Consider the following 121,896-nt stretch of genomic DNA (forward strand, 5'->3'; position numbering starts at 1 on the left):
TCTCATCTTTTTCCATGATAATGGTACCATCCTTTGCTTTTAAACATCCACCTGAAGAACAGAGGAGCTTTTTACCAGTGATATTTTTCATTTGTTGATGTAACTTTTTTGGATCAGTAATAGGGATTCTTTCTATTTGCTCACATTCCTGGTTTAACCATTCTTCTTTGGTTTTTTGACATAAGCTTTTAACTTTTTTATCTAAAGACTTATATTCTATAGGATTTGCTTTCTTCCTTCTCCTTTTCTTCCATTAGATTTTAGATTTCATCTGTCATCCATTTATTCTTTGTGCTTTTTTCTTTTTTAGGAATCACTAATTTTGCTGATTCTACCAAGGCATCCTTCCGAGAGTTAAATTTCAGTTACGGTGCAAGACATAAAAATGACTATGAGTTACAAAAATAAATAAAAAGTGCAAAAGCTGAATAACAAGGTCGTGTTCATGGGTTCCTGGACTATTCAGAAATCTAATGGCAAAGAGGAAGAAGCTGTTCTTGAAACATTGAGTAAGGGTCTCCATACATTGAGTAAGCTAGTAATGTGAAGAGGGCATGTCCCAGATGGTCCTTCCTTCCTAGCGTGTCGCACCAGTCAGCCATTCTTGTCTGGCGTGCAGTGTCAGGATTGGTCTCCTTTCAGATTAACTCGGGTCACAACATGAATGTTCCTGATGTGATCCTTCTTTTTTTACGAGGCCGAGTGGCTAGCTCGACGCTCAACCCAGCAGAGTGAGAGTGTTTAATGATGAATGCTGCTTTCTTGAGATATCCTCAGTGGTGGAGGTGGGGGCATTGTGTCTGTGATGGAACTGGCTGAGTCTTCAGCCTTCTACAGCCTCTCACAATCCTGTGCTTTGGATGCTCCACACCAGGCTGTGATGCGCTGTTTTGGACAATTTAAACGCCAGCCCAGATCGGAGGCAAGAGGTTGTGGAATACATTCAGAGCTGAGGAGGGTAAAATTATCCACTAAGGTTCAGAAACCTGATGGTTGAAGGGGAAGAACTGTTCCTGAAGCTGGTGATGTGGAGCCTATGTCTCCTGTACCTCCTTTCCAATGGGCAGCGGTGGGAAGAGAACATGTGGGGTGATGGGGGTCCTTGATGATGGATACTGCATTTCTTTGCATAGTTAGTGAAGCAGCGGGTGTGAGGAACTGATAACTTTGCAACAGAAAGTGCTCACCATCAAGTTCCATTGAGAATAGTGCTTTCAGGAGATCCAAAGAACTGTTATAATGCAAATGGCAGGCAAACTCCATACAAAGTGGAGAGTGGTGGGTGTGTGGAATACACTGCCAGCGACTGTTAAGAGACTCTTAGACAGGTACATGGAGCATAGAAAATTAGAGGGCTATGCGGTAGGGAAATTCTAGGCAGTTTCCAGAGTAGGTTACATGGTCAGCACAACATTGTGGGCTGAAGGGCCTGTAATATGCTGCAGATTTCTATGTTCTAAAGCCTTTCAAGAAACATTTTAATGGAATTTCAGACGATTTCATCAATAATTCCACATTTTTGTTTCTGTATATTAATCCTAATCTCATGCTTTCATCCCAATCCTGTTTCCATTCATTTCATTTTCATTAAACCTACTCTTAAAATGCGGAAATGATCTATCCGCAGTGGCTACTTTATTAGGTACACCTGTGCACCTGCCCGTTAATGCAAGTATCTAATCAGCCAATCATGTGGCAGCAACTCCATGCCTAGAGCATGCAGACAAGTTCAAAAGGTTCAGTTGTTGTCCAGACCAAACATCAGAGTGGGGAAGAAATATGATCTAAGTGACTTTGACCGTAGAATGATTGTTGGTTCCAGATGGGGTGGTAGGATTATCTGAGAAACTGCTGATCTCCTGGTCTACATGCACAATACATACAACCATCCATCCAATAACAATGGTGGAAATGTATAGACTTAGGGCCTGAAATTTGATTTGTTGGTCCTTATTTTTCAGGCACTTCAACAATTATTAGGAGATCCAAAATAGTGTTTATAATGTTTCTACAGGCTTGTATCAGGAGTCTGTTGGAAAGGGTAGGTCCCAATCTGATCCAATACATGTCTAAACTAAATGCTGCTGTTAATTTGCTTTTCTGACCATACATTCATCAGCAGAAAGGAGAATGCCAATGATTTTTAAGGAATCATTAATAGCTTAGTTGCTGGTTGGTTTCTTGCCATTGTAATTCTGTAAGCAGTTGATACTCACTAAAAGCTGATCCAAGTTGCTTTGCTGCAGATGCTCCAGAACTTTATTTAATATGATATTCAACTTCTCCACCAATCTTTTCTTTTCAGTCATGGATGTGTTAGTAGGTATTTACCTTGCAATGCAACATAACTGACAGAATGAGAGAGCTTGAGGGCAGCTTCAGACTGGGCAACAAAATCTGGACCTGGATCAAGCCGCTGGGTGGCACGGTCTAGGCCCAGAGCCTTTCATAGCAGCAGTGCCTGGGGCCTAGTACAAGTTACAATACGCTGTTTAGATAATTTAAACGCTGGTCCAGATTGGAGGTGAGAGCCGATTTTGCTCGCTCTCCGCGATCTTCACTCCTCCCTCCAGGGTGCGAAGCCTTTTGCCGTTCTATTGTTTGGTCAATTTAAATGCCAGCCCAGATAGACTGAAAAGACAGGGTGCCAGGAGACAAGAGCTGATTTTGCTCACTCCCACAATGGTCATCTCCATGGCGCTGAGGCTATGAAGACTGCCCCGGCTGCACTGCTCCATGCTTGCTAACATGAAGATCTAATAAGCAAGGCTTTGGGCCTGCTCTGGCACCTCCGGGGTTTGGAGCTGAGGTCTGAATTTTGGTTCGGAATGCTGTTATTCTTTTCAATTGTTTGCATGATTTATTCTTCTCTTGCGCATCGAGTGTTAGTCTTTTATTTTTATTTTTATTCTTTCTTAATCTTTAATTTTTTTTCGGGTTTCTTGTTTTGTGGCTGCCTGTGAGTAAACAAATCTCAAGGTTGTATAATTCATAGATTCTTTGAGAATAAATGAATCTTAAATCTTGTATCTTGGGAAATGAACCATTTGGGAAGTCTGACCACTCCTCCATCCTGCTTCTGCCCATGTACAGGCAGAAGCTGAAACAGGAGGCAACCAGAGTTAAAACGGTCCACAGCTTGTCTGATCAATCAGTCTCCATGTTACAAGATTGCTTTGACAACATCAACTAGAATGTCTTTCGCGATGAGGATGTCTCCGAGTTCATGGAAGGGGTTACAAGCTTCATCCAGAAGTGCATCAAGGACATAGTCCCCCAAAAATCATTCAGGGTCTATCCAAACCAGAAATCCTGGATCAACCATTCCTTGCACACTGCATTCATCACAGAAGACAGAGCTTTCACCACTGGTAACCACCAGGAACTAAAGAAATGCAGCTACAATCTATGCGCAGTCATCAAGACCGCAAAACATTACAGGGACAAAATCCAGATGACAGACGATGCAATAACTACAGCTTTACACACCATCCTTACACATTTGGAGAAGAGGGATGCTTATGTGAGAATGCTGTTCTTGGACTACAGTTCAGCATTCAACACCATCATTCCCTCCAGGCTCAACAAGAAGCTCAGAGACCTCGGCCTTCACCCTTCCTTGTGTAGCTGGATCCTGGAATTCCTGTAAGATCACAGGCAGGTGGTAAGAGTGGGCTCCCTTACCTCTGCCCCTCTGACCCTCAACACAGAAGCCCCCCCAGGACTGTGTCCTAAGCCCCTCCTTCACTCTCTGTACACCCATGACTGTGTCACCACCCACAGCTCCAATCTGCTAATTAAATTTGCAGATGATACTACATTGATTGGCCTTATCTCAAATAATAATGAAGCAGCCTACAGAGAAGAAGTCATCACCCTGACACAGTGGTGTCAAGAAAACAACCTCTCCCACAACGTCGCAAAAACAAAGGAGCTGGTTGTGGACTACAGGAGGAATGGAGACCCCCATTGACCTCAATGGATCTGGGGTTGAGAGGGTGAACAGCTTTAAGTTCCTCAGTATACACATCACCAAAGAACTCACTTGATCTGTACATACCGGCTGTGTGGTGAAAAAAGCACATCACCACCTCTTTCACTTCAGACCGTTGAAGGAGTTCGACATGAGTCCCCAGATCCTAAGGATTTTCCACAGGGGCACAATTGAGAGCATCCTGACTGGCTGTATCACTGACTGGTATGGGAACTATACTTCCCTCAATCATAGGACGCTGCAGAGAGTGGTGCAGACAGCTCAGCTCATCTGTGGATGTGAACTTCCCACTATTCAAAACATTTACAGCAACAGGAGCGTAAAAAGGGCTTGCAGGATTATTGGGTACTCGAGTCACCCCAACCACAAACTGTTCCAGCTGCTACCATCTGGGAAATGGTACAGCAGCATTAAAGCCAGAACCAACAGGGTCCGGGACAGCTTCTTCCACCAGGACATCAGACTGATTAATTCACACTGACACAATTGTATTTCTAAGCTATATTGACTGTTCTGTTATATATCTTATTGTACATACTATTTATTACAAATTATTATAATTTGCACATTGCACATTCAGACAGAGATGTAACGTAAAGATTTTTACTCCTCATATATGTGAAGGATGTAAGAAATAAAGTCAATTCAATTCAATTGAGAAATATCCAAAGGTGGACAAGCTGCTGGAAGAGAGAAGAGAGACAGGGAGAACTTCAGGAAAAAAAACAGAAGTTGGAGAGTCAGAGAAGGCTTGAAGAGGAGGGGAAGAGATGAGGTACACACTGCTTTTTTACTTGCTACAGGTATGATTCCAGTACAATCACCAGCAGCCCAACTTTCCACCCATTCATAGCTTTGCACTTTACTTCCTCCTGTCACTGACCATTTGAGTCTAGTCATCGAAGAAGCGTATGAGCCACATTATATCCTAAAGAAACCATTCCAGATCCCATGCAAAAATACTTGGAACATAGAACAGTACAGTACAGCAACAGACCATTTGGCCCAAAATGTTGAGGCAAACCGGCTAAAGGGCAAATCAAAACAGCCAAACACTAAGCTCTACTACCTACACCATGTCCATATCCCTCCATCTTCCTTACATTCATGTGCCTATCCAAACATCTCTTAAAAGCCTCTAATGTATTTGCCTCTACCATCATACCAGGCAGCACATTCCAGACACCCAAGAGTCTCTGAGAAAAAACTTACCTCTCACATCCCCCTTGATCTTACCCCAACTCACCTTCAATGCATGCCCTCTGGTATTAGACTTTTCAACATTTCAACCCTGGGAAACAGATACTCTCTGTCCACTCTATCCCTGCCTCTCATAATCTTGTAAACCTCTATCAGATCTCTCCTCAGCCTCTGGAGCTCCAGGGAAAAGAACCCAAATATATCCAGCCTTTCACGATACAGCATGCATTCTCAACCAGGCAGCATCCTGGTAAAGCTCTACTGCACTTCTCCAAAGCCTTAAAATCCTTCCTTTAGTGGGACAGTCAGAACTGTATGCAATACTCCAGATATGGCCTAAGCAGAGCTTTATAACGTTGCAACATAACCTCTTGACTTTTGAACTCAATACCTTGACTAATAAAAGCAAGTATTCCATTAGTTTTCTAACCACCTTACCGACCTGTGTAGCCACTTTCAAGGAGCTATGAACTTGGATCCCAAGATCTCTCTGCTCAGCAACACTGTTAAGGATTTGCCCTTAACAGTGTACTGTCCCCTGGCATTTGCCCTATCAAGGTGCAATACCTCACAGTTATCTGGGTTAAACTCCATCTGCCATTTCTCTGCCAATATCTGCAACTGATCTATATCGTGCTATGTTCTTTGCCAGTCTTCTACACTATGCAAAACTCCATCAATCTTGGTATCACCTGCAAACCTACTGATGTAAGGAGTAAAATGTATATTCATCTACATTTTCACCCAGATCATTTATATATATCTCAAACAGCAGAGGTCCCAGCACAGATCCCATGGTTGATGAATGCCAACACACCATATGCCTTCTTAACAACACTGTCAACCTGCACAGTAGCTTTGAGTGTCCTATGGACACGGACCCCAAGATCTCTCTGATCCTCCACACTGCCAACAGTCTTACCATTGATATTATATTCTGCCTTCAAATTTGACCTACCAAAATGAACCACTTCACACTTACCCGTGTTGAACTCCATCTTTCACTTCTCAGCCCAGTTCTACATCCTATTGATGTACCACTGCAACTCCTAACAACCCTCCAGACTATCCACAACACCGCCAACCTTTGTGTGATCAGCAAACTTACTAACCCACCCTTCTACTTCTTTGCATTCTTGTCCTTCCTTTCCTGTATTCTGTGCAATTGATCTTTAAACACTCTCCACATGTCTGATGAAGACTTGCCTGAGAAAAGGTGTTCTTAATTAATGCTTCTTAGTTCCTGCCTAATGTCCACATAATTTGCCCTACTCCAATTTAAAGCTCTCCCACAAGGACCATACGTATCCTTATCTATAGCAAAGGAATCGTGGTCACTGTTCCCTAACTGTTCATCAACTGAAAGGTCAGTCACCTGGGCAGGCTCATTACCCAACACCATATCCAGCATGGCCCCTTCTGTCGGTGGAACTTCCACATATTGATTTAAGAAACTTTCTTGGACACACTTAACAAATTCCGCCCCATCTAAACCTCTTACATTAAGATGGTCCAGTTTATATAAAGGAAGTTGAAAACGCCATGTCAACAACCCTATTATTTTTACACATTTCCTTAATCTGATTACACTTGCTTCACATCTGCCTGTAAGCAAACAAATCTCAAGGTTGTATAATTTATATATACTTTGACAATAAATGTACTTTGAAACTTTTGGGACTTTGAATATCTGTTCCTCCATATTCTGGTGTCTATTAGAGGGTCTGTAGTTCAATCCCATCAGTGTGATCGCTCCCTTCCTACACCTGAGTTCCACTCAAATGGACTGTGTCTGACCCCCTCCGTTATGATTTCCCTGAGTAGTAGTGCAACTCCCTCCCCCACCCTCTTTTACCTCTCCTCTATCTTTTCTAAAACTTCAAAAACCTGGTACATTGGTACCTGGCATTTTGTTTCTGATGCTTGAGTCACTCGTGGTCAAATTTCCAAGCCTTTGAACATAATAGTTTTTTTTTTGTCTGGCTGGTTTTAAATTAGAATTTGAATTATTTGCAAAGAGAATCAATGATTTCCCTTAGAGGGCAATGTTTGCCTTTGAAAGTTATTTAATACAACATAGTTTTCTTCTGAGAAAGCCTTTTGAACATGAAATTACCTTGCATGGAAAGGAACCAACAGCACGAGATATTAATTATGACTCATTTGTAACATTGCAGGTTTAGTTATGGGTTCAGGTCCCATTCCAAGGACACTACATGTGCGATACTAACAGAATGCTGATATGTTAATAGTGTCAGTTTTGGATGAAAGCTAAACTAAAGGAAATAACATTTTAATCTGGATTTCCAATAAAGGCCTTTCTAGTTCATTTGGAGTATGTAAATATCTCTGGCAGGGCTATCATTTATTTCTGACCTCTGTAAGGCCACTGCAGTAGTGCTTCAACAACAACTGTATTGTTGTGGGTCCAGAGTTACTTCCATGATTAGGTATTAGCTAATTCATATTAGTTTCTTACATATTGGTGAAGTCAAAAGGCTGTAAACTTTAGAAGAACTACAGAAAAAATAAGGCATGGACTTAAAGATAAGGATGGCTAATTGCAAATTTTCAATAGAAAAAGATATGATATGCTGATTTTGAATATTATTTCCTGAGGAGACTGAGGTCCTTTAACATCTGCCAGATGATGCTGAGGATGTTCTACGAGTCGGTGGTGGCCAGTGCTATCATGTTTGCTGTTGTGTGCTGGGGCAGCAGGCTGAGGGTAGCAGACACCAACAGAATCAACAAACTCATCCGTAAGGCCAGTGATGTTGTGGGGATGGAACTGGACTCTCTGACGGTGGTGTCTGAAAAGAGGATGCTGTCTAAGTTGCATGCCATCTCGGTCAATTTCTCCCATCCACTACATAATGTATTGGTTGGACACAGGAGTACATTCAGCCAGAGACTCATTCCTCCAAGATGCAGCACAGAGCATCATGGGAAGTCATTCCTGCCTGTGGCCATCAAACTTTACAACTCCTCCCTTGGAGGGTCAGACACCCTGTGCCGATAGGCTGGTCCTGGACTTAATTCATAATTTACTGGCATAATTTACATATTACTATCTAACTATTTATTACTATTTTCTACTACTATTCTATTACTATTTATTATTTCTATGACTATTACTATTTACTAATAGTAATATTACTATTACTATTTATTATTTATGGTGCAACTGTAACGAAAACCAATTTCTCCCGGGATCAATAAAGTATGACTATGACTATGACTATATGACTATGATTTGATAGAGGTGTTTAAAATTTCAGGATATCCCAATGGCCCAGAATGAATTGGGAGAAAGATCTAAGCTTTTAAAAGCAGAGAACAATTTTTTTTTTCTTAAATAATGGGTTGTGTCTTGTGAAATATATTACCAGAATTAACAGCTAAAATAGCTGTGGTACACATCTCGTGGCCACTTTATTGAATACAGGAGGTACCTCATAAAGTGGCCACTGAGTGAAGGTGGCAGGAATGTTACTATTGCCACTTATCAGTCAATACCCAGATGTTATTCTAGGTCTTGCTTCATGCAGATGTGAACTGTTTCATTTGCTGTATGCAATTGTCAGCGAAACCTCCCCACTTCCAGCTCTGTGATAGAAGGACAGTCACAGATGACGCATTACCCTAAGGAATTTTTGTGGTAAGGCACTGGGCTGGAATAATTAATCTTCAGCAATTATAATTATCTTTATCTGTCCAAGATAGGACTTCAACTGTCGACGCCCATTGAATCTGTTTCTTTTTTTTAATCAGGGTTCCTTGAAGCCATATTCAGTCAAATGGGCCCTTGGTGACAGACATCTCATCTCTGGAATCCAGCTCTTTGATCCACTTTTGGACTAAGGCAGTGTTGAGATCTGGAGTTGAGTAGTCCTGGTGAAACCGATATTGGGCACCAGTGAGCAGTTTATTCCCAGTTAACTGCCATTTGATACCACAACCAACTTTTATTGTTACACCTCTAACTGAAGAATAAATTAATGTCACTGGTCATTGATCCTATCATTAATTGAAGTACTATTTTCAGCAGAGGGAAGCTGCCACCAGAAAATAAAAACGGACTGCAGAAAGACTGCAGAAAATAAAAAACAGACAAAGAAGGGTCTCGGCCTGAAATGTCAACTACACCCTTTTCCATAGATGCTGCCTGGCCTGCTGAGTTCCTCCAGCATTTTGTGTGCGTTGACTGCAGTAAGTATTTCAGCCTATGAACCATCCATGAGTTAACAGACAGAATACTAAAACCGCTTTGAATGATAAAACATGAGTAGACCAAAATTTTACTTTTTTCCATGTTGTTGAGAAGTTCACATGTGTCTTGCAGTCAAATGGTTAAGATTCAACTTCTTTGTGGGTTACTTAGCCCTGGGAACATTTTCATGTGCCAAAATACTTCTGTGAAATTATCAAGTTAAAAATCATAGAATTAATTCCATTCTCTGGAATAAAAGTACACAATACCAACAGCATGCGTCAGAAAATCGTGCTTCATATTTTAGCCATTTATCTCCAACTGGGTGCACAGGATTAGTTTTATTAATCCAAGCACTTGGACACCTTAGGAACTGCTGACTTCGATGATTTGACAAAGTATTTCATTTAGAGTACATTCAGGCAATGAACTCCTTGGAGATATTTCTCCGGAATATTTCTGTGCCAACACTGTGAGCACTTTTCCCCTTTGGGTTTTCTTCCTTTAGCTGAAAATAATGCATTTAAAATAAAGTCCGCTCTGTGGATGGGTTTATGAATTTCATTCACTCAGGGAAGGACCTCTACGATATTTTAGCCTCATCTCTAATTTGAATTTTCATATCACAGTGGGAGCAAGGGCCCCCACAAAATAACATGGTTTCTGATGCAGGTATGATGTTGTGCCCATCACTGAATCATGGCTGAAGCATGGTTGTAGTTGGGAACCAAATGTCCAAGGTTACATGTTATATTGGAGGGATAGGAAAGTAGGCAGAGGGGGTGGTGTGGCTCTACTGGTAAAGAATGACATCAAATCAGTAGATGTGACATAGGATCGGAAGATGTTGAATCCTTGTGGGTTGAGCTAAGAAACTGCAAGGGTAAAAGGACATTGATGGCAGTTATATACAGGCCTCCCAACAATGGCTGGGAGGTGGACCACAGGTTACAACAGGAAATAGAAAAGGCGAGTCAAAAGGGCAATGCTCTGGTAGTCATGGGAGATTTTCACATGCAGGTCGATTGGGAAAATCAGGTTGGTAATGGATCTCATGTTCAATGCCGAAGAGATAGCTTTTTAGGGCAGTTTGTCATTGAGCCTACTAGGGGATCAGCTATAATGGATTGGGTGTTATGTAATGAACTGGAGGCTGAAGGTAAAAGAACCCTTAGGAACCAGTGATCACAATATGATTGAGATCAACTTGAAACTTGATAGGGAGAAAGTAAAGTCTGATGTAGCAGTATTTCAGTGGAGTAAGGGAAATAACAGTAGTATGAGAGAGGAGTTGGCCAAAGTGGATTGGAAGGAGCTGCTGGCAGGGATGGCAGCTGAACGGCAACAGCGTGCATTTCTGGGAACAATGAGGAAGGTGCAGGATGTATGTATTCCAAAAATGAAGAAGTACTCAAATGGTAAAGTAGTACAACCGTGGCTGACAAGGGAAGTCAAAGCTACTGTAAAAGCGAAAGACAGGGCATACAACAAAACAAAAATTAGTGGGAAGATAGAGGATTAGGAAGTTTTTAAAGACCTACAGGGAGCAATTGTTAGATAGACCCATTTTTGCACTTTCTTCAACAACTATATCAATTAAGTTTTGTAGTTCTTCCTCCATACTTGCAATTAACACAGTGTCATCCGCATATCTAAAATTATTGATGTTTTCACTGCCAACTTTGATTCCCAAGATGTCTCTTATTTTTTGTAATATTGTTTCACTGTACACATTAAATAAATCAGGGGAGAAAACACACCCTTGTCTAACGCCTCTCTTGATTTTTGTAAACTGACTCTCTTCTCCATCTATTCTTACAGTGGCAGTTTGTTCCCAGTACAGATTTCTGACTAGGCGGAGGTCTTTCAAATCTAGAGTTTCCTGTAATATTTCGAACAACTTATTGTGCTTCACTTTATCAAATGCTTTTGTGTAGTCGATAAAACAAACAAATCTTTTTGCACTTGAATAGCTCGTTCTGATGGTATCCTTAACATCAATATTGCGTTTCTTGTACCTTTGTCTTTCACAAAACCACATTGTTCTTTGCCTATTTCAGCTTGTATCTTACTTTTAGCTCTTGTCATCAAAATTCTTAGAAGTATCTTGGTGATACAACTCATTAAACTTATGGTCCTATGTAATTCACATTCTATTGCTCCAGCTTTCTTAGGAAGAGTGATAAATACTGATTTCTTCATCTCTTCTGGTATTATTCCAGTCTCACAAATGTCATTGATTCAATCAGTAAGTTTTTCAATTCCATAATCTTCAAGGGTGGTAATTTGTTCTATTACTAACTCATCAGGACCTGCTGCCATTCCTTTCTTCATCTTATTTATTGCATTACAAAGTTCAGATTTTAAAATACTCGGACTTTCAATGTTCTACTTAATTTCTGGTTTTTTGCCTCGATCGTTTGCAAACAATTCCTGAATATATTCAATCCATTTGTTCATAATCTCATCTTTTTCCATGATAATATGTATGGTGATATCCAAAAAGAAGAATCCCATCTGCAGTTTGAGACTAAACAGGGAAGTCATGAAACAAGTACAGAACTTTTGGTACTTAGGAAGCTGAGTGACATCAGATGGCAGGTGCAACATGGACATCAAAAGAAGAATAGAGATGGCAAAAGACACCTTTACGAGAATGAAGAGTATACTGACCAACACTAAACTTGGCATGACAACCCGCCTCAGTGTACTGAAATGTTACGTTTATCCAGTTATGTTATATGGCTCAGGATGTTGGACAATATCCAGTAACATCAGGAAATGAATTGAAGCAGCAAAGATGTGGTTTTTGAGGAGGATGCAAAGAATATTATGGATGAAACAAATATCTAATGAGGATGTCATGAACAGAGTAAGCAGAAAAAAAGAAATAATGTATGAGATCATGAAAAGGCAATGTGACTTCATTGGACATGTGATTAGGAAAGAGGAGTTAGAATGCAAGGTAATTATGGAAAAGGTAGAAGGGAAGAAAGCAAGAGGAAGGCAAAGGTAAATGATAATGGAGACAGCAGCCAGAGAACTGGAAATGAATACCAATGAATTGATCCACTTGACCCAAAACAGAAGTGTGTGGGCCATGGCAGTCAAAGCTCAATCTGGGCATGGCACCTGATGATGATGATGATGATGACAGAGAGCAACTAAAAATTTGATTAGAAGGGACAAAGATGAAATATGAAAGCAAGCTAGCAAATAATATCAAAGTGGATAGTAAAAGTTTTTTCAAGTACGTTAAAAATAAAAGAGTAATGACAGTCGATATAGGACCACTAGAAATGAGGCAGGAGAAATAATAATGGGGGACAAGGAGATGGCTGATGAACTAAATGAGTATTTTGCATCACTGTGGAAGACACTAAGACATTAGCAGTATGCCTGATGTTGTAATGTGTGAAGGAAGATAAGTGGGTGCAGTTACTGTTACAAGAGAGAAGGTGCTCAAAAAGCTGAAAGACCTAAAGGTACATAAGTCAGCCGGACCAGAGGAACTGCACCCTAGATTTTTGAAAGATGTAGAGTTAGAGATTGTGGTGGCATTAGAAATGATCTTTCAAAAATCATTGGACTCTGGCATGGTGCCAGAGGACTAGAAAATTGCAAATGTTACTCCACTCTTTAAGAACGGAGGAAGGCAGCAGGAAGGAAATTATAGACCAATTAGTTTGACCTCAGTGGTTGGGAAGATGTTGAAGTCAATTGTTAAGGATGAGGTGATGGAGTACTTGGTGACACAGGACAAGATAGGATAAAGTCAGCATGCTTTCCTTCTGGGAAAATCCTGCCTGATGAACCTGTTGGAATTCTTTGAGAAGATTACAAGTAGGATAGATAAAGGGGATGCGATGGATGTTGTATATTTAGACTTTCAGAAGGCCTTTGACAAGGAGCCACACATGAGGCTGCTCACCAAGTTAAGAGCCATGGTATTACAGGAAAGTTACTAACCTGCTTAGAGCATTGGCTGATTGGTAGGAGGCAGCAAGTGGGAATAAAAGGATCCTTTTCCGGTTGGCTGCCAGTGACTAGTGGTGTTCTGTAGGGGTCGGTGTTGGGACCACTTCTTTTTATGCTGTATATAATGATTTAGGTGATGGAATAGATGGCTTTGGTGCCAGGTTTGGAGATGATACGAAGATTGGTGCTGGGGCGGGTAGTGTTGAGGAAACAGGTAGGATGCAGAAGGACTTAGACAGATTAGGAGAATGGGTAAGAAAGTGGCAAATGAAATACAATGCCGGAAAATGCATGGTCATACACTTTGGTAGTAGAAATAAATGTGTGGACTATTTTCTAAACAGGGAGAAAATCCAAGAATCTGAGATGCAGAAGGACTTGGGAGTCCTTGAGCAAAACACCCTGAAGGTTAGCTTGCAGGTTGAGTCGGTGGTGAGGAAAGCAATTGCCATTTTAACATTCATTTCAAGAGGTCTAGAATACAAGAGCAAGGACGTGATGCTGAGGCTTTATAAGGCACTGGTGAGGCTTCACCTTGAATATTGTGAACAGTTTTGGGCCCCTCATCTTAGAAAAGATGTGCTGGCATTGGAGAGAGTCCAAAGGAGGTTCACAAGGATGATTCCAGGAATGAAAGGGTTACCATACGAGGAATGTTTGATAGCTTTGGGTCTGTACTCGCTGGAATTCAGAAGGATGGGAGGGGATCTCATTGAAACCTTTCGAATGTTGAAACGCCTAGACAGAGTGGATGTGGAAAGGATGTTTCCCATAGTGGGAGAATCTAGGACAAGAGGGCACAACCTCAGGATACAGGGGTGCCCTTTCAAGACAGAGATCCGGAGAAATTTTTTTAGCCAAAGGGTGGTGAATTTGTGGAATTTGTTGCCACATGCAGCTGTGGAGGCCAGGTCATTGGATGTAGTTAAGGCAGAAATTGATAGGTTTTTAATTGGACATTGCATCAAAGGCTACAGGGAGCAGGCCGAGAACTGGTTTTGAGGAGTTATATGGGTTAAGATGGAATACAAGAAAATAAAACATTCTGGAAATCAAACATTTTCATCAGGTTTAAGTTAGTTAGAGGTGATCTACACCATGGATAAGAAAGCATCAATTTTCTATCTTGGGTTAAGATCACTTTAAAATCGTGACTTTAGGTAATAAATGTTTATGAATAAATTATATAACTTTCAATATTTTACATTTCACCATTCTGATCAAGAGTCTTACATCTAAAATATTAACTGTTCCTCTTCCTACCTAACCTGCTGTGCGTTTCCAGCATTTTCAATTTTAATTTTACAAAAGGGCTGAATCTCCTTTCATCCAGGATTAAGGGATTTGTATATCAAGTCTAACAATGTGAATAGGCAATGGGTAAATTTGAGGCAAACCAAATGGACACAAGGAGAGTGTTAGGTTTGTCATTCTCCTTCTCCTTCTGTGGCTTTTCCCTGGTCTTTATCACCTGAAATTACTGCTACTTCCATTTTGACTCTAGCGAATCTGGGATAACTTGAGGGTGTAAATTGCGCTAGGCGAATCTTTCTGCCTTTCCCCTAAGGTGGTAAGACCATTGCAGGAGGGAATTTCTGGAGGTTCTGGATATCTCCAAAGTTTCAAAGTCACAAAGTAAATTTTTTTCGGAGTATAAACACGTTACCGTATACAACCCTGAGATTCATTTTTCTGTGGGCATAGTCAGCAAATCTGAGAATAGTAACTGTTCTTTCTATAGGATCAATGAAAGATCAATCAGAGTTCAGAAGTCCTTAAAGTAAGATCATTGGTTGAGGGAGCATCTCAATGGATGGGCAAGTGAGTGTAGTTATCCCCTTTTGTTCAACAGCCTAATGGTTGAGAGGTAGTAACTGTTCTTGAATCTGGTGGTGCAAGTCCTGAGGCTCTTATACCTTCTACTTGATGGCAGCAGCAAGAAAAGAGCATGGCCTGGGTGGTGATGATCTCTGATGATTGATGCAGCTTCTCTACAACAGCATTTCATGTAGATGTGCTCAATATTTGGGAGGGTTTTACCCGTGATGTACTAGGCTGAATCCACTACCTTTTGTAGGATTTTCCACTCAAAAGCATTGGAGTTTCCATACCAGGCCATGATGCAGCCAGCCAATTCACTCTCCTCTATACACCTATAGAAGTTTGTTTAAGTTTTAGATGTTGTGCGAAATCTCCACAGACTCCTATGGAAGTAGGGGCACTGGTATGCCTTCCTTGCAATTGCACTTACCCGCTGGGTCCTCTGGAATAATAACATCCAGGAATTTAAAGTTGCCGATGCCCTCCACCTCTGATCCTCCAATGAAGACTGGCTCATGGACCTCTGGTTTCTCTCTCATGAAGTCTACAATCAGTTCCTTGGTCTTGTTGACATTGATTGAGAGGTTGTTGTTATGACAAACTTTCAGTTTCCCTCCTGAATGCTGATTCATCACCTCCTTTGATTTGGCCTACAACACTGATGTCATCATCAAACTTGAATATGGCCTTGGAGCTGTGCTTAGCCACACAGTCATAGGTGTAAAACAATTAGGGCTGTAGTTAATAAAGAGCATTTTATGATGTATGCATCTTTGCTGTCCAGATGTTCCAGGGTTGAGTGAAGAGTCAATGAAATGGCATCTGCAGTGGGCCTGTTACTCTGGTAGGTGAACTGGAGCAGCTCCAAGTCACCTTTCAGGCAGGAGCTGATACTTGGAAGTTTGGTTGATTGCTGAGCTTGGCAAAATGTTGGCAGATATTCAGCTCTGATTGAAAAGCCACCATCACCGTGCAGTTAAGGATGCTGTCTCCTCAGAACGCTAGCTTACATACTCCGCCGGGGTCCGAGTAGATATTGATTAGCCACCATGACCTGGTTGGCTGGTTTAAAACAATGTGAACAGTTTAGCAGCAGAAGATTCTGAGTGGCTAGCTTCGAGGGAGGTCCGTTGAAAGTGTTTGTATATAAGCCAACGTTCTGAGGGACAACACCTTCAACTGCACACTGATGATGACTTCTCGACTGAAATGTCTGCAAACATTTTGCCAAGCTCGGAGATCAACCAAACCTCCACATAGCCAAACTGAGCTACCAATATTCTGCAATATTTCAAGGGCAGAAATATTTCATCACCAGCCTCTCAAAACAGCTCATCTCCATGGATGTAAGTGCAACTGGGTGATAGTCATTCAGGTAGGTCATCACACTCTTCTTGGGCGCCGGCATAATTGAACTCTGCTTGAAGCAGGTGGGTACCACACACTGCTGAGACGAGAGGTGAAGATATCTGTGATCATACCAGCCAGTTAGTCAGCACGGGTCTTTAGTACATGGTCAGGAATCCCTTCTGATCTGGATGCTTTCTGTGGATTCACCCTCCTGAAGTCAGCTCCAGACAGGAAGAGCAAAAAAAGGTCTGTGAATGCCCTGTACAACTGTGGTGATAATATTTTGATCGTGCTTTTGTAGACTGAGGTTGTGGAGAGATAATATTAATAGCTGATTTAACCTTTCATCTCAGTTGAAATATACTGCATGCGTTGGAACATTAGAATATTGGAGAAATATAATATGGCAGAAAACAAATGCCCTTCAAAAGCATAAAGTTGATTGACTGTCTTGCTTTACTTGCACATCTCAAAATCCAAAACTTGCTTGCATTTGTAGAGGTAATTGCAGATATTTCACTATGTTGCCACAGGTATTTTCCACAGGAAGATTTACCATCAGATCTCAACATTATTCACAATGTCCATGTTATCTCTGATTTACTAGTGACAAGAAAATATGTTTTTATTTCCTACTTGCATTCTACTCCCATCCTGCCATTGTATTTAGCATTTAATTTGAATGTTAAATTTATAAAGTACCAGTCTATAACAAAGGTCCAATATTTCAGCAGTCCTGATGAAGGGTCTCAGCCCGGAATGTCGACCGCTTACTTTTTTCCACAGATGCTGCCTGGCCTGCTGAATTCCTCCCGCATTCTGTGTGGCGTTGCTCCAATATTTCCCATTGGTTTCATTTCCATACTAACAAATCCACAAATCCAGCACACTGAAATGAAAATGTGCAGCTATTAACCCCTCTCCTGCCCACCTCTCGTCTCTATTAGAATTTCATTAGAATTTCAAGCGGGTGGGTAGGCTGAGGAGGAAATTGAAGGTTTTGTAGGGCTGTTGAGTTTGCATTTCAGCTTTTTGGTTTTTAGAATTTTAAGTTTTATCCCCTGTGAATTAAAAATCAACTTGATCAAGTGGATCAATTTCCAACAGTTATTTTAGATGAATGTAGCATCTAAAACTCCAGCGTACATTTTGATGAAAATTTCCATTCTCCCTGTTGACCTATATTTTAAAATCAAAACTAATGGAAAGTTTTAAGCATGAAATACAGTCTTCAACTTGCCAATCCTGGCAGAGGTTTCTAAGCCAGAATGCATTTCAGTTTCAATGCACTAACACTAGTGAACATGATTGAAAGCATTTGCCAGCTTTCCCACATTCCACTGTTCCTATTGGTTATAGAAACAAATAGCAGTTCACCGTAATTGGACAAACCTAGGGGGTTTATTAGTAAATGGCAAGTGGACTTCGGATCTACTAGATGGGAAGAATTGTATTCAGCCAGATGATAATTTAATGTAAAACAATGAATAGTCAATAATCCTAGATAAATAGCTTCTGACAAACACATTATCAAGAATTCACGGGCCGCAATTAAAGATGAGTGTTCACACCGATCACTATATGAACAACATCCAGCAATGCAACATTAAGGTGAAGTATGGAAGCAAGTTTTACAACCTACTGATGTCACACTAGAGTAGACTACATTGTATTTGTGAATTTATCCATTTGAATATTTCTAAGTTAGTCAAGCATTCACGCAAATATACTAATTGTCTGATTCTGTTAAAGTATTTTTTATTGTTAAGAGTTTAAGTACTTTTATTTTTAAGATTTATTTTTCCTGTTTTTAACATCTCAGGCAACAATTTATTGTGTTCTAAGTTTAATAAATCAACTTTTAAATCTCCATCTGAATTCTGTTTAGACCATAAGACATAGGATAGAATCAGGCCATTTGGCCCATCGAATCTGTTCTCCCATTCAATCATGGCTGATTTATTTTCCCTCTCAGCCCCATTCTCTTTACTCCTCCCTGTAACCTTTGCTACCCTTACTAATCAGGAAATTATCAACCACCACTTTACCCAATGACTCGATCTCCACAGCCATCTGTTGCAAAGAATTCCACAGATTCGCCACCCCCGGCTAAAGAATTTCCTCCTCATCTTTTTAGCTTTTGATTTAATTTGCAAATCCTCTATTTTGGCACTAGGCCTGTACTGAAAACAAAATTATGTTGTTCAGTAATTCATAGAGGAAGGCATATCATTTGATCCTCAATTAAATGGCTCTTTGCAGTTTTGAAAAGGCTTGAAAAGTTACTCAAACTCAAACTTGCTTCTCCTTCACAACACTGAGAGGATAAACTGATTGTCCCAGGATATAGGTGATGTTATACCCAGCTTTAGGTCTGCTTCCTGCAAATATTCTCCCAAGCTTCCCAATTGCTTCTTGCAGTGTGAGGATTCCTCTTAATATTTCTCCTAACATTCAAATTCAGATAGCCTTAGTGTCTCCAGTACAGTGATAGAGGAATGACATAGGTTAGCAATGTCATGAGCAAATTGCTATCGCAATGAAGGTGACATAATGCCATAGGTATAGTTCAAAGTTTAATAATGAAGCTTAAATAGGTAGAGAAAAAGAAACTTAGTCCTCTGGCAGAGATTTCTAAGACCAGAGAGCATAGGTTTAGGTATGACAGGGGATCTAATAACTTTTTCCATGTGGAGAGTGGTTGTAATCTGGAACAAGCACTTAAGAAGCACTTAAGTCCTCATGGTAGAGTAAGATATGGACCAAGTGGTGCTAAATGGGATTAGTTTGAAAAAGTACTTGATGACCAGCAAATACATGGTGTTTCTGTGCTGTATAAGTCTTTCACTCTAATACACTAATAATATGAACATTACAGTACAGCCTGAGATAATGGCCAGGCAGGTGCTTATTATTTGTGGAAAGGACCAAGAAAGTCTTTCTGTACCTATCTCCCCAGAGCAGTAGACCGTGCATTTGTGTTCTTACCGACATAAGTTGGCATTGCAACTCAAATTCGGAATTTGACTTTGTGTGATATTGGACAAATTACTGAAAACAAATTTGTTTGTTTTTCACCTCCTCCGCTTTTTATTTCTATTAAAGTCAATTTAGCTATCTCACATTTTACATTATCATAATGTCAATATTAACTACCTCACATCATGATTCAAGACCATTATATTAAATGCTTATTTTGAATTCTCTTCCCTTTGCAAATTATCTTGTTCTTTTGGCCTTCCCAGAACAATAGCTAAAAATATCTTGCCCTGTTTCTGTATTACTTTCTCCTTACTGCTAAACACTGAGAAACAGCCAAATGTGAAATCAATTCTTTGTCACCTTCACTTTACTGTTTAAAAATAGATCTGAGGACTTTAACACTATCACTGAATGTTAATACATAGGTATGAAAAGCAGCTAAGGTGACAAATGATATGATGGCACTTATTGCGGGAGCTTTGAGTAAACAACCACATACTTCTTACTCCCATTATATAATTCTCCAACCAGAACACATTTAGAATATTGTGTAGAGTCTGGTCTTTCTGAACAAAGGAGTAATTTAAAAAGAAAGACTTCAACAAAGATTCCTCGGTTTGTTTTACTATGAGAGGTTAAAGATTAGCTTTATTTCTCACAGTACATTGAGACATCGATACAATGAAATGCCTCACTTGCATCGGAAGATGTGCTGGGAGCAGCCCACAAGTGTCGCCATGCTTCCAGCGCCAACATAGCATGCCCACAATTTATTAACCCGAATTCCTATGTCCTTGGGTTGTGGAAGGAAACCACATAGTGATTTGAAGAATGTACAAACTCCGTACAGACAGTGAGGTTAACACTCTGTTATTGTGCCATCCCATGATTATAGATTAAGCCTATAATCTCTTAAATTTAAAATAATGAGAGCTGGTCTCATTGAGAAACTCAAAATTATGACATGCCTTTATAGTAAAATACAGATTTCATGCTCCTGTGGATGGGATGTCTAGATACAGAGCTCATGGTCTTAGATAAGGGCTATTCAGGGCAGAGCTGAGAAGACATCTCTTCACCCAGTCAGTTGTGACTGTGGAGGCTTAGTTGCTCTTTGCATTCAAAATAAAGACTGATGTGTTGTTTAAAGATTAAGTGAGTCGAGGGTTGTAGGGTTGGTGCAAAAAAGTGACACTGAAGATCACTAAATTATTAACCATGATTTCATTAAAAGTGTACGAGCATATGGGGTCAAATGGCCTTGGTTGCTTCTATTCCTTGTATTCTTATTTCTGTAGTTCTAAATATTGACTTCTTTTAACTGTTAACTTTTTGAGTACTTACTTTTTCAAATCAGTCCAACTATTAGCTGCATCAGAAAATTAACTGTTTTGCTTCACTAAAACCTAAAAGCTTTAGGAGGTAACATATTGGTGTGGATAGAATGGGAAATAGGTGTAAATGGGTCTATTATAATTGGAAAGAGGTAATGATCAATGTACTGCTGGGATCAGTGCTGGGCCTCACACTTTTGCAATTTAAGTAGATTATTTAGATAAAGATTCCCAAGTCATTTATGGGTAATTTTAACCATGTCACAAAACTAGACAGGAAAGTAAATTTTGTGGAGAACACAAGGAAGCCATAAAAGCATTATCGATAAGTGAAATGGTAAAGGTAATAGGTGGAAAAATGTGATATCGTCCATTTTGACAATACTTTTATGAAAAAGCATATTAATTAAATGGTCTCGGCCTGAAACGTCAACTGCACCCCTTCCTACAGATGCTGCTTGGCCTGCTGCGTTCACCAGCAACTTTGATGTGTGTTGCTTGAATTTCCAGCATCTGCAGAATTCCTGTTGTTTTAATTAAATGCTGTAAATTAGCATCTTGAAATACATAGGGATTTGGATTTATTACATGATTTGCAAAAGCTAATATTCAGGTACTGCAAGTAATTAGAATAGCTGATACAAAGTGTTCTGCTAGTGGAATTAAATACAAAAACATGAGGTTATCCTTCAATCCTATAAGTGGCAGTGTGTATAGTATTGGTGTCCTTCATTTGATCTGACAGTTATCTCTTTCTCATTTGCCATTCAAAATTTATGCTTGACCAGAACACCTCCTTTCCCACTGAAAATTCCTTACTCTCCCAAGAATTTTCTGCCTTCAGGAATGAAAAATATAGTTGAATTTTATTATCATTGTAGAACATTGCTATGCAAATACTGGCCGCTACATTACAAGGAACTATACCTTAAAATCTTTTTGTTGGCTGTAAAGCACTGTAGAATATCCTGAGTTTATAAATAGATAACAATACTTCTGCTCTGATCTCAGCAATTTAAAGAAGTGTCTATTGTGCAAAATTATTGGCAAGGTCAGTATTTCTTTCTGTTCCTAACTGCTCTCAAAAAATTGTGGTGTGTTGTCTGATGATGAAGATATTTTTGCGGTGATGATTAATAGCAGCTTCCAAAATATTGACCATGCAATCATGAAGTTACAGTTCAAACTTCAAAGTACATTTATTATCAAAGTAATGCTGACAAATATTGTAGGCTTTCCACCCACCTACACCTCATGAGCCCTAACTTAGAAAATTATAATTCCCTTCCATATTTTATCAGACATTATTTATCTCTAATTTTCAAGCCCAGCTCTTCAGAAATATCAACCTGGTGCTCGTTTTTATATAAAGTTTCTGTTTACTTTTCTTTTATTTGAAAGAAAAAGACTTTTCTTCCAATCTCCAGCCTTGTTCAAGATTATGAATTGCCTGTACTTGAGTCATATGACGCCATAATGGCTGCCTGCAAGAAGATGAATCTCAAGGTTGTATATAGTATACATACTTCGATAATAAATGTACATACTTTGAAATCTCTCTCTCTCTCTCCTTTCCTCCCTTCCTCTCTCTCCCTCCCTCTCTCTGCTGTTACAGTTATACCTGCACTCAGAGATGCAAATATATATCTCCATTACTTCTGAAAAAATTTGAAAAAACAAGAGCAAATTCAAATAAACCCTAGATTACGTTTTATATACAATTTAATTCATAAGCATTTCAGCCTTTCAAAAAAACAATAAATTTTCCTTAACAAACTAGAATATGTAAGGGATATTGCAAAACAAGCATCTCTATTGTTCTGTTTGATTATTTTTACCTAAAGGCATTTTTGATTATTACTGATAATCATGAGGTTATTTTTGGAAGTTGACAGTACACTCTAACAATTATATCTTTGTTTCAAAACAGTAATTACACTGCCCAACTCCTACCACAGGTAAATTGATAAATTGGTTTATTATTGTCACATATACTGAGATACAGTGAAAAAATTGTTTTGCATTACATCCATACCAATCATGTCATTACAATAATGGATTGAGGTAGTACAAGGGTGACCAATTATAGTATGCAAAATAAAGTGTCACAGTTCAGAAAAAGGGTAGCGCAGGCAAAACCATAAGATGGCCGACTGTAAGGTCAAGAGTCCCCCTTACCCTACTAGAGGACTGTTTAACGCTTTAAAGGGGAGACAAGAGATGAATGGGGTCCTTTGATTATGTTAGCTGCTTTACTGAGGCAGCAAGAAGTTCATGGAGGGAAAGCTGGTGATATGCTTCCCTGTGTCCACAACCCTCCTTAGTTTCTTGTGGTCTTATGCAGAGCAGTTGCCATACCAAGTCATGTTACATCCTATAGGATGCTTTCTATAGGTGTATTGATAAGAATAGTGAGAGTTGAAGGGGACACGCCAAATGTCCTGAGGAAGTAGGGGAACCGGTGAGTTTTCTTGGCTGTGAAATTGGCATGATTGGACCAGGGCAGACTATTAGTGATGTTAATTACAAGGAATTTGAAGTTCTCGACCTCAGCGCCTAACTGCAGACAGGAGTATATGCACCAACCCCTTTCATGAAGACAATGATCACATCTTTCATTTTGCTGACATTGAGGGAAAGAGGGGTGTCCTAACATCATCTTACTAAGCCCATCATCTCCTTCCTGTACTCCAATTCATGATTTGACATTCAGCCCATTACAATTGTATCATGTGCAAACTTATGGAAGGAGTTAGAGCAGAATCTGGCCACACATTCATCGGTGTTTAGGGAGTAATGAAGGGGGCTGAGGATAATCATGGCTGAGGTGTTTCTGCCTGTCCATAGTCATTGCAGTCTGTTGGTCAGGAAGTCAATGATCCAGCTGCAAAGGGAGGTGCTGAGCCCAAAGTCTCGGAGTTTGAAGATGAGTTTGCTTGGAATTATAGTATTGAAGGCCAAGCTATAATCAATAAACAATAGTCAAACATAGATGCCAGACGCTCCAAGAAGAAGCCGTCTGCCATGTTCCTCTTTTGGGAGAAGGCAAACTGCAGTGGGTCAAGCTTGTTTGGAAGGCAGGAATTAATGCTTGCCTTGATCAGCCTCTCAATGCACTTCATGACATCGGATGTCAGAGCCAGCAGGTGGTAATCATTAAGGCACATTTACCTTGTTCTTCTGAGGCACCAAAATGATAGAAACCTTCTCAAAGCAGGAGGCGACCACAGATTGACATAAGGAAAGGTTAAAAATATCTGCAAATAACCATGCCAGCTGGGCTGTGCAGGAATTATGGACACAGAGCCGGGGGACACCATTTAAGCCGATGCTTCCCATGGGCCCTCTCTCCGGACAACTGTCTAACATCTGTAACAGTGAGTGTGGGTTCCGCTACATTGAATGCCAATATCCTATTCCCCCAATGCCATCCCAAACTCTGCTTTACTTTGTCACTCTGTATGTGAAATCAATTCAGCAAACAGTTAAATTCTGGGAACAGGAGAGTCCAATTTTTTTTTACTGTAGGGAATCAGTTGTTCAAGTCAAACTTTCATAAGTAAAGCAAAAACAGAAGTAGTATCACAGCTGCTAAGAGGGAGGATGCCGTGGAGGGATTATCTGCTGAGTCAGTGCAGGTGGAAGTCAGAAACAGGAAGGGAGTAATCACTCTATTGGAAGTATTCTATAGTCCACCCCCACCCCCCGAACAGCAACAGAGACACTGAGGAACAGATCAGGAGTCAGATTTCAGAAAAGTGCAAAAATAACAGGGTTGTGGTAATGGGGACTTTAACTCCCCCAATATAAATTAGTACAAAAGGTTTGAATGGGGCAGAATTCATTATGCATGTCCAGGAAGTATTCTTGACTCATTTTGTAGACAGGCTGACTAGAGGGAAGGCCAGATTGGATTTGATGCTAGACAACAAGACAGGTCAGGTGTCAGATCTCTGATCTCTCAACAGAAGAACATTTTGGAGACTGTGATAACTCCTTGACCTTTACTATATAGCCTTGGAGAGGGATGGGAGCAGGTAGTATGAGGAAGTATTTGAGTGGGGGAGGGAGAATTATAGTACTAATTGGCATGAACTGCGGAGCATAAATTGAGAACAGATGTAATCAGGGAAATGCACAATGAAAATGTAGAGGTTTCTAAGGGAGCACTTGCATAGGATTCTGGATAGTTTTGTCCGATTGAGGCAAGGAAAGGATGGCAGAGTGAAGGAACCATGGTTGACAAGGAATGTGGAACATTTAGTCAAAAGAAAGAAAGAAGCTCACCTAAGTTTTAGGAAGCAAGGATCATACTGGGCTCTATAGAGTTACAAGGTAGCCAGAAAGAAGTTGAAGAGGCATAATATGGTTTGGAATAGTCAGCATGGCTTTGTGAAAGGCAGGTCATGCCTTACGAGCCTGAATTAATTTTTTGAGGATGTGACTAAACACATAGATGATGCTAGAGCAGTAGATGTAGTATATATGGATTTCAGCAAGGCATTTGACAAGGTACCCCATACAAGGCTTATTGAGAAAGTAAGGAGGCATGGGATCCAAGGGGACATTGCTTTGTGGATCCAGAACTGGCTTGCCCACAGAAGGCAAAGAGTGATTGTAGACGGGTCATATTCTGCATGGAGGTCACTGACCAGTGGTGTGCCTCAGGGATCTGTTCTAGGACCCCTACTCTTCGTGATTTTTATAAATCACCTAGATGAAGAAGTGGAAGGATGGATAGGTAATTTTGCTGATGACACAAAGGTTGGAGGTGTTGTGGATAGTGCGGAGGGCTGTCAGAGGTTACAGTGGGACATCAATAGGATGCAAAACTGGGCTGAGAAGTGGCAGATGGAGTTCAACCCAGATAAGTGTGAGATGGTTCATTTTGGTAGGTCAAATATGATGACAGAATATAGTATTAATGGTAAGACTCTTGGCAGTGTGGAGGATCAGAGGGATCTTAGGGTCCAAGTCCATAGGACACCCAAGGCTGCTGCGCAGGTTGACTCTGTGGTTAAGAAAGCATACGGTGCATTGGCCTTCATCAATCATGGGATCAAGTTTAGGAGCCGAGAGGTAATGTTGCAGCTAAATAGGACCCTGGTCAGACCCCTCTTGGAGAACTGTGCTCAGTTCTGGTCGCCTCACTACAGGAATGATGTGGAAACCATAGAAAGGGTGCAGAGGAGATTTACAAGGATGTTGCCTGGATTGGGGAGCATGCCTTATGGGAATAGGTTGGGTGAACCCAACCTTCTCTCCTTGGAGTGACGGAGGATGATAGGTGACCTGATAGAGGTGTATAAGATAATGAGAGGCATTGATAGTATAGATAGTCAGAGGCTTTTTCCCAGGGCTGAAACGGCTAGCACAAGAGGGCACAGTTTTAAGGTGCTTGGAAGTAGGTACAGAGGTGATGTCAGGGTTAAGTTTTTTATGCAGAGAGTGGTGAGCGCGTAGAATGGGCTGCTAGTGACGGTGGTGGAGGCGGATACAATAGGGGCTTTTAAGAGACTCCTGGACAGGTATATGGAGCTCAGAAAAATAGAGGGCTATGGGTAACCCTAGGTAATTTCTCAGGTAAGGAAATGTTCGGCACAGCTTTGTGGGCTGAAGGGCCTGTACTGTGCTGTAGGTTTTCTATGTTTCTGTAATACAATTAGAAGAGCTGGAAGAGAGCATGAGAAGGCCTTGGCGAGTAGGATTAAGGAAAACCCAAGACATTCCACATGTACAGTATGTGAAGAACAGGAGCATGACCTGAGTAGTACCAGATGATTGGAGGGTGGCAAGTGTTATTCCCTTGTTCAAGGAATGAAGGAGGAGTAATTCTGGGAATTACAGACTAGTGAGTCTTACTTCAGTAGTTGACAAATTATTGCAGAAGATTCTTAGAGACAGAGTTGATGATTATTTGGGAAAGCTGATTAGGGATAGTCAGCATGGCTTTGAGAGGGGCAGGTCAGAGGAGATCAGTACCTCCCCCTGCAATTGGATCCTCGACTTTCCAACCGGAAGACCACAATCTGTGTGGATTGGTGATAATATCCCTTCATCGCTGACGATCAACACTGGCGGGCCTCAGGGGTGTGTGCTCAGCCCACTGCTCTACTCTCTCTATACCCATGACCGTGTGGCTAGGTACGGCTCAAATACAATCTATAAATTTGTTAATGATACAACCATTGTTGGTAGACTCTCACATGGAGATGAGAGGGTGTATAGGAGCGAGATAGTGGAGTGGTGTCGCAGCAACACCCTTGCATTCAACGTCAGTAAGATGAAAGAGCTGATTGTGGACTTCAGAAAGGGTAAGACAAAGGAACACATTGTACTTATTGTTCCCTTTAACAATAAGTACACATGCTTGATTACTGTTGGTGGGGACAACCTACCTGGGGGAAGCAACAGTGGCCATGCCGCTGGCACAGAGCCTGGCCCTGTGGCTCAGAAGGGTAGGGAAAGGAAGAAGGCAGCAGTAATAGGGAACTCTATAGTTAGGGGGTCAGACAGGAGATTCTGTGGATGCAGGAAAGAGGCACAGATGGTAGTTTGCCTCCCAGGTGCCAGGGTCCGGGATGTTTTTGATCGCATCCACGATATCCTGAAGTGGGAAGGTGAACAGTCAGAGGTCATGGTACATATTGGTACCAACAACATAGGTAGGAAAAGGGAGGAGGTCCTGAAAACAGACTACAGGGACTTAGGAAGAAAGTTGAAAATCAGGACCTCAAAGGTAGTAATCTCGGGATTACTGCCTGTGCCACATGACAGTGAGTATAGAAATAGAATGAGATGGAGGATAAATGTGTGGCTGAGGGATTGGAGCAGGGGGCAGGGATTCAGATTTCTGGATCTTTGGGACCACTTTTGGGGCAGGTGTGACCTGTACAAAAAGGACAGGTTGCACTTGAATCCCAGGGGACCAATATCCTGGCAGGGTGGTTTGCTCAGGCTATTGGGGAGAGTTTAAACTAGAATTGCTGGGGGGTGGGAACCAAACTGAAGAGACGGAGGAAGTGGCGGTTGGCTCTCAAATAGAGAAAGCTTATAGACAGTGCGAGAGGGAGGATAGGCAGGTGATAGAGAAGGGATGCGCTCAGACTGATGGTTTTGAGATGTGTCTATTTTAATGCAAGGAGTATCATGAACAAAGCAGATGAGCTTAGAGCGTGGATCAGAACTTTGACCTATGATGTTGTGGCCATTACAGAGACTTGGATGGTGCAGGGACAGGAATGGTTACTTAGAGTGCTAGGCTTTAGATATTTCAGAAAGGACCAGGAGGGAGGCAAAAGAGGTGGGGGGGCGTGGCACTGCTGATTAGAGATAGTGTCGCGGCTGCAGAAAAGGAGGAAGTCACAGAGGGATTGTTTACTGAGTGTCTGTGGGTGGAAGTTAGGAATAGGAAGAGGTCAATAACACTTCGGGGTGTTTTTTATAGACCACCCAATAGTAACAGGGATATCGAGGAGCAGATAGGGAGACAGATTCAGGAACTGTGCAATAATAACAGGGTTGTCATGATGGGGGACTTTAATTTCCCCAATATTGATTGGCATCTTCCAAGAACAAGGGATTTAGATAGGGTGGAGTTCGTCAGGTGTGTTCAGGAAGGTTTCCTGACACAATATGTAGATAAGCCTACAAGAGGAGGAGCTGTACTTGATCTGGTATTGGGAAATGAACCTGGTCAGGTGTCAGGTCTCTCAGTGGGAGAGCATTTTGGAGATACTGATCACAATTCTATCTCCTTTACCACAGCATTGGAGAGGGTTGAGAACAGACAAGTTAGGAAAGCGTTTAATTGGAATAAGGGGAAATATGAAGCTATCAGGTAGGAACTTGGAAGCATAGACTGGGAACAGATGTTCTTAGGGAAATGTACAACAGAAATGTGGCAAATGTTCAGGGGATATTTGCATGGCGTTCTGCATAGGTACGTTCCAATGAGACAGGGAAAGGATGGTAGGGTACAGCAACTATGGAGTACAAAGGCTGTTGAAAATCTAGTCAAAAAGAAGAGAAAAGCTTACGATAGGTTCAAAAGACTAGGTAATGATAGAGATCTAGAAAATTATAAGGCTTGCAGGAAGGAGCTTAAGAATGAAATTAGGAGAGCCAGAAGAGGCCATGAGAAGGCCTTGGCGAGCAGTATGAAGGAAAACCCCAAGGCATTCTACAAGTATGTGAAGAGCAAGAGGGTAAGACGTGAGAGAATAGGACCAATCAAGTGTGACAGTGGAAAAGTGTGTATGGAACCAGAGGAGATAGCAGAGGTACTTAATGAGTACTTTGCTTCAGTATTCACTACAGAAAAGGATCTTGGTGATTGTAGGGATGACTTGCAGCAGACAGTAGATGTAGATATTCAGAAAGAGGATGTGCTAGAGCTTTTGGAAAGCATCAAGTTGGATAAGTCACTGGGACCAGACAAGTTGTACCCCAGGCTACTGTGGGAAGCGAGGGAGGAGATTGCTGAGCCTCTGGCGATGATCTTTGCATCATCAATGGAACTGGAGAGCTTCCGGAGGATTGGAGAGTTGCGGATGTTCTCCATTATTCAAGGAAGGGAGTAGACATAGCCCAGGAAATTATAGACCAGTGAGTCTTACTTCAGTGGTTGGTAAGTTGATGGAGAAGATCCAGAGAGGCAGGATTTATGAATATCTGGAGATGCATAATATGATTAGGAATAGTCAGCATGGCTTTGTCAAAGGCAGGTCATGTTTTACGAGCGTGATTGAATTTTTTGAGGATATGACTAAACACATTGATGAAGGTAGAGCAGTAGATGTAGTGTATGTGGATTTCAGCAAGGCATTCAATAAGGTACCCCATGCAAGGCTTATTGAGAGAGTAAGGAGGCATGGGATCCAAGGGGACATTGCTTTGTCAATCCAGAACTGGCTTGCCCACAGAAGGCAAAGAGTGGTTGTAGATGGGTCATATTCTGCATGGAGTGACCAGTGATGTGTCTCAGGGATCTGTTCTGGGACCCCTACTCTTCGTGATTTTTATGAATGACCTGGATGAGGAAATGGAGGGATGGGTTAGTAAATCTGATGATGACACAAAGGTTGGAGGTGTTGTGGATAGTGCGGAGGGCTGTCAGAGGTTACAGTGGGACATCGATTGGATGCAAAACTGGGCTGAGAAGTGGCAGATGGAGTTCAACCCAGATAAGTTTGAGGTGGCTCATTTTGGTAGGTCAAATATGATGACAGAATATAGTATTAATGGTAAGACTCTTGGCAGTGTGGAGGATCAGAGGGATCTTGGGGTCTGAGTGAATAGGACACTCAAGGCTGCTGCGCATGTTGACTCTGTGGTTAAGAAGGCATATGGTGCATTGGCCTTCATCAACCATGGGATTGAGTTTAAGAGCCAAGAGGTAATGTTGCAGCTATATAGGACCCTGGTCAGACCCCACTTGGAGTACTGTGCTCAGTTCTGGTCACCTCACTGCATGAAGGACGTGGAAACAATAGAAAGGGTACAGAGGAGATTTACAAGGATGTTGTCTGGATTGGGGAGCATGCCTCATGAGAATAGGTTGAGTGAACTCGCCCTTTTCTCCTTGGAGTGACGAAGGATGAGAGGTGACCTCTTAGAGATGTATAACATAATGAGAGGCATTGATCGTGTAGATAGTCAGAGACTTTCTCCCAGGGTGAAATGGCTAACAATGGAGGGCACAGCTTAGAAGTAGGTACAGAGGTGATGTCAGGGGTAAATTTTTTTTACACCAAGTGTGGTGAGTGTGTGGAATTGACTGCCAGCCATAGTGGTGGAGGCAGATAAATGACAGGGTCTTTTAAGAGATTCCTGGATAGGTACATGGAGCTTAGCAAAATAGAGGGATATGGGTAACCCTAGGTAATTTCTAAATTAGTACATGTTCGGCACAGCATTGTGGGCCGAAGGTCTTGTATTGTGCTGGAGGTTTTCTATGTTTTTAACACATGCCAATCCTCATAGAGGGATCAGAAGTGGAGAGAGTGAACAGTTTGAAGTCCCTGGGTGTCAAGATCTCTGAGGACCTAACCTGGTCCCAACATATCGATGCAGTTATAAAGAAGGCAAGACAACGACTATACCTCATTAGGAGTGTGAAGAGATTTGGCATGTCAATAAATACACTCTAAAACTTCTATAGATGTGCCATGAAGAGCATTATGACAAGCTGCACCACTGTCTGGCATGGGTGGGGTGGCAGGCTATGGCACAGGACCAGAAGAAGCTGCAGAGGTTTGTAAATTTAGTCAGCTCCATTTTGGGTACTAGTCTACAAAGTACCTTGGACATCTTCAAGGAGTGGTGTCTCAGAAAGACAGTGTCCATTATTAAGGACCTTCAGCACCCAGGCCATGCCCTTTTCTCAGTGTTACCATCAGGTAGGAGATACAGAAGCCTGAAAGCACACACTCAGCAATTCAGGAATAGCTTCTTCCCCTCTGCCATCCGATTCCTAAATGGACATTGAACCTTGACTTCTTTAATATATATTATTTCTGGGTTTTTTTGCATGATTTTTAATATATTCAATATGCATATACTGTAATTGACTTAATTACTTATTTATTATTATTATTTTATTATTTTTTTCCTCTTCTACATTTTGTATTGTATTGAACTGCTGCTGCTGTTAATAAATTTCATGACACATGCTGGTGATAATAAACCTGATTCTGATTCATACCTCATGACCCTGATTGAATACTTTGAGGATCTGACAAAGCACATTGTTAAAGGTTAGAAGAGTGGATGTGGTGTATATGGATTTTAGAAAAGCATGTGATAAGTTTTGCTATGGTAGACTCAGAAGGCATAGGATCCAGGAACACTAGCCTGCCGGAGAGTATTCAGCCTGGAGCTCAGTGACCAGTGGTGTTCCACGGGGTTCAGTTCTAGGACCCCTGCTCTTTGCAATTTTGGTTGTGGAAGTGAAAGAGTGGATTAGTAAATTTTCAGATGACACAAAGTTTTGTAGAGTTGGAGATAGTGCAGAGGGCTGTTCGCAGTGGAACATTGACAGGATGCAGAGCTGAGATAAGAAGTGGCAGATGGAGCTCAACCCGGAAATTATGAAGTAATTAACTTTGGAAGGTCGAATTTGAAGGCAGAATACAAGCTTAACAGCAATGTGGAAGAACAGAGGAATCTTGGAGTCCACATACACAGCTCCTTCAAAGCTGACACACAAGTTAATAGAGTTGTTAAGAAGGTGTATGGTGAGTTGGCCTTCATTAGTTGGTGCATTTAGTTCAAGAGCTGTAAGGTAATTTTGCGGCTCTATAAAATCTTTGTTACACCCTACATGGAATATTGTGTTCAATTTTGGTCGCCTCATTATAGAAAGGATGTGGAGTTGTTAGAGAGGGTGCAAAGGAGATGCTGCCAGGAGAAGGGGGCATGTCTTATAAAGGTAGGTTGAGCGAGCAAAGGTTTTCCTCTTTGATGCGAAACAGGATGAGAACTGACTTGATAGCAGGCATAGATCAAGTGGATAACTAGAGGTTTTTTTGCCAGAATGGAAATGGCTAATACAAGGGGGCAGAATTTTAAGGTGATTGGAGGCAAGTATGGGAGAATGTCAGATAAGTTCTTAAATTCATGGGTGTTACTATTTTGGAGGATCTGTCCTGCACCCAGCATGTAAGTGCAATTTCAAAGAAAGCATGGCAGCGCCTTTACTTCTTTAGGAGTCTGCAGAGATTCAGCATGACATCTAAAACTTTGACAAACTTCTGTAGGTATGTAGTGGAGAGTGGTATTGACTGGCTGCATCATGGCATGGTATGGAAACACCAAAGTCGTTGAATTGAAAATCCTACAAAAAGTAGTGAATTCAGCCCAGTGCATCACGGGTAAGGCCCTCCAAACCATTGAGCACATCTCCATGAAAGGCTGTCATAGAAAAGCAGTATCCATCATCAGAGATCACCACCATCCAGGCCATGCTCTTTTCTCACACCTGCCATCAGGTAGAGGCTTGGGACTCGCACCGCCAGATTCAGGAACAGTCACTACCTCTCAACCAACAGGCTCTTGAGCAAAAGGGAGTATCGGCACTCACTTGCCTATCCATTGAGATGTTCCCACAACCAATGTTCTCACTTTAAGGACTCTTTTATTCATGTTCTCATAATTTATTGCTATTTATTTATATTTGCATTTGCACAGTTTGTTGTCTTCTGGTTGATCTTTCATTGACCCTTTTATAGTTACTTTTTTCTAGATTTGTTGAGCTTGCTCACAGGAAAATGAATCCCATGTAGAGCTTGATAATAGCATTTACTCTTTAACTTTATACAGACAATGAGTGGTAGGTATAAGGAATAACCTGCCAGGGCTGTGGTAGAAGCAGATACATTATGGTCATTTAAGAAACTCTTAGATTGGCACATGGATGAGAGAAAAAAAGAGAGTTGTGAAGGAGGGAGAGAAGGGAGAGTTTGTTGTTAGAGTAGGTTAAAAAGCCAAATTCATATTGTGGGACAAAGACCCTGTAGTACGCGGCAATGTACTATGTTCTATAAGTAAGTTATTGATTGATAAAATGGTGAATTATTTCCTTAAATGCATCACACATTATAAGAGGTCTAGGAGAAAACTCATTAGGGACATTTATTAAAACATGCTGACATGCCTATGGGTCTTGATTGGAACCTTAGTAGTTCACACGTGCATTTTTACAATGTAAATTTAGAAATGTTCATTCATTCTGAATAGTTTCCTTTGACCAAGCAGCAAGACAAAGTCTTCAGAAATGGTCCAGATACATTTCTGACAAATTTTATATGAGGTCTATGTCTTTAGTTTTCAAATTTCAGCAAAACTATTTTAAATAATTTGTGATACATCTGTATAGAGATATAAAACATTTTGTACAGTGCTGATAAAAAGTATTCACCCCCCCACCCCCTGAAGTGTTCATGTTTTATTGTTTTACAACATTGAATCACAATGGATTTAATTTGACTTTTTTGATGCCGCTCAACAGAAAAAGACTCTTATGTCAAAGTGAAAACAGATCTCTACAAAGTGATCTACATTAATTAGGAATATGAAACACAAAATAAGTGATTGCATAACTATTCACATCCTTTAATATGACACCACAAATCACCACTGGTGCAGCCAATTGGTTTTAGAAATCACAAAATTAGTTAAATAGAGATTTGTTTTTGGAGACCTGTGTGAAGTCAAGGTGTTTCAATTGATTGTAGTAAAATACACCTGTATCTGGAAGGTCCAACTGCTGGTGAGTCAGTATCCTGGCAAAAACTACACCATGAACAGAAGATAACACTCCAAACAATTCTGCAAAAAGGTTATTGAAAAGCACAAGTCAGGAGAAGGATACAAGAAAATTTCTAAGTTGCTGAACTTCTCTTCAAGTTAAGTCAATCATCAAGAAATGGAAGGTATATGACACAGCTGTAAACCTGCCTACAGCAGGCCATCCTCAAAAACTGAGTGACTGTGCAAGAGGGGGACTAGTGAGGGAGGCCACCAAGAGACCTATGACAACCCTGGAGGAGTTAAAAGCTTCAATTGCCGAGATGGGAGAGTCTACATAGACAACAACTGTTGCCCAGGTGCTTTGCTGAGATGGGAGAGACTACATATACAACAACTGTTGCCCAGGTGCTTCACCAGTCACAGCTTTATGGGAAAGTAGTAAAGAAAAAGCCACTGCTGGGGGAAAAAAAAACTCACATGAAATCTCAGCTGGAGTTTGCCGGAAGGCATGTGGGAGACTGTGAAGTCAGATGCAAGAACGTTCTATGCTCTGATGAAACCAAAATTGAGCTTTTTGGCCATTAGACTATACACTATGTTTGGTGTAAGCTAAACATTGCACATCCTCAAAAACACACCATTCTTACCGTGAAGCATGGTGGTGGCTGCATCATGCTGTGGGGATGCTTCACTGCAGCAGATGCTGGAAGGCTTGTGAAGGTAGAGGGTAAAATGAATGCAATAAAATGCAGGGAAACCCTGGAGGAAAGCCTGATGCAGTCTGCAAGAGAACAGCGACTTGGGAGAAGATTTGTTTTCCAGCAAGAAAATTACTCCAAGCATAATCAGAATCAGAATCAGGTTTATTATCAACGGCATGTGACGTGAAATTTGTTAACTTGGCAGCAGCAGTTTAATGGAATACATAATATAGAAAAAAAATTATAATAAATGAAATAAAAATAATAATAAATAAATCAATTACAGTATACGTATATTCAATAGATTTTTAAAATTTGCAACAAGACAGAAATACTGTATATTAAAAAAGTGTGGTAGTGTCCAAGGGTTCAATGTCCATTTAGGAATCAGATGGCAGAAGGGAAGAAGCTGTTCCTGAAGCTGGGTGTGTGCCTTCAGGTTTCTGTACCTCCTACCTCATGGTAACAGTGAGAAAAGGGCATGCCCTGGGTGCTGAAGGTCCTTAATAATGGACGCTGCCTTTCTGAGACACTGCTCCCTGAAGATGTCCTGGGTTCTTTTTAGGCTAGTACCCAAGATGGAGCTGACTAGATTTACAACCCTCTGCAGCTTCTTTTGGTCCTGTGCTGTAGCCTCCCCATACCAGACAGTGATGCAGCCTGTCAGAATGCTCTCCACGGTACATCTATAGAAGTATTTGAGTGTATTTGTTGACATACCAAATCTCTTCAAACTTCTAATGAAGTATAGCTGCTATCTTGCCTTCTTTATAACTACATTTGATATGTTGGGACCAGGTTAGATCCTCAGAGAGTAGAGCAGTGGGCTCAGCACACACCTGAGGTGCGCTAGTGTTGATCGTCAGCGAAGAGTATATGTTATCACCAATCTGCACAGATTGTGGTCTTCTGTTTAGGAAGTTGAGGATTCAATTGCAGAGGGAGGTACAGAGGCCCAGGTTCTGCAATTTCACAATCAGGACTGTAGGAATGATGGTATTAAATGCTGAGTGATAGTCGATGAACAGCATCCTGACATAGGTGACATAGGTGGTCTAAAACCGTGTGTTGAGCCATTGAGATTGCATCTGCCATCAACCTATTGCGGCAATAGACAAATTGCAATGAGTTCAGGTCCTTGCTGAGGCAGGAGTTCAGTCTTGTCATGACCAAACTCTCAAAGCATTTCATCACTGTCAATGTGAGTGTTACTGGGTGATAGTCATTAAAGCAGCCCACATTATTCTTCTTAGGCATTGGTATAATTGTTGCAATTATGAAGCAAGTGGGAACCTCCACCCGTAGCAGTGAGAAGTTGAAAATGCCAAAGCTACACAGGAATGGCTTAAAAACAACAAAGTTAATGATTTGGAATGGACAAATCAGAATCCAGATCTCAATCCAATTGAGAATTTGTGGCTGGATCTGAAAAGGGCTGTTCACTTACAATCCCCATGCAATCTGACAGAGCTTGAGCAGTTTTTAAAGATGAATACAGAAAAATTGCATTGTCCAGATGTGCAAAGCTGATACAGACCTATCTACACAGACCCAGGGTGCATCTACCAAATACTGACTTGAAGGGGGCAAAGGTTTATGCAATCAATTATTTTGTGTTTTATATTTGTAAGTAATTTAGCTCACTTTGTAGAGATCTGTTTTCATTTTGACATGCAAAGGTCTTTTTCTGTTGATCAGTGTCAAAAAAAATCAAATTAAATGCACTCTGATTCGATATTGTGAAACGATTAAACATGAAATCTTCCAAGCGGGGGTGAATACTTCTTATAGGCACTGTACATGTTTTCCCGTATTTACAAACTTCAAATTTGAATTAAATTTCATCAGGAAACAACTCCAAAAATGGATTGTCAGGAAACAGAGGTCACGCTGGATAAAGCAGCAATTATTCAGAGTGGAGTCAATTTCGATCTCAGGAAAGGAATTAGCTCAAAGGTATGGGAATATTTTGGTCACCTACTTTCAAAAAAAGGTCGTAAAATTTTTGAGTATCATTTTGGAGTGAAAAGGGTCAAAGTTTCACATCAAGAAGACTGCTAAAACACTTTTAATAACATGAGGAAATCCTTGTTTTTTAACAATATTATCGATAGATACGATAAACAACAGACGTTGTACATAAGGGCAATAGTAACAAATGACTTGAGTTAAAATCATTGCAATCTATAACTTGTAGACTTGCACCATTTTTCATAAATTTGAAATAGTTGTTTAATTTATTTCAGAGAGACAGCTATTGTATGAGTTTAAATGAAATACCCACTTATCTTTTGGATCCAATCTGCAAAATTATTCTTCTTGACCTGGAAGTACTGAATTAAAATTTCTACAGCTAACTGTTCCCTTTTCACACCAGTCATCCATCCCCTACATTTGTTATTACTTTAATTTGTTACCCCAATACAAAACTTCCACAGAGAACCTGGTCCTAGTCAATTTAGCAATGGAAATGCATACAGTAGTTGTCAGTCTCCAAATCGGAAATGTTCTTTTCCCCTTCAGTGGTTTTCTCCACTGAAACAAATAGAGTCGCTGAACCTACGTCAGGTCCAATCTGGTGCAGATTCAGTGAGCAGATATGCCCATGTGACAGATGGAAAGTCCCAGAGGCTAACACTCCTCCACCAAATTCTGAGAGTACAGTCTTGGATGCAGTCAGGATGGCGGCAGCAATGAGCTGGGCAGCAGATCAGAATTTAACACAGTTAAAGTTCAAGTGGTAAAGTGCCAAAACTCACCTCCCTCTGGCCAATGTGTCACGATGTGCCCTGGCAACATCAGAACCCAAGTGCAAAGGAAAGAGAGAAGTCTGCTGTAGAGACAGCAACAAGAGTTTAGTCATAATAACATGGGTGGCTCAGCCAAGCAACACCACAAGAAGTAACATTCTCAAAACTAAGACCCTCTGGTTAGCATTAATTGGGCATCTACTTAGATAACACAATTAACACGGAATCTGTAAGACCATAAGACCATAAGATATAGGAGCATTGGATATAGAAGCCATTTGGCCCATCGAGTCTGCTCCACCATTTCATCATGGCTAATCCAATTTTCTTCTCAGCCCCAATCTCCTGCCTTCTGCCTGTATTCCTTCATGGCCTGACCAGTCAAGAATCTACAACCTCTGCCTTAAATATATATAAAGACTTGGCCTCCACAGCTGCCTGTGGCATCGTATTCCACAGAATCACCATCTCTGGCTAAAGAAATTCCTCCTCATCTCCATTCTAAAAGAGCACCCTTCTATTTTGAGACTGTGTCCTCTGGTCTTAGACTCTCCCACCATAGGGAACATCCTCTCCACATCCACTCTATCAAGCCCTTTCACCATATGATTAGTTTCAATCAGGTCACTCCTCATTCTTCTGAATTCCAGTGAATACAGGCTCAGAGCCATCAAATGCTCTCATATGACAAGCCAATCAATCCTGGAATCATTTCTGTGAACCTCCTTTGAACCCTTTCCAGTTTCAACACAGCCTTTCTAAGAGACCCAAAACTGCTCACAATACTCCAAGTGAGGCCTCAACAGTGCTCTATAAGGTCTCAACTTTACATCCTTGCTTTTGTATTCTAGTCCTCTTGAAATGAATGTTAACTTCACATTTGCCTTCCTCACCACAGACTCAACTTGCAAATTTACCTTTAGAGAATCATGCACAAGTCCCTTTGCACTTCAGATTTTTGTAATTCCTCTCCATTCAGAAAATAGTCTACTCTTTCATTTCTTCTACCAAAGTGCAAGACCATACACTTCCTGACACTGTATTCCATCTGCCACTTCTTTGCCCATTCTCCTAATTTGTCCAAGTCCTTCTGTATTTCCTCCTTATTTCCTCAAAACTACTTTCCCCTCCACCTATCTTCGTATTGTCAACAAAGCCATCAATCCATCATCCAAAACAGTGACATATAACGTGAAAAGATTTGGTCCCAACACAGACCCCCATGGAACATCGCTAGTCACTCGAAGCCAACCAGAATAGGCTCCCTTTATTCCCAGTCTTTGTCTCCTGCCAATCAGCCACTGCTTTATCCATGCTAGAAACTTTCCTGTAATACCATGGGCTCACAACCTGTTAAGCAGCCTCATGTGTGGCACCTTGTCAAAGACCTTCTGAAAATCCAGTCCCCTACATCAACTGATTTTCCTTTGTCTATCCTGCTTGCTACTTCTTCAAATACTTCCAACAAATTTGTCAGGCAAGATTTTCCCTTGAGGAAACTATGCTGACTATGGCCTATCTTATCATGTACCTCCAAGTATCCCAAGATCTCATCTTCAATAATCAACTCCATCATCTTCCCAACCACTGAGGTCAGACTAACTGGCCTATAGGTCCCTTTCTTCTGCCTCTCTCCTTTCTTGAAGAGTGGAGTGACATTTGCAATTTTCCAGTCTTCTAGACCATTCCAGAACCAAGTGATTCTCGAAAGATCATTACTAATGCCTCTATAATCTGTTTAGCCACCTCTTTCAGAACCCTGGGGTGTACACCATCTGGTCCAGGTAACTTATCTACCTTCAGACCTTTCAGTTTCCCAAGGTTGTTCTTCCTAGTAATGGTAACTTCACATACTTCATGACCTCTGACACCTGGAACTTCCACCATACTGCGAGTGTCTTCAACAGTGGAGACTGATGCAAAATACTTATTCAGTTCATCTACCATTTCCTTATCTCCCATTACCAACTCTCCAGCAGTCTGATATCCACTCTTTCCTCTCTTTTAAACTGAAGAAACTTTTGGTATCCTCTTTAATATTATTGGCTAACTTAATTTTGTATTCCATCTCAATGACTTTTTAGTTGCCTGTTGTTGGTACTTAAAAGCTTCACAATCCTCTAACTTCCCACTAATTTTTGCTCTATTATATGCTCCCTCTTTGGCTTTTATGTTGGCTTGGACACCCTTGTTACCCATGGTGGTGTCCCTGAACCTATTAAAATAAACTTAAACAGAAGGCACCAGGAAACCACATTACAAAGAGAACGTCACCAAGGAAAACACAAGAAATTCTAAATGACTAATGACAATCGTTAAACACAATTAACTAGTTCAGCTGCTCTAAAAGCCTCAAAGCACATCGCTCTCTGGTGCCCTGCACAGGTCTGAAGAGCTCATTACACAATGACTCTGTGGAGAATGGCCAATGACACACTCATCACAGTTTAATCACAAACAAGAGAAAATCTGCAGATGCTGGAAACTGAAGCAACACACACAAAATGCTGGAGGAACTCAGCAGGCCAGGCAGCATCTATGGTAAAGATGTTTTGGGCCGAGACCCTTTATTGGATCTGGAAAAAAAAGATGAGGAGTCCAAGTAAGAAAGTAAGGGGGGGGGGGAGGAAGAAGCACAAAGTGAAGGTGAAGTTGGGGGGAGGGGAGAGGGGTGAAGTAAAGAGCAAGAAAGTTGATTGTTGAAGGAGATACAGGGCTGGAGAAGGGGGAATCTGACAGGAGAGGACAGAAGGCAATTGAAGAAAGAAAAGGGGGAGGAGCAACAGAGGCAGGTGTTGGGCAGGTAAGGAGATGCAGTGAGAGACAGAAATAGGATTGGGGAATGGTGAAGGGTAGGGGCAATTAATGGAAGTTTGAGAAATCGATGTTCACACCATCAGGTTGGAGGCTACCCAGACGGAATATGAGGTGTTGCTCCTCCAACCTGAGTGTGGCCTCATTGCAACACTGGAGGAGACCATGGACTAACAATTTCAAATGGGAATGGGAAGTGTCACCTTCCCCCTGGTGCTTCTTTTCCATAGATGCTGCCTGGCCTGCTGAGTTCCTCCAGCATTTTGTGTGTGTGGCTCATGACTGTTTAAGTTGGATCTGACTTTTACACCTGGAACTCAGATGTCAGCTACTAAGCTGGGGGAGAGAATGAACTTCACATGCAGCCCCATAGATTTTATGCCGGTTATGCTGGTGAAAGAGATACAAACACATTCATTTGAATGATATAAGGTTGCAGATGTTAATTAAAAGCTAATGTGCTGTATATAGAATTTTCAAAGATCTTCCATAACATGCAGCACATGACATAATTAAACAAAATAAGAGTACATGAGGAAATTTGTTGACATATAATAAAGATCAGTCAATGAACCTTCAAGGCAAAAAAAAAATAAAGAATAGACCAGCTGTGGCTATCACAAGAAGTTAAAAATAATGTTAGATCAAAGCAAAGGGCTTGGAATCTTGCCAAAGAGAGCAACGATTGTGCATTGAAATCACTTTGGAATTCAGTAAAGGAGGACCAAGGATTAGAAGCATAAGGTCATAGGAAAGTGCAGCACACAAACAGGCCCTTTGGCCCATCTAGTCTATGCTGAACCATTTAAACTGCCTACTCCCATCGACCTGCACCGGGACCATAGCCCTCCATATCCCTACCATCCATGTACCTATCCAAACTTCTTGTAAATGTTGAAATTGAGCTTTCATGCAACCACTTCGCCGGCAGCTCATTCCACACTCTCACAACCCTCAGAGTGAAGAGATTTCCTCTCATGTTCCCCTTAAACTTTTCAACTTAATCCATGACCTCTTGTAGTCCTACTCAACCTCAGTGGAAAAAGCCTACTTGTATTTACCCTAACTACACCCCTCATAATTTAGCATGCCTCTATCAAATCTCCTCTCAATCTTGTAAATTCTAAGGAACAAAGTCCTAACTTGTTCAGTCTTTCCTTATAACTCAGGTCTTCAAATCCTTGTAAATTTTCTCTATTCTCTTTCAACCTGATTTACACCTTTCTTGCACACAATACTCCAAATTAGGACTTATCAATATCTTATACAACTTCAACAAAACATCCCATCTCCTGCGCTCAGTACTTTGACTTATGAAGGCCAAAGAGCCAAAAGCTTCCTTTATGACCCTTTCTACCTGGGATCCCGCTTGCAATGTCTTCCCAGATCCCTCTGATCTACCACACTCCTCAGTGCCTTGTGTAAAACTTACTCTGGTTAGCCCTACCAAAGTGCATCACCTCGCAATTATCTGCATTAAATTCTATCTTACACTTTCAGCCCATTTTTCCAGCTGGTCCACATCCCACTGCAAGCTCTGATAGTCTTCCTCTCTGTCCACTACACCCCCAGTCTTGGTATCATCTGCAAATCTGCTCATCCAGTTAGCCACGTTATCATTCAGATCATTGATATACAAGACAAAGAATATCGGACCAAGCACTGATCCCTGCAACACTCCACTAATCACAGGCCCCCAGTCAGAGAGGTGATGCTCTACGACCACTCTCTAGCTTCTCCCACAAAGCTAATGTCTAATTTAATTAACTAGGAGGATATTTCAGATGAATACGTGGCTTGAAAAATGGTGCAAGGGGGAGGGATTCAAATTTCTGGGGCATTGGAACCAGTTCTGGAGGAGGTGGGACCGGTACAAACAGGACGGTCTGCATCTGGGCTGGACTGGAACCAATGTCCTAGGGGGAGCATTTGCTACTGCAGTTCAGGAGGATTTAAACTAATGTGGTAGGGGGATGGGAACAAGTGCAGAGAGACAGAGGGGTGTAAAATGAGGGTAGAGGCAAAAAGTAGTAAGGTGAAAAGTAAAAGTGGCAGGCCGGCAAATCCAGGGCAAAAATCAAAAAGGGCCACTTTTCAACATAATTGTATAAGGGCTAAGAGTGTTGTAAAAGCAAGCCTGAAGGCTTTGTATGTCAATGCAAGGAGCATTCATAACAAGGTGGATGAACTGAATGTGCAGGTAGTTATTAATGAATATGATATAGTTGGGATCACAGAGACATGGCTCCAGGGTGACCAAGGATGGGAGCTCAACATTCAGGGATACTCAATATACAGGAGGGATAGACATGAAAGAAATGGAGGTGGGGTGGCATTGCTGGTTAGAGAGGAGATTAACGCAATAGAAAGGAAGGACATTAGCCGGGAGGATGTAGAATCGATATGGGTAGAGCTGCATAACACTAAGGGGCAGAAAATGCTGGTGGGAGTTTTGTACAGGCCACCTAACAGTAGCAGTGAGGTTGGGGATGGCATTAAACAGGAAATTAGAAATGCATGCAATAAAGGAACAGCAGTTATAATGGGTGACTTCAATCTACACATAGATTGGGTGAACCAAATTGGTAAGGGTGCTGAGGAAGAGGATTTCTTGGAATGTATGCGGGATAGTTTTCTGAACCAACATGTCGAGGAACCAACTAGAGAGCAGGCCATTCTGGACTGGGTATTGAGCAATGAGGAAGGGTTAGCAAACTTGTCGTGCGAGGCCCCTTGGGTAAGACTGACCATAATATGGTGGAATTGTTCATTAAGATGGAGAGTGATATAGTTAATTCAGAAACAAAGGTTCTGAACTTAAGGGTAACTTTGAAGGCATGAAACATGAATTAGCTAAGATAGACTGGCAAATGATACTTAAAGGGTTGACGGTGGATATGCAATGGCAAGTATTTAAAGATCGCATGGATGAACTACAACAATTGTTCATCCCAGTTTGGCAAAAGAATAAACCAGGGAAGGTAGTGCACCCATGGCTGACAAGGGAAATTAGGGATAGTATCAATTCCAAAGAAGAAACATACAAATTAGCCAGAAAAAGCGGAACACCTGAGGTCTGGGAGAAATTCAGAGTCCAGCAGAGGAGGACAAAGGGCTTAATTAGGAAAGGGAAAAAAGATTATGAGAGAAAGCTGGCAGGGAACATAAAAACTGAGTGTAAAAGCTTTTATAGGTATGTGAAAAGAAAAAGATTGATTAAGACAAATCTAGGTCCCTTACAGTCAGAAATAGGTGAATTGATCATGGGGAACAAGGACATGGCAAACCAATTGAATAACTACATTGGTTCTGTCTTCACTAAGGAGGACATAAATAATCTTCCGGAAACAGTAGGGAACCGAGGGTCTAGTGAGATGGAGGAACTGAGGGAAATACATGTTAGTAGGGAAGTGGTGTTAGGTAAATTGAAGGGATTGAAGGCAGATAAATCCCCCGGGCCAGATGGTCTGCATCCCAGAGTGCTTCAGGAAGTAGCCCAAGAAATAGTGGATGCATTAGTGATAATTTTTCAAAACTCTTTAGATTCTGGATTAGTTCCTGAGGATTGGAGGGTGGCTAATGTAGCCCCGCTTTTTAAAAAAGGAGGGAGAGAGAAACTGGGGAATTATAGACCGGTAAGCCTGACATCAGTGCTGGGGAAAGTGCTAGAGTCAGTTATCAAAGATGTGATAACAGCATATTTGGAAAGCGGTGAAATCATCGGATGAAGCCAGCATGGATTTGTGAAAGGAAAATCATGTCTGACGAATCTCATAGAATTTTTTGAGGATGTAACTAGTAGAGTGGATACGGGAGAACCAGTGGATGTGGTATATTTGGATTTTCAAAAGGCTTTTGACAAGGTCCCACATAGGAGATTAGTGTGCAAACTTGAAGTACACAGTATTGGGGGTATGGTATTGATGTGGATAGAGAATTGGTTGGCAGACAGGAAGCAAAGAGTGGGAATAAATGGGACCTTTTCAGAATGGCAGGCAGTGACAAGTGGGGTACCGCAAGGCTCAGTGTTGGGACCCCAGTTGTTTACAATATATATTAATGACTTAGACAAGGGAATTAAATGCAGCATCTCCAAGTTTGCGGATGACACGAAGCTGGGTGGCAGTGTTAGCTGTGAGGAGGTTGCTAAGAGGATGCAGGGTGACTTGGATAGGTTAGGTGAGTGGGCAAATTCATGGCAGATGCAATTTAATGTGAAGTTATCCACTTTGGTGGCAAAAATAGGAAAACAGATTATTATCTGAATGGTGGCCGATTAGGAAAAGGGGAGGTGCAACGAGATCTGGGTGTCATTATACACCAGTCATTGAAAGTGGGCATGCAGGTACAGCAGGCGGTGAAAAAGGCGAATGGTATGCTGGCATTTATAGTGAGAGGATTCGAGTACAGGAGCAGGGAGGTACTACTGCAGTTGTACAAGGCCTTGGTGAGACCACACCTGGAGTATTGTGTGCGGTTTTGGTCCCCTAATCTGAGGAAAGACATCCTTGCCATAGAGGGAGTACAAAGAAGGTTCACCAGATTGATTCCTGGGATGGCAGGACTTTCATATGATGAAAGACTGGATCGACTAGGCTTATACTCTCTGGAATTTAGAAGATTGAGGGGAGATCTGATTGAAATGTACAAAATTCTAAAGGGATTGGACAGGCTAGATGCAGGAAGATTGTTCCTGATGTTGGGGAAGTCCGGAACGAGAGGTCACAGTTTGAGGATAAAGGGGAAGCCTTTTAGGACTGAGATGAGGAAAAACTTCTTCACACAGAGACTGGTGAATCTGTGGAATTCTCTGCCACAGGAAACAGTTGAGGCCAGTTCATTGGCTATATTTAAGAGGGAGTTTGATATGGCCCTTGTGGCTAAAGGGATCGGGGGTATGGAGAGAAGGCAGGTACAGGGTTCTGAGTTGGATGATCAGCCATGATCATGCTGAATGGCGGTGCAGGCTCGAGGGCCAAATGGCCTACTCCTGCACCTATTTTCTATGTTTCTATGTTTCTATAACTACCTCATGTTGAATGCTGAGCAACTGAGCCTTCTTGACCAACCACCCATGCAAGAGCTTGTCAAATGCCTTGCTAAGATCCATGTCCATCCACTGCCTTGTCTTTATCAACTTTCCTAGTAACTTCCTCTAAAATCTCCATAAAATTGTTTAGATATGACCTACCACACACAAAGCCATGCTAACTGTCCCCTATGAGTTCATGTCTATCCAAATACTCATATATCCGGTCCATTAGAATACCTTCCAGTAACTTTCCCATTAGTGATGTCAGGTCCCACCAGCCTATAATTGCTTGATTTATTTTTAGAGCCTCTCGTAAACAGCGGAACAACATTAGCTATCTCCAATCCTGGGACCTCATTTGTCGCTAGGGATGATTTAAATATCTCTGCTAGGCCCCCAGCAATTTTTGCACTTGCCTCCAACAGGGTTGAAGGGAACACCTGGTTGGGCCCTGGGGATTTATCCACCCTAATTTTCCTCAAGACATCAAACACCTCCTCCTCTGCAATCTGTATCAGGTCCATGACCTGGCTGCTGCTTTGCCTCACTTCCATAGATTCTGTGTCCATTTCCAGAGCAAACACAGATGCAAAATAAGTCAATTTAAGATCTCGCCCACCTCTTTTGGCTCCACACATAGATTACTATTCTGATCTTCTGGAGGACCAATTTTGTCACTTGCAATCCTTTTGCTCTGAACATATCTGTAGAATCCTTAGGATTCTCCTTCACTTGTCTGCTAGGGCAACCTCGTACCTCCTTTCAGCCCTTCTGATTTCTTTCTTAAGTATTTTCTTGCATTTCTTATCCTCCTCAAGAACCTCATTTGTACCAACCTGCCTATATCAGGTATGCAACTCCTTTTTTTTTCTTAACCAGGGAGGGCCTCAATACCTCTTGAAAGCCAAGGTTCCCTAAACCTGTTACTTTACCTTTTATTTTGACAGACACATACAAGCTTTGTACTCTCAAAATTTCACTTTTGAAGGACTCCCACTTATAAATATACATTTGTCAGAAAACAGCCTGTCCCAATGCACACTTGCCACATCCTTTCTGATATCATCAAAATTGGCCTCTCGCCAATTTAGAATCTAAACCCGCAGACCTGACCTATCTTTTACCACGTTTATTTTGAAACTGATGGCATTATGATCACCAAATGCAGAGTGTTCCGTTACACAAACTTCTGTCACCTGCCCAGTAAAGAAAAGGAAAGTAAAATGAGGAGGAGACTGATTTTTAAAAGAACATCTAAACAGAATTTAAGTGCTTCTATTGGTATGTAATAAGGAAAAGAGAATGCAACCTATCATATCTCAAATTCTTGTCTGAGCCATGTTATTTTGCTTGGAAAGGAACTGACATTATTTCATTAATATTGGGTAAAAGTTCTGAAACACTATCCAAAAACTTATTTTTATTTATTAATTTATGGGATGCAAGCGTTGCCAGCCAAGCCATTTATTGCCCATCCCTAGTTGCCCTTGAGAAGATGGTGATGAGCTGCCTTCTTCAACTGCTGCAGTCCCTGAGGTGTAAGTACCCCCACAGTGCTGTTAGGGATGGAATTCCATGATTTTGACCCAGCAACAATGAAGGAATGGCAATATGTTTCCAAGTCAGGATGGTGAGTGACCAGGAAGAGGATTTCCAAGTGATGGTGTTCCCACGTATCTGCTGTTCTCGTCCTTCTAGACGGTACTGGTCACGGGTCTGGAAGGTGCTGCTTTAGGAACTTCGGTGTGTTGTTGCCGTGCATCTTGTAGATAGTACACACTGTTGCAACGGTTCGTCGATGGTGGAAGGATTGGAGGCTTGTGGAAGAGTTACCAATCAAGTGGGCTGCCTTTGTACTGGATGGTGTCAAGTTTCTTGACTGTTGATGGAGCTGCACTCATACAAGCAAGTGGCAAGTATTCCATTATACTCCTGACCTGAGCCTTGTGGTTGGTGGACAGGCTCTGGGAAGTCAGGAGGTGAGTTACACACCGCAGGATTCCTAGCCTTTGACCTGCTCTGGTAGCCATGGTGTTTATATGGCTAGACTAGTTCAGTTTCCTGTCAATGGTAACCTCCAGAATGTTGATACTAGGGTATTCAGTGATGACTGAATGTCAAGGGATGATGGTTAGAGCCTCTCTTGTTAGTGATGGTCAATACCTGGCACTTGCATGGCTCGAATGTTACTTTCCATTTGTCAGCCCAAGCCTGGTTATTGTCAGGCTCCTGCTTCATTTGGGTATGAACTGCTTCACTATCTGAGGAGTCACGAACGGTGCAGAACATCGTGCAGTCATCTGCAAACGTCCCCACTTATGACAGAAGAAAGGTTATTGATGAAGCAGCTGAAGATGGTTGGTCCTAGGACACTTCCCTGAGAAACTCCTGCAGTGATGTCCTGAGGATGAAATGATTGACCTCCAGCCACCACAACCATCTTCCTTTGTGTCAGGTATGATTCCAACTAGTGGAGGGTTTTCCCCCTAATTCCCATTGACTCCATTTTAGCTAGGGCACCTTGATGCCATACTCGGTCAAATGCTGCCTTGATGTTGGGGGCTATCACTCTCACCTCACCTCACCTCTGGTATTTAGCTCTTTGGTCCATGTTTGAACCAGGGAGGTGATGAGGTCAGGAGCTGAGTGGCCTTGATGGAACCCAGACTGGGCATCCATAAGCAGGTTATTGCCAAGCAGTTGCTGCATGATAGCACTGTTGATGACCCCTTCCATTACTTTGCTGATGGTTGGGAGTAGGTTGATAGAACGGTAATTGGCTGGGTGGACTTGTCCTGTTTCTTGTGTACAGAACATAACTGGGCAATTTTCCACATTGCCGGATAGATGCTGATGTTGTAGCTGTACTGGGACAGCTTGGCTAGTGGCGCAGACAGTCCTGAAGCACAAGTCTTCAGGACTATTGCCGGGATTTTGTCTGGCCCATAGCCTCCACAGTATCCAGTGCTTTCAGCCATTTCTTGATATCACGTGGAGTGAATTGGATTGGCTGTATACTGAGATCTGGGATGCTGGGGACTTCTGGAGGAGGCCGAGCTGAATCACCTACTCAGCATTTCTGACTGAAGGTTGTTGCAACAGGTGCCGGCACAGCTTCTACAAACAGAAGGACTGCACTGGTTCCAAGTCAGATCATGACCTCTTTCTCAAAAAACAATTCGGGATAGTTCAATAAAACCTGGCCTTGACAGTGATATCTGCATCCCGTGAATGAACAATACTGAAAATGAAGCAATTGTACGTGGTTAAACAGCAGACTTTTCCCTGTGAAAGTACAACAGAGGTTTTGCATCGATTGGTCTCCAGTAAATTCTATCATGCTATTGTTAGTAAATTGCAGAGATTCTCACTTCCTCTGGCACAATTGTGCTAAAGCATTGACCAAATTTGAATCCATCTGGATCCTACCTATCCAAAACCCACACCAAACATATGATCAAATAATCCAAATTGAGGACTGTCTTTTTGTCACTGGTGCTAAACTGGAAGTCTGTCTTTCTTCTCAAATTGATGTAAACAACTCGAAGAGCAGATGAGTTACCCTAACTAGCACTTATCCCTCAGCTACAACCTTTAAAACATATTAATAGACAGACCATTTTATTTTGTTCTTAAATTGGCCTTTGGTGAAATTAGAGGCAAAATAGAATAATCTATTTTGTACCTTTATTCAAAGCACATATTGCTTCCAGTGTTTTGAAGTCGATTGCTGTTTTTACTTACAGCGTATTATGATACTTACTCTTCAAAAATTCCATTAGCTGCAAGCATCCTGAGCACAAAAGTGTTGCTGAATAAATGTAAGTTCTTTCTGTGTGTTAGAAACTTGAATTGCTGCTAAGGTGATGACTTGAGTCTGCTAAGGTATGTTAGTTGAATTGATAAGGTGAAGGTTTCCGACATCATAACAGAGGCTTGGAATTATTTAGTTTACTCCTGGAGTAAAGCCATTTCAAGCTATCGTAACTTTCCATGTGCCAAATTATGAATTTCTGTAAACTTTTCATAAGTAATTTATTAATCGATAAGAAAGTGAAATATTTCATCATATATGCAAAATACCCCAGGCAGTGCAATTACATGCTCATTAAACAACATTGCAAACTTGATAGCAATCTGCTTTTAGATTTTACACTTGTACTTCTGCCGCATAAAAGCATTAGATCCTTCCCTGGAGTTTAGCATTGAAGGCAAAAAAAGCTTGAGTATTTGAATTGAAATTCTACAGGTAAGTACGGCTTTGTATCTAAGATATATTTTCACATCAATTCACAGCTTCATTTTAACTGAGATTTATTTCAATGCACTTGTTTTGTACAAAATAGTAGATATGTAAATTCTGAACAGATATGGTTACCAGATATTCTTTTGATATTATGAGGAACAAAATCCATTCATGGAGCAAAAGAAAACAACTGTTGTGGAGTTACCAATCGTGCAGCAAAATAACACTAAAGGTGTCTTTTTGAAAGGAGTAGGCTATCTGTCTGGCGATATGAAAGAATTTGGTTCCTGGATCAAAGGTAAGTGAATATTGACATTCTATTCTCATTATGATGTGTCAACATTGCAAGAAAATATGTTTTAAACGAACAGCTTGTGAAAGAAGGCAGAGATTTATTTCGGAGATAAATGGAAATCACATTAATATATCTACATTTGGGTACCATAGATGTAAAAAAGAACTTTGCCAATAAACATAGCCAAAATAGCTGTACATTTTTCTGATTAGTAGCAGGGAAAATTGTTTCAGGGGTTATTGAATGCTGCGATAATTTCTGGACTGCTGAAATTTGGTATTGTCAGGCCAAGGACATGGTCAAAAATAAATGACATAAAATGGAAGTCACATAAGTCCTGAGCTTTCATTGGGAACGGGGATAATTTACAGAATATTTTATCAGAAGGTGAAATGATTTGGTCACAATTTTTAAAAAACGATTATAGACACAAGAATCTGCATCTAACAATTTCAGTCTCACCTCTCCTCTCACTTTTTTTACTAGCTATTGGCCTTCACAATGCTGATGCAGATTCTTGATCTAAAATGTGAACTACCCTGCAGATGCTGCTTGACCCTCTGAGTTCTTCCAGCCCTTTATCTTTTGCAGAAGATTAATGTACATCTTTATCTGCAAATTGCTTAAAAGAAGTAAATGGTAGTTTTTTTTCTTGATGCATTATCTTGTAGTATGTTCTTTGGTAAAACATTTCCTGGTCTTCCACTTCAATGCAAGTTTGTATTTATACAGCATCATTAACAAAGGAAGATTTCCTAATAAACTTAACAAGGACACGATAAAACAAATATTAACAGAGGTAACAGTCTGATTAAAGAGGGATTTTTTTTTGAGAAAGCCTGAAAGGAAAGAGATTTGGCATGAACTTTCAGATCAGAACATCTAAACCTCCAAAAGCACAGTCGCTCAGGGTAGGCAATGGAAATTATCATTAGAACAGACATAGCATCTCAAAGAATTAAAAGGCAGGATCTGATTACTGAGATAGGGAACAAATAATTCTGCAGAGATTTGAATAGAGTATAAGAATTTACGGTATAGAGTTTTAATGGGTCGAGCCTTTAAACGACAGCAAAAGCAAGGCTGCCGAGCCTTTGTTATTTGGTGCTGGTCAGAGAACAAACACCAGAGTTTTGTCTGAACTGAGCTGTATGAGAAACAGAGTCAGGAGGTTATTGGAAAAACAAAGTCTGCAGATAACCCATTTCTCCTCCTAGTTTGGACGTGTGGAGCAAATCCAAATTGACTGCATATATCAATAATTGTTCCATTGGTCAACAACCCTGTGAAAAACGGTATCTCCATTTTAGATTAGAAGCGTGTTTAACATAAATAGAAAATCAAAGATTCTGGAAAGTCAGTCAGACAGACAGCATTGGAGGAGATACAAGCAGCATTTTTTCAGATGTGAATTCAGTAACATAAAACACAAACTCTATATCTGCATCCACACTTACATTTCCAGCATTTTTAGTTGTTATTTTAGAGTTTCATTCTCTACAATTTCTTTGCACTTTGAATTTATTTTAACTTAATACTGATGTAGCTTATGTTCCTATCCCTGGGTCATCCTTAACCTATTCAAACAAGCATTAAAATTATTTTTTTACTATTAATTTATTAATTAATGAACTCTATCAAATATCCTCAACTTCCATAATTTTATTTGGTACTGTAATTACATTGTCAAAAAGATTTAAAGCTGTGAGCTATTCTAATTAAGTAGAGGAGTAACTTAATATTTGTCCTTCAAACAACATTACTAAAATTAAAATCTAGCCTTGACCAGTTTGCTGATGTTGGAATGCTGATTATCTAATCTCTCCCCATATCTAAAATCCCACAGTCCAGGTTATATCCTGGAACCTCCTTTTCAGGCTCTACAACACAACCATATCCTTCTTGTAGTGTGTTGACTAAAAGTACTCCACGTATGGACTAACCAATGTTTTATCCAATTGCAACATAATACCTCAACTCTTATAAGACCATAAAATATAGGAGCAGAATTAGACCATTCGGCCCATTGAGTCTGTTTTGCCATTCTAACAGGGCTGATTTATTATCCCTCTCAACCCCATTCTTTTGCCTTCCCATCGTAACCTTGGCAGTCCTGACTAATCAAGAAATTATCAACCTCTACTTTAAATATACTCAATGACTTGGCCTCCAAGCTATCTGTGGCAATGAATTCCACAGTTTCACAACCCTCTGGCTAAAGAAATTCCTCCTCATCTCTGTTCCAGATGAAAGTCCCTCTATTCTGAGGCTGTGCCTTCTGGTCCTAGACTCACCCACTATAGAAAACATCCTCTCCACGTCCACTCAATCTAAGCCTTTCAACATTCAATAGATTTCAATGACATCCCCTCTTATTCTTCTAAACTCCAGCAAGTACAGGCCCAGAGTCATCAAACGCTTCTCATACATTAACCCTTTCATTCCCAGTATCATTCTTGTGAACCTCATCTGGACCCTATCCAATGCCAGCACATAAGGGGCCCAAAATTGCTCACTGTACTCTAAATGCATTCTGACCAATGCTTTATAAAGCCTCAGCATCACAATCTTGCTCTTATATGCTAGTCTTCTCAAAATGAATGCCAAAATTGTATTTGCCTTCCTTACCATTGGTTCAACCTGCAAGTTAACCTTTAGGGAATCCTGCACAAGGACTCTCAAAACCCTTTGCACCACTATATTTTGAGTTTTCTCCCTGTTTAGAAAATTAACTGTGTTTTTATTCCTTCTACCAAAGTGCATGACCATACACTTCCCTACACCATATTCCACCTGCCACTTCTTTGCCCATTCTCCCAATCTGTCTAGGTCTTTCTGCAGACTTCCTGCTTCCTCAACACTCCCTGCCCCTCCACCTATCTTTGTATTGTCTGTAAACCTAGCCACAAAGCCAATCAATTCCATCATCCAAATTGCTGACCTACAGTATATTGTGAAAAGAAGTGGTCACAATATCGACCCCTGCGGAACACCACTAGTCACCGGCAGCCATCCAGAATAGGCCTCCTTTATCTTTACTCTTTGTCTCCTGCCAGTCAGCTAATCTTTTATCCATGCTAGCATCTTTCCTGTAATTCCATGTGCTTTTATCTTGTTCAGCAGCCTCATGTGTAGCACCTTGTCAAAGGCCATCTGAGAATCCAAGTAAACAACATCCACTGACTCTCCTTTGTCTATCTTGCCTGTTATTTCCTCAATGAATTCCAACGGATTTGTTAGGCAGGATTTCCCCTCAAGGAAACCATGCTGTCTTTGGCCTATTTCGTCTCGTTCCTCCAAGTACCCCGAATCCTCATCCAAAATAATGGACTTGAACATCTTCCCAATCACTGAAGTCAGGCTAACAGACCTATAATTTCCTCTCTTCTGCCTCCCTCCTTTCTGAAAGAGTGGAGTGACATTTGCAATTCTCCAATCCTCCAGAATCTAGTGATTCTTGACAGATCATTATTAACTCCTCCATGGGGTGTAGTCCATCTGGTCCAGGTAACTTATCTAATTTCAGACCTTTCAGCTTCCCAAGCACCTTCTTCTTAGTAATTGCAACTACACTTACTTCTGCCCACTGATACCCTTGAATTTAAGACATACTGCTTGTGTCTTCCACAGTGAAGACTGACACAAAATAATTATTAAGTCTGTCCGCCATTTCTTTGTCCCCCAGTACTATCTCTCCAGCATCATTTTTCTGTGGTTCAACATCCATTCTCAACTCTCTTTTACTCTTTAAGTATCTGAAAAAATGTGCCCTCTTTAGTATTACTGGCTAGTTTACCTTCATATTTCATCTTTTCCCTTCTTGTGTTTTTTTTAGTTGCCTTCTGTTGGTTATTAAAAGCTTCCCGATAGTCCAGCTTCCCAACTAATTTTTGCTACTTATGCCCTCTCTTTTTGCAGTGCCTTCCGAATTGCCCCCAGAACCTCTAGCCACTGTTTTCTGCTGTCAGTCCTGCTAGTGTCCCATTCCAATCAACTTTGGCCAGCTCCTCTTTCATGCCTCTGCAGTTCCTTTTACTCCACTGTAAAGTAAATCATCTGACTTTAGTTTCTCCCTCTCAAACTGCAGGGTGAATTCTATCATATTATGATCACTGCCTCCTATGTGTTCCTTTACATTCTATGCCTTGACCTTCGAAGGCAAGCATGTTATATATCTTTTTCACCACCCTAACCAACTGTGTTGATTCTTTCAGAAAACTGTGGCCTTGAATGCCTCAGACTTTCTGTTAATCAACATTGCTTAGTGTCTTACCATTTGCTATATACTATATGCGCTGTCTTGAAATTCAAAATACATCATTTTGCACTCGAGGATTAAGTTCCATCTGTCAATGCTCTAACCAATTTTCCAACTGATCTGTATCCTACTTAGCTTTCGACAACCTTCCACGCTTTCCGTTAATACTAACAATTTTGAGTCACATATAAACTTACTAATCATACCTTCTACATATAGTACGCGTCAAAGTCATTAATATATATCACAAACAGCAATATCCTTGCTTTTTTCAGAGATCCTCAGGTAGTTCTCATCTGGCCCTGGTAATTTATCCACCCTATTGTGATCATTTAACAGCTCCAATTTATTAATACTTACAGTATATGGTCTGAACAATCCACATATTCCTCCCAAAACTCATTATCCTTGTGTCCTTCTGCTTGGCGAATACAAAAAAAAGTATACCTTTGGGACCTCACCCGTATTCCTTGGCTCCACACAAAGGTTGCCCCTTTGGTACCTGAAGGAATCCACGGTTTCCGTAGCTACCCTCTTGGTCCTTGGTCTTAAAAAGTAAATTGGGATTCTCCTTAATCTTCCCTGCCAAGGATACTACATGACCTCTTTTTATTTGTCTTCCTGATTTACTTCTCAAGCACTCTTCTACACCCTCTATAATACTTAAGAGACACAAGAGACTGGAGGTGCTGTAAGCTGGAGCAAAAAACAAATGGCTAGAGGAACCCAAGTTCAACCTTCCCTTTGCCTGCACCCTGACCCGTTAAGTTCCTCCAGCAGCTTGTTTTTGGCTGATGACTGCGGTTGTTTATGCCTGTCACAGGGTTCCTTTATTTTCCTGATCAATAACCTTCGTCATCCAGCACTCCCTAATCTTTTCGTCTTGCTTTTCACCCTTACTGGAACATGCTGGCCCTGAACTTCCACTAACTCTCTTTCAAACAGTTCCTGTTTAGAGTAGTACAGCATGAAATAGGCCCTTTAACCCAACTGGCCCATGCTGACCATGGCATCCTCCCTTAAAGAATCAGTTACCCCACTTCACCCATAACCTTCCAAACCCCTCCTCCATGTACTTTTGTATTTCTTCTTAAATGCTGCAACGGTACCCGGCTTAAAAACCTCCTCTAAAATCTCACCCTAGGTACTCACCATCCTTTGTACAAAGAAGTTACCTCTCAGGTCTCTTTTTACTCGCTCTCTCTCTTATCTTGTATCTGTGCCCTCTAATTTTGGACTCCCCAACCCTCACCCATTCAGAAATCAATGCTACTTCACAAGTATGCCACCTGGCAAGCCAGACCTCTCTTTGTTAATTTACTTCTTTTGTTCCTTAAATACTTTTCCTTACTTAGAGAAGATCATATTCATTAGACATTGCATTGTGTCTTGGAAGAAGCCGCATGCTGATGTTCCCAGGAAGCACAAGCTTGGGATCCTCTCTAACTGTTGCTTCATTACCTGGTTGACCGACATGCTACAGGCACTTGTTTACTGCAAATAAAAACTAAGCTTTTAGAAAATCTAAATAATAAATGGAGGCAGCACCACGGCATAACAGTTAGCATAATGCTTTGTCAGCACCAGTGATTTGAGTTCAATTCCACCTCTGTCTGTAAAGTTATTTGTATCTTCTCCCTGTGACTACAGTGGTTTCCTCTGGATGCACTGGGTTCCTCCCACATTCCCAAAATACACCAGTTCAAAGGTCAAAGGTCAAAGCTCAAAGTAAATTTCAAAGTACATATATGTCCCCATCTACAACCCTGAGATTAATTTTCTTGGGGGAACATTACAGAATCAATGAAAGACCACACCCAACAGGGCAGACAAACAACCAGTGTGCAAAAACAAATGATAAGTAAGTAATAAATATCGAAAGCTTGAGATGAAGAGTCCTTGAAAGTGAGTCCATAGACTGTGAAGAGTCCTGCCAAAGGGTCTCTGCCCGAAACATCAACTGTACTTCTTTCCATAGATGCTGCCTGGCCTGCTGAGTTCCTCCAGCATTTTGTGCTTGTTGCTTGGATTGTGAGAACAGTTCACTGATGGATCAAGTGAAGTTGTGTGGTTTATCCCCACTGTTTCAAAAGCCCAGTGGTGGAGGAGTAATAACCGTTCCTGGACCAGGTGCTGTGGTTCCTGAGGCTCCTGCACCTTCTTCCTGATGGCAGCTGTGAGAAGAGAGCATGTCTGTGGTGGGGGTGGGGGGGGGGAGGAGAGGGGGTGTCCCCAGTGGTGGATGCAGCTTTCCTGCGACAGCGTTCAGTGTAGATGTGCTCAATGGAGGCAATGGCTTTACCCATGAGGGATTGAATCGTAACCACTACTTCTGTGGGAATTTTTGTTCGAGGGCATTGGTGTTCCCATACCAGGCTGTGATGCAGCCAGTCAATAGACTCTCCACCACACATAGAATGGTTGGTAACATGGGTGTATTTGGGCAGTGGGGGCTTGTTGAGTTGGAAGGGCCTGTTACTATGGTGTATCTCTAAATAAATATATTAAATATAAATTAAATAAATAAAATTTGGAAATTAAATCATCCACGCTCAGTAAACACTAAAATCAACATTGTGTAGCTTTTCCATAGGAGTGTGTTGAATGGGGAAGGCTATTACACTTTCTGGTTCATCTCTTGCTGTCCTGGTGGATAAGATGGAGACAGTGTGTTGTTATCTGGATGCCGGCACCAATGAATATTAAAGTTAATGCTTAAGTTGCACTCAACGTCAATGCCAAAAGTAAAGCATCAGGCCTTGGGTGCAGTGTGAAAGAGAGTTAATGGCTCACAAGTCAGTGAAAACATAACCTAGTTAGTTTATCTCGGCAGACTTAACTGGAAAACTGTAGGTCTTTCTGGGTGTGTGAGTGGGTGGATGGGAGAGGTGGAAACAGGGCTTGTTTTGCCAGTGTTGTTTCTGCAGCCTGTATTGTCCTGTGGAACATTTTTGGCATTCTACATTGGCGATGCAATGTGAGGCGACACTTGCAAGCCGTCCCCACGCATCTCTGGTGCGCTGCTCGTTAACACCAGTGACGCATTTCACTATCGGTCTTGATCTATATGTGATGAATAAACCTGATTCCGAACCTAAAGGAAAGGATTGATGAATTGAGATGCAGCAGCAGGTGCGTGGAGGAATCTTACAAAATACAATAATTAGATAAACTCCAACAGGATAGGAAAAAGAAACGAGAGAAAATCTACAGATGCTGGAAATCCAGGAAACACACACAAAATGCTGGAGGAACTCAGCAGGCCAGGCAGCATCTATGGAAAAGAGTAAACAGTCGACATTTCAGGCCAAGACCCTTCATCAGGACTGAAGAAAAAAGATGAGGTCAGAGTGAGAAAGTGGAGGAAGGGGAGGAAGAAGTGCAAGTTAGTAGGTGAGAGGTGAAACTGGGAGTGGGAGAGGGGTGAAGTAAAGAGCTGGGAAGCCGATAGGTGAAAGAGATAAAGAGCTGGAGAAGGGGGAATCTGATAGGAGAGGACAGAAGACCATGGAGCACCAGAGGGGGGTGATGGGCAGGTAAGGAGATGAGATGAGAGAGGGACATGAGAAGGGGAATGGTGAAGTTGGAGGAAGTTACCAAAGCTCAAGAAATCAACATCAGGTTGGAGGCTCCAGACAGAATATAGGTGTTGTTCCTCCAACCTGAATGTGGCCTCATCACAACAGTAGAGGAGGCCATGGATTGACATATCTGAATGGGAATGGGAAGTGGAATTAAAATGAGTGGCCACTGCGAGATCCCACTTCTTCTGTCAGACGAAGCATAGGTGCTTGGCAAACCTCTTTCGCAATCTACATCAGATCTCACTGATTTACAGGAGGCCACACCAGAATCACTGGATACAGTAGGTGACCCCAACTGACTCACAGGTGAAGTGTTGCCTCACTTGGAAGGTAAGATACCCTGAATGGTAGTGAGGGAGGTGGTGTAGGGGCAGGTGTAGCACTTGTTTCACTTGCAAGGATAAGTACCAGAAGGGAGGTCAGTGGGGAGGGACGATTGGAGAAGAGAGTTGCATAGGGAGTGGGGGGGGGGGGAGGGAAAGATGTGCACGATGATGGGGTCCCGTTGGAGATGGCGGACGTTATGGAGAATTATATGCTGGATGCGAAGGCTGGATGTGAGGACACGAGGAACCCTATTCCAGGTTAATGGGGTGATGGCAGACTTGCACAAAATGGAAGATATGTAGGTGAGGGCTGCGTTGATGGTGCAGGGCCCCTTTCTTTGAAAAAGGAGGACATCTCATTAGTTCTGAAATGAAAAGCCTCATGTTGAGAGCAGATGCTACAGAGACGGAGGAATTGAGAGAAAGGGATGGCATTTTTACAAGTGACAGAGTGGGAAGAGGTATATCCTGTCCTCACTGACCAAACCACCAGCCTCCACATGCAGCCATCTACAACAGGATCCCACCACCAAGCATATCTTTCCACTTTCCACAGAGATCGCTCCCTACACAACTCCCTTGTCCATTCGCCCCTCCCCACTGATCTCCCTCCTGGTACTTTTCCTTGCAAGCATAACAAATGCCACACCTGCCCCTACACCTCCTCCCTCAATACCATTCAGGGCCCCAATCAGTCCTTCTAGATGATGCGACATTTCACCTGTGAGTTTGTTGTGGGCATATACTGTGTCCAGTGATCCTAGTGTGACCTCCTGTATATCGGTGAGACCCAACATAGATTGGGAGACCACTTTGCCAAGCACCTACCCTCCATTTGCCAGAAAAAGCAGGATCTCCTATTGAATTCTACTTCCCATTCCCATTCTGACGTGTCAGTCCATGGCCTCTCTACTGCCATGATGAGGCCACACGCAGGCTGGAGAAGTGACACCTTGTATTCTGTCGAAGTAGCCTCCGACCTGATGGCATGAGTAGCAATTTCTCCAACTTCTGGTAATAGCACCCCCCCACCCTGTCCTTCACCATTCCCCATCCCCTTTTCCCTCGCTCACCTGAGCTCCTTACCTTCCCATCACCTCCCTCTGGTACTCCTCCCTGTTCCCTTTCTTTCATGGCCTTCTGTTCTCTCTTATCAGATACCCCCTTCTCCAGCCCTTTATCTCTTTCTCCCAGTTTCACCTGGCACCTACCACCCTGTACTTCTTTCTCCCCACTCCCCACTTTCTTAATCTGACTTCTCATCTTTTGTCTCCAGTCCTGAGGCAGGGTCTCGGCCCAATATGTCGACTGTTTACTCTTTTCCATAGATGCTTGCCGGCCTGCCGAGTTCCTCCAGCATTTTGTGTGTGTTAACAGGATAGAATATTTTGTGGATTCAAAAAGTAATGCTGGTGATTACACAATATTTAATTCTATTCAGAACTGCTTATGGAATAAACTTGCCCATGTCAGCATTCCCCAAGACTTGGGAACAGTCACCTATTACCTGGTAAATGGTAAGTCAAATCTACACCATGTAATAGCCAGTAACAACTCCAACAATAGAAAGTCAAACAGCCCTCTCGATGTTTAATAGCATTACAATCACCCGGACTCTACCTTCAATATTCTGGAGTCATGACTGACCAGAAATTCAATTGCACAACTCACATAATCTTGCGATTCCAGAACCAATTCAGATGCTGACTATCCTGCGGTGGGTGTCAAAGGTTATTTTAAGAGTGATTAGTCAAAAATTGTACAGTTTGCATTTTGAAAAGATATAGAAATATAAGATTGAATGTAAATTTGTTTGAGTTGTATATGCATGAATTTGGGTTGAAATGATTGACGTAGAGGGACGGGAAGATGGGAACTCTGAAATAAATGCGAATGCTGGAATAGCAGAACAGGCAGCGCCGATGAAGATGCAAAGAGTTAATGTTTCAGACTGAGAAGTAGGAACAGCTTGGCATGTTTCAAGTTACAGGGAAGGAGGAGGTTTACAGAAAACAAGGAGAATTAATATAATGGGGGTGAAAAAAAAGTGAAGAAGGCTTGTTTATCATTAATGATCTGTGAGAAGGTGTCAGAGTTGTACAGCACAGAAATGGGCCTATTGGCCTGTCAGTTCCCTGACAACCTTCTTGCTCAACTACCCTCATCCCATTTGTCCACATTAGATCCTTTTCCTTCTGCGCCTTGCCTATTGAAGTACCTGTCTAAAAATCTCTTTAAAAATTGTAATTGTATCTGGCTCTACCATCTAAATTTTAAATAGAGTGAAATTAATGAAGATAGCGAATGGAGGAGGTAAAACATTTTTAAAATACCATGCTGGAACTGTGGAAACCAATATTTTATGCAAAATAAGGGAAGTCTAATAAAAGAATAGGGAATGCTGGAAACGCTCAGCTGGTCATGCAGCACATGCAGAAAAAGCAAAACAGAGAAGAATGTTTCATTTCGACCGCATTTCATCAGAATGTACCAGTTCTGACACAAGCTGGAAATAACACAAGAAACTAAAAAGTTGGGTCTGTATTCCAGGTTATCTGAGAGGAAAGGGCAAGCACGAAAGCTGGAATTGTGGAAGTCAAGTAATAAGTTCTGACCAGTGTAACACACAAAGTCAGTAGATGAGATCCTATTCAGCAATTTCTCCTAAAATGATTGCACTAAGTACGCAGCAGATTTAATACATTGAATGTAAGATACAGTAGTTCAATGAACATCAAACATACATCAGAATTTCATTCAAAAAATCAGTGCAATTTTTTGAGTTACTATATAAAATACCTGCTGTAATAATGTTACTTTAGGCTTCAAATTACATTTGCATGGCAGCATCCAAAATCCACAGTTATAAGCCTGTTGTTCACAAAGTGATTTAATGGTCATATACTGTTTTCTCTGGCCATATTTCAGAGCAGAACATTATGTTTCAATTTATCGACTGGGTCATGCGTGGTACTGCTCAGGTGATGTTTGTCAACAATCCTCTGAGTGGGCTTGTTATTTTAATTGGACTCATTGTGCAGAATCCATGGTGGGCACTGAATGGCTTCCTTGGGACAGTGTTCGCAACTTTGTCGGCACTTTTGCTCAATCATGACAGGTAAATGTATGTTGGTAACAAATATGTGATGCTCAAACTGGTCTCATAAAAATTATTGAAATGGTGTTGTGAAATTTTCCACTTATTGTACCATTTTGTATACGAGTTTAATGTAAGATTCTGTCATTGATTGCCAAGAAACTAGCTTACAAACCTCTAGATCCCTTTAGTAATTCTCTAAGCAGTAACTAGGACCTCAGGGCAGAAGGGAAAAAAAAGATTAAACAGAGCTGACAATTGCTTGGAGATATGGACAAATTTAGGATAAAAGTGTGTATTCGGGAGGATACATTTTTGCTTTTGGAAAACCCAGAAGAGCAGGTTTCACCCATGTCCATCCAAATATATTGTCACAAACTGATTATCATTTGCAGTCTCCCATCCTGGCCACTGACAAACTTTCAGGCATATTAACGTTGAAACAACAGACAGGCAAGAAGAGGATGGAGTAATTATAGTTTAGAAGTTGAGAGAATGAAGTTTCAGTGGAAGATCAAAAGATGAAAAATATGATCTCATACCAATATACAGTTCTTTTCTGACCTTGAGGTTAGATGCAAGTAATTGACGCAGTTTGTGCAAGGGTGCATTCTTTTGCCTTCAAAGTTCCTGTTGAAACATATTGCCAAGTGTAAAATTTGAAATGAACCAGAACTCTCAGGCAACATTTAAAGTGTTTTTATTGCTTTAGTTCTTATCCATGTAAAATAGGTAACTTGGTAAATTTAGATTAATATGTCTTAAATCTGACTTATTACAAAACATAAAGAACATAGAAGAGTACAACATAGTAACAGGCCATTCAGCCCACAATATTGTGCCAAAACAGCTAAAAAGCAAATTTAAAAACAACCCAAACACTAATCCCTCCTACCTACAGCATGTCCATATCCCTCCAGCTTTCTTACATCTCTTAAAAACCTCCAATGTATTTCTCTCTACCACCATACCAGGCAGTGCATTCCAGGCATCCACAAATCTCTGAATAAAAAACTCACCCCTCACATCCCCCTGAACCTACCCCTTTTCACCTCAGTGCACGCCTTCTGGTATTAGATATTTCAACATTTCAACCCTGGGAAACAGATACCCTCTGTCCACTCTATCTCTGCCTCTCATAATCTTGTAAACCTCTGTCAGATCTCCCCTCAGCCTCTGGAGCTCCAGATAAAACAATCCAAATTTATCCAGCCTCTCATGATAGCACATGCCTTCTAAATAAGGTAGCACCCAGGTAAACCTCTGCTGCACCCTCTCCAATGCCTCAACATCCTTCCTACAGTGGGGCGACCAGAAATGTACGCAATACTCCAGATGACGCCAAAGCTAGAGATTTATAAAGTTGCAACATAACTTCTTGACTTTTGAACTCAATGCCTTGACTAATAAAAGCAAGCATTCCATAAGCCTCCTTAACCACTTCATCAACCTGTATAACTAATTTCAAGGAGTATGAGCTTGGATCCCAAAATCTCTCTGCTCAGCAACACTGTTAAAGATTTTGCCCTTACAGTGTACTGCCTCCTTGCATTTGCCCTCCAGGGGTGCAACACTTCACATTTATCTGGGTTAAACTCCATCTGCCATTTCTCTGCCCATATCTGCAACTGATCTATATTGTGCTCTATTCTTTGCCAGTCTTCTACAATACGCACAACTCCATCATTCTTGGTATCATCCACAAACTTACTGACCCACCCATCTACATTTTCACCCAGATCATTTATATATATCACAAACAGCAGAGATCCCTGCAGAAACCACTAATTACAGACCTCCAGTTTGAATAAGTTCCTTCTACCACTACCCTTTGTCCTCTATGCACAAGCCATTTCTGAATCCCAACAGCCAATTCGCCGTGGATTCCATGCATCGTAATCTTCTGGATTAGCCTCTCATGAGGGACTTTGTCAGACACCTTACTAAAATCCATGCAGACAACTTCCACTGCCCTACTCCTATCCATCTCTGTCATCACATTGTCAAAAAAATTATCAAGTTGGTAAGGCACAACTTGTCACACATTAAAGCCATGCTGACTCTCCCTAATCAGGCTAATGGTTTCCAAATGGTCATATATCCTATCCTTAAGAATTTTCTCCAGCAATTTCCCTACAACAGAAGTGAGACTCACCGGCCTATAGTTCCCAGGATTTTCCTTTGTTCCCTTCTTAAATAGAGGTATAACATTAGCCACTCTCCAGTCCTCCAGGACCTCGCCTGTGGCTAGAGAGCACATGAAGATACTGGTCAAGAGCCCAGCAATCTTGTCTTTTGCCTTCTTCAATAACCTGGGGTAAATCTTATCAGGTCCTGGGGGCATCCATCTTAATACTCATTAGGAGGCCCTAACATACTTATACAACTCAGTGCTGAACTTCTGGCCCTCCACATCCTCTCCCTTAGCAGTTGCTGAAGCGAAGTACTCAATAAGTACCTCACTCACATTCTCCACATCCAAGCAAATGTTCCCTCCTTTACACTTGAGTGGTCCCACCCTCTTCATAGTTATCTTCTTGCTCTTGATGTATGTATAGAATGCCTTGGGATTCACCTTAATCCTACTTGCCAAGGACTTTTCATGGCCCCTCCTGGTTTTCCTAATTCCCTCTTTAGTTCTTTTCTGGATTTTTATACTTCTCATGGATTTTGTTTGATCCTGACTTCTGAAGCTTTGTATAGTTTTCCATTTTTTCTTCACTAAATTCATCACCTCTTTAGACATCCACAATTTTCTTATCTTTCCATCCCTGTCTTTCCTTCTAACAGTAGCATACCTTTCCTGTACTCTGGAGAATTGATCTTTAAACATCCTTCACATGCCTGATGCGGACTTGCCAAAGAAATGGTGTTCCCAATTAATGCTTCTTAGTTCCTACCTAATGCCCTTGTAATTTGCCCTACTCCAATTTAAGGCTCCCCCCACCCCCCCAAGGACCATACCTATCCTTATCTATAGCTACACCAGGTCCAGTACGGGCCCTCCTCTTATTGGACTGTCCACATATTGATTTAAGAAACCTTCCAAATTAACAAATTCTGCCCCACTTAAACTCTTTGCACTAAGAGGATCGCAGTTTGTCTTAGGGAAGTTGAAATACCCCAAGACAACATCCCTATTAATTTTTACACATTTCTTTAATCTAATTACATATTTGTTCCCCAATGTCCCAGTTGCTATTAGAGGGTCTGTAGTACAATCCCATCAGCATGATTGCACCCCTCCTATTCTTGAGTTCTACCCAAACTCTGTGTCTGACCTCTCCATTATGTCTTCTCTGACTGCAGCTGTGATGTGGGCTCTGAATAATGGTATAACTAAACCACCTCTTTTACCTCCTCCTCTATCTTTTCTAAAACTTTGAAACGCTGTTCCAATGAAACTACTTAATGATTAAAATTCCACAACTTTTTCCATTAGCTGCACCAATAAATTTTGTTTAAAATGACAGAAAAATTGATCAGGAACTCCAGATTGCCACTTAACAATTTCAAATCAAACCAGTTTTAATATTTTAAAATTTGTTTATTTCAAAATTAACTGTTTCATGACTTTGAACTTTTCAGGTCCATGATTGCAGCAGGGCTTTCTGGGTACAATGGCATATTGGTTGGTACTCTACTGGCTGTATTTTCTGACAAAGGAGATTGGTATTGGGTGTTGTTGCTGGCTGTGATCCTCATGTCAATGTTCTGGTACGTTAAAAATGTTTAAAATCACAGAAGATCACATTAGAAACTGATGATTGGATTCTTACTTGAGTGAAGTTATATATTTACAGTAAATGTAGACTGCCTCCAATTTCTTTGACATAGATAAAAATGTTCAAACTGAAGGACTCAGTAGCCACCGATAACATAGCAATCTTTTAGTCCTCGTTTAGAGCCAATGAATAATTAGAACTGAAAAAGAAGTTTCCAATCTGTCTCCTTTACACCTTAAATGGGAACCACACTCTGAGGTTCAACTAGAATCCGCAATGGGTTTCAGTGGTGGATGTGGTCTGATGTATCATGTCATGAAATAATGTAGATAAAGAAATGCCTAAAACTGTTAATATCACCAAAAGAGCTTCCATAGGTTAATTAATTGTTAAAGTCATCTCCTAAAACTGACATCAAATACTTGATGCTTTGAGGTATGTTTAGAACTTCTATTTGAAGAAGCAATAGAACACAAAGGCCAAATATAGCAATGCTGAATCAGAGACTTGGAGGCAAATACATTTTTCATCTGTTCTCTCCCATTCAGAAAATACCCATAAAAGGTCAGCAGAAAGTGTAAAGGAAAATTAATGATTTTGATTAGTAATGGAAAAATCTATCTAATTTGCACAGGTGTTCCAAACAGAAACTGCAGAATAACTCCTATCATTTGGCATAATTGGGCCTTTGTTGGTTTGATACTGGCAGATTTTGTGGACAACTCAACACATCCCAAATTAATATTTTTAAACATTAGACAGTGGTGTGCATGTGCTATAGATCTGCATATGTGTATAAAATAAGTTTAAAGAGAACCTTTCTGAACAAGTACCATTTTAAGCATTCATTGTACAGTGTACTCACAGCCATCTGGGGAGTGAGCACACCTTGCCCAAAGAATATCAATGGACATCACACTCTTGTTTTCTATGAAAAGACATCTTAATAAATTCCCAAAATACATGTTATTTCCTTCCCCTTTATACAAATTTACACAGACATTCAATAGTTTAAGGCTAAAAGCTATTCATGTAAAATATTGCAAAATTAATTCTACTGACTACAATCATAATCACAAGACATCTTACAGATGCTGTAAATCTAGAGTAACACATACAAAATGCTGGAGGAACTCCGCAGGTCAGAGAGCGTCTATGGAAAGGAGTAAACAGTCGATGTCGATGTCTCAGCCCAAAATGTCAACTGGTTATTCCTTCCCATAGGTGCTGCTTGATCTCCTGAGTTGCTCCAGCACTTTGTATGTGTTACTCTACAATCATAATCAGGTGAAGAGTCAAAATCTTCAAACGGGACGTTGCTGCTAATTAGCCTACATCTGCACTACCTTAAAGTATAAATGTAAATAAACTAAAAGACGTATCACACTTATTTCGTATAACACTTGAAATTAAATTCTAGCCATTAACCACCCTATTGCCTGATCTCAGAAATTATCTGAGGGCTTGTTCCAAAATTGAATTTTGTTGTGAGTCGAATCATGTGCAGAGATATGACAAGTATTGATAGTTCATCCAAAATGTGCAGGTGAGGCTTGAAAAAAGTCATGGGTTTCTCTGATCACATTTACATAATATTAAATCTAAACCAAATACGGAGATCATGTTATTCCTATCTAATAAAATTGGAATGTTACAAGGTAATTGAGTAGGTTGCATGGTCGGTACAACATTGTGGGCCAAAAGGCCTGTAATGTGCTATAGATTTCTATGTAATTGCTGTTCTTTTTCTTACTTTTATTGGATATGGGCATTTACATAAAGCCAACATTAGCTGTCCATCTGCAAATGCTCTTCAGATAACTCCTACAGTGCTGCCGGGCAGTATTAAGGAAGAAATAGAGAACTTGCAGGTCACAGTGTTTGCCGCACCTTCTACACTTAGACTTTTAAGGCACTTATTTAGCCAAATAAATATAATAAATGTATGGAAATTATTTTCCAGAAAGAAATTTTGTTCACAATTCAAGTAAATTAGATACTCCAGTGTACAGTGAACATAATATACTGAAAAACAAACTCCGTAAGAAAACCTAACTAGTTAGGCCTAATATCCTGTAGGCACTTTTAATGTCTGTCAGGGGCATAAGAGCGTAAGTCTACCACAAAATTTGTATAACTGATTCTCCATGTTCATGTATAGTTCTTTGTAGAAGGATTAGAGATTAAAATTGCGACCCATTCCACAAAAATAGAACAGATGGTTGTAATTCTTTAGGAGACCTAAAATGAGGTAGATGTGAGTTCAAGCATCATGGGTGGATGAAGTGGCCTGGAAAGGTCTTGAGCTTTTGCTGACAGCCAGGACGAAATAACGTAGAATGGAATACCTGCTGACTAAAAGCAAGGAACATAAAACCAATTGAGATACAATCAAGTAGTAAATTAGAGGGAAATAATGTAATCATTCAACCTTTGTAAATGGCCTAACCACAAAAAAACTGCAGTTTAAAACTGGAGGGAGATTGTTGATAGAAACATTTGGATTTTTTTACATTTTAAAAAGGGTTCATTGAGAACTGGTTGGAACATTTATGGAGTTGAAAGTTAATCTATGGATATAAAGCTAACATATTCAAGTATCAGAGAAAGAGCGGGAGATATGATAGCAATCAGGCTCACCTCACAAGATTCACCAGAAATTGAGATTTATATAGAGTATTTGTGAGCAAAATAGCTTTTGTGTTTTTTTTTGTTTTAAATTAATGATAATTAGAGTCTTGAAGAGAAAAGGAAAAGAGTGTAGCAGTGGTAAGGAAAATTTTTAAAATGAAATTGTTCAAACAATATAGTGCTATCAGAGAGGCCTGGATATTTAACATATTGTTTCAGTGAGGTGACAATCATGGTTGAATAGCTGGCACTTTGAAAACAGGGAATTCTGAGTATAGTAATGCATCTTTAAGAAATGAATATGCTGTTCCCTTCATACCAGTGTCTGCATTTGTCTTGTCATGTGGTGTCTTTCAAGTGTAACATTTCATAGGCATTAAGCTTGCAGCATCACCTAGGAAGCACTACATGTGAAATATTTTTTCTGCTGCTTTGAAAATAAGCTACTGTACCTCTTGTTGTGTCTCAGTGCATAAAAGAATGCCTGACTAGTGTGAGGATTACAGCAGTGCTGTATCCAAGCATGCAGAGTTCAAAGTTCAAAGTAAATTTATTATCAAAATACATATATGTCATCTGATACAACCCTGAGATTCATTTTTGCGGGCATCCATAGTAAATACAAGTAACACGATAGAATCTGTGATGGTCTGCACCCAAGAGGACAGCCAACAACCGATGTGCAAAAGACAACAAGCTATGCAAAAACAAAATGGAAGGAAAAAAAGAAACAATAATAATAATAATAATAGATAAATAATCAATAAATATCAAGAATATGAGATGAAGAGTCCTTGAAAGTGAGTCCATAGACTGTGGGAACAGTTCAGTGCTGAGTGAGTGTAGCTGAGTGAGGTTATCCACTCTGGTTCAAGAGCCTGATAGTTGAGGGGTACTAACTATTCCTAAACCTGATGAATGTGGGTTCTGAGGCTCCTGTTACTCCTGTCACCTCCTTCTTGACAGCAGCAGTGAGAAGAGAGCATAGCCAAAATGGTGGGGTCCTTGATGATAGATGTTGCTTTCCTATAAACAGCATCCCATAAAGTATGCTCAATGGTATTGAGGGCTTTACCCGTGACTTTCCAGGCTATATCTACTACTTTTTATAGGATGTTCCATTCAAGGGCATTAGTGTTTCCACATCAGGATGTGATTCAACCAGTCAATATACTCTCCAACACATACCTATAGAAGCTTTTTAAAGTTTTAGATGTCATTCCAAATCTTCGCAAACTTCTAAAGAAGTAGAGGCACTGCCGTGCTTTCTCCATAATGGCACTTACGTGCCAAGCCCAGGACAGATGTTCCAAAGTGATAGCACCAAGGAATTCAAAGTTGCTAACCCTCTCCATCTCTGATTCTCCTGATGAGAACTGGCTTACAGGGCTTTGATTTCCTCCTCTTGAAGTCAATAATCAGCCTGTTGGGCTTGCTGACACTGAGTGAAAGGTTATTGTTGTGGCACCCTCAGCCAGATTTTCAATCTCTCTCCTAAGTGACAGTCAAGCATTCAAGATCATTGTGGTTGGTCTTCCATCTTAACACCCACCTTTCCACACTATTCTATAATTCTTGATTCCATAATGTTCAAAATCTATCAATTACTAACTTGATTTATTATTGAGTGTCCAAACCTTTCAAAGAAGTTTCCCCTCAGCTCAGCCCTAAACAAAGCAAGTCCTTATTCTGAAATTGTGACCATCTAGCTCCAGATTCTATACAATGAGAAAATGCTCTGTCATGCTTTGCATATTTCTATGAGTTAATCTCTCATTCTCCTAACCATGATGCAAGGATGCAAGTAATGCCCAGTTTTCATGGCAATAGTTATGATAGCCATCATCAGCAGCAGTCCACTGTGCCCCTAAATTTGAGCCACTACAACAAAGAAATAATGTCTTGCTAAACTCTGTGCGTGATCTATACACATGTTGTTGACATGAAACAGTAAAAGCCATGTTGCAATAGAAAAAAGGATGAATTGGTCCATTGGTGGGCTGAAACAATTCCACGGGTTGAACCAAAGGGCTTGGCGGCAGGTTAGAAAGATTCAACTTTTCTACCCTGATGGTACACCTTTTGCATTAGGTGTGAAACAAGATGATTAAATAGAAGAGAAGGAAGAAGATAGGAGGCATGTCTGCATATTCTAGCCTTCATGCGGTGATGGGGCCATACATCACTGGAATGGCAGTTCCTAGACCGTGGCAAGTAAAGACACTGAAGATATTAAATAGAATTCTCTCCTCAGACCAAATCAACTTCTCACATCCCAGTTGCCCTCAACCACACTCTCTTTGGATGTACCTAGAAGGTGCCAATGGTGCATGTATCACTTCCATTCCTTCTTTGCTTCAGATAACTGAGAAAGCCAAGTGGCCAGACAAGGTGAGAACAACAAAAGTTTTCACTGGGATTTTGATGGGTTTAATCTAGGAGAGAACTACAGAGATCAAACTTGCATGTGCTTAGACACTAGTAACCCGTACCTGGAAAAGAGAGAAAAATTATCAGATGTTGCAAAGGAGAACTGTAATAAATGTCATGAATGAGGACCCTATTGGAGCAGGCAACAGAACATAACTAATAGGACAATAAGGTGCCTGATTCCCAGAAAGCTTGCATTTGATATTAAATGGAGAAATCTTTTCAAAATTTCAGTCTGAAACAGAGCAAAGCAAAAGAGTGGTAGCTAGTTCAAAGAAATTAAATAAATATTCTATATCTGCCCTAATGAAGGAAGACATAGACATAGAAAGCTGAAAATTTAAAGAAAGTAGACCTCTCATGAGAATGAAGAACTTAAATAAATTAAAGAATGGTAGTAAATTTAATAAATGGTTAATAAAACAAACACTGGAAAAATTAATGGGGCTAAAACACATTCCTAGACCTGAACGGCTGCTGCAGGGGTCCAAACCTTAATTTTAATCTTCCAGCCATTTTGTACTGTACCTTCACAGAGAGTGACATTGCTGGCAAGATCAGCACTTTATTAACCAAACCTAAGTGCTTAAAGGATGATGGTGAGACAGCATCACCAGTCTTTGCACAGCCTTTAGTATAGGAAAACCTAAGTGCTAGTAATTGGAGAGCTAGGAGCTTCAACCAGTAACAGAATAAAGACATGAAGTATTTTCAAAGGACAGGTGGCAGTCAATGGAAGATACCATACATAAACTGTCAAAATTTTGTGACACATATTCATTCATGATAACATGCTTTGTGTGGTGAATGAGGTACAAAGGGTTTTGTTTTGAATGAATTTGAGATTTTTGAGTACTGTTAAACCTAGTCTCATTCCATAACATTCCTGGCTTACTCCTCATGATAAAGTTAGGATATTGGGCCATGAGATACAATTATGTCTCTTGGATTAGACTTCATTTCATTTGAAAATACAGTTCTACTCCTTTTCAAGGTCTAACTGTCCCATTTTTGAGGCGCTCCAAGTTCACAACTTACAGATGGTGAAGTTGCTCACCCAAGATACAGGTTATGCCCTTGCAAACTTCAATGATACTTCCAAATGGAGCTCTAAGATTTACCTGTTGAGTGAAAGCAGTTGATTTCCTTCCCCATCTTTGACCTTATGCCATTCATGGGAGTGAATCAATATTACGGATTTCTAGAAGCAGTCCGTGCCACCATCTCTATTGGGTTGGTTTTGCTTGCAGAAAGGTCAATTCCACTTTAGGACAGGGACTCAGTGGTGCTATACTGAAATAAGAAATAAAACTGCATTCTGCTTTTCTTGCAATAAGGTTCTGAAGTATAAGAATAAAGTTATATAGACTCTTGGCTAGTCCATTCCTTCGGTGTTGTGTACAGTACTGGATCGCGTTTTGCATGGGTACGCATATATACGGTATAGTTATTCAAAAATAAATGCTAGGCTGACTCCCGGAATTGAGTAACTTTTCTGTAAAACTAGTGAATGGGCAAAGTATAGATTCCACATCTTAGGAGGTTGAAGAATGACATATTTGAAACATAAAATATGAGAGACTTGTCAGGGTAAATGTTGAAAGGAAATGTCACCTGGCTAGGAAGTCTAAAGTTGCAATTCGGATTTCAGAACAAGAAATTGGTTATTTTTGAATGAAGTGATGAGAAATAATTTCAAAGGAGGGACTGTGAGACTTTGGATTTTTCTAGTGCAGGAAGCTGATTATAATCACTCACTGATTATATTCAGAAAAGAGATCTGCAGATTTTTGTGTGCAAAAGGAATTAAGGCCCATAGTAATAGTGCAATGTGATTGAGCTGAAGATAAAGATCAATTGTGATCTCAGTGACCGCCAAAAGCCAGTTTCAGCAGCTGAGGAGACTACTACTGTGCATTACAGTCACGTAGTGGTTAGCATTATAATACAGCTGACCCAGGTTCAATTCCTACTGCTGCCTGTAAGTAGTTACCACATGCGTTTCCTGTGGGTCCTCCATTTTCCTCCCACAGTCCAAAGATATTCCTGGTTGTTAGGTTAATTGGTCATTATAAATTGTCCCTTGATTAAGCTAAGATTAAATGAGAGGATTACTGGGGTGTATGACTAAGATTAAATCAGAGGATTGCGACTAGGATTAAATCAGGGAATTGCTGGGGAGTGTGACTAGAATTAAATCAGGGAATTGCTGGGGAGTGTGACTAAGATTAAATCAGGGGATTGCTGGGGAGTGTGACTAGGATTAAATCAGGGAATTGCTGGGGAGTGTGACTAGAATTAAATCAGGGAATTGCTGGGTAGTGTGACTAGGATTAAATCAGGGAATTGCTGGGGAGTGTGACTAGGACTAAATCAGAGAATTGCTGGGAAGTATGACTAGAATTAAATCAGGGAATTGCTGGGGAGTGTGACTAGGATTAAATCAGGGAATTGCTGGGGAGTGTGACTAGGACCAAATCAGACGATTGCTGGGGAGTGTGACTAGAATTAAATCAGGGAATTGCTGGGGAGTGTGACTAGGATTAAATCAGGGAATTGCTGGGGAGTGTGACTAGAATTAAATCAGGGAATTGCTGGGGAGTGTGACTAGGATTAAATCAGGGAATTGCTGGGGAGTGTGACTAGGATTAAATCAGGGAATTGCTGGGGAGTGTGACTAGGATTAAATCAGAGGATTGCTGGGGAGTGTGACTAGGATTAAATCAGAGGATTTCTGGGGAGTGTGACTAGGACTAAATCAGAGGATTGCTGGGGAGTGTGACTAGCATTAAAGGAAAATTCAGAACAGAATTAGCGTTGGGAAAGGGCAGCATTATATTATTTCAGCTTGGTAGTTACCAGAGAAACAGAATGGGTATAGGAGATATTGGACGATGAGATAAGTAATAGTTATTGAATTATACAGCTCAAAAAAGTCAGATCAACTCACCCTTACTAATCAAGGTGCTTCCCTGAGACAGTCCCCTTTGCCTGCTTTTGGTACATTTCCCTGTCTAAGAAACTATCCCATATACCATCACCCTCTTTATAGAAAACTTATCCCTCTTGATTTATTTCAATCTTTATCCTCTCATCTTAAACCTACATTGTCTAGTTTTAGACTCCCTCTACCTTCGGAAGAAGACTGAACATCCATGTCCTTCATGAGTTTATATATCTCCATAAAGTTACCCCTCAGCCTCCTTCATTCCAGGGAAAGCAGTCCCCCGCCTATACATTCTCTCCTAATAACTCAAGCCCTCCAGTTCCATGACATCTTTGTATATTTTTCCTGTACCCTCTGTAGCTTAGTCACAACCTTTCTATAGTATGGCAACCAGAACTTCTCACAGTACTCCAGGTGAAGGCTCACCAATGTCCTAGACAGTTGTAACATGATGTACAAATCTTGCACATTCTGTTAAAGGCAAGCCTACTATACTAAAAAAGGCATTTGATAAGGTACCCCATGCAAGGCTTATTGAGAGAGTAAGGAGGCACGGGATCCAAGGGGACATTGCTTTGTGGATCCAGAATTGGCTTGCCCACAGAAAGCAAAGGGTGGTTGTAGATGGGTCATATTCTGCATGGAGGTTGGTGACCAGTGGTGGGCCTCAGGGATCTGTTCTGGGGCCCTTACTCTTCGTAATTTTTATAAATGACCTGGATGAGGAAGTGGAGGGATGGGTTAGTAAGTTTGCTGATGACACAAGGTTGGGGTGCTGTGGATAGTGTGGAGGGCTGTCAGAGGTTACAGCAGGATATTGATAGGATGCAAAACTGGGCTGAGAAGTGGCAGACGGAGTTCAACTCAGATAAGTGCGAAGTGGCTCATTTTGGTCAAATATGATGGCAGAATATAGTATTAATGGTAAGACTCTTGGCAGTGTGGAGAATCAGAGGAATCTTGGGGTGTGAGTCCGTAGGACACTCAAAGCAGATGCGCAGGTTGACTCTGTGGTTAGGAAGGCATACGGTGTATTGACCTTCATCAATCGTGGAATTGAATTTAGGAGCTGAGAGGTAATGTTACAGCTATATAGGACCCTACTTGGAGTACTGTGCTCAGTTCTGGTTGCCTCACTATAGGAAGGATGTGGAAAGCATAGAAACGGTGCAGAGGAGATTTACAATGATATTGCCTGGATTGGGGAGTATGCATTATGAAAACAGGTTGAGTGAACTCGGCCTTTTCTCCTTGGAGTGACGGAGGATGAGAGGTGACTTGATAGAGGTGTATAAGATGATGAGAGGTGTGGAAAGTCAGAGGCTTTTTCCCAGGGCTGAAATGGCTGCCACAAGAGGGCACAGGTTTAAGGTGCCTGGGTATAGGTACAGAGGAGATGTCAGGGTTATGTTTTTTACGCAGAGAGTGGTGAATGTGTTGAATGGGCTGCCAGTGACGGTGGTGGAGGTGGCTACGATCAGGTCTTTTAGGAGGCTTTTGGATAGGTACATGGAGCTTAGAAAAATAGGGGGCTATGGGTAACCCTAGTTATTTCTAGGGTAGGGACATGTTCGGCACAACTTTGTGGGCCATAGGGCCTGTATTGTGCTGTAGGTTTTCTATATTTCTATACTCCTTCTTCATCACCTTGTTTATCTGTGTTGCTATTTTAGGGAACTATCTACTTGTACCTCTAAGTGCCTCTGTTCTTTATCACTGTCAGGGTCCTAGCATATACCATGTAAGTTTAACTTCCTATAATTCATCACTTAGTGTTTATCTTGGTTGAATTGCATCTGTAATGCCTTTGCCTACTTTCCCATTTGATCTAGATCCAATGTAAGCTTAGACAACCTTCTTTACTGTCCAGTATATCGAATTGGCTGGCTCACCTGGGGTCCTATGTGATTTCAACTTTCTGCCCAGTCTATCATGCAGGACCTTGTCAAAAGTCCAGTTGAATTTCATGTTTACAATTTCTACTGCCCTGCTTTCATTAATCTTGTTTGTCATCTCTTTTAAAAACTCATTTAATTTTGTGATTTGTGATGCACAAAGCTATACTGACTATCTCTAATCAGTCCCTGCCTTTTGATAGATCCTGTCGAACTCAGACTCTCCACCAGTAACTTACCCACCACTGCTGCTAGACTCACCAGCCTGTAGCTCCCTAGCGTGTCCTTGCAGCTCTTAAATAAAAACATTGAGTAAAGCATTTTAAAGTTTTAAAGAGTTCTATTTTAAAAACAAACCTGTAATCAGGACCAATTGCAACCACGTATTTTTAGAGAAATTAAGAAAAAGATGGCAAGTGATTAATACATAATTGTTAGTTCATGGCTAAAAGGTGAAGTGCCACAGAATTGGAAGATAGCTAATATAAACTCCATTTCAAGAAGGCTAAGAAAGATGATGGAACATGTCCAGGAAACTGTAGATCAATGAGAGAACAAAGATTCTTGAAGAGAACTGAAGAACAGCTCATCACAAAATGTATAATAATGAATAACCAGCAGGGACTTCTTACTTTACCAGCTTCACTGAAATTTTTCAAGCAGTAACTGAAGGAATAGAAAATGATAATGAGAACATGAGGTAATGGATAAAGAGTCCTTAAAGTGAGATCACTGGCTGTGGGAACTTCTCAATAGATGAACAAGAGAGTGTAGTTATCCCCTTTTGTTCAAGAGCCTGATGGTTGAGGGGTAGTTACTGTTCTTGAACCTGGTGGGGCAAGTCATAAGGCTTTTGTACCTTCCACCTGATGGCAACAGCAGGAAAAGAGCACGGCCTCGGTAGTGGCGATCTCAGATATCTGCTTTCCTACAACAGTGTTTCCTGTAAATATGATCAATGTTTGGGAGGGCTTTACCCGTGATGGATTGGACTGAATCCTTTACGACTGTAGGATCTTCCATTCAAAGGCATTAGAATTTCAAAAGATTTTTGATAAGGTGTTCCATAAAAGAGAAATGGATTAGGTCAGAAAATAAAATAAAACAAGCAGCAGAATGGATTGCCAACTAATTTCAGGAGAGAAAGCAGTAAATGGGGAGAAAGGGGAGAAAGGAAAAACAACTCACAATGGAAGAAAGTGAGAAGTGGATCAGTGCAGTGACCACTGCTCTTCACAACTTATATTAATGATTTAGATTCTGGAATCTTAAAACATCTAATTTTGCAAATGAAGCCAAATAGGATTTGAAAAGGATGAGGAAATTCAACATGAGAAGTATGCAATAAACTACAGAAGGATAATAATAAATGGGGGTGGGTAATTTAAAGACCCTAACAAGAGAAAATCTGCAGATGCTGGAATCTGAGCAACACACACAAAATGCCGGAGGAACTCAGCAGGCCAGGCAGCATCAATGGTAAAAAGTACAGTCGACACTTCGAGCCGAAGCCCTTTGGCAAGACTTCAGCCCAGAACATCAGCTGCACTTTTTTCCATAGATGGCCTGCTGAGTTATTCCAGTATTTTGTGTGTGTTGAACAGCTGACTCTATTTCCTTGCAAAAATAGAGCTAAGGGGTGATCAAATAGAGTCTTTCAAATTACGAAGGACTTCGAAAGAATTGCTGCACATTTTTCCTCTGCAGCTTCAGAGTCCTTACGTGGCATTCGTGTTAACTGAGAACGATGAGGGTTCCCATGCTGTATTAAGAAGTTGATCAATGAGTGGTTTGTTAATCACATTGTGGTGGAGGCTTGGCTCCACTTCCGCAAGGAAGGCTGTTGCGTTAGGATACAGAAACATTTCTGCAATATTTTTCTGCCAACTGGACCTACTTGTCCTAGCCTTTGGACCAAGGAACATTAGAAACCTGAAATTGTGTGTGGCCAGTAGAGCATCTGCCTCACTACTCTAGTAGGGTGGTTTAGACTGGCCTCTGGGTAGATTAGTTTGTGATTTTTTGATTAGTTTGCACTTTTCCCCCATGATCAGACTGAATATTCAAACTACACAATCTCTCAATAACAGTTAATACATCTGACAGCATCCGGGTCAAAGTTTTGCTTGGTTGGCCCACCAATTATCATGCCTATTCTCTGTCCACACACCGGAATGTCAGTAGTACCATCTACAGCAACATGTTAACAACAACTTTACTGTCTAAATCAGAGCTTCACAATTGGGGGTCCACAGACTCCTTGCTCCATGGTAGTGGTCCATGGCATAAAATAGGTTGGGAACTCCAGGTCTAGATGAAATAAGGGAGCAATTGTATAGGAATCACATCTTTAGTGACCCAGGTTCTATCCTGACCTCCGTTGGAATTTGCATGTTCCCCATAACTGTGTGCGTTTTCCACAGGAACTCGGATGTCCTACTCAATGCAGATCAAGAAATTTATTGCCCATTGTAGTCTGTCTCTAGTGGAGGGTTTCCCAACCTGGGGTGCATGGACCCCTCGGTTAATGGTAGGAGTCCCTGGCATAAAAAAGGTTGGGGACTCCTGCTTTAGTGTGTAGGCGATTGCTGGGGGAAGTTGATATGAATATAGAAAAAGTAAAATAGGATTATTGTAGGATTGTAGGTGGGTAGTTCATGGGTGTGGATTCAATGGGCCAAAGAGCCTATTTCAATGTTATTATGACTCTATTCTATTTTATATGGATCACAAATGTTTCTGTTTCCGTACACATCACAACAACATCTTGGTTTGTAAGTTAATTGGCATCTGTAAATTAGCTCTATGTGAATGTTGATGGTAGGAAAATCATAGGGCAATTAATGAGCCAATGAGAACTAATAGGTCAGGAGGAAATAAGTGGGAAAATCAGTTTGCTAGATTGTTCAGAGAAATCAGACTCAACAAACCATATGAAGCCCTTCTGTGTTGTAAGGAGAAGTACGTAAGGAGAAGGATCGAATTGGTTACTTCCTGTCATATGCTGGTGAGATTAATACATTCATGGAGCATCTCACCATTATACTCAACTTTTCAGTAAGTGTGCAGGCATGGGAGTCAGTGATACAAGTCAATAATGAAAAGCACCTGGCATAGTGTATGACCACTTGTTTTAATTACTCTATGAATGCAATCAACTTAAGTGGTGTTAAAATTTGAAACAAGAAGCAAAAAGCTGCAGCATTATCACTTACACAAAGGAGTGACCAAGGATCTTTGGATGATATTTTTGGATGGATGAATTAAGACACTGAAGCACCTTTGATCTGACAAATGATGCTTGAAGAGGTTGTCCCATGGTTATGATACCCACAATGACATTTATTAGAATATTGCTCAGTTTCAAAGAACTTAGACAGGTGATCATCCACTCTATGTAATTTCATCTCACTTATATCTTATTTCCTACAACCTCTCTCCATTCCTATGCTTGGTGACCCCTCTATTTTTTTAAATTTATAATTGATTATCACTTAGGATACCCGTGACGATAAGTGGAATGAAAGTGAAGAAACACAGGAGAGGATCAAGACGGATCGGGGGAGAAAGCAGGGAGATTGTTGCATAAGGGTCTTGGAGCAGAAGAGTTCCATCACTCAGCAAGAAATTATTATTGTTCACCATATCCAAGAGATCTTAGCTTCAAAAAATCGTTACCTATTACTGAATTAAATAATAAATTTTAGAAGTTTTTTTTAAAGTTTCATCGAGTTTAATCAAATTTAGTTACTTTGATCAGCCATACGAGGGGTGATTGATAAGCTTATGGCCTAAGGTAGAAGGAGTCAATTTTAGAAAACCTAGCACATTTATTTTTCCTACATTTACAAACTTAGTCCAGCGGTCAATGAACATACGGATCCCTTCTTTGTAGAAGTCAGCATCTTGGACCTCCAGAAGTGGTCCATAGCAGGGGTGATTGATAAGTTCATAGCCTAAGGTAAAAGGAGATGAGAAAAAACTTCAAACTTTCTGTTTTTTCACTCAAAGAGTTGAACTGCATGTGCATGTAACAAGAGCTATATAACTCATCTCCTTCTACCTCAGGCCACGAACTTATCAATCATCCCTGCTGTGGACCACCTGGAGGTCCAAGACGTTCTCGTTACATGCACTTGCAGTTCAACTCTTTGAGTGATAATGCAGAAAGTTTGAAGTTAATAACACATCTTCTTCCACCTTTGGCCACAAACTTATCAATCACCCCTGCTGTGGACCACTTCTACAAAGAAGGGATCCATATGCTCCACGACTGCTGGACTAAGTGTGTACATGTAGGAAGGGACTATGTTGAAAAATTAATGTGCTAGGTTTTCTAAAATTGACTCCTTCTACCTTAGGCCACGAAATTATCAATCACCCCTCGGATTTATTTGCATATGATCAGCTAAAATCCAAATCTGAATTTATCCATTAATTAGAATACTGCTCAATTCTGAAGACTTTCAACTGGAGATCATCCACTCTGTGTAAATCTCACTTATACCTTACTTCCTACAACCATGAGTTTTCTCTCTCCATTGCTAATCTTTGAGATCTCTCCTTTTTTATTATTTATAATTGGTTATTTGGTATATAGTTTTGAAGAATTAAATATTATTATAGGAGTGCTATATGAGCTCCCTTCTTCACCTTTAATAAAATTTAAAGTTGCATAGAATCGCCAATCAGTAAGTGAATGAAAATAGTGCTTAAAGGTAATGTATTCTTTATGTGAGAAAATAGGGTATCCAAGCCCTTTAATGAGTGATACTAATTTGCATTGGAACTGTTTCTTTTTGCAGCCCTATTATTTCCAGTGCCTTGGCTGCCGTCATGGGAAAATGGGATCTACCAGTTTTCACGCTGCCTTTTAACTTAACTGTTGCTTTGTTCATGGCTGCTACAGGACACTACAATCAGCATTTCCCTCAGGTTCTTATTGTACCTGTACATACAAAGCAAAATATTACATGGCCTGATCTCAGTATACCTATGGTAAGCAACATTATGCTTCCTTTTAATTTTGTAAATTGGTGCAGAATATATTAATCTATTGTCAATATCATGAATATACAATGTTAATATATAAATTAATACACAATATCTGTTCAAACATTATTAACAAGAGCAAACATTTTCATTTAAATAACTGCTGAAAATTACCTTTCTTTCTTTATGTACTGTGTACAATTTTGTATATTTGTTGAAGGCCTTATGAAGTCACCTGATAATTGACAAGTAAATACAAATTCACAGTGATTTATAGTCATAGAGAATTATAAGATGATATGGGCTGCTTGGCCCTCTGTCTGCAATGAACTTCAACTCCCTATTTACACTAATCCTGTTTTGTTACCCCCATATTCCCCCCCCCCCACATTCTACCACTTACCCGCACACTGGGGTAATTTACAGTGCCTATTGACCTACCAACCAAAATATGTTTGGGATGTGAGTGGAAGCCTATGCAGTCACAGGGCGAATGCACAAACTGCAGAGTCTAAAAGTAGATAAGTCACCTGGACCAGATGGACTACACCCCAGGTTCTAAAAAAGGTAGTTGAAGAGATTGTGGAAGGATTAGTAATTATCTTTTGAAAATCTCTAGATTACGGCATATTTCTGGAGGACTGGAAAATTGCAAATGTCACTCCTGCTTCAAGAAGGGAGGGAGGCAGAAGGAAGGAAATCATAGGCCACTTAGCCTAACCTCAGTGGTTGGGAAGATGTTGGAGTCCATTGTTAATGATAAGGTCTTAGGGTACTTGGAGGCACATGATAAAATAGGCCAAAGTCAGCATGGTTTCTTTAAGGGAAACTCTTGCTTGACAAATCTGCTGGAATTCTTTGAGGAAATAACAAACAGGATAAACAAAGGAGAATTGATGGCTTTTGTGTATGTAGATTTTCAGAAGGCCTTTAACAAGGTGCCACATATGAGGCTGCTTAACAAGATAAGATCCCAGAAAAGATACAATCATGGATAGAAAATCGTCTGATAGCAAGAAGCAATGAATGGGAATAAAGGGAGCCTTTTCTGGTTGGCTGTTGGTGACTAGGGGTCAGTGTTGGAACCATTTTTTTTAATATATCTGAATGATTTCAATGATGGAATTGATATCTTTGTGGCCAAGTTTGCAGACAATACAAAGGTGGATGGAGAGGCAGGTTGTGTTTTTGGAAGCAGGGAGGCAGCAGACGGACTGAGACTAATTAGGAAAATGGGTAAAGAAGTGGCAGATGGAACACAGTGTCAGGAAGTGTATGGTCATACACTTTGGTAGAGGGAACAAAAGTGAAGACTATTTTCTAAATGGGCAGAACATTTAAAAGTCTAAGTTGCAAAGGGACTTGGGAGTCCTCATGCAGAATTCCCTAAAGGTCAAATTGTGGGTTGAGTCCATGATGAGGAAGACAGGTGCATTGTTAGCACTCATTTCCAGAAGGCTAGAGTATAAAAGTAAAGAAGTAATGCTGAGGCTTTATAAGGCTGTGATGAGGTCTCACTTGGAGTATTGTGAGCAGTTTTGGGCTCCTTTTCTAAGAAAAGATGTGCTGAAATTGGAGTGGGTTCAGAGCAGATTCACGAGAATGATTGTAGGAATGAAAGGGTTATCATATGAGGAGCATTTGATGGCTCTGGGCCTGTACTCGATTAAATTTAGAAGAATGTGGGGGGAGGGATCTCATTGAAACTTATTGAATGTTGAAAGGCCTAGATAGAGTGGATGTGGAGAAGATGTTTCCTTTTGTGGGGAGTCTAGGACCTGAGGGCACAGCCTCAGAATAGAGGGAAGTCTACTTAAAACAAAGATGAGGTTGTAAAACTGTGGAATTTGTTGCCACAGGTAGCTGTAGAGGCCAGGTCATTGAGTGTATTTGAGGTGAATTGATAGGTTTTTGATTAGTCAGGGTGTGAAAGGTTACAGGGAGAAGGCATGAGAATGGAGACGTGACAGAAAATGGATCAACCATGATGCCAAATGGCCAAATTCTGCTCCTAACTCTTATGACCTTATGGTCATTCAGCACCAAAGTCAGAAATAAACATGGATCCTTAGCAGTAACTCGGTTAGCTATGCAACTGTATCACCTGGTCCTGCAGTGCAAACTGTCTTTTGCTTTCCTCAGCTGTATGACCTGCTGAGTATCTCCCACATTCTGTTTTCCATTGTGTTGATTAACTCAACCACTGTCACAGCCCAGGCAGGAAGTTATGCCAATTGGTGTTGTTTAGAAAACTGCTTTCCCTATATTTCCATGGTTTCTGGAAGGATCGCCAGGATCCGGAAGAACTACTGGATTAATACCACTCAAAAACCAGTAAGGAAGCTCAAGTCACAGCTGATGCGGGTCAAAGGTGACCTGTTAATCAGGTCAGCTGGTGTTTATAGGATTCCCTGTGAATGCAGAGCAGCGTATAACAGCCAGATGGGACACACAGTGGAAACACACATCAAGGAACACAGGAGGTATATTCTTTAGGGTTACCTGGAGAAAATGGTGATAGCAGAACACTGCATTCACAATGGTCATAGGATTGACTTTGACGGCACAAAACTACTGTGCCGCGCCAAAGGCTTTTGGAACCACCTGGTAAAGGAAATAAAACTAAAGGAAAAGAACAAAGACGAAGATCTCTCTCTAAGTAAGAACAGGAATTCAATTGTAAACAAGGTGGGAGAGTGGAAACCTGATTTAATGAGGACTAACCAATCAGGAGGGATGGAATACAGGGGTATAAATACCACTGGATTAGACACACCCAAGCATCATCCCTGAAGAAGGTGGCAGAGTTTGGCATTGAAACTTCAGTTACCATCGATACGTGTACCTGGCTTGAAGCCCAAGTAGAGTTTACTCATCATATATTCTTAAAAAGTACTAAATCCTTTGATTTTTAAACAAAAGTATGATTAATTTTGGAAAATTTCTATAGATATGCAGTGGAGAGTACACTGACTGGCTGCATCACAGGCTGGTATGGAAATACCAATGCCCTTGAACAGAAAATCTTACAACAAGTAGCAGATACAGCTCAGTCCGTTATGGGTAAAGCCCACCACACCACTGAGCTCATCTACACAAAGACATGTCGCAGGAAAGCAGCAACCATTATCAGGGACCCCCACTACCCAGGGCATGCTCTCTTCTCACTGCTGCCATCAGTAAGAAGGTACAGGAGACTGAGGACTCACACCACCAGGTTCAGGAACAGTTATTAGCTCTCAACCATCAGCCTATTGAACGAAAGGGGATAACTTCACACCATTTCATTTGCCCCATCATTGAAATGTTCCCACAACCTACAAACTCATTTTCAAGGACTCTTCATCTCATGTTCTTGATATTTATTTTTTTAGTTATTATTATTATTTGCTGTGTTTTTTTCTATTTGCACAGCTTGGTATCTTTTGCTCACTGTTTGAATGCTCAAGTCGGTGTGGTCTTTCGTTGATTCTATTATGACAATCATTCTATGATGGATTTATTGAGTATGCCCACAAGCCAATGAATCCCAGGGTTGTATATGGCGACATATATGTACTTTGATAATAAATTTACTTTGAACTTTGAAAATGTGAGTGAGAGGAGGTTGATGGTCAGGAAGGCCAGTTTTTTAAACTGTGAATCAGTGTTGTCTCTCCTGCATGGAATGTAGTTTTGGACATCCAACTAATCCTTATTCCAGTAGCCAGCAGTTGTTTTGAGAGCTCCTGGGCAAGTTGTTCATTGCAGGTATTTAGTTGTCAGAGCAAATGCTCAACCTATTGGAACTGAAATCTACATTGAGATCCCAGAATATCACAGGACCCCAATAGCATGGACTAACAAAATATCTACTAACTCTTGCACCTAGTCTGGACATGGACTTGTACCGTGGAATCTCCAGAACCCTGTCTGCTATTTAAATCCATGTTTGAATTTAAAGTTGGTGCTTGTGCTTTTGGAGATGTATTCAATGATGAGGCAACCATGGACCACGGGAGAAAGGGAAGGAAGATGGGCAATTGAGGATAAGAGAAGTGGTAAGGGGAGAGTCAGAATGGGGAATGGTAAAAGAGATGGAGCGAGGGTGAAAAATTACCAGAAGTTTGAGAAATTGATTGTTAACCTGTTTTCAATGGCTGGTAATAGCTTATCTTACCCGAGAGATTCCTGGCACTTCACTAACTTCCCTATTACCTTCTGAAATGCTAAACTGAGCCAAACCACATTGATGGACCAGATATTGGCAAAAGTTTGTTGGAGCATGAGGAGAAATATAGCATTGATGTTACCATATCATCAATACAGAGTGACGATACTGAGTCAACCATAAGGTAAAATTAGTAGAAGCATACACATTAAATTCTGAAAATAAACTAAAATCAGAAATTTGCACAAGGAACATATTTGTTTAAATATCTGGGTGGGCCTGCTCAGGAACATTATAAAGTTTTCCACCTTAACCCATTCTTTCTTGTTTGTTGTTTCTTCCTGTTCCCATTTTGTGATCTGTAAATTTAAAAATATTCTTTTTAACAACGTTACCTCATCACTATAAAATTCACTTTGTCATTGACCTGAGAGGTTACATACTCAGAATCAGAATCAGGTTTATTATTACCAGCATATGTGGTGAAATCTGTGGTTTAGCAGCAGAAGTACAGTGCAAAACATAAAAATTAATATAAAGTACAAAATAAATAAATAATGCAAAAGATGAATAATAGGTAGTGCTCATGGATTCATGGACTGATCAGAAATCTGATGGTGGAGGGAAAATGTTGGGTTTGGGATTTCAGCCTCCTATACTTCCTCCCGGATGGTAGTAATGTGAAAGGACATGCCCTGGATTGTGTTGGTCTTTAATGATGAATGCTGCTTTCTTGAGATACCACTTCTTGAAGATACTTATCTGACTGACCTAGAGAGACAGAATGATTTGATATATTACCTATTAATAGTTCATACAGTATTTACTCCTGTGCACAAATAATTTAAGCTAATTTGGCAATATTTATTAGTCTAAATTTTGAAAACGTGAGTTCATTTTCAGTGATGCACTCTAAGCTATTCTATAGAATTAGGAACCTTAGTTTATTTTATGAACTTCTTTCTGAATTGTTCTACAAATAATTCTTTTAATGGAAAATAAGCAATTGCATACCATTTAAAAATCTCTACATTAGAGATAAGAAGTTGAAGATAAAACATACAAATATAAGAACATAAGAAATAGAGTAGGACAGGTCGTTCAAGCCTTCACACATTCTCTTTTATTCAATAAGGTCATTGCTAGTCTTTTACCACAGTAGTACTTACCTAAATTAAACCTGTATCCCTTGATTCTTTTGCCATCTTAAAGCCTATTGATTTCCTTTTTGAATATAGACAGGCACAACTTATTGGGTAGTGAATATCTAAATGCTCCAGGTAAACAAGTTTCTTCATATCTCATTTGTGAATGATTGTCCCCTTTAAAACTGTGATACCTTTTTCTGTACACCCCAGCCAGAAGAAACATTATTCCTGCATCTACCCTGTAAAGCCCTGTAAAAATATACCAGTTTTCCCCCACCATCCAAAGGTAGAGCGTTCCTATGAACCGGTTCGTAAGCCGGAATGTCGTAAAGGGAAGAAGCAATTACCATTTATTTATATGGGAAAATTTTGTGAGCGTTCGCAAACCCAAAAATAACCTACCAAATCATGCCAAATAACACATAAAACCTAAAATAACAGTAACATATAGTAAAAACAGGAATGAAATGATAAATACACAGCCTATATAAAGTAGAAATACTTCTCCACAATCATTGCCTGAACTGTTCTCCGTAGCGAAAATCTCGCGCAAGTGCTCGCGGCAAAAACACGGCGCAAGCGCTCTCCAGTAACCTTTAAGCTATGAAGCTGCCAAATTATACCAAATAACAGGTAAAAATATACAGCCTATACAAAGTAGAAATAATGTATGTACAATGTAGTATCACTTATGAGAATCGGGAAGACAGCTTGCCAAGCACACTGATGATGGTGTGTTAGGCTGAGTCGTCGGAGGTTGGGGTGGTGCAGTGGCTCCACACTCCGGGCAGTGACCCGATACCAATCCGCGAAGCATGCAGGGGTACAGCAGTAGCCGGGAGACACACAGCACATCTTTAAGAAAAAAGCCAAAATAAACATGCTAATTAATTAGATGCCACCCAGCACGTAAATGTCGGCTCAGGTCGGAGCCGATTGCCAATTGCATCGCCTCCGATCTGGGCCGACAATCACGTGTCAGGCAGAACCTAATTAATTAGCATGTTTATTTCGGCTTTTTTCTTAAAGGTGTGCTGTGTGCCTCCCGGCTCTCGCTGCATTCTCCGCGAATCGGTATCTGTCCACAGCCTGGGGGTTGGGGTGGTGGAACACTGGGGTGTCATCTCATTGTTGTCTGTTTCCATCAGGGCAGGCAGGTCACCTTCTTCTATCTCTGCCTGCCTCGATGTCGAAGATCGAGGTTTGTCGTCTGCTGTGGCTGATGTGGAAGGCTTGCTCGACTGCTTAGCCTCGTGCATTTTTAGATCATACAGTTCTTTGTAAGCACTCAAACCATCTTGCAAATTTGCCCTAAACCGACATACCCTTTCAAAATTAAAGTCGTACTTTATCACTGCTCATTCGGTTTCGATTGTTATCCTTTCCTCTTCCAATTGCATCAGCTCTTCATCTATCAGTTCTTGCTCATGGGATGCCAAAACCTCTTCAACATCATCTTCGTCAACTTCCACAAGCCAAACTCACGTTGTCCTTACTTCGTTCACCACGATCGAAACGCTTAATTATGTGTAGTTTTACGCTAAGTGTAACACCTTTACGAGCTCTTTTAGGCTTTTCTGATACCATAGAACTCATCTTGCAAACGGCTGCTCACAGGCATATGTTTAAGCAATGCCGGCGAGAATGCAGTTCTGAATCCGGGGGAGGAGCCGCTGCTCGGGGCACGCACTGCTTTTTTTTTATCGCACGCTGCTTTTTCCGCGCGCTGCCTTTTTTCGTAACAGTGAAAACACCTTCTGCTAGCGAAAAGAGGGAACTAATGTAGGTCTTTCGTAACAGTGAAGTTTCGTAAAGCGAACGTTCGAAAAGTGGGGGACACCTATATATATTTCAACAAGAGAACGTAGGCAGCTTAATATCTCCTCACAAGACCAGCCTCTCTCACCTCAGGAATATATCTAATGATCTTTCATTACTCTCCCTCTGTATTCTTCCTTAAGATAAGAGACCAGACCTAAACACGGTATTCAAGGTATGGCCTCACCAGGGCCCTGTATAATTCTAGTAAGACACCTTTACTCTTGCATGACTCAATTTTTCTTGCCACAATACATAACATACCATTTCCATTGCTAGCTGTTGCTGTACTTGCACATTAACTTTCAGTAACTTGTATACATGGAGTTCTATATCCCTCTGAACACCAATACTACTGGAATGCTGATCATGAAAATCACCATGAAATTTCCCTATCACACTCCAGTTTTTTTAAAAATCACCTATATTTGTTATTTCAATTCATAATTCATGTCAGAATAACTAATGCCAAGATTAAGGAAGGCATTTTTATTGGTCCACAAATCTAACAGATCATCATTGACAGGCAATTTGAAGAACTACTAGTGGGACCGGTGAAAATTGTATGGAAAACAATCAATGATGATGTTGAAAATTTTCTTGGCAACTACAGAGCACCAAACTACATGCAGCTGGTCAACAACATGCTTCAAACATACAATACCATGAAGCACAACATGTCACTAAAGATTAATTTTCTCTGCATTTCCAGATAGACTTCTTCCCCATAATTCTTGGCGCTGTCACCAGGACATTGTAGTCACAGAGAAACGGTGTCAGGACAACTGGAATCCATCAATACTGACTGATTGTTATTGTATACCTAAGCAAAAAGCGTCAGACACTGAGTACAAATGAAAATCATCATCAAAACATTTTTAGCTTAGTTGAACTATTGCAAAGCATCAGCACCATTATGCAACTAAACGCATTCTATTCAATAAAAGTTAACTCTTGCTTCTCTAAATTCCTACACGATACAAGTAGTCTGAAATCATATTTGTGTTCAGCTTCAAATGGTCTATCATAAACAAAAAATAAAATTCTGAGGAAGCAACACTTTAGAAAACATTTGCTGTCCAGTGTCCTTTGCAATTTCTCTGAGTTACTCGCTGTGTTTCCTCTGATCATTGTCAGTTCTGCTCCAATTATCTTTTTCAATTGACAGTTCAATGGAAGAATTTTCACATTCCAAGGAAATTATATAATATGTCCTTTTTTTTTTATTCAGCTCTTGAAATCTGTCCCAGTGGGAGTTGGACAGGTGTATGGCTGTAACGATCCCTGGACTGGTGGAATTTTCATTGTTGCATTATTTATCTCATCTCCAATCATCTGTCTGCATGCTGTACTTGGGTCATGTGTAGGTGTATTGGCAGGTGTGTCTCCATACATCACTGCTTTAAAGGATTCTTTAAGAGCTCTGTGAAAAATGTTGCGTATTTCTTTTTTTCTTGGGTAAGGTCGGGATATATTGGCTGCTCCCAGAGCTAGGTTGCTCGGACACTTCAGAGGGAAGTTAGGCGTAAACTAGGTTACTACTTCACTTCAAGCACAGATAAGGATGGCAACACACACAGAGTGCTGAAAAAAACTCAGCATGTCAGGCAGCATTTATGAAGGGGAATAAGCAGTCAATGTTTCGAGCCGAGAAAACTTCATGTTTCCTTTCCTAAGGGAACTAAAGAGTTATGCAAATTGATAGCTTCATAATTACTTCTACTGATACCAGTGTTTTTATGTTGAGATCTGTTTTTCACAAATTGTCAAGGTGGAATTCGAACATTTTCCACAGATTAATATATAACCTTAGAGATGAGCTCTGTGTTAGCGTACTTTCAACTTGTGCTGATTTTAATATCTGACATGTTTATTTGTATGTTTCAAAATTCTTATTATAAGGCAATATAAAATGTAATTGAACTTATGAATATTGAAATTTGGACAATTATTGCCCTCTAAAACTATGTGTAAAATATTTAAGTAAGCATCATAGTTTAGATAAAAGCCATAGATATGCCCTAGCACCCAGATCCTCCCAAGGTCCATTAAATATATCACAGAGTTGACAAGCAAGAGGACTTTACAGTAGTGTTATTTAAATTATGTAGTTCTTATATAAATTTTTGTCATTTTAGGTTTCTGGCAAACTTTTAGGCGTTGATAGAAAATTTGTATTCATCTATTAATTTCACTAGTTAGTTACTTAGAACTGAATATTGAAATCATTTAGCTTTAAGTGATCAAATCATTATTTGTCAGACTTTATGGGCCGAAGGGCCTGTATTGTGCTGTAGGTTTTCTATGTTTCTATGTTTATTTTCCTGAAGGCAATTAGAAACATTTAGCAATCAATAAAAGGCTAAATAATTTTCCGTTTAAATTTTTTTTACAGGATTATCCTTGGCTTCACCATTTCAGAAAATCTATAATGGATTATGGAGTTACAACTCTGTCCTTGCCTGCATTGCAGTGGGTGGAATGTTTTATGCTTTGACATGGCAGACTCATTTCTTGGCAATAATATGCTGTAAGTTGAAAAGAGCATCAAAAATAATCCTTGCAGAAAACCAGATTGTCTTTCCAATTTTTGATAAACATATTTACCATTACCATGATTCATTCTCCCCTCAATAGTCTACCATTGTAGCATAGTTCTGATACTGTTCCTTTGCTTGCTATAAGTCTGGATATTGTATCTCTTTAAACCAGTGTTCTCCCATACTGTCAACATTGATGTATCATCCTCTGATCCCCACATAGTCCAGATGTACAGTCTACTCATTTTCCACATGTACTGTACATTAATAGAGAGTGTTATTTGAAAAAAGTGTGGTAGAGCACAAAACAATGAATAAGGGCAAAGCCAGTAGAATTACTGCCCGACAGCACCATCGGCTTGGGTTCAGATCATGATCTCATGAAACAGAGAATGAGCTGACTGAATTTGGCAAGGATATAAAAGCTGAGAGTGGATGAAAGAAAATGCTGGAATCTGAAGGTCACACAGCATCAGTGGAAAGACAAACAGTTAATGCTTCAGGTCTGAAATGATAATCGTTTCTTTTTCCAGCAGAGTGTTTCTGTATTTGCTAATCTTATTTCAGACTTACAGAATCTGATGGGGGTGGTTTCGCTTTTCAGAGAGAGCTGATTGAGAGCAACATGGCGTACTGAATGAGAGTGACATGGGTATAAAACAGTAAGAAATAGAGAGAGAGAGAGCTAAAGAAGCAAAGCTGGGAAATGTTAAGGCAGAATGTGTTAGAGACTGGCAGCAGTTCCACATTGAACTGTCAGAATTTACCCCATCATTATAAGGAAGTTCAAGTTTCTGTGACCAGCACCAAAGATCAGAACTTGCCGGATGTTGTCTCCTGCCATCCTCCCAGCTGCATACTGACAATGGACAGCCAAGCAGGAACTGGCTGGTCAATATGCCTGCTCAGCCAGAGCCAGGTTAAACTGGAATGGCGACACTGAGCTCATAAACAGGAGCAGCTTTTAGGGAGAAAGGTAAGTATATGATCATTTACAGGATTTTTTCTAATTAATTGCTGTAATGGAGGAAAGGGATAACATTCAAGATTCAGAATTCAAGATTGTTTCATGTAATTTCTCGTACACAAGTGTAAAGGGAACGAAATAATTGTTACTTCCAGATCCAGTGCAACGCAAAAGAAAAAAGCACTAAAGAAAAAGAACACAATAAGAATAAAACACACACGATAAATACAAATACATAAAATAGCTTGTTTGTATATCCATGCAGTGACACTAGGCTGTACTTAAGGTGACTGATAGGAAGTAATAAAGTAGTGCTGGAGTTAGTGGGTGGAGGTGTTAATCAGCCACACTACTTGGGGAAAATAACTGTTTTGAGTCTGGTGGTCCTAGCGTGGATGCTACGAAGCCTCCTCCCTGACGGGAGTGGGACAAACAATCCGTGAGCGGGGTGTGTGGGATCCCTCATGATATTACTGACTCTTTTATAACACATTTCTGTTTATATGTCCATCATGGTGGGTAGGCAGGTGCCAGTGATGCATTGGACAGTTTTAACTACCCGTTGTATAGCATTGGATAATACTGTGAATATTTAGAAGAAAAGCACAACCACAGCATGGAACATAAATCCATGGAAAAGATATAAAAGTTGCAGGCTTATGTGGAAATTGAATGAGATACAACAAAGGAGGAAAGTAATGTTAATTTAAGAAGAACATGGGATATTCAGAACCAAGAGACAGAAGTCACAGAAACCGGATGAGAGTGGCAGAGATGAAAACTAAAGAAAAGCATTGCTGAGAAGAACTGAACAAGAGGAGCTGGAATATAGCGAGTCAAGCGAATGGCTCTAGGACTATAAGAAAAAACTCAATGCGACATTTATGACGTTCATTGATTGGTAAGGATTGCCTTCTTCTCTTTTTGATTGTGGTTTAAACAAAAAAACCCAGAAAATATCACTCCTAGTTAATTAATTAAATTACAGATGAGAAGATAGAATACTGAACATTGAACATTATAGCACAATACAGGCCCTTTGGCCCATGGGATTCTGTTGACCTTTCAACCTACTGTATGATTAATCTAACCCTTCCCCTTCACAGGGCTCTGTCTTTCTAACAGCCTCTTAAATATGTATCCCTTATGTATTTAAACTAAGATTAGAGAAACTGATTTAGCAATTATTAATAGGATCATAAGATCTAGCGGCAGAGGGGCCGGCTGGTGGTGCAACGACATTGACGCCGGACCCAGGAGCGGAGGTTCCCGGGTTTGAAACTAGTCAGGTCCGCTCCCAAGTACGCTTTCCATCTGTGCCGGGTTGAGTGTTGAGGTCGCAATTCGAAAATGTCTTTGTGTGAGGAGTGGCACGCCACACAGTCTCTCTCTCTCGCTCCGCGCTTTGAAAAAGTCATGAAAAAGACATCATCTCAGACGCATGCATGGACACGCAGACGCACAGGCACAGACTCGCACACACACAGGCACACGCCAGAAAAAAAGAAAGAAGGACATAGCAGCAGAATTAGGTCATTTGGCCCATCAAATCTGCTCCACCATTTCATCAAAACAATCCATTCTTCCTTTCAGCCCCAATCTCCTGCCCTCCCCCCATACAACTTCATGCCCTGACCAATCAAGATTCTATCAACCTCTGTCTCAAATACACAGATACCTCCACAGTTGCCTGTGGCAATGAATTCCACAGATTCACCATTCTCTGGCTAAAGAAATTCCTCCTCAACTCCATTCTAAAAGGGCACCACTCTATTCTGAGGCTAAGTCCTCTGGTCTTGGACTCTCCTACCACAGGAAACATCCTCTCCACATCCACTCTATCAAGCCCTTTCACCATTTGAATCGGTTTCAATTAGGACACCTTCTTCTGAATTCAAGTGAATACTGGTCCAAAGCCATAAATGCTTTTCATATATCAAGTCATTCAATCCTGAAATAATTTTCCTTAACAGCAACACACATAAATATTGCTGGTGAACGCAGCAGGCCAGGCAGCATCTATAGGAAGAGGTACAGTTGACGTTTCGGGCCGAGACCCTTTGTCAGGACTAACTGAAAGAATTGATAGTAAGAGATTTGAAAGTGGGATGGGGAGATCTGAAATGATAGGAGAACACAGAAGGGAGAAGGGATGGAGCTAAGAGCTGGAAAGTTGATTGGCAGAAGGCATATGAGAGGATCATGGGATGGACGGGAGGCCTAGGGAGAAAGAAAGGGGCAGAAGGACAGAGGGAGAAAAAGGAGAGAGAGAAAAAAATACATAATAATAAAAGATAAATAAATAACGGATAGGGTACGAAGGGGAGGTGGGGCATTAATGGAAGTTAGAGAAGTCAATGTTCATGCCATCAGGTTGGAGGCTACCCAGACGGAATATAAGGTGTTGTTCCTCCAACCTGAGTGTGGCTTCATCTTGTCAGTAGAGGAGGCCGTGGATAGACATATCAGAATGGGAATGGGACCGGGAATTAAAATGTGTGGCCACTGGGAGATCCTGCTTTCTCTGGCGGACAGAGCGTACGTGTTCAGCGAAATGGTCTCCCAGCCTGTGTCAGGTCTCGCCAATATATAGAAGGCCACATCGGGAGCATCGTACGCAGTATATCCCCCCAGCCGACTCACAGGTGAAGTGTCGCCTCACCTGGAAGGACTGTCTGGGGCCCTGAATGGTGGTGAGGGAGGAAGTGTAAGGGCATGTGTAGCACTTGTTCTGCTTACAAGGATAAGTGCCGGGAGGGAGATCGGCGGGAAGGAATGGGGGGGGGGGGGATGACAAATGGACAACAGAGTCACGTAGGGAGTGATCCCTGCGGAAAGCGGGGGGGGGGGGGGGAAGATGTGCTTAGTTGTGGGATCCCGTTGGAGGTGGCAGAAGTTACGGAAAATAATATGTTGGACCCAGAGGCTGGTGGGGTGGTAGGTGAGATCAAGGGGAACCCTATTCCTAGTGGGGTGGCAGGAGGATGGGATGAGAGCAGATGTGACCTAAACCTCCTTTGAACTCTCTTCTGTTTCAGCACATCCTTTCTAAGATGGGGGCCCAAAACAAGTCACAATAGTCCAAATGAGGCCTCACCTGTGCTTTATAAAGTCCCAACATTGCATCCTTGCTTTTATATTCAACTCTTCTTGAAATGAATGCTAATATCACATTTGCCTTCCTCATCATAGACTCAACCTGCAAATTAACCTTTAGGGAATCCTGCACAAGAACTCTTGAGTCCCTTGGCACCTCAGTTTTTTGTATTTTTTCTCCATTTAGAAAATAGTCTACCCTTTTATTTCTTCTACCAAAGTGCATGACCATACACTTTCCAACACTATATTCCATCCACCACTTCTTTGTCCATTCTAGTAATCTGTCTAAGTCCTTCTGCAGCCTCTCTATTTCCTCAAAACTACCTGTCCCTCCATTCTCTGGCTAAAGAATTCCTCACCTCCATTCTAAAAGAACACCACTCTATTCTTATTCTTATCAAATGCAAACTTTGCAGCAAAACCATCAATTCTGTCATCCAAGTCATTGACATATAACATGAAAAGAATTGGTCCCAACACAGACCCCAGTGGAACACCACTAGTCACCAGCAGCCCACCAGAAAATGCTTCCTTTATTCCCAGTCTTTGCTTCCTGCAAATCAGCCACTGCTTTATCCATACTAGAATCCTTCCTGTAATACCAGGCTCTCATAGCTTGTTAAGCGGTCTCATGTGTGGCACCTTGTCAGAGGCCTTCTGAAAATCCAAGTACATATTATTAAGCAATTCTCCTTTGTCTATTCTGCTTGTTCTTTCTTCAAAGATTTCCAACAGATTTGTCAGGCAAGATTTTCCCTTGAGGAAACTATGTTGACTATGGACTATTTTATCATGTGCCTGCAAGTACCCGGAAGCAACATACTTAACAATTGACTCCAACATCTTCCCAGCCACTGAGGTCAGAGTAACTGGTTTACAATTTGTGTTCTTCTGCATCTCTCCCTTCTTGAAGAGTGGAGTGACATTTACAATTTTCCAGTCTTCCAGGATCATTTCAGAATCTAGTGATTCTTCAATGATCATTACTAATACCTCCACAATCTCTTCAGCCACTTTTTTCAGAACCTTGGGCTGTACACCATCTGGTCCAGGTGACTTATCTACCTTCAGACTGTTCAGTTTCCCAAGAACCTTCTCCCTAGTTAAGGTAACTTCACACACTTCATGACCCCTGACACCTGGTACTTCCATCATACTGCTAGTGTCTTCCACAGTGAAAACGGATGCAAAAGACTCAGTCAGTTCATCTGCCATTCTGTTGTTCCCCATTACTACCTCTCCAGCAACATCTTCCAGCAGTCCAATATCCACTCTCACTTTATGTATCTGAGGCAACTTTTGGTATCCTCTTTAATATTATTGGCTAGCTTACTTTTGTATTCCATCTTTACCTTCTTAATGACTTTTTTAGTTCCCTTTATTGATTTTTAAAGGCTTCCCAATCCTCTAACATCCCACTAATGTTTGCTGTATTATATTCCCTTTCTTTGGCTTTTATGTTGGCTTTGATTTCTCTCGTTAGCCACAGTTGTATCATCTTGCCTTTAGAATACTTCTTCGTTGGAATGTATATATCATGTGCCTTCCGAATTGCTTCCAGAAATTCCAGCCATTGCTGCTCTACCATCATCGCTGCCAATGTTATTTTCCAATCAATTCTGGCCAACTCCCCTCTCATGCCTCTGCAATTTCCTTTTCTCCACTGTAATACTAAAGAAAGTGCAAAAATGAGTCTATCTATCAACTGCAAAAAGACAGAATGTATGGTGATATCCAAAAAGAAGGAGAATCCTATCTGCAGGCTGAGAATAAACGGGAAAAACATAAAACAAGTACAGAACTTTTGCTACTTAGGAAGCTGGGTGACATCAGATGGCAGGTGCGACATGGACATCAAAAGAAGAATAGGGATAGCAAAAGACACCTTTACGAGAATGAAGAGTATACTGACCAATACTAAACTAGATGTGACAACCCACCTCAGAGTACTGAAATGTTACGTTTATCCAGTTATGTTATATGGCTCAGAACGTTGGACAATTGAAGCAGCAGAGATGTGGTTTTTGAGGAGGATGCAAAGAATATCACAGATGAAACGAATATCTAATGATGTCATGAACAGAGCAAACACAAAAAGACAAATAATGTATGAGATCTTGAAAAGGCAATGTAACTTCATTGGACATGTGATTAGGAAAGAGGAGTTAGAAAGCACGGTAATTATGGGAAAGATTGAAGGGAAGAAAGCAAAAGGAAGACAAAAAATGATTATGGAGACAGCAGCCAGAGAACTGGAAATGAATACCAATGAATTGATCCACTTGACCCGAAACAGGAGTGTGTGGGCCATGGCAGTCAAAGCTCAAACTGGGCACAGCACCTAATGATGATGATGAATACTAATTCATCTGCCTTTAGCTTCTTCTTCTTAAATTTCAGGGTGAATTCAGTCATATTATAATCACCTTCACCTTAAGGTTCTTTTACCTTCAGCATCCAATATATCCAGTTCATTGCATAACATCCAATCCACAATAGCTGATCCTCTACAGGGCTCAACCATGAACTGCTCTAAAAACCTATCTCATAGGCATTCTAGAAATTCCCCCTCTTGGATCCAGTACCAACCTGATTTTCCCAATCTACCTGAATATTGTCATGCCCTTTTGGCATGCATTTTCTTTTTCCCATTGTAATTTGTAAACCACATCCTTACTACTGTTTGGGACTCTGTATATAACTCTAGCAGTGTCCTTTTACTCTTGCAGTTCCTTCGCTCTATCCACAATGATCCAACACCTTCCAACCAACCCTATGTCACCTCTTTCTAATGATTTGATTTGATTTGATTTTTTTATCAACAGAGCAACACTACCCCCTCTGCCTTCCTGTATGTCCTTTCAATACAATGTGTATCCTTGGACATTAAGCTCCCAGCCATAATCTTCTTTAGCCATGGTTCAGTGATGCCTACAATATCATACATGCCAATCTGTAACTCTGCGACAAGTTCATCTACCTTATTCCGTATACTGCGCATATTCAAATATAATATCTTCAGTCCTGCATTCACCCTTTTCAATTTTGTCCACCTTTTACTTTACAACTTGTCCTGTTGATTGTAATTTTGCCCTATCATCAGCCTCTCCTTGCTAAGAGTCTCGTACACATTGCCTCTGTTTGCAAACCAACTACCTCATCCTCAGCACTATCACTTCAGCTCCCATCCCCCTGCCAAATTAGTTTAAACCCTCCTGAACAACCTGCCCGCAAGGATGTTGGACCTCCTTGAGTTCAGGTGTAAACCATCTCTTTCGCACAGGTCGTACCTTCCCCAGAAGAGATCCCAATGATACATAAATCTTATGAATGAACTATTAATGTAACGAATAAAATTCTTTGCATTGTACCCAGAAGTTTTAGGTAGTGATGGCAGGGGGTTTTTCAGCCTATAGGAACTTCCAAACACCATTACAAGCCAGGCTGCCATATTTACAGTTTCTATATCAGGTAAAATAAAGACTTTTATTTGTTGAGTAGGAATCCAAGGTGCAGGCATTGTGATCCATCTGGGAGAGGATTAATTATCTCATGCAATTTACCCCAAATGCAATTTTTACTCTTCTTGGGGTTAAGTTGCCAGTTAGAGAATAGACCTTCGACTTTGGGTATCTGTAGAATATCTCCCTTTCAACTGAGTTGTGTGGAGTTTCCAATCTAAGGATGTTTTGCACTTCCAATGAATTAGTTCCTTGATCTCTTTGTCATTGTCATCAAATCAGCGGTATTGTTTTCTGGTAAAGCAGCAAAGAGTTTCTTCACAGTTGCTAATCATTATGGACTTCAGGGAACCTTGTGAGCACCCTGTAGCTCTCTGTTGATTGGAGGTTCTCAGGATGTCTAAGGAGAGAGGTCTTTGACACTTTTAACCATGATGTTATTGTGGCAACACCTCAGTTGTTGGATTATTTTTGCGGCCAGGCTGATAGAAATAAAAGAGAAGGTTAGGTGGTGGTCAGTATAACAGTACCTCTGAAGCTTGGAGAATGTGAAGATCCTTAAGGTTTCTCACGGAGATAAGCCATCCTCTAACAGATTACCAATGCCTGAATTAGGCTGTCAACATGAGGTCTTTTGCTTATCTCTCTGAAAAAGTACGCTGTAAGTTATGACAAGATCATACTCAAGAAGAAAAGACCACCATTCAAAGTAGAATAACAGAGAAAAAACAAATACAAGTAAGATGGACAAAAATCTAACATAAAAATGTAATTAATGATTTTTTTTAATACTGAGAGGAAACCAATCTCTTGAATTTTTTGGCCAACATTCTATAGAGAATGTGAATACAGTATACTGGCCATTTTCCAAAATTCCTTACAGTTTTAAATGCACCCATCAAATTGTTTGCAAATATAGCAAGGCCAGTCAAAAGCCTTGACCTCATCAATGGTATCATTGTGGCAAATCATTGTCAAATTTAGCTGAATGTAGACAATACTTGCATATATAGTACAGGGTATGCACACTCTGAAGATAAGTTCCATGTTATCTAAAACTTGTTCATTGAGATGCACAAGTAAATAGATCTTACACTGAACATTTACAAAAGAAACATACGTCTGCTGCACAACACCACTCCCAACAATAATGGGTAATTGTTTTATTATTGTCGCATATACTAAGACATGAACTGGGTGCCGGGGTGGAGCCACGTCTCTACTAAAGGAGATGTACGGCATTCTTCCTCTCCACTGGCTTGCAGGTCACTCTTGGGCAAGGTGTAGTACCTGCTTAGCCCCTGAGTAGGGTCACATCAAGCCATGGGAGCAGGTGGTGGATGGTCGTATGAGCAGCTGGTGCACATCACAAGTCCTAGCTATGCGACCACTGACACCAATCAGACAATCTCTCAAGAGCATTGATAACACTGGACAACAATGATTTTGCTTCCTGAATACTTTTGGGTGTATCTTATGGATCTTGGACTGCTGATCATGAAAATCACCTTGAAATTTCCCTATCACACACCATTTTTGAAATCTCCTGTATTGTTAGTTCAATTCATAATTCAAGTCAATTTAAATGTTGTCCACCATGTAAGCTGAAAAGTTTTCTATCTTGTTTGGGCATGGCTAGGCATGCCAAGACAGGGAGGATGCTGCATGGAGGGCAGGTTTTAGAAAGGCTATAAAAGCATCATGCACACACCATTCAATGCATTGCATTTACATGTATATCAGCTTGCCATCATGCAGATGCATATGCTCTATGCGCAAAGCATATCATGTGCACTCAATATAATAAAGTAAATATATTTTCTGGAGTATTTGTGATAGCCAATGTTGCAACAGCTCCAATACTTTGTTATATTAGTGTCGCGTATACGTTTAAATTCAAAGAAAGAGCATGACTTCTCTTACTAAGAGAGCCTAAAAGCTCTACTTATGGCGTAAAATTTGCGACCAAGACAAAGCCTTGGCTCCTCACATTTATTGCGCAACGTGCACTGTTGATCTTGGAGCTTGGCTCAGAGGTACTGGGAAGTCAATGTTATTTGCTGTCCTGATTATATGGCGAGAACAAAAGGATCATGTGACAGACTGCAACTTCGGTCTGACCAGTGGGTCTGGTTTTTCTGCTAAAAACAAGAAATCTGTAGAATGCCTCAATCTCCCTTCAGCCATGTGACCTGTGCCACATGACGATAGTCCTCCAGTACTGAAGCCACCGGAGACATGGAGACTAGAGGAAGCAGAGCAAAATGCCATGATGCACAAGCCAGGAATGGAAGATGACACTCATATTGATAAAGATTTTGAACTCTTTATGTCTAGTGAGCCTCATCTGATAACTCAATCTGAGTTAAATGATCTGGTCAGAGACTTGGGTTTGTCAAAGGCAAAAGCAGAATCACTAAGTTCAAGACTGCAAGGGTGGAATCTGCTGTCAGCAGGCACAAAAATTTCTGTGAAAGATTTCAATATTTGAGACATTCGTTTCGCAGGATAACTAATGGCAAGATTAAGGAAAAGCCTTCTGTTTTACACAAATCAAACAGGTCATCAATGACAGGCAATTCAAGGAATTTCTAGTGGGGCCAAAGAAAATTGGATGGAATGCATTCAAGGATGTTGTTGAAAATCTTCTTGGCAACTACAGAGCACCAAATTAAGTGCAGCTGGTTGCCAATATGCTTCAAGCATACAAACCATGAAGTGCAACATGACACTAAAGATTCATTTTCTGCATTCCCATTTAGATTCTTCCTTGGAAATCTTGGCGGTGCCAACAACAAGCATGGTGAAAGATTTCACCAGGACATTGCAGTCATGGAGAAACAGTATCAGGGCAATTGGAAACCATCAATGCTGGCTGATGATTGTTGGACACTTAAGTGAGAAACCTCAAACAGAGTACAAACGAAAATCATCAACAAAACATTTTTAGCTTAGTTGAACTATTGCTAAGTGTCAGCACCAATATGCAATTAAACGCATTACATTCAATAAAAGTTAACTTATTGTTTCTCTAAATTCCTACATAAGTAGTCTTCAAATTCCTACGTGATACAAGTAGTCTGAAATTATATATGTGTTCATCTTCAAGTGCACTATCATAACCACAGAAAATTCCTGAGGAAGCAAAAGTTTCAAAAAAATTTAATGTCCGGTGTAATGGTTGAGGTTACCCACCTTGCAAAGACACCGCCTAGAAGAAGGCAATGGCAAACCACTTCCGTTGAAAAATGTGTCAAGAACAACCATAGTCAAAGGCAATCATCGCCCACATCATACGACACGACAGATAATGATGACGACTAAGACACAATGAAATATTTTGTTTGCATGCCATCCAAACAGTTCATTCCATGTATCAGTACATCAAGTTAGCACAAAAGAGAAACCAATAACAGAATGCAGAGTATTGTGTTACAGTTACAGAGAAAGTGCTCTGCAGGTAAGCAATTAAAATGCAAGGGTCATAACTAAGTTGACTGAGAGACCAAGACTTTGTCTTCATTGTACAAAAGGCATCAGCAAGACCCTAAAAATATGACTTACCTTTCTAATATTAGGAACTATACTGAGGAAAAGTTGATAATCATGAATACCACCCAGGCCAAGCTTTCTTCTCATTGCTGCCATCAGGAAGGAGGTACAGGAGCCTCAAGTCCCATATCACCAGGTTCAGTTACCCCTCAACCATCAACCTCGAACCAAAGGAGATAACTTCACTCATCCCAATGCTGAACTGATTCTACAACCTGTGGACTAACTTTTAAGAACTCCTCTGCTTGTATTCTCAATATCTATTTCTTATTTATAACCATATAACAGTTACAGCACGGAAACAGGCCATTTCAGCCCTTCTAGTCTGTGCTGAATGCTTACTCTCACCTCATCCCACCGACCTACACTCAGCCCATAACCCTCCATTCCTTTCTTCTCCATATTGCTATCCAATTTTACTTTAAATGACAATATCAAACCTGCCTCTACCACTTCTACTGGAAACTCGTTCCACACAGCTACCACTCTCTGAGTAAAGAAGTTCCCCCTCATGTTACCCCTAAACTTTTGCCCCCTAACTCTCAACTCATGTCCTCTTGTTTGAATCTCCCCTATTCTCAACGGAAAAAGCCTATCCACGTCAACTCTATCTATCCCCCTCATAATTTTAAATACCTCTATCAAGTCCCCCCTCAACCCTCTACGTTCCAAAGAATAAAGACCCAACTTGTTCAACCTTTCTCTGTAACTTAGGTGCTGAAACCCAGGTAACATTCTAGTAAATCTTCTCTGTACTCTATTTTGTTGACATCTTTCCTATCATTTGGTGACCAGAACAGTACACAATACTCCAAATTTGGCCTTACCAATGCCTTGTACAATTTTAACATTCCATCCCAACTCCTATACTCAATGCTCTGATTAATAAAGGCCAGCATACCAAAAGCTTTCTTCACCACCCTATCCACTTGAGATTCCACCTTCAGGGAACTATGCACCATTATTCCTCCGTTCTACTGAATTCTTCAATGCCCTACCATTTACCATGTATGTCCTATTTTGATTAGTCCTACCAAAATGTAGCACCTCACACTTATCAGCATTAAACTCCATCTGCCATCTTTCAGCCCACCCTTCTAACTGGCCTATTTAATTATTATCAATAATATATTTTTTTTCTTTTTGTTTTTAAACAGTTAGTTGCCTTTTGCACATTGGTTATTTGTCTCTGTTGTGTGAAGTTTTTCATTGATCCATTATGTTTCTATGTTTTTACTGTGAATGCCCACAAGAAAATGAATCTCAGGTGAGTATATGGTGACATATATGTACTTTCATGATAGAATTACTTTGAACTTTGAAATCCACACCTGAGAAAAAAAATGTTCACAGATCAAACACAGCACTGTGCTGATACTCTGCTGGGAATAGTGATCATCACCTTGCTTCTTTGACAGTCACTGATGAGGTTTCATCATTATTTTCTCTGCAAAGTCTCCCAAACCCACCGGGAGGATAAACAAATCTATGTCAGAGCCCTCTCCCAGGCAACATCCATGGCACCTAGCTCATCCTACACCATTTGCAGCAAACTCTGAAGACCCCACATAATCCTTATCAGCCATCTCACACATCGCAATACTGCAATGGAAGTAAGTTAGCTTGGATGCTGAAACTGCATAAGAAGACTGCTATTCAAGAAAGAAAACAGTGTGATCTCTGTAGTACTGGAAATGCTGAACTAGTAATTGGATGTATAATATGACTTAACCATGCAGACATGATTTTATCAAAGGCAACTGGAATTTGAAAAATCTGATTTAAAGCTTCAAGGCATTTAACAGGCGGGATAGATACAGGAGGCTGAGGTGTTTTAGATTATCAGTAGGCATTTGGTAAGTGCTACCTGAACCACATGAAAGATTGTTGCAAAACCAAATCACGTATGTGGTGCTACATTAGCAATGGACTGAAGATTGCTTTAAGGAGATAAAGCAGCAGAGGAATAAATAGATCATTTTTCAATTGGCAGACAACGGCTAGTAGAGTCTACAAAGATATATTGCTACACACTGGTGATCTTACCTCAGGCTGAATGAAGTGTTATTATAACGGCATTAGTGAAAGCTAGAAAGGATGCCTGCTAGTTTTGCTGAAGCTGATTTATGTTGAAAAGATTCATCTAGTGTTTTATTTTAGTCAGGCTATTAAATAATATGGACCTGTAGCCAAAGATGATGATGGACAGGTGTAAAGATTTGTAAGAAACAAGAACAGGAATAGTCCATATATTTCCTTAAACCTGCTCCGCAAATTCTGCTGACCCTTGAGCTCAACTCTTTTTTCCTTTAAAATATATTCAGTTCTCTGTCTGAAGGAATGTCTCTTCTCCACACTCTTAGATGATCAGCCTCTTATCTTAAAACAATGCACCCTATTCTGTACCCCACCAGCTGGGGGTCAACAGTAAACCACTCATCATACTTAATGTTCCCTGGAATCATATGAGATTGGGAGGCACATCTTGGTACAGTTTTCAGAAAGGACTGGTATTTCTACCCAATATCTGTTTCTGGGCTACCTAAAGATTAAAAAAATAGCTTTATTTGTCACTTGTAAATCGAAACATACTGTGAAATGTGTCATTTGCGTCAATGACGAATGCAGTCGGAATATGTGCTGGGGGCAGCCCACAGGTGCTGCTATGTTTCCAGCATCAACATGGCATGCCTTAACCTGTACATCGATGGAACACGGGAGGAAACTGGCACACTCAGAAGAAACCCATGCGATCATGGGGAGATTGTACAAATTCCTTACAGACAGAAGTGGGAATTGGCGCTGTAAAGCGTTACACTACTGTGCCACTCCTCCTTCAAACTCCAAAGTATTTCATACATAGTGCACCTCTCCAGCATTGAAATGTTCATATACACATTCATTCTTAAGAACACTAATTTCTCTAATATTCTAATCTTTGGTAAGTCAGCAGATACTCCTCACAAACCTTTGGTCATTCATAATCTTGTAGCTCAACGTCTCTCAATGTACAAAGTCTTCCTTCCCTGTTGCCCTTGCTTAGCTCTGATGGTTATTTATTCTAGTGAATCAATTTGAAAGTTCTCATTTTTGACTTCACAACCATCAAAAGCTTTTCTTAGCATTTCTTGGGACATCTTGCCCACCAGTTCTCCCTACACACATCTTACCTAACCTCCAATTCCCTCCGCAATCACAGCTGTGAGCATAAATCAGTATATGTGCTTTGATCCATAGTTTCAAACCAAGCACTTTCACTATGCTTTTAGTTATCCCCATCCTAAACCTTAAGTAAGCAGTAAAATGTTCCGATATAAAGTCTAGGTAAGCAGATACTGTAATTCAATTACATGAAGTGTACTAATTAGTTTTTCCAAGACTTACTAAACTAAATATTTTTCCATCTTTTCCCAAAAGCAATTTTCTGCGCTCTCTTAGGAGAAGCACTCATGAATATGATGTCTGTGGTAAGTGATCATCAGCAGTTATTAACATTTTAATATATTTGCATTTTAAACTTAACCTGTGACTTCACTAAATCCATAGGTTTTGGTTAACTAAAGAACCACCTTGCATTAATGTAATAGCCTTATTCACTTACTGTAACTGAGTATGGGATGTGTGCTATGAACTGGGTGATTTATTTAGTGGGGTTAAAGGAGCAAAAATTAAATGAGGGCAATTAAAAAAGTTTGTGTGGGTGTCTACCTCCACCTTCTGTTCGTTTCTGACCTCGGTAGGGTTTCTAATACCTTTGGCTGTTTTCTGCCCCTTTTCCTTGTCCACACTGATCATTCAAAGTGACAGTATAGTTTGATGATGGTGGTTAAAAAGGGTGTATGGGCTACTGGCATTCATTAGTCAGGGTATCGAAGGCAAGAGCATGAGATTGGACCTCAGAGGAGGACTGCATGCTGTTCTGGTCACTGAAATATAGGAAGGGTGTGATAGCACCGGAGAGTGTGGAGAGGAGACTCACCAGGATATTGTCTGGGATGGAGTGTTTCAATTATCAAACAGGAGAGGTCAGGTCTGTTTTCCCCAAGGTGGAGCAGGTTAAGGGGGAACCTCCTTGAGATACATATAAAATCATAGGGGTATAGAAAGGGTAAACTGCAGGAAACTGTTCTCCAGATCAGAGATAAATAAAACTAGAGGACTTTGATTTGGGATAATGGCATAAGAAATTTAGAGGGGATCTCAGGGGAATGCATTTCACCCAAAGAGCAGTGAGTACCCCAAGAGAGTGGTGGAAGCTGAGTCACTAATAGCCCTTCATAAGTGTCCAGATGAGCACTTTAAACCCCAAGGAAAAGGGTAACGTAGCAGTTAACATGACACAGCTCAGGGCGTCAGAGGTTGGAGTTCAATTCTGGCATCCTCTGTAAGAAAGTCTGTATGTCCTTCCTGTGTGCACTTGGGTTTCCTCCAGGTTCTCCGGTTTCCTCCCCCAGTCCAAGATTTACTGGTTAGTAGAGTAATGGGTCATTGTAAGTTGTCCTGTGATTAGGCGAAGGTTAAATTGGCAGGTTGCTGGGCAGCACGGCTCAGTGGGCCTGAAGGGCCTTTTCCGTGCTGTATCTCTACAAAGAACACTTACAGGCCAGATGCTAGATGATGAAATGAATATGGATAGCAGGGACTAGATAGGCTGAATAGTATGTTACCTTGCCATATAATATGAAGATCCATGTCAGCGAAGTAGGGCAGTTGCTCCTCTGTGCTGCCCCCTTTGCCACATTTTCAGTAGTATCCCATATGCTGTGGCTTTGTGACTTATAGCTCTGATATTAATCAATGCATGACGAGGTCAGATGCACAACACTGAGCCTCTAATCAGAGAACTAAAATAATGCAAAGGGAAATGAAACATTGCATGCGCGAAATATGGACAAACATTTTCACAGTAATTGTGATGGAATACCATGTCCCAAGTGCATCATCTTGAGCGGATGCAGGCTAATTCAGGTTTAGCACTCAGCTTTATGACCTATCCAATTTGAAAGGCAGCTGTCCCTCGGGTGCACAAAACAAGACCACAATCTGAGAATCATTTCAAATCTCCTACATCTCTTAATGGAATGTATAAACATTAACTTTGCAGTTCCACTCTTTAAGCTATACTTATATTAATTCTTAAATCATTAATGCAAAACAGCAGCATGTGCATATTAATATGAACTTCAGCAAAGGACTGCATTTTGTGGAACAATAAAATCCTCTTCAGTAAGGACTATGTCTGTTATCCAGGCTCGCTTTCATCAATAGTTTTTTCTTGAAGCAGCAATGATGTTTCCCTCTCACTGTTTTATTATGCATTGTTTTCTAGTTTGGATTACCTGCATGCACTTGGCCCTTCTGCCTTTCCACAACTGTATTTCTCCTAATGAAGAGTAACCACAAAGACATCTATAAATTAGCGCTATGTGAAGTGACGTACCCTGAGAAGAACAGAAAGATCTATCTGGAAATGAAGGAGACTGAACAAAGTAAATGAAACTATAGTAATCCAAAGAAACCTTAAAAGTATAGCTGCGTACAAGAATGTAAATCATGTTGCCAAATCTATCAATTGCCTTATAATCAATTCATATTATGGAAACATACATTATAGTAGAACTACCTATATATACATGCAACTGTTTCCTCTTAATTGCATAATCGGCATATAATATAAATATTTTACTGTAGGTGCTGTTTTTGTTTCAAAGTTGAAATGGACCCTCTCTATACTAATAACATGATATCCATGAAGTAATACAGTATTGATTCTATCCAACACCACTGATTTGAACAGCTCTTGCTCTCACTTCTGAATTTGAAAAGTAAGTTGGATATTGGACATTTGGAGTTAAAACCATCCATATACATACAGGACCCAACCTGGTTGATCATTATTAACCTGACCCGGGAAAATATATGTATCCAACCACTCACACCCAACACAAAGAGCCCCAAGGCATTTCACATCGACAAAAATAAATAGGTGTTGAGGAAAAGAAAAGATATAAGCATGGGTAAATAAAAGTTTGTAAAACAGAATTTTAAGGAAGGCCTTCAGGGGTGGAATATGGAGGGGTACTCCACAGATTGCCACCACCTGAGGAGAAATATTTTCTCTATACAAATGAAAAGTGCACAGTAGGTTGATACATGTGCTTGATGGAGTGTGTTCTCTGCAGAAGGTTTCACAGTTTTATCTTCAGCTTTTGTGGATGCATGAAATACAAAGGCAAAACTTTTCCTAATCGGGCATGCAGGAAGGCTGATCGTATAAGCCTTCAATTTCATCTTGGAGAAATTAACTACCATTAGACACATTAATCTATGAAACTATATACTCCTACAATATATGTTTTCTAAATACTTAATTGGAAAAGTTTTCCAGGATTTTCATGCTGACTAAATTACTAGAAAGTAAAACATTCAACTTTTTTTTTTGCACACACAGTTTTGCCAAACGAATTGTGTAGTGGCCCTCTCCTTTATACAACATCTCAATCAAGAATTAATGATCAAGTTGCTGAAGAAGAGAAGTTCACTGGGTCAAATCAGAAAAGCGTTCTTCTTGTGACAAATGTAGATTTCAAGATCTATGAGGTAGAAGAAATATAAAAAGAAGCCAAGAATGAAAGCCCATCAACTAAATTAAAAGTCAGAATAGACAAGGCGGTGTACAGTAGGTAACAATGTCTGAGCTATCTGTATTTCATTTGTGAAAGCGAAGATTCCCATAAAAAACTTATTCTAGTCAAAGGTGTGCAAATGTCAGTTCTGAACTAAAGCTTTTGATTCGTAAATGTTGATTAATCCCTGACAAACAATCCCCACAAAATTACGCACAATAGTGAAATGATATTATATTGCATCCTCCATAGTTACTAAATCTAGCAATGAATTTAGCAGCCATGCAGTAGTTCATTGTAAAATAATGGGAAATGCAACAGCAAATTCCCTTGCTCTTCATTTAAACAATAATATAAAATTAAAGTTGAAAAGCTAGTACCTCTGATAATGTAGTATTCCCTAAGTATTTAGTAATAAAGAATTTTGCGCACAAGCAACTGAAAAAGAATTTGTAAATGTCTGATTTGACATTGAAAGTGCTCTCAACAGAACCATGCATAACACAGTGTTGTGTGTGATAAATAGCTGGAAACCAGAATTTAAAACTCTAATGAAAGGTAATGCATAATTTTGTGAAAGTGAAACCATCATTTAGAAATTGCTGGAGATATTATCAATTGACCACTTAAGACATTCTTTACTTCATTAATTTTATCGGTTATTTTAAATGAACTGGGTTGGAAAACTGAATTTTCTTCAAACAGCTGAGCAGGATAGGTCAAATCATCTTGGAGCATTAAAAATACAGAACAGATTGATAAATGGAATTGAAATTCACAACTAATGGATATTGGAATAAATTCAATGCAACAAATGGCCCATTTTGTTGCAGTGTTTAATGCTTCAGTTGAAACACCCATAAAACCTGAATGTTTTAAACATTTACAGGTAATTTCCAGGCTTGTGCTTCTATTCTGTATTATAGTCTGAATAAATGTAGATCAAGTAGAATAGACCAAATGGTGTCCTTCTCTGTCATATATTATATCAAAGCATAGCCTGATTCTTCTGAATGTTCAGCCTTGCATTACAATTATATCTCATTGTCTCTATTAAATGCTCCATTATTTTGACTTTAAAACTTAATTAACCAGATGGCTGATTCTACAAATCACACTTAGTCATGGATTTCTAACCATTTTAATAGATAAAAATGATAACAAGTATGTATCTGGCCTGCTTACTTTATACAGAAAAGCTATTTTGTGAAATTTAACAATTAATATGTTTCCAGACATAAAGCAATAAAAATGTTTTTAAAATGAGAACTTAGATATAGAAAATGCTGTTTAATACTACGGTCAGCATTTAGAATTTAAAAATTGGTTACCAATTCGGTGTTTATCTTCAGTCCTTCCTATCTTTCTCCTGGATAGCCTATACTCATGTTGGTTAAACTGTCTCAATCAAATATTTGGAAATGCCTTCTATTATTTAGTGTGTCCAATGAATAGGAGTCAGAAATAGTTGTATTAAACAAATACATTATTCTCTTGGTGTTTATCAATAGTATAGATCTTGGAATACTCAAACACTGAATGTGAAATATTTAAATTCACCTTGAATTGTGCCAACCATCAGACTTTAAGGCTTTTCTGTTGAAACAACTCAATATATGTATTTTTGCCTTTGCTAATCTAATTGTTGTGAACACAGAGCAGAGTGATCCATAGATGAGACTATAGAAAAATAATCAGATTTTCAACGCAAGGTTTATTGAACACATCAGTAGATCTAAGATGGTGTGCCCATCCCAAATTTCAGAACCAGAACCAGGTTAATATATTCTGATACGCTCTTCTGAATATATCAGTCCACTGAACATATACAGTAGGTCCACTGAAGAATTACAGCTATCTCACTTTTTCAGTTATTTAGTGACCAAAACTGCTGGAAATGCTAACTTATAATTGTTGTCCCTAATTCTGTTAAGCAAGATCAACAGAGCTCTTGCTCCCTGCAGAGAGGAGTAAGAAAGGGCAAAAATGGGTCACTTAGGTCAGGCATGGGGAACCTAATACTGTAGAGAATTTAAGGCATAGAAATTGTAGCAAGAAGTTAAAAGGAAAACAATACTGAAGGCGTGAAAAAGTAATGGCAAATAAATGTAAAGAAAATCCAAAGGTTTTTACAGAGGGCAACTGAAAGATGTATAAGGCCTCCTCAGGACCAAAAAGGTAACTGGTATGTGGAGGTGAAAGTAGAAGACATGAAAAAGGTACTTAATGAACATGGTTCAACTCACAAAAGAAGAGGATGATGCTGTACTTAAGAAGGATAGCTATGAAATATAGGATGGCATAAACAAAGGGAGAGCAGATTTATCAAGTGGTTTAGCATTATTGAAGGTAAAAGCCAAACTGAAAAGTAACCCATGCAAAGTTCAAAGTAAATTTATTATCAAAGTACATATATGCCACCATATACTACCCTGAGATTCTTTTTCTTGCGGGCATTCAGAGTAAATACAAAGAAACGTAATAGAATCAATGAGAAACCACACACGACAGAGATAGACAAACAACCAATTTGGAAAAACTGTGCAAATACTAAAAAAGAAAAAATATATGTAAAATAAATAAATAAGCAATAAATATTGAGAACACGAGTTGTAGAGTCTTTAAAAGTGAGTCCATAGGTTGGGGAATGATCTCAGTGTTGGAGTGAGTGAAATTATCCCTTCCAGTTCAAGAGCCTGACGGCTGAGGGGTAATAACTGTTCCTGAACCTGGTGGTGTGGGACTTGAGGCTCCTGGACCTCCTTCCTGAGAGCATGGCCTGGACGGTGGGGGTCCTTGATAATAGATGTGGCAGTGCTCCTTGTAAATATGTTCAATGGTGGTCTGCAGTGAAATGAGAGACTTGTGGAGAAACACTTCAGTCCTGTCCGGCTACAGAAGCGCCAGAATACCACAGGACTCTTAATAGTTTGCTATCATTTTAAAAGAGAAGAAATAGTAAGCCAAGTTAAGGCATTTTAGCTTAACCATACTAGCTAGAAAATATTGGAGTCAATAGGTGAGTATAAACCTTAAATTGAAAAGCTATGGTGTATTTTAATCAAAGGAAGTCAATGTATAATTCAAAGAAAAGTTTAGTCTGAACAACTTGATAGAATTTTTTGTGGTAACAAGGAGAGTCATGATGCTTGTGGTATGATCTGCATGGATGATATTAATGATTTTAATTTAAATGATACAAAAATTGGCTATTGGTTGGCAAGGAGGTGTAATGTTTTAGACAGCAGAGGGAAAACAATGAACATTTGGGCAGAAGGATGATGAATGGAATTTGGTCCAAAGTTGTCTGAAGTAATACATCTGGAGAGGTGCAACAAGGTAATGGAACGTAAGGTATTGGAAAGGATAATGACAAGTTAGGAGAGCCAGAGAATATCCACCATTTTTCACAGCTACAAGGACAAGTCATAAGGTGGTCAAATATGCAGATGAGTATCCCTTTATTACCAAAACAATAGAACATAAGACCATGGATGACGGGCTAGAACTATATACAACACTATATATGACATTTTATGTGCTGCAGTTCCCAAGGAGACATTGGATTGCACATGAGACCACACCTGGAGTACTGTGTGCAGTTTTGGTCTCCAAATTTGAGGAAGGACATTCTTGCTATTGAGGGAGTGCAGCGTAGGTTCACGATGTTAATTCCTGGGATGGCGGGACTGTCATATGTCGAAAGATTGAAGCGACTGGGCTTGTATACTCTGGAATTTAGAAGACTGAGGGAGGACCTTATTGAAACATGTAAGATTATTAAAGGATTGGACACGCTGGAGGCAGGAAGCATGTTCCCGCTGATGGGTGAGTCCAGAACTAGAGGCCACAGTTTAAGAATAAGGGGTAGGCCATTTAGAATGGAGTTGAGGAAAAACTTTTTCACCCAGAGAGTGATGGATATATGGAATGCTCTGCCCCAGAAGGCTGTGGAGGCCAAGTCTCTGGATGCTTTCAAGAAAGAGATGGATAGAGCTCTTAAAGATAGCGGAATCAAAGGTTATGGGGATAAGGCAGAAACTGGATACTGATTGTGGATGATCAGCCATGATCACAGTGAATGGCGGTGCTGGCTCGAAGGGCCGAATGGTCTACTCCTGCACCTATTGTCTATAATTGCAAGCTCCAGTAAAAAGAAGCTAGGTTTAAGTACAGCAGCCATTGTATGAGTGGGCTGGTGTTAGAGTGGGGAGTTGAGGCTTTGCCTCATCAAAGTTTCGGCAAGAAGAGTCGTAGGCCATAGAGATGTTTCGTTATTATTTCTTTTGTTCTTTCATATTGCACATTTAGAGCAGTGGCGATGCTAGATAGGATAATGAAATGCTCCTCTTGCAATGTGTGAGGAGGCAAGGGGACCTCCAGTGTCCCTGACAATAAAAACTGTAAAAAGCACATCCAGCTGCAGCTTCTAACAGACAGTGTAAAGAGCTGGAGCTTGAACTGGATGAACTCCAGATCATTTGGGAGGCTGAGGGGTTGATAGATAGGACATACAGGGAGGTAGTTGCACTCAAGGAGCAGGATACAGGGTGACCATCCAGAGGGGGAAAGGGGTAAACAGTCAGTGCAAAGTATCACTGTAACCATTCCTCTCAAGAACAGGTTAATGATCCTCCTACTTATTGCCCCACTAGCACGTGGCATGCATAGAAATCCTGAGATCCATTGGGGTACTGTTGGGGGGATGACCTAGCAAAGCAAAGCCACAGCGGTCATGTTTCTGGCGCTGAGTCTGGCTCTGTGGCTCAGAAGGGAAGGAAGTGAAGTGTTAGAGTATTTGTTGGTCAGGAGAACAGAAAGAAGGTTCTGTGGATGAGAAGAATATTCCCAGGTGCCAGGGTCAGGGTTATCTCCAATAGAGTCCATGGCATTCTTAAGTGGAACATTGAGCAAGCAGAGGTCAATGTCCACATTGGTACCAATGATATGGGTAGGAAGGGTGATGAGGCCCTATAAAGTGAGTTCAGGGAGTTAGGTGCTAAGTTAAAGGATAGGACCTCCAGGGTTGTGCTTTAAGATTGCTACCTGTGCCACGTGCTAGTGAGGCCAGAAATAGGACGATCATACAATTTAACACGTGACTAAGAAGTTGGTGCAGGAGAGAGGGCTTCAGATATTTGGATTATTGGGCTCTCTTTCAGGAAAGGTGGGACCTGTACAGAAGGTATGGTTTGCACCCGAGCTGGATGGGGATTAATATACTAGTGGGAAGGTTTGCTAATGTTGCCCAGGGTGGGGGGTGGATTTAAAACTAGAGTTGCAGGGACTTGGGAACCAGAGCGCCAGAACAGATAGTGAAGTGGCTGTGGAGAGCAATGTTAAGCATACATACAAAGTGAGGAATCAAAAGTTTCAGCATGGTGTGACTGATGTTCATAGCTGCATATATTCCAATGCAAGGAGTACGGTAGGAGAAGACAGATGAGCTGAGAGTATGGATCAGCATGTGGAATTATGAGATTGTAGCCATTAGTGAGACTTGGTTGCAGAAGGGGCTGGAATGGCAGCTCAGTGTTCTGGGGTTCCATTGTTTTAGATATGATCAAGCAGGAGGGTCTAAAGGCAGAAGAGTGGCATTACTAGTCAGGGAAAATATCATGGCAGTCCTCAGTCAGCACGGACTGGAGAATTTGTCCAGTGAGGCTTTATGAGTAGAACTGAGGAAAAAGTAAGGTATGACTATATTAATGGGATTATATTATAGACCACCCAACAGTCTATGGGATTTAGAGGAGCAAATTTGTAGAGAAATCACAGACTGGTTCAAGAAACAGAAGGATATGATGGTAGGCGATTTTAACTTTACACATATTCACTGAAACTCCCATACTGTAAAAAGGCTGGATGGGAAAGAGTTTGTCATATGTATTCAGGAAAGTTTCCTTTCTTTTTCAATCACTTTATTAGTTTCAACAACATACACATTACAAAAAATAAGTACAGAGCGATTGGGATTGTATTAATTAATAATAATTATATTATATAAGTATACAGTCAGGTAACACATAGTTAGTAAACCTCCCAAAATCTCACAAATTAACAATAAAATATATAAAGGGTATACATAAAATACAAAAATATCATAAAAAAATACAGAAAAAGAAAAAAATATATATCCCCTTAAAAAAATCTAATCTACCCAAACTAAAAGAAAACTAAGGAAAAGAAAAAAGAAAAAGAAAAGGCTATTGTGATACCTCAGATAGAACCAATAATGTCGTCACTTCCGCTCCTCTCCCCATATATTGAAATCACAAAATAGATTTGGCAAGGGTCAAATTACATCATGTGGAAATATTGAATAAATGGTCTCCAAGTCTCATCAAATTTAATAGATGGGTCATCTAGATTTAAACAAGATATAGTTTGAGAAAACAAATGAAATGCAGTTGGAGGACTAATCTCTTTCCAATTCATTAGTATAGATCTTCAAGCCATTAGAGTAACAAGAGCAATCATCCAACAAGCTGAAGAGGGCTAATGATGTTTTTCTATCATTGGTAAACCAAAGATGGCAGTAATAGGATGAGGTTGTAAATCAATATTCAAGACAGTTGAAATAATATCAAAAATATTGTACCAATATTTCTTCAATAAAGGGCAAGACCAAAACATATGAGTTAATGAGGCTATCTCAGAATGACATCTATCACATATAGGGTCTTTATGAGAGTAATAACAAGGTAATTTATCCTTAGACATATGAGCCCTATGTACAACTTTAGACTGTATCAACGCATGTTTAGCACAAATAGAGGAAAAGTTAACTAGTTGGAAAATTTCTTGCCATTTCTCAGTAGGTAAGGTAAGCTTAAGTTCCCTTTCCCAGTCATTCTTAATTGTATTGGAAACATCTAGATTTATTTTCCTTATCATGTTATAAATAATTGCTATTGAACCTTTCTGAAAAAGGTTTAAATCCAAAATTTTTTCCATTATATCAGTAGAATATGAAATCGGAAAGGCGGTAAGAACAGTATTTAAAAAGTTTCTAATCTGTAAATATCTAAAAAAAAATGTGATCTAGGTAAGTTATATTTATTAGATAATTGTTCAAAAGACATAAAACAATTACCTAAAAATAAAACAGAAAAACGTATTATACCTTTTGTTTTCCAGACCAGATATGCTTGATCCAAAAAAGAGGAATGAAAAAGAAAGTTGGATATAATAGGGCTTGCTAAAGTAAATTGATTCAGTCCAAAAAATTTTCGAAACTGTAGCTGTATTCGAAGAGTATATTTAACTATAGGGTTATCCATTCGTTTGTCCAATTTAGAAAAGTCAAAAGGAAGTGGAGTCCCTAAAATAGAACCCAATGAAAACAGGAAGGTTTCCTTATTCAGTACCTATAAGTCCCTATGAGAGTGTGCAATACTTGATCTCCTATTAGGGAATGAAGCAAGGCAGGTGACAGAAATTTATGTAGGGAACACTTTGCATCTAGTGATCATTATGCCATTAGTTTCAAGGTAATTATGGAAAAGGATATATCTGATCCTTGAGATGAGATTCTATATTGGAGAAAGGTCAATATTGATGGAATCATAAAGGAACTGGCAAGTGTGGACTGGAACAGATTGGCAAAGGTGTACTTGGTAAGTGGGAGAGATTCAAAAGTGAAATTTTGAGAGTACAGAGTTTGTTTGTCAGACTAAAAGGTTTAGGGAACTTTGGCTTTTGAGAGATATTGAGGCCCTGGCTAAGAAAAAGAAGTAGGTGCATAATAGGTATAAGCAACTAGGAATAAATGAGGTACTTGAGTATAAGAAATGTAAGAGAACACTTAAGAAGGAAATCAAGTGGGCTAAAAGAAGGCATTAGGTTGCCCTAACAAACAAGGTCAAGGAGAATCCAAAGGGAATCTACAGCTATGTTAAGAACAAAAGGATTGCAAGGGACAAAATTGGTCCTCTGGAAGATCAGAATGGTAATCTAGGTGTGGAGTCGAAAAAGATGGAGGAGAACTTAAATGGATTTTTGCATCAGTATTTACTCAGGAGATGGACACAGTTTCTATAGAAGTGAAGCAAAGTGAGATCATGGGCCCTATACAGATTACAGAAGAGGAGGCATTTGCTGTCCTGAGGCAAAATAGAGTGGGTAAATCCTCAAGGCCTTTACAAGATGTTCCCCTAGACCCAGTGGGAGGCTAGTGCAGAAATTACAGGAGCCCTGGCAGAGATATTTAAAGCATCCAGAGCATGTAGCATAGCTAATGTTGTTCCTTTGTTCAAGAAAGGTTCTAAGAATAAGACAAGCTAGGCAGTGGATATTGTCTGAATGGACTTTAGCAAGGCCTTTGACAAAGTCCTGCTTGGGAGGTTGGTCAAGAAGGTTCAGTTGCTTGACATAGAAGATGAGGTAGTAAATTGGATTATACATTCACTTCATGGGAAAAGCCAGAGAGTGGTAGTAGATGGTTGCCTCTCTAACTGGAGGCCTGTGATTAGTGGTGTGCTGTAGGGATCGGTGCTGGGTCCATTATCGTTTCTTATCAATCTTGATGATAATGTGGTAAACTGGATCAGCCAATTTGCAGGTGACACCAACACTGCGTGTGTAGTGGACAGCAATGAAGACTATCTGTTACGGCACATAACTGACTGCACCAGCCTCTGGAGTTTAGACGCTCTAACTCTCCAGAATATTGATTGCTGGTGTGGCTCCTTTAAAGACTCAGGCCTGCCCCTCTAATTGACGGCCATGCTTTGGCACCAGGATTTTGGTATCTAAAGAGCATAATCATCAGGTCAACTTTGGATTCTCGTCTAGCACCTAGTTTAGAAACCTGTCTTTGTTTCAGTCTCGTATCGTGTCTCCAGCATTTGAGTATGAACCATCCATGCCTGGGTCTCTTGTCACAGTACTACTGAGCTTAACACGGACCCAGTGCGGTATCGGAGCCTCTTGTTAGCTGTGGCCAGCTAAGGCACTATGCACCAACCATTGCAAGGAGGAAGCCGGAGTCACTCAGGTGAGGTTGTCGGTCAGTCTGCGGAATCAGTTCATCTTCTGATCCCGGAGAGATTCGGAGGTGATACGGGCTCTTGCCACGGATTCCTCAGTCAGTGTTTATTGGTGTTTGAACTCCAGCCACCCGGTTCCCTATGGAGTGTGTAAAGGTGGCTTTCATGATCTTTCTCATGACTGAGAGAGCCCTGGCACATTGGGAGCAGAGGTCGGAGATTGATTTGCTCGGATTTGGAGGAACTCATGAACGCCATATTCCCGCTGGAGCAAACAGAGCCTCAGACCATCTGATGAAGACGGTCAGGGTAGTCAGTCAGCAGCTGACAACACTATTGAATTTCATATTTTGGCTAAGGAGAGTGGCCGGAACAGGGAACCTTAGCCACTCTGTACCACTACGGAGTACAAGACAAACTAAAGGATGCCCTTGCCTTGGGAGAGCTGGTAGAAGACTTACAGGTCTGATCGACCAGTTCATCCACCTCGAAAATCACCTGGTGGAGCGAGAGTGGGACTACCTCAAGAAATCAAAGAGGGCAAACCAGAACCCAGCCTCAATGCATCGCAGTTCCACTTCCTGACCTTGGACAAAGACGAGCCAATCTCTTGCTCAGGATCTTGTCGAGCCCATGCAATTCAACTGCACAAGACTCTCCGTCAATGAGAGGTCCCAGCGTCAGAGTCAAGGTTGCTGCTATTACTGCGGGCAAGCAGGTCACCTACAGGGTGAATGTCCAAAACTACAGCCGTCACTGCTCAGGCCATCCAGTGTCGAGAGGGCTGTAACGGTAGCAGCCACTTCTCCCAGCCATACTGTTACTGTAAACCCTTGGAGCCTAGTCCCAGGAGAACAAAGACTAACTCTAGCACCTTGATGCTGCTCTCTGAGGATATGTATGAGGGACTGGACTCTGATTTGGTCTCTGTTTCAACTAAAGACGCTAATGAACTTATGGAGGAGACTCTGAGGTCTGTTGAATCAGCCCCGCTACCTAAAGAGCTTCAGGAGTCATCCTCCAGGGAGGTTGGAGGTAGTGGCAACTCCCAAACTGTTCAAAATCTCTTCCAGCTACAAGAATTTGGAAGAGGTCTTCAGCAAAAGAAAGGTCTCAACTCTTTCACTACACTGACCCTCTGGCTGTGCTATAGATCTATTGTCAGGTACTCACCCTCCACAGGATAAATTATACACTCTCACCAGAGAGAAGTGCTAAGTGCTATGGAGAAGTACATAAAGCAGCTCTCCACTTCACCAGTCGGTGCAGGCTTCTTCCTCATAAAGAAAAAGGATAGGAGTCTGCGGCTTTGAATTGATTATAGAGAGCTGAATCACTTGACTGCCAAAAATTATTACCCCCTCCCACTCATGAGCACTGCCTTCAAGATCCTTCAAGGGGCAAGAGTATTCTCAAAACTAGACTTGTGGAGTGCGTACAATCCGCATAATGGAGGGTGATGAGAAGAAGACTGCATTCAACACACTGACGGGGCACTATCAGTACCTGAGCACTGTGCCTTTCGGCCTCGCGAATGCACCAGTAGTTTTCCAGGCTTTTATAAATGATGTGTTCTAGGATGCTCTCCATAAGTACACCTTTGGCTACTTGGATGATATCCTAATCTCCTTGAAACCCATGGAGGAACAAGTTGTTCACATCAGAGATATCTTGAAGAGACTCCTAGATAATGAACTTTATGTCAAGCTGGATAAATCTGAATTTCACGTAACCACCATTTTGTTTTTGGGTTTTATCATCTCTAATGGCAGCTTCAAGATGGTCCTTACTGAGATACAGGCAGTCAGAGATTGGCCACAACCATTCAATATGAAACAAGTCCAACAATTCCTGGAATTTGCCAACTTTTACAGAAAGTTCATCAGGGTCTTCAGCTCAGTGGCGGCTCCACTGACGGCACTAATTAGGAGATCTCATGGGCCCTTTTGGTTGGACTACCGAAGCAGAGGCTGCTTTTGCAGAGCTCAAATAGCGGTTCACAACAGCCCACATTTTGGTTGCACCTAACCTGGACCTACCCTTCATCATGAAGGTGGACGCCTCGGATGTCAGAGTGGGTGCAGTGCTGTCTCAATGGACACCTTCGGAAAATAAATTGCACTCGTGTGCATTCTTCTCCAGGTGGCTACCCCTGGCAGAGGTGAATTACTACATCAGAAATAGAGAGCTACTCACTGTCAAGTTGGCTTTGGAGGAATGGTGTCACTGGCTGGGGAGCCAAAAACTCTTTTATTGTATGGACGGATCACAAGAACCTGGCTTATATTGATCGAATTTCAGGCAGGCCAGGTGGTCAAAGATTCAGAAACCGGATGTTTGTCCCATCAATTCAACAAACCATAAAGACAGGAGAAGCCTGCTACCATCTAGCTTCAAGCTAATGTCATAGCACCAATTCAATGGGGAATTGATGCACTTGTTCGCAAGACCCAGGTGCAAGGGGAGATTCCCAAGAATGGCTCTCCAGTCATCTGTTCATCCCAAGTTCCGTCAGATCTCAGGTACTTCACTTGTGATAGGCAAGAAGAATGACAGCTCACCCAGGGATTGCCAGGACCCTCAAGTTCATCAAGAAAAGATACTGGTGGCCTAGAATAACGAGAGAGGTCTGACAATACGTGTAGGCATGCGAGGTGTGCACCTAGAACAAGGAGCCCCGCACCTAACCTCAAGGGCTCCTCCACCCTCTGCCTGTTCTGCACAAACCATGAGGGCACATCTCCATGGACTTTGTCATGTGTCTTCTGCCTTCCAAAGGGAAGACCATCATCATGGTAATTGTAGATCATTTCCCAAAGGCCTGCAAATTCATTGCCTTGAACAAACTATCATCTGTGGTGGAGGCGGTGAAAATTGTCATGCACCATGGCTTCAGGATCCTTGGATTTCCGGTGGACATTGTGTCAGATTGTGGTCCTCAATTTGCGTCACATTTTTGGAGGGTGTTCTGTACTCTGATTGGGGGAACAGCAAGTCTTTCCTCTGGGTTTAACCCAAAATCTAATGGCCAGACCAGGATATGGAACAGGCGAACCAGGATATGGACTGAACCCTAAGATGCCTGGCCTCAGGAAAACCAGACAAGTGGTGCGACCATTTGTTGTGTCAGAGGTCGCCCACTATACCTCACAGCACTTTGTGCATGGGATGTCCCTGTTCAAATGCCAATTGGGTTTTCTCCGCCACTCCTTCCTGAGCAGGAGGCCAAGGTTGGGTTTCCTGCAGCCAAAGATCTTGTCTGATATTGCAAGGTAAAATGGACTACGGCAAGGAGTATTTTGATGACCTCCATCCAGAATGCTGAGATAAAGGTTAACCTCAAGAGAAGACAGGGACTAATTTTGCAACCTGGGCAACAGGTCTGGCTGTCTACTCAGGATCTGTCTCTCCGGATGGAGCCTCAGAAGTTAGTGCCCAAGTTCATTGGAGTCTTCAAGATTCTCAAGAAAGTAAACCCAGTGGCTTACACCTTGCAGCTCCCCCAAGATCAATCCCACCTTCCACATTTCCAAATTAAAACCTGTAAACACCAGTCCTTTAGCCCCACCACAATCAGTCCTGCCACCACCCAGATTTGTCAATGTGAAATAGTCTTCACTTTAAAAAGAATTCTGTATTCATGAACTGTTCAGGGTGTTCAGCAGTTCTTTGTGGACTGGAAAGGATTCGGACAAGAGGAACAGTGCTGGTTTCCTGCAAGGGACATGTTGGATTCGGATCTCATTCATGACTTTCTGAACAGCCACAGCAGTCAGGAGTTGGCCGTAGGGGAGGGGGTCCTGTTATGACATGTACCTGACCTCGCCAGCCTCTGAGGCTAGACACTCTAATTCTCCAGAATATGGATAGCTGACATAGCTCCTTTAAAGATTCAGGTTTGCTCTGCTAATTGGTGACCACGTTTTGGCACCAGGATTTTAATATTTAAAGAGCAGCTGAACTGAGCTTCAGTGTTTAATTGTCAGCTCTACTTTGAATTCTCATCCAGCGCCTGGTTTAGAACCCTGTCTTCGTATCAGTTTCGTATCATATCTCAAATATTTCAGCACTTGGTTTCTAACCTTCTTCGTCTAGGACTCTCGTCACACTATCAAAGCTTTTTAGTGGGATCTGGACCAGTTGGAAAACTGGGCAGAAAAATGGCAGATGGAATTTAATGCAGACAAGTGTGAGGTGTTGCACTTTGGGAGGGCCAACCAGGGTAGGTCTTACATGGGCACTGAAGAGTGTGGTAGAATACAGGGATCTGGGATAAAGATCCATATTTCCTTGAAAGTGGCATCACAGATAGATAGGGCTGTAAAGAAAGCTTTTGGCACATCAGTCTCCATAAATCAAAGTACTGAGTACAGAGGTTGGGATACTGTATTATGTTGAAATTGTATAAGATGTTGGTGAGGCTTAATTTGGACTATTGTGTGCAGTTTTGGTCACCTACCTAGAGGTAAGATATAAATAAGATTGAAAGAGTGCGGATAAAAGTTACAAGGATATTGTTGGGACTTGAGGACCTGAGTCCCAGTAAAGGTTGAATAGGTTAGGAATAGGTTAGGAATTTATTCTCCAGAACATAGAAGACTGAGGGAAGATATGAGGGTTATGAGGGTTATAGATAGGGTAAATGCAAGCAGGCTTTTTCCACTGAAGTTGGGTGAGACTAGAATTAGAGGTCATGGGTTAAGGGTGAAAGGTGAAATGTTTAAGGGGACATGAGAGAGAACTTCTACACTCAGGATGGTCAGTGTGTGGAATGAGCTGCCAGCGCAAATGGTGGATACTGGTTTGATTTCAACGTTTAAGAGGAATTTGGATAGGTACATGGATGGAAGGGATATGGAGAGCTATGGTCCAGGTGCAGGTCAATGGGACTAGTCAGGTTAATACTTCAGCACGGACTAGATGTGCCACAAGGCCTGTTTCAGTGCTGTAGTGTACTATAACTCCATAACACTAGATTGGCTACAGATTAAGGACTTTGAATAATTAACAACAATGTGCTAGATTTGTAAATGTTTCTCAGGCTGGAAAATTTTTAGCTCTGAGAAAAGGCAAATGATATGACTGGAAAATTAGTCATCTCTGAGCCCAAAGTACACAGGTGTTTCCAACAGGTGGACAGTCACAAGGCTGCGGGGCCAGACAGCATTCCAGGGCGAGTATTTAGGATGTGCGTGGCACAACTGGCAGGTGTGTTTACAGACATTTTTAATCTGTCCCTCTCCCAGTGTAGAGTGCTCTCCTGTTTCAAAACATCCACCATTGTCCCTGTACCTAAAAAGACCAAGGTAATATGTCTGAACGACTGGCCTCCTACCACATTCACCTCAATAATAAGCAAATGCTTTGAGAGGCTGGTCAAGCACTACATCTGCAGCTTGCTACCACCCAAACAGGACCCCCCCTACAATTCACCTACTGACACAACCAATTGACAGACGATGCAATAGCCACAGCTCTACACAACATCCTTACACATGTGGAGAAGAGGGATGCTTATGTGAAAATGCTGTTCTTGGACTTCAGTTCAGCATTCAACACCATAATTCCCTTCAGGCTTGACAAGAAGCTCAGAGACCTTGGCCTTCACCTTTCCTTGTGTAGCTGGATCCTGGACTTCCTGTCAGATCGCTGGCAGGTGGTAAGAGTGGGCTCCCTCACCCCTGTCCCTCTGAGCCTCA

The 121,896-nt window shown here is 40.8% G+C and overlaps 1 protein-coding gene across 4 annotated transcripts; it reads left to right on the forward strand.

Moving 5' to 3' along the window:
* Positions 1-18,098: 18,098 nt before the first annotated feature.
* LOC140194964 (urea transporter 2-like) lies at positions 18,099-111,103 on the forward strand. Of its 4 annotated transcripts, none has more exons than XM_072252446.1 (11): positions 18,099-18,167; positions 36,673-36,780; positions 49,823-49,964; positions 61,058-61,247; positions 64,815-64,943; positions 79,660-79,852; positions 88,194-88,341; positions 89,358-89,492; positions 103,999-104,048; positions 105,911-106,070; positions 107,033-111,103. In XM_072252446.1, the coding sequence occupies exons 1-11, from the start codon at positions 18,114-18,116 to the stop codon at positions 107,194-107,196; spliced, it is 1,473 nt and encodes a 490-aa protein (XP_072108547.1). In that variant the 5' UTR covers positions 18,099-18,113; the 3' UTR covers positions 107,197-111,103. The 4 variants fall into 4 exon arrangements, with proteins under 4 accessions (XP_072108547.1, XP_072108546.1, XP_072108548.1 ...); XM_072252445.1 differs by lacking the exon at positions 18,099-18,167 and adding an exon at positions 31,993-32,109; XM_072252447.1 differs by lacking the exons at positions 18,099-18,167; positions 36,673-36,780 and adding an exon at positions 49,574-49,669 and having other exon boundaries at positions 107,033-111,101.
* Positions 111,104-121,896: the final 10,793 nt, after the last annotated feature.

Source organism: Mobula birostris, chromosome 3 (assembly GCF_030028105.1).
Source record: "Mobula birostris isolate sMobBir1 chromosome 3, sMobBir1.hap1, whole genome shotgun sequence".
In the NCBI taxonomy this organism is placed as follows: Eukaryota; Metazoa; Chordata; class Chondrichthyes; order Myliobatiformes; family Myliobatidae; genus Mobula; species Mobula birostris.

Coding starts and splice junctions, on each gene's coding strand:
- LOC140194964 (XM_072252445.1), top strand. CDS start 32,020: ATGTGGAAGAACAGAGGAATCTTGGAGTCCACATACACAGCTCCTTCA. Junction 49,965..61,057: donor ATTTGGTTCCTGGATCAAAG/GTAAGTGAATAT, acceptor GCCATATTTCAG/AGCAGAACATTATGTTTCAA. Junction 104,049..105,910: donor TCATGAATATGATGTCTGTG/GTAAGTGATCAT, acceptor ATTGTTTTCTAG/TTTGGATTACCTGCATGCAC.